Genomic DNA, 144179 nt, shown 5'->3' with positions numbered 1-144179 from the left:
AAATTAATGGTTTGGGAGGTAATTTATGTCAAGTTCCAAAATCGATAAAACTAGGGACCGTAAAAACTAAGTTGCCAAAGTTATACTTCTTGCCTCAAATGAAAAAGATTCAACTAACAAGAAATATAAAGTAAGAACAGATTCATTATTCAGTGTCTTCTTACTTCGTGTTGGAAATGAAGAAGAGTATCTAATAAAAGATGATTTGGTTCTTCATGAACATTTGGTTATCAATCTCAATGGTAATAGTAATGCATTTAATAAGAGAAATATTTCTATCATTAAATTAAAATACAATTTGTGCAAATCACATGATACAATTAAAAAGATATCTTAGCTATCAGAAATGAATATGTTGATCAACTAAATAAAAGGTTGATTGCAAATTTTTATAGTAAAAAAAAAAAAAAAAAAATCAGTTTTTGACTCGGCAGAAAATTATACCAATAATTACTACTAAGAAAAATTCTTAAATACTTTAATACTTAATGGTCTTCTACCACACATGTTTGTTTTCAAGTTTATTATTTCTTACGTATATTAGTGTCACCGCATATATAATAGACTAAGTTAAAATTGATCTTCCGTTGTATATAGGTTGATTTTGAAGAAAACTATGCATGTCATGCTACTGAAAGATTTAGATATGCCGAATAGCTTATGTAATAGCACACAAATGGTATATAGAAGTTTTGGCAATAATGTCATACATGCAAAAATTATGATACTGGTCAATGTGCTTATAAGTATATTCTTATCCCTGAATTCAACTTTCGTCTTCTGAAACTAAAGAATATCCTTTTAAATTTGTGTTAAAATAATTTTTAATATATTTATGTTTTGCAAATATAATAAATAAAGTACAAGTACCCTAAATATTGGACTATACTTACCGCAATATATTTTCTTGCACGAACAACTATATGTTGCATTTTCAAGAGGGATATCAAGATCGACAATAAGAGTTCTAGTTAAGGCAGAGTAACCAAAGCATTAGGAGGAAACATACACAAAAAAATATTACCCACAAAGAAGTATTCGTTAAGATACCATCGTATTAAATACTTTTAAATTATAATACATAATTATTTAACTAACATGACAAAATTGATCATTTGTGTATGTTTTGATGATGTCCTTTTATTTTAAATTCATGTATTATGCTAATGTAATAATATTTTTCGACATTTAGAGGATTGTTGTATTATTATACATAAAATTTCTTTCATTAATTAAATTTTATTGTTTCTTCATATAAATAAATATTTAAATCACCACATGTCATTATTAACGTGCAATGCACGTTTATAGATACTAGTGTAACTAAAAGGATAAACATAAAAGATAAATATTGCTTCTAGCAGATAAGAACCGGTAATAATCTGGTAAGAGAAACTATTGTTCCAATAATTCCAGCATATTGTGCTAGAATTCATAATGTGTTGGAGTTTCAACATAATATGGTTCCATAGCCCAACATATTGTTCTGGAACTATCTTTGTTTCAATAGGGTACTATTGTCCATGTTTTATCTTCGCATTAAATGGCTATGCCATGCCATTTTGACAATAATATTCTATACAAAAAAATAAAAAAAGACAGTGGGGTAAGTAGCTCTCATCAATGTGGAGAAAATGATTTGTCTATTTTGAGTTTCCGGACGTAGTTGCCAAGGCACTCACTTCTTGTGCCTACTAGTTTAAAAACAATTGTTTGATGTTATTGATTTATAAATTTGTACACATATTAGTGCAACCACGTAAAATGTCAAACAAAATTGTGCCAAATAAGTCAACGTCGAACAAAAGGAAACATACCGAGTGGGAGTAAAAGTCGAGGAACAATAATGTCTGGTTGGCAATATCCAATTAAATACCCTTAAATAGTTATAAAACGAAAAATAAATTACAATTTTGTAATTTAACAACTATACTGAAACTGAAGAAAGGAAATAGTACTAAGTTAATTACTCTTCTCTTTATTAGAAAATGTCATTTGCTCAACATGACCATGAACTGTGTGGTCACACGTCCTTTAGAAGATACAAAAAGATACTCATGTGTTGTCACTTGTAAATCGTGAATTGCATTTAAATATATAGGGTTTGAAAGTTCAACTTTGCCTTCTCTCATCTACTTACAAGGTCCCCTTACATTGACTCACTGTTCCTTTGCTTCCCCTAGATCATTCAACCGAAGAGGAAAAAAAGAAAAGAAAAAAAAATAGAGAAATGAGAGAATAAATGAAAGAATTTTTTAACTGAGAATTAGTGTATTACATTGTTATTTTAATATAATATTTATTTTGATTGTTACTTAAAATTTATTGTATTGTATTATTATATATATCGTTTACTTAACAATGAAAATGTTCATTTATGTAATTACTAATTTGATGTGATCGCATTATTACCTTATTTTACTTTTCCACCGTACCCTTGCTTATTAAGTATTTAATAGTAATTCTATATTACCCTTTACCCTAACTTTTTTTATTTAACTCTACCCCTATACCTATTTTATTGCTATATTATAAGTATTTCTCATCTTCTAGTTTCAATTTGCAGCTACTTTTTTCTATACCAATTACCATGATATAATTCTTCAAATTGGAACTCCACGTATTTTATTTTCTTCAAAATAACTATAAATTAACATTAAAACGCAAGAAAACTAACAGCAATTGAAAAAAATAAAATACATCCAATGCCATGTAACATACGATGAGAACTTCGTACATATCCTTAAGTAATGATCTTGGTAAAGAAAAAGTTCATTCTTTTTCTTTAATCCTTTCAATTCAAAAGCTGATTATTTTTGCTTATATTATTATCATTATCTTGTTTTTTTTTATTAATTTAGAGTTGCATGTTTAAGAACTTAGTATATGTACAAGGCATAATTGGTGATAAATTTAGGAAAGTTTGTCAAATTATTTTTATGAATTTGTTGGCAAATCTAATATCTACAACAGTTAGGGATATTTTTGTAAATTTATCAATTATTCTATCATACGATACAGTCTAACCAAATAAAAAATATGTTAATTAAATCTGAAACGGTACAATACAATACAGTATAACACGATACATTATAAACAATGGGTAACAACCATCCAAACAAGCTATAAAGAAGGATCAAACTCCAAAACACCAATTTTCAACGTTATATTGTTATGTTTGTGTCAGAAAGAAATGTGACTAATTAATTTGAAAAGTATTTTTGAATAACAATTAATGTTTGGCCAAGATTTTAAAAATTGTTGCTAAGTTATTTTTTTCAAAAGTATTTTTGGGGAGAAACTATTTTTTCTGCTTCTCCAAAATTGCTTCTGTTTTTACTCAAAAATACTTTTTTCTTCTAAAAACTTGGCCAAAGCTTCAACTTTGAAAAAAAGTAATAATTTTTTTCTGATTAAAAAAGTACTTTTAACCTTGGAGAAACTTGGCTATACATGATATTAATGACCCACAGAGGTTGTTAAGTTATGTCACGGCCCAATTCTCTTATAGGCCGTGATGGCACCCAACGTTACCGCTAGGTAAGCCAATGATAAATTAAACCATGTTATTTCTCTTGTAATAAGTTTTTCGGTAATTAAATTTCATTAAATAAAGGTTAAGATACAGGAAATTTTTGAATAAATAGACGAAAGCAGCTGAGTGCAATCATAACAATAGAATAATCCAAAACCATATGTCTACTAGTGTGTGTGCCAAGACCTAGTGTCACAAGTGTATGAGTAACTAGTAGAATATACAAAATTGTAACTACTGTCCGAAATAAAATAGACAGAACATAAATACAAAAGAGTGGCTCTAGGGGCTGCAGAACGACTCAGGAAGCAGCTCACCACTAGGCCTCGGGATATCTGGGATGCGCGCCGGTAGGACCGCCAGATGCACCTGCCTCAGATCCTGCACGATTAGTACAGAAGTGTAGCGTGAGTACACAAATAATATGTACCCAGTAAGTATCTAGTCTAATCTCGAAGAAGTAATGATGAGGAGTCGACTTCGACACTTACTATGGGCTAACAATACGAATACAGAAATTCTAAGTAAGCATGATTTATGTAAATGATAATAATCACTCATTAACAAGCAGGAGCAAATAATTCTTTCACAAATTAATAAATTCTCGTCATTGATAAGTGTAACCCTATAAGCCACAAAATAATATCAAGTATGATTACGCTCCGAGTGTTATTAAGCACGATTTATGTCGAGGTCGTACGACCCGATCCAGAATAATGTGTACACTGCCAAGGGACATGCGACACGATCCATAGATGCATCTATCTACTGCCGAGGCATTTGGCCCGCTCCACAAGAAGAGAGGATACTTTATAAGCATTTGACTTAAACGTTATGACAAGGCTAATACACAATGTAATAAAATTTCCATTAACGGTCAAGTAATCCGCTAAAAATTCAAGTAAGTGAAATTCGATCTTTTACAATTCCTCTAACAAGTTTTAATATAATTTAGGCACTTAAATTAACAAATAATGTACAAACATTACAAGTAATTCATGATTTGGGTCCTAAACTACCCGGACATAAGCATGAATAGTAGTTACACACAGACTCTCATCACCTCGTGCGTACGTAGCCCTCACAATTAGAAGCAAATATTAAATTAAATCACTTATGGGTCAAATTCCCTCTTACAAGGTTAGACAAGAGACTTACCTCATCTCAAGGCTCACTTTCCGGTCACAATTTCGCTCTAAAACCCCAACTCGGTGCCGAACAATCCAAAACTAGTCAAACGTTATATAAATTAATCAATATATGTTCAAAAATTCATATTCTAACTATTAAAGTGATTATCCAACCCCAATTGAATGATTCCTAAGATTCATCCCCAGACCCACGTGCCCGAATTTCGGAAATTTTCAAAGAAAGTTGTTACCTATAACCTCACGAACTCAAATATATAATTTTCACTCAATTCCCTAACCATTTTCGTGGTTTAATCTAGTTTTTATCAAAACCTAGGTTTTTTATCTAAACTCATGATTCTCACAATTTTTACATGTTAAATTCTACCCATTATCTATGTATTCAACTCACATTGGATAGAAATTACTTACCTCCAAATAGATAATGAAAACCCCTCTCTAAGAGCTCCAAAAATCGCCCAAAGAATACAATAAATGAACTCAAAAATAGCTGAGTCCCGACTTAAATGAAGGTTCTACCCAACAGAACTTTCGCACCTGCGGTCCCTAGGCCGCACCTGCGGTTCCGCTTCTGCGGAATTCCTCAGGCCCAGTGCTAGCTGCTTCTGCGGACAGGATCCCGCTTATGCGGATGTGAAGCGCATCTGCGGCCTTCGCGCACTTGCGGCCCTTCATCGCAGAAGCGAGGCTGCTTCTGTGCACACCCCTTCGCTTCTGCGGGCCACTGACCAAATGTTCCAAGGCCGCTTCTGCGGCCAATGCACGCATCTGCGGGCTCGCACCTACGGGAAAAAGCTCGCAGGTGCGGGCACACCAGAACTGGTGCACCAACAGCCCTTTTTGAGTTCAAGTTCAATCCGTGCATCGCCTGGATTGCTCCCGAGGCCTCGCCCAAACATACCAACAAGTCTGTAAATATAAGACGGACTTGATTGAACCCTCGAAATGCAAAAAACAACACCAAAACTAAGAATCATACCCCAAACCAAATTAATTCAACTAATGAACTTAAGTTCTTCCAACTTGCTCCGAACGCGCCGAATTATACCTAAACTACTCATAATGACACCAAAATTTGCGTGCAAGTCTTAAATAACTATACATAACTATTCTCAGGTTCGGAATCCCAACCGGGCCTTTATAATACCAAAACCTACTCCAAACCAAATTTAAATAACTTTAAAAACCTTCAAGGTGCCAACTATCTATATTAAGTGCCGAAACATTTTCAGGTCATCCAAAACCCGATCCGAATATACGCTCAAGTCCAAAATTATTATACAAACCTATTGGAACCGTCAAACCCCGGTTCCGAGGTCGTTTACTCAAAACATTGATTCAAGTCAAACTTAGCCCCTTTTAGCCAACCTTAAGGAACTAAGTGTTCCGATTTCAACCCAAACCCTTCCAAATCCCGAGCTAACCATCCCCGCTAGTCATAAAATAGTAAAAGCATATACGGGTTTCTTATTTTGGTAAACGGGGATCTAAAAAGTAAAATAACTGGTCGGGTCATTACAAGTTATGTATTTTTTTATATTTTGATGATGTGACAAACTTTACATGAGAACTAGATTGGGAACCTGTTACACATCCTCAAAGTGCTCAAGAAAAATAAGTCTCATGTCTGGCACAAGTTCCAACAACTTGAGTCAAAGAAACGGCAGAGGGAACAGATGGCTATCAGTTCCTCTGGTGACAGTACAAGTCAACTATCGGCAGTTGTTAAAGTCGATGCACTGTTTCTCTACACACGCAACAGTGCAACAGTCACTTTATGGAGCATGCCTTGTACCGGATAATTGCATACATCATCCCAATGACCTCACTTATATATATTACCAACATGAGATAAGGGAAAACACACACTTGCAAAACCCTAAATCATCAAGTCTCTCTCTCAAGCGTGTTGCCGACTTTCAAGTAACTCCAAGGCTTGAAGAACAAAGTAACAACAGAACGGAGGACCAAATCCAGCACTGAGTTTATCTTATCTCCTCAGTATTATTGTATCTTTTTTAGTGTTATCTATTTGTAATTCCTACTCAGCTTATTTAGAAGCATTCTGTAGGAGATCATTTGTAAAACCATAAACCTTGTATTTGTGTTTTGGCTAGAGTTAGTCAAAGTGTGAGCTTTTATAATAGAGTTATTATAAGTAGGTGAGAGAGATTAAGAGGTTAATTCCTAGATTACAATAGGTTGTAATCTGAAGTTTGCTCAGTTAGTGAAGTTGAAATCCTATGAGTGTAGGTCGTGGTTTTTAATCCCGTGAGCTGGGAGTTTTCCACGTAAAACTCTGTTGTGTCATTTACTTACTGTTGTGTGTGTGTGTGTTCTGTGGGAACTGATAGAGAATACAGTTTGGTGGACTCTTAGTTTCTATCAAAGGTCTTTTGCCGATGTCGTTATTGCTATTACGCGGCGCTTTCCTGAAGTTCCTTGGAAGGGCGACGTAAGGCTAAGCAACCGATGTCAATACGGTTGTTGTCTGCTAACTGAGGTCCCCTCCGTACGCTAGACTAGATTGTCAGTTCCGTACGGGAAAACCAATGTCATGAGCAATTGAAAGAGAGCAAAAAAGAGAATTGAGAATGAAAGAAAGCTTGATTGCATTGAATAAAAGCTATTACAGAAAAACAAGACGGTGTCGGGGGGGAGAGACACTAGTACAGAGAATTGTTTGCTTGCTTGAAAGTTTTGATTGCTTGGTCCCCTTTAATAATGCTTAAAAAAAATAAACCAAAGTTACATGACTAGATCTATGAAAGCTGAAAAATCACACTTAAAGAAAATGCAGCAAAATTACTCTATATTTACAATGAAAAGGACTTAGTTTTCTACAAAGCAGCAACAAGTCCGTGGGCAGCAACTTTGTCTTTAGCATCAGGGTCTGCGCGCGCGGCATTGTCTATGCGCGCGGCACTGTTGGCATCTGCCTGTGGCTGGGCACTGGCGATGGCTATCGGTGGGGCGACAGAGGCACATGCGCGCTTGTCACTTGGAGCTGCCGAGACCACGGTGCGGACCGTGGCGACGGGCGTTGGGAGGCTGGCCAGGATGCCACGGGGCGCGTCCAAGGGGTCATGGGGCATGGTTGGAAAGCCGCCCATGACATTCTCCCCCACCTGAGTTGGCGACGTCCTCGGCGCCTTCCTTGCAAGGTAATCATCAATCAGGCTCTTGTAGGCTTTGAGGTTTGTTCCCCTCTCCCAAGTATTCTCCTCTGCATCACATCCCTGCCATTTCACCAAGAACTCCTGGTGATCTTTTCTTGAGGCGTGAATCACTCGATCATCAAGAATAGCTTCAGCACGCCTTTTTCCGGTTGAATTGGGGCCTCGAATACTTGGTATTGTGAGTTGGCTTCGTGAAGGATCCTCCATATCTTCCCGAAAAGGTTTCAGGAGACTGACATGGAAAACAAGATGGATTTTCCACCAAGCTGGGGTATCCACCCGGTATGCAACTTTCCCAATGCGCCTTTCAATGGACAAGGGTCCAATATATTTTTGCAATAGGCGAGGGTCATGGACCCCTGCAAACAAGTACCGCTTTGGGATTTTGACCATCACTTTGTCTCCCACCTGGTATTCAACAAAGCGGCGATTCTGATTAGCATGCCTCTTCATCCGCTTTTGGGCTTTGACAAGATAGCTCCGCACTATCTCCAAATTTTGCTTCCATTCTTTTGAGAAGCTAGCAGCCCGAGGAGATTTTGACATGTTTGGTGCGTTCACTGTGTGTGGGAGTAGCGGTTGCTGTCCGGTAACAATTTCAAAAGCGCTTTTGTTGGTACTTGAGCTCTTTTGTGAATTGAAACACAGTTGAGCAGCATCCAGAAGCTTCACCCAATTCTTCTGCGATCCGGTCACAAAGTGCCGGAGATATTCCTCTAGCATGCCATTGAATCGCTCCGTCTGGCCATCAGATTGTGGATGAAAACTTGAGCTATGACTCAATTTTGACCCGAGGCACTTAAAGAGTTGGGTCCAAAAATTGCTAGTGAAGCGTGAGTCGCGATCACTAACAATGTCTTTAGGTAAGCCCCAATATTTGACGACATGAGAGAAGAATAGTCGAGATGTATCTTCTGCTGATATATATTGTGGGGCTGCTATAAAGGTAGCATACTTGGAAAACCGATCCACCACAACCAAGATAGTTGTGAGATCTCCGACCTTGGGCAATCCGGTGATGAAGTCCAAGGAAACGCTTTCCCAAGGTCTTTTTGGGAAAGCTAGTGGTTCCAAGAGCCCTGCCTGTGTCAAGCGGTCTGACTTGTCTTTCTGGCATACTAGACAAGTCTTCACATACTGAGCGACGTCATCGACCATTTGAGGCCAATAATATGCACGGCGAAGTTATGCCATGGTGCGTTCCTCGCCGGGATGACCGGCCCACAAAGTATCGTGGCATTCTGCAAGAAGAGCCCGTCGCAGATCTCCTCCTTTAGGAACATAAAGTCGGTTCCCTTTCACCTTCAGGAAACCATCTTCGGTGTAGAACTGGCGAGTCTTGCCCTGTCCTACCAAATTAACCAAATACTGTACAGCAGGATCCTTGATGAGTAGAACCTGTATCTGGTCTTTTATGGTGGTGGTTACTTCGCTTCCCTTTAGGGCGGCGAGTACACATATCGATGCTAGATCAGCTCTCCAACTGAGTGCATCAGCAACATGATTGGTCTTTTCACTTCGGTACTCTAGGTTGAAGTGAAATTCCGCTAGGAGTTCCTGCCACCTAGCCTGTCGACCGTTCAGCTTTGGCTGGGTCATGAAATGGCTAACGGCTGTGTTGTCTGTCTTGACCACGAATGGGGCTCCCAGTAGATAATGCCTCCAAAGGCGTAAGCAATGAACGACAGCCAATAATTCTTTCTCATGGGCGGCATAGTGCCGCTCTGCATCCTTCAGTTTCCGGCTCTCGTACGCTACGGGATGCCCTTCTTGTAGCAATACTCCACCAAGTGCATAGTCGGAGGCATCCGTTTACACTTCGAATGGCTTGGCCAAGTCAGGGAGGGCCAATACTGGGCTACTAGACATAGCCATCTTCAATGCGTCGAAGGCCTCTGCCCGCTTGGGCCCCCAATCCCACGGGGTGGCCTTCTTGAGAAGTTCTGTCAGCGGCACTGCAATGAGGGAGTAACTTTTCACAAAACACCGATAGAAGTTGCATAGACCAAGGAACGAGCTCAAGGCATGTATATCCTTAGGAGGCGGCCATTCTGTAATGGCCTGAATCTTCTGCTGATCCATCTTGATCCTCCCTTCCTCGATGACATGTCCGAAGAAGTCAATTTATTTCTGAGCAAAAGAGCACTTGGATAGCTTCGCATATAATTCGTGCTCCCGCAATCGGGCTAGGACCTTCCGCAAATGCTCCAGGTATTCTTCCAGTGTCTGGCTATATACCACAATGTCATCCAAATAAACCACGACGAATTCATCAATGTATTCTCGGAAGACTTGGTTCATCAAGGTGCAAAATGTGGCTGGCACATTAGTCAAGCCAAAGGGCATAACCAGGAAGTCATACGACCCATATCTTGTCACACAGGTCGTCTTGTGCTCATCACCATCTGCAATCCGAACTTGCCAATAACCTGTCCTCACGTCTATTCTGGTGAATACCGTCGCACCACCCAGTCTATCAAACAAGTCTGCCATTAGCGGAATAGGATACTTGTTTTTCACGGTGATTTTGTTTAGAGCCCGGTAATCCGCACAGAGTCGTAAACTACCATCATGTTTCTTTTGGAATAGCACAGGGGACCCGTATGGGGACTTGGAGGGCACGATGATCCCTGTGTCTAGCATTTCTGTCAATTGTCTCCGAAGCTCGGAGAGTTCGGGTTGTGACATTCTGTACGGCGCCCGGGCAGGTGGCTTCGCACCCGGCACCAACTCAATCTTATGGTCCACAGTTCGCCTAGGCGGAAGGTGCTTTGGCATGTCTTGTGGCATGATATCTTCAAATTCCAGAAGCAACTCCTTCACGGGTGTAGGAATGGGATCCGAGGAGCGTTCTATATCTTCCATGCAGAGGGTAGCCAGGAACGTGGGTTCATGTCTTTTTACCCCCTTCTTCAACTGCAAGGCCGAGATGTTCTCGGCTGCCATCTTCATGGGGATGCACGGAATAATGCACGGCTTGGCCCCATTTGCTCCCATCATCAGTAGCATGTCTGCATATGGTGCGGGCATGGTATTGGTCTGTCTCAGGAATTCCAACCCCACTATTAACTCAAAGTCATCTATGATCACTACGCGCAGGTTGAACTTTCCTTCATAAGGGCCAAGCTTCACTGGTACTTCTTTGGCTATTCCACCCACTGGTTGAGGTGGTGAGTTGATAGCCTTCACACGACCTTTGCCCTTTCCTACAACTAGTCCAAGACGCTCCACCTGAGTCGAGGCTAAGTAGTTGTGGGTGGCACCCATGTCTATGATTGCCCGAATGGGCTTGCCATTTACCTTCATGTCAACGAACATTAAGGTCCTATCTTGATGAGGAGGAGTCCTCAAATTCGCTTTCTTATTTCCTTTCCTGGCAATTGGACAGGGGTCCTTCTTCTTGCGGATACCGGCACTGGTTCCCGCTAAGGGCTCAGAAATGGAGCCAACAATTGCATTGAATGCACCTACTGGCTCGGTCTGGTCCGCATCATCGGCGTCGTCATCCGTCCCATCCTCAAAAGCTTGATGGGCGTTCATCTGTGCATGTGGGCATTCATTATTCCAATGTGGTCCGCCGCAATAACAACATCCTGAGGGGGGCTTCCTCCCCCGATCATTGTTGTTAGAGGCAGCACTAGTACTACCGAAAGAGGGAGTCTTGGATTTGGGTGCACTCCGGTCTCCTCCACTTCTGCTAGGGCCACTAGTGTTTGGTTGGCCCCCTTTGTATCCTCCTCGGACAGGCTGTTGAGGCCTATCCTTCCGGGCTTCCACTTGGTAATCCCCAAGGCACTCTGCTGCTTGGATTGCCTTAGGCAACGTGTCTACCCTTTGTCTCTGCAACTCCATCCGGGCATAAGGTTTCAACCCTTCCAGGAAGGTGAAGAGTTTGTCTTTGTCCCCCATGTCACGGATGTTCAGCATGAGCGCGGAGAATTCCCGCACGTAATCTCGCACTGATTTGGTCTGGCGGAGCTCCCGCAACTTTCTCCTGGCATTGTACTCAACATTTTCGGGGAAGAACTGTAGGCGTATGGCTGCCTTCAGTTCCGCCCATGTCTTGAGGGCATCTTCACCAGCCTTGATGGCTTCGTACTTCACCCGCCACCAGAGTTTGGCATCACCCTGAAGATACATGGCAGCAGTTGCTAACTTCTTAGCTTCTTCTAGGCCTCCCACGGCATCGAAGTATTGCTCGATGTCGAAAATGAAATTTTTCACTTCTTTGGCATTCCGAGCTCCACTGTATGGCTTTGGCTCAGGAATTTTCAGCTTTTGTGCCATAGGGGCAAGGTTCACACCACCCCCAAATTGGTTTCCGCCTCCTCGAAGTAGGCCTTGTAAAGCAGCATTGACAACATTGAGCTGGCCTGTCAAGTTGTCTATAGTTTGTTGCATGGCAGTCACCCTGTCTGCCTCTTGTTCCCTGTTGGCTAAATCCTCTGCACGCTCCTGCTGGAGGACCTCAAATTTACCAAAACTCTCAGCTGCCTCTGTGGCTGCTGTTTGCCGGTCTCCTTCAGAGTCGCGACTGATGTTTTCTATGTCAACTTCGGCCTGGATGAGTCTGCGGTCCAGGTCGTCCAACCTTTGCACTAGGCTGGTCTTTAGATCGGGCACCATTTCCACGATGGCCGTAATGCGTCAACCGTTCCCTCGAGGATCGCAATGCGATCCCCATAATTCACCATGGTCAGAAATGATGGTAATTGCAATGTAATCCCTCGTCCGATGTCGAGCCTAGGCTCTGATACCAACTGTTACGCGGCGCCTTCCTGAAGTTTCTTGGAAGGGCGACGTAAGGCTAAGCAACCGATGTCAGTACGATTGTTGTCCGCCAACTGAGGTCCCCTCCGTACGCTAGACTAGATTGTCAGTGCCGTACGGGAAAACCAATATCATGAGCAATTGAAAGAGAGCAGAAAAGAGAATTGAGAATGAAAGAAAACTTGATTGCATTGAATGAAAGCTATTACAGAAAAACAAGACGGTGTCGGGGGGGAGAGACACCAGTACAGAGAATTGTTTGCTTGCTTGAAAGTTTTGATTGCTTGGTCCCCCTTAATAATGCTTAAAAAAATAAACCAAAGTTACATGACTAGATCTATGAAAGCTGAAAAATCACACTTAAAGAAAATGCAGCAAAACTACTTTATATTTACAATGAAAAGGACTGAGTCTTCTACAAAGCAGCAACAAGTCTGTTGGCAGCAACTTTGTTTTTAGCATCAGGGTCTGCGCGCGCGGCATTGTCTACGCGCGCGGCGCTGTTGGCATCTGCCTGTGGCTGGGCGCTGGCGATGGCTATCGATGGGGCGACAGAGGCACATGCGCGCTTGTCACTTGGAGCTGCTGAGACCACGGGGCCGACCGTGGCGACGGGCGTTGGGAGGCTGGCCAGGACGCCATGGGGCGCGTCCAAGGGGTCATGGGGCTTATTTAGAAGCATTCTGTAGGAGATCGCTTGTAAAACCATAAACCTTGTGTTTGTGTTTTGGCTAGAGTTAGTCAAAGTGTGAGCTTTTGTAATAGAGTTATTATAAGTAGGTGAGAGATTAAGAGGTTAATTCCTAGATTATAATAGGTTGTAATCTGAAGTTTGCTCAGTTAGTGAAGTTGAAATCCTACGAGTGTAGGTCGTGGTTTTTAATCCCGTGAGCTGGGAGTTTTCCACGTAAAACTCTGTTGTGTCATTTACTTACTGTTGTGTATGTGTGTGTTCTGTGAAAACTGATAGAGAATACAGTTTGGTGGACTCTTAGTTTCTATCAAAGGTCTTTTGCCGATGTCGTTATTGTACGTGAAAAGTGAAGAAAAGCGCAAAAGCCTCTTAATAATTTCTTTTTAAAAAACTAGAGTAAGTGAAATATATGAATTAAAAATCATGTAAATCTAGCTCAAAATCCTTTTTTAAAGTGCAAATCTGCAAGTTATTAATTCAGGTTTAGTGACAACTGACGAATTTTCTCATACAAAATTTCTAGTTCCTCATTCCTAATAATTAGTAACATATTCATTCATGACATTAAGAAGAAAGAGTAGGCATAAAGTGTGGGAAATATGCAAGAACCGATAACCTTAAGAGTGATATCAACCCTCTTAATCGACGATACAAATTACTAAAATATACTTAGATGCTTCATAAAATTACACCATCTACAAAAGAAGCTCATAGATAAGTAGGCTTTCTCTTTCGATTCAAGTTAAAGAGATCAGTGGTGTAAGTCGCTCTCAATGTGAAGAAAATGATAAGAGCATTAATTTGTCTATTTTGAGTTTTCGAACATACGTAGTTGCCAAGGCTCACTGTCCCTTCTTGTGCCTAGTTTAATTACCACAATTTAGTTGATGTTCATTTATAAATTTGTACACATATTTATTAGTGTAACCACGTAAAATGTCACCCTCCTTGGTCTTTAGGAAGGAAACAAAATTGTACCAAACAAGTCAACGCCGAACTAAGGGAAACATAACGACTGGGAGTGAAGATCGATAAGCAATAATTTCCAAATTACCCTTTACATAGTTATAAAAAGAAAAACAAAAAACAGTTTTATAATTTAACAACTACTCTCTGAAACTGAAGTAAAAGAAATAGTACTAAGTTAATCACTCTTCTCTTTATTAGAAAAGGTCACTTGCCGGTCATTAGTCATGACCATGAACTGTGTGGTCATACGTCCTTTAGAAGATACAAAAAGATACAGTGTTGCTTTTAAATGATAGGGTTTTGAAAGTTCAACTTTGCCTCCTCTCATCTATCAATTCCAGCTTGCATTGACTCACTGTTCCTTTGCTTCCCATAGAACAATCAAGTCCAGATGCAGACCTATGTGCGGTAGTCGGGTTACCGGATCCCGTAAGCTTCGGTAGAATCTTTTATATGTATATCTTGAAAATGATTACTTTAAAATGACACAAAAAAAGCGGGAACTACTCATACTAAAAGGAGAATGAACTACTGAAATTTTACTCAATGATATGTTCTAGACAATTACGTTATCTCACTCTGATTTCACAAGAAACTATGTCTCACCCTATCACTAAAAAGAAAAAGAATAAAAAATGAGAAGAAAATATGCAAGGATGAAACACAGAAATATCCTCTGTTTTAAAATTCTTGGAAAAAGAAAAAATTATTTGTTTGACCAATAATTGAATAGGTAGATATGCATATCATCAGCACCTCATTACTCCTAAACATATAACGTTGATAGAGCCGGATTCAGGATTTGAAGTTTATGAGTTTCTACCATAATTTCAAATTAATATATAATAATAATTGAGTTCACAAGATATTTATAAATATTTAGTAGATTTCTTAATAAAAACACAAGCAAAAATTATTGGGTTCCCGGGAACTCAGTAACAACACTGTAGATCAGCCACTGGTCATGATCATATAGTTATTCACGTATAAAGTGATTCAAAACAAAAAGATACACAGAGCGAATTAATATTATGATTTTTTAAGTGAGTAGTTAAGCGAATTAATTCTAAGAACATACTGCAGGATATAATTTTGGTAAATTAAGAGGGACCAAAAGCACCAATTTTCAACGTTATATTGTTATGTTTGCGTAAGAAAGAAGTGGGAAAATGGGATATCATATGATTGATTCGTGGCAATGACGGAGAAGGTCAACAACTACCAAACCAAACTAATTAATTTGGGGGTAAAAGATCGTAATACCACGTTAAGTTATTACGTACCATCTTTCAAGTGCTAGTTTGGTAATGCAGTAAATTTTGCAGTGAATACTAATTTAAATCCTTTCATAAATAAACCAAATGATGTGGACATTTAGTAGGCGTGTTTGGACGTAAAAATTGTAATTTTTGAAGAAAAAAATAGTATTTGAATTTAAGTTGAAAAATATTAGTATTTAAAATTTGAAATTATGTTTAGATATGCATTTCACTGAAAAAATGTTGCAGTTTTATGAGTAGAAAAAGAAAATTTTGAAAAACTTATTTTCGAATTTTTTTCAAAAACTTGTAAAATTTCATGGACAAATACAATTTTGTGAAAAAATTGACGGACAAATGGGACCTTAATGTAAGAAAGTTAGTTTTGGAAATTAGTAGTATCATATTGACCTAAAATCTGGTTGAAAGAAGCCAAAAAGACTACTACTTACTTTGTAATTGTGGACAAGAAAAGAGCAGAATAGACAGAAGAGAATATGCCAAATAATTCCTTTACTATAGTGGAACTATCCAATAATAAAAGAGTTGGAAACAATAATTGGATTAATCTACAATTGACTGAACTGAAAAGTCATTCTACAAAAATGTAATTATCTGATATAAGCAAATGGATTTACGGCATGTTTTTTAGTCAGAATCTCAACAAGTCAGTCTGAGTCATGCTTGGGTAGTGGGTCATCTTCATGCCTTCTAGGAAATTTTCATACCTTATATTTATACTACTAGAATAGTATTTAATGTTAAAACCAAATATCCTTCATTTTCATAGTTTAAGGAGGTTCCTTTGAGAGACAAAAACTATGTTCCTATTGTCCTTGTCTTATGTCTCTATTCTTCTTCACATGGGTTTTAAGGATTTCTGCCTCTGAAGTTTCCAAGAATTGGTAGGTTGACTTTTCTCTCAAAGTTTCTCAATTCTTGGTCTTTCTGGTTTTCTTTATAAAAATTTCTTAGGCATTTGCAAGAAATGTTTATGTGGGGATTGAGTTAAAACATGATGACCGCAAATGATATTCAGATAATTTAAAGATTTGTTTAACAGTCATGGAATTGTTTGATGTAATGTGTTTTTCTTGTTAATTTATCTGTGCCAGTTTGTCTTGATTGCAAAGGTTAACAGATTTTTTGTGCCTTAAATATATATTTGTTGGGGTGAAAAAAGTACTCATAATTAAGATTTTTCATGTTTACTAGCTATCAAATTGGTATACAACATACCTATGAGCTAAACAGTTTCTCTTTGTGTGATAGAGCCTTGACTATAAGAGCGGTTGAGTGATGGAAGAAAAAGGTGGAGTAGTAACTAAAGTGGAAGGCCTAAGTGCTTTGAATCCATTAAACTCTTCCACAATTGCAGTAGCTATTAATGGTAAGAGAAAAAGCAAATATGTAGTGAGCTGGGCATTGAACAAATTTGTTCCTGAAGGAAAGGTTTGCTTCAAGCTGTTACATGTCCGGCCGTGCATAACTGGTGTGCCAACCCCAAGTAAGTTGTTTCTCTTCAATGTATTATCTCAAATATTGATATCTCCAAAGCTTTCTGGTGTACGACAACTCGTTAGCATATGCCTTTTTCTAGCAATTTATCGGTGCAGTGGACTTCTATAGGCCAGTAATTCATGTTTAATCTTTGTTAAGATGATTATATACTTAAGGAAATTGATGAGCTCCTAGAATGGTAGTTAGGCCAGAGTATAGAACATTCTTTTAAGTCCAATGCTTTAGATTCTTTGTCAATAATGATAGTTGATTCACATTCTTTTAGGTCTAGTGCTTTAGAATCTTTGTCCGTGATGACAGTTGATCTTGCAACTGAGGTGTTATGTTCTTTAAACATCTGAAGCTGTAGTTTAGAGAAGGAAGATCATTTCAGTTTTTGTAGTTCAGACAAACCTCCACCCTAACCGAAAGGAAAAAGGAAGAATAGGAACAAAATTGCCGGTTGCATCCTTTTGTACTTGTTCTTCTGAATCCTGGGCTGTACTTTCTCTTTTTGGATGGTTGGGGTCTTTAGGCCTTTTCTTGCTGGAGCCGGCCATGTAACCTTTCTTGTCTACATGCACTCTGACTTCGTGGCAATATGAGCCATATGCTTTCAATCCTTCTCCAAGAACACCTTCCTCTTTCTCATATAGTAATTAGTATGTTACATGAGTCCTTTAAATGCCTTAACTTAACTAAAGTTTCTTTCTCATATAGGATGTCACATTAATTCAAAAATCTGTAAACAAAAACTTTTCAGTATATGATATGCTATGGTTATGAATTTTTTATTTATCGTTTCTTCAGTGGGAAACTCTATACCTATTTCACAAGTGCGGGATGATGTAGTGGCTGCTTTCCGAAAGGATGTCGAATGGCAAACAAGTGAAAAGCTGCATCCTTACAAGATGTTATGCACTAAACGAAAGGTAAATAGACATCAGAAAAGTGGAAAATCTTCTAAGGTTAAATCGCTGATCATTTAACATGCAGGTCCTAGTAGAAGTTTTACAACTCGAATCAGATGATATCGCGAAAGCAATAGCGGAGGAAGTCTCCAAGCTTAACATCACCAAGCTTGTCATAGGTGCTTCATCTCGTAGCATCTTTTCTAGGTAATACAAGATTTATGCCGTTTCAAATTTTAATTATGAGCTACTGCCCGTTGATGACACTCCAGATGGCAATCTCTTTATTTTATTTTAGTTATTTTTAAGGTATATGTTTGCCTTAACTTAAATTATGTATTCCTCATTGCCAATCACAATTGTGAATTTTAATAGTCATGTCATAATAGTTGTAGGATGTTTGTGACAGCGCTAAGTAGTGACATATACGAAATGCAACAATCCGAAAGTATCTTAGAAGACAAAATGCAGCAGAGAGGGATGGCACCCAAATATGGATGAAAAACTTTATTTGTTACACATACGTGACAGTTTCATAAGATCCTTGTGCTCCTTGACTTGTAATATCAACAGAAACATCGATTATGAAATAAGGGGCATTAACATGAATTCTCTTCCAATGAACTGTGAGATATCATCTCTGAAATAAACCTGGCATTTTATCTCCTGCCTTAAATCATATATAGTTGTTTCACTTTTATGCAAATCTCATGCAAAATGCCCCAAGTAGCCTTTTCGCATGTGGAAAAAATTCTATACAATTGAAATAGTTAATTAGGACCACGTAAGAATAAAAGAACATTGCGAGAAGTCCATATTATCCAGATTCAACTATAACCAGGTAAAGTAAGATATCATAAAGTTATTCATATAATTATACTAGACGCATTAGTATGAAAGTAAAAAAGAAGCTTCAGTTGTTCATGCCCCAAGCTAGATTGAAGAAGCAACAAGAAGTTACAAGTAATTTAAGGCATAGGTTTTCCTATACTCAGGAGGAATGGTGCTTTGGTCGTTTTACGTGGCTTTTTGAAGGGAAATGAGACGGTTATAAATGGGATGTAAACACAAACTTTGACAACTATGGGGATGAGGGGATGCTTTTTTCTCTTGTTCAGTAAATAGTTTAGTGGATTAAAATTGATATAGGTGAAGTTCTTAATCAATTTTTGGAAATCTCTACTTCCTCGAGGTTTTTTTCCTTCACCTCTTCACTGGCTTGGCTCCTTGGGAGAGGGTACTTTCTAGCATCAATGCCATTTCCTGCAGTAAGTTTAAACTCTTTATCTGATGTGTAGGGGACAAAGCTTATCCTCAAGAATCTCAGACAGTATTCCAAGCTTTTGTACAATCTATGCTGTTTCAAGAGGAAAGTTGTTATCTATACGTCCTTCTAATTCAGAGATAAATGCAAGCAGTTGGACTGAAGATAGTAACACAAACTTCTCAATCAGCAGTTCAACAGGCCTTTCTTCCAGTTTACTAACAGGTATAAATTAATTCTTATCTAGTTCATTAGCTCCATTTCTTGTCCCTTTTGCTTCTGGAGCACCAGGAATTAGATGGGGAAGATATTGGTTAGTACTGTCAGTGTCTGGATGTTCCATTTCTTCCTTCAAAAGTACTTGAGATATTTAAAAATCTTGTATCTTATATTTGAGCTCACATAAGAAGATTCTTGAGTAGTTCAATGTATCTTAGACTTTGCTATTCGCTTCAAGGTAGCAATGGAAGTCTACTGTGAAGATAGCGCCTTCATAGCGGGCCTCAAATTGGTTTTCCAGATTCAAAGTCCATCTTTTTTAAATATTAACTGTTACGCCTTGTCTGTTGATTTATTGTTTTTGTTAGTTATTTTCTAACAAGGAATTCCATTTTCTAGAGAGCCAAGTACTGAACTGAACAATTTGTCTGTGTTCTGCATTTCAGAAAAGTCAGACCTGGACTCAAGTTCTTCGTACAGTCAATTCCGTTCTCCTTCACTGCCAATGCAAAGATTTCAAGCTCTTTCAAATATTAATCAGAACTTTCCTAATAGAAGAGCAATCTCAAATGAAACCGTTCACCATAAGAACTATTCTCTTGATTTTGGAGACAGCGAGGACGATGTCAGTTATTGTCCCCAGAGATCATTTCTTAGTGAAAGGAATAACCTTACTTCTAGTTTTAGGAGCTTAGTAACAGAGTTTTATTCAACGGCAGATGATCAAGCTTCCACCTCAGGGGCTCCAACAGATTTATCATTGAGAAATGAGGTACGTTCTGCCGCAGTTTGTTATATTCATTACTCATTGGCATTGATTAAACAGTTACATGTTTATGCTCAGAGCTGGTCAACTCACTTCCTCTGCATAATTAGATTGATAAACGTTTGGTAAATAGTGGCAAGAACGTAGAAGACTGCCACCAAAATTAATGGTGATCCCTCTTTACTGCAGGCGGATATCAATTTTGAGCTAGAGAAGCTAAGAACTGAACTAAGACATACTCAAGGAATGTATGCAGTTGCACAAACTGAAGTGCTTGATGCTTCTAGGAAGGTACGTTTAGGAAACAATGACGTTTAAATGTTCATCCACTTATATCTTATTCATATTGTACTGTGATTATAAACCTGCCCACAAACAGATGAATGAGCTTCAAAACCGCCGGTTGGAGGAAGAAATTAAACTCCGGGAAATTAGTTTAAAGGAGGAAGAAGCAAAAGATTTGGTACGAAAAGAGAATGAGGAGTACGAAGCTGCAAAAAGAGAAGCTGATTATGTGAAGGACTGTGCTGAAAGAGAGGCTGCACAAAGAAAAGAAGCAGAACTATTAGCCTTACGTGAGGCAAAAGAAAAAGACAAGCTTGAAAATGCCTTGACAGATCAGGCACATCAGTACCAGGAATTTACTTGGGAAGAAATCGTATCTTCCACCTCTTCATTTGCTGAAAATCTTAAAATTGGTATGGGCGGATATGGAACCGTTTATAAGTGCAGCTTGCGTCATACTACAGTCGCCGTCAAAGTTCTTCACTCCAAGGGATCTGACCTGACGAAGCAGTTTCAGCAAGAGGTATGGCAAGTTAATGAATGAGAGAATGACTAAATTGAGTTAGCCCCCACTGTTTAAGGATTCTTAGAATCTGCTCTTTTGTATTTTTCAGCTGAAAATATTGAGCAAAATTCGTCATCAGCACTTGTTAATCCTTCTTGGCGTGTGCCCTGATCGTGGTTGCTTAGTGTATGAGTTCATGGAAAATGGTAGCTTAGAGGAGAGGCTGTTCAGGAAACATGATACACCTCCAATTCCATGGTTTGATAGATATCGAATTGCATGGGAAGTGGCCTCTGCGCTCGCCTTTCTTCACAACTCCAAGCCAGATCCAATTATTCATCGTGATCTAAAGCCAGCTAACATATTGCTTGATCGTAATTTTGTTAGTAAAATTGGCGATGTTGGCCTGTCAACCATGATAAATTCAGAAGCTGCATTATCCACCATTTACAGAGATACAGGTCCTGTGGGAACACTTTGCTACATCGACCCTGAGTACCAAAGGACCGGAATGATCTCTCCAAAATCTGACGTTTATGCATTTGGGATGGTTCTCTTGCAGTTGTTAACAGCAAAAGCAGCAATGGGACTTCCCCACATTGTTGAAACAGCAATCGATAAGGATAGTCTAACTAAGGTACTAGATTCAAAGGCTGGTGAATGGCCATTAGAAGAGACAAAGAAACTAGCAGCGCTAGCACTTAAATGCACAGAGATCTCTCGAAGAGACAGGCCCGATTTGAAAGACGAAATTCTCCCTGCGTTGAAGAGATTGAAAGTGGTTGCTGATAAGGCTCGAGATTCTGCCTCCACTACCCGGCCTCCTCCCCCTACCTACTACTTGTGCCCTTTACTCAAGGTGTGCCTTCTTTACTTCCTGTAACTTTTGACAATGTGATAATATGTGGCACACGTAGTACCAAAGATTCATTTGTTATGTTCTACTAAGTTTTTCATCTTCATTTCTAATTTGCAATAGGTTCTTTTGTCACAGGATGTAATGGAGGAACCTTGTGTGGCAGCTGATGGGTATACTTATGACAGGAAGGCGATAGAAACATGGCTAAAGGAGAACGATATATCACCTATGACAAACCTACCGTTACCTCATAAGAACCTTCTACCAAATTATGCACTGCTTTCTGCAATTCTGGACTGGAAATCAAGAAAGGATGGAAATATTTAGATTGTTTAGATAGATCTTTTTTAGATTTATAGTCTAGTTTAACATAGCTTATCAAATATATGTGCCTTAATGGCTTTACACAATCAATCAGCCATTAGATTTCGATGTTTCTTAGTAAGTGATAAGTGTGAGATTGAGTAAACAGTCCAAGAGTATAGTCATGTTAGAGTGATAGAAATATGTGAGAAGGAAAGAAAAGAGTAGTGCAAGGAGAAGGAAGTAAGTTGCATATGACAAGTATGTTATAACATGCATCAGTCTTGAACTTGTGTATGCATCAGTGAAGTTGCAATGGTCATGTTAAGACCTCCTTAATATTAAACATAGTGTTTGCATCTCCTTGTGAAGTTGGCAATTTTTGGATTAAACTTCAGAATTCATAAAGTTCTCATTTCAGCTTAGGCATATCGGGGATTTAAACTTGATGAGTTCGGTCTTTAAGGTTGTTAAAATTAAATTCATTTTACTTTTAAAATTATGGATTCAAATTTAATATTTGTTGAAATTTGGTAGGTTTTCATGCATATATCTATAATCCGCATCAAAAATATTAGGTTTGGATGAACCTGTTGACCAGGAGCTGCACCTGCCACTGCATTTGAACCATCCTATCATTCTTGTTCCTTTCCTATTGGAAATAAGAAAAAAATATTTGAAAATTTCTATGTTATCATATTTTGCACACTATTCATGTTTTTAGGTTTCTCATATTTGGCATACCAAGTGGAACTCAAAAGACAGTCATAACTTTACATTCTTGTACCTTTTTTAACTATGGGAAAAAGAAAAGTGCATTTGAAGTTTTTAGGATATCATATATTGCATACTAAGTGCTTTTTTCAAGTCTTTAGGTTTCCATATTCTGCATAACAAGTGGGACTTATAAGATAAATTCATATCTTATAATCTCGTTTCTTTTTTATATTTAAAAGACAAATGCAAAATGCTGTTATATCTTTTTATCATGTTTAGTAACATACTTGAAGAGGCAATAGGAAGAATATGATATGTGCCAAAATGAGCAGTAGGAAGATTATTTATTTTGATTTTTGATTTCTCACCTAATGCTCGATACCTACATATTAGCCCCGACTAATTCGAGTTTATGTTACCTAAAAATTTCACATAAGAACAATTGGGCTCCCTACTTTTTAATTTTATAGCCCACATTTTAATTTACAACCAACTCGAAATTATATTTAATTTTTAAAAAAGATTGCTCAAACTTTTAAGTTAATTTTGGAATCAGTAACTGTGACTCAAATATTAGTTCAACAAACCAAATTCATTTGGGTGGTGAAAATTAAATTTTTAACAAGCTTAAATATGTAAGTTTAAATTCTGAATTTGATTTTGTGAGAAATTTTGAGTGAGTGTTATTTTGACTTGTTAGAAATAGTATAAGGTGGTTGTATATAAAATTTGAAGTCATTTAATGGAGATTTGGACTGGTTTTGAACAAGAATTGTAACTGAAAATCGTGAAAGAAGTTCGTCTACAAACGTTTATATAAAGGTGTATAAGATGTGTTTATACACTCATATATAATATTATACAAGATTATTCATAATTATACAAAAAACTGACTTCGTCTTCTTCGTTGCGTCTTTTCTAAATTTAACTCAAATCTTGCTCAAATCTACTCCAAATCACTTCAAATTCAAATTTTGAACTCCTTTTGATATTTTCAATCAATTGGAATAACACCCAATCCAAACAACTAAAAACTCAAAAAATCATATTTTCGATAGCAAGGCTTTGAATGGCCTTCAATGGTGGACTTCTATTCTTCAATTTTCTTACATTGCAACCAGGGTGAGGGTGACACAGGGGGCAGAAAATACACGACCCCTTGAAGCATATGTATAAGATGTGAGAAGAAGAGAGAGTGAAATCAATGGTTGTGAGAACATAGATTTAACTCCATAATTTTTAGAAGCAATGATTGTAAGAACACAGATTTTGAATTTGCTAGTGCTTCCAAAATATGTACAATATGGGTTAGATCGGGTAAAACTTAAAAACATGGGTCATTGTTTGTTATGGTGTGAAGTCACGCGTATTTTCTTGTAATTCTTTCTAACAAAATTCTCTTTTCGATCTCAATTTTTGTCCTTTCTTTCTTTATCTAACAAAAACCTGTATTCATTTTCTTCGGGGTTGCCCAGTTGGTTTGAAGAGTGGACATCCATATGGATGACCTGGGATCGAATCCCCCCTCGATGCCTTTTGGGTTGAGTCTGTCGCACAGGGCTTGCCTAGTGTGGTTTACATCCCTTGTGTGGTTTGCAGGCTATTACACAGGGGGGGTTTACCCAGTGCGCACAAAGTGCTCACCACAGAGTGCTCACCCGAAGGGCAGAGGCTGTGACAGAGATTGTAGCGGCTCCGGGTTTCCCTCTTAAAAAAAAAAAAAAAAAAAAAAAAAAAACATTGGATAATATATATATTTCTTCACTTCATTAGTGGCCCTTTTTCGGAAAACCAGATCACCACTATCTTTAAAGTAAGTAGATTACCATGCACAATTTATCTAAGCTTTTCATATATTAATGAATAAAATAATAAATATATATTAATGAATAAAATAATAAATATATAGACAAGTTCATGAAAAACAGCAATATGGCCAGGTGAATGGTGGGGTTTACATTGAGTGTGCTTTTTTGCCATTATATAGTAAAATCCTTCTTCAAGAAGTAATTAATATACAGTTCTTCTCTATTATAATAATTTAAGTATTTTAGAAGTGGAACCATATAATTCCATAGTATAATAAAGGAGAAAGTTTAATTCCCTTTATTCTTTCCTTTGGGCATTAAGCATGCACTTTCCATTGGGCGTGTTGGGTGAGATAAAGGATCACAAAAGGCAAGACTGCGTGCAAAGTGCTTAATGAATGACTCATTTTAATATGAAGACAAACAGCATTATAAGAAACTTGAGATTTGGAATTGGTATTATACACTCACCAATTCAATCAAAATGTTTCTCCATCACAAACCACCAAACAAGCTCCACCTAACCTTTACATGAGATGTCCTTATCTTTTTAAATTTTTATGACAATAGTGTTCTCTGCCATCAACGACTATGCAGATGAAAACAAGTTATCTGTTTCAATTTATGCGATCATATTTGACAGGATACAAAGTTTAAAAAAGAAAAAAAGAAAAACCGTTAAAAATTTAAAACAAAATATAAAAATTTATGTGGTTATATATCATCACACTAACAGTAAAATAAATTTGAAGTTAAATTGTATTTAATTTTAGAAATTGATTATTCTTTTTAGAATGGACTAAAAAAAATTCATTTGTACGTACACGTGCAGAGAGGAGAGGGAGCAGCTTGATATAATGCAGACGTAAGAGAAAGGAGAATACAGTAAACAAATCTATACAGTAAGCTTGTAAATCTTTATGGTGTTAGACTTTCCGAACAATGACAAAACTGGCGTTCAATAATTTCAATGATGGGAAATGGCTCTTCTTTGTCTTGTAGTTGAAACACTGTCTTTTCTTATGTTTAAGCAAAAAAATCACAACATTTTGTCAAAACATCGTGGTACATGTACCCGGTTGGTGGTGAACATGTCTTGTGGATCCTTTGGAGCTTCAACTGTCACCAGATTTCTCTGAAATTGAGACTAAAACGTCACTCTCTAAAGTTTCAACTACATTTTACAAATATCTTGGTCATATCACAATGTAGTACCTTAATCCCCTTGTTAAATGACAACAGTGAATCTTGAGGATGATACTGGAAGCTAATCTTCAGGATCCAGAAACTTGTCTCTGATTCTTGAGGTTAAAAGTTATGACCATTTTCCGAATAACTCTACACCATCTTCATAATTCTTGCCAATTGATATAAGCTTCACTAAATTTTCTTGCTATGATTGTACATAGGGAATTAAGATATATTCCCAGAAAGCAATTTTCTCACAAGTCAGTCTGTTATATCAGCGCCATATCGATCAATTGGATCAAGTCAATTCTATAAAACAGGTCCTGCCTCGCAGAAACGATTGTTCTTTTCACCTTCCAATTTCTTCAAGCTTGCTAACGACCTGTTTTATAGTAGGCCTAAGAGCAGGTGAAGGAGAACAACAAGCCATTGCAAGCTGAAGGAATTCATATATATGATCTTCACTAACTGTCCTTTGTTCATCATTTTGGCTAAGCAGAATCTTCGGATGATAAAAGTCCATAACTCTATGATCAAGAATTGCACTCTGAACGGCATTAGGCAAATAAATATCCTTATCAAGATTTGCTTTCCTGTAGAATGGTTCTTTCCCTGTAAGTAACTCTAACAAGATAATCCCAAGGCTGTAAATATCAGTTTCTTCGCTAACTTCTTTCATCTTGATCAATTCAGGGGCTTTGTACCCTTGAGCTGCTGATGCTTCAAGCATTTCTTGGCCTGCAGTTGGATTCAAGACAAGATGCAAGCCAAAATCGGACACATATGGTCTGAAGTGACGATCCAAAAGTATGTTACTCGACTTGAGGTTTCCATGGATTATGGGAATTTCCAAATCTGTGTGAAGATAGTCTAGTCCTTGAGCAATGCCAATGGAGATCCTACATATGATGTGCCATTTATGAGCCTCACCATTCCCATCTGTTACAAGTAGATGCATAATTTTCTGCTCAGTAAAACAGATGCATATTCGACGAAATAATCCATTGAAACCTAATACATTTTGTATGCTTGAGAGTGGTCGAACTAAACATGATAGGCAAAAAAAAAGGCAGCCCGGTACCCGCGTTCACGCAGGGTCCGGTGAAAGCCCGCACCCTAAGGGGTGTGATGTATATAGCCTAACCTAATGCAAGCATTAGTTGCTGCTTTCATGGCTCGAACTCGTGACCTATATATCATACGGTAATAACTTTACTGTTGCTCCAAGGCTACCATTCTCTTAACACGATAGGAAATTAATGAAATTATAATTTTGACAAAATACCTACTATTAGGTTCTTAGGAAAAATGACAAGAAAACTAACTGAGATAGTATTAAACAAGACATGTTGAAATTACTATACATTGCACGTGTGTAGCTTTTAAATATGCAGAAGAAAACAAATTCCACCTAAAATCCAGAAAGTACTACCATTTAGCAAACTTTTTCCAACACACAAAGCCTGTCCAAAGGACACAATTATGGAGAAAGATGAAATCACCGCCAAAATATTCAAACAAAAAAAATGAAAAAGTGAGGAGTAAATGAAAAAAGAAAAAGTCAAAGTTCCATTTCACTGTTAAATTAAAGAGCTTATGTTCTCCATATTCAGAAACAGCTTTTTTGAGATGTCACCAAAAAGCAAGTATATTTACCATCAAAAGTGAAGAAAAAAGGGCAACAATTAAATAACCTCAAAATTTGAACAGCATATAGGGATCTAATAATGGAAGGGCCTTAAAATCAGAAGAAAAAGTTTATTACCCATTCCAGTTGTGAGAAAATGATTGACATACACTATTTGCAAGGCACCAAATGCAAAATCAAGATCCCCCATTTTTGGCTGTGAAAAATTTGTACTAACCAATAAAACCCAAGAATAAAAAAATAAATTAAAACGTTTTATCAACCTGTGAAAATCAAGCATCTCCTGCCAGATGTTACAATCCTTACAATGAACATTATTTTTTTCCTTTCTTATTCTATTTCCAAGATTTAAAAAAAAAAAAAAGCATAATCTTGAAATTTTGTTAAACACACACCACATCAGAGGCAGCTTAATGGTTTTATACTCTAAAAAATTTTAGCATGAAATCATCATACTTTTAAGATTATGAGTTCAAAATTCAAATTTTGTTAATATTTTTTAGTATTTTTCACATCTACATTTATGTTTTGCATTGAAAATACTGGATTCAGTTGAAGATAAAGGCCAAATAATTTTTACCTCTAATCAATTGGGCTAAGGTGCCACGCCGATAAAAAGGATGAACCATCAATTTCTCTCCTCTTGGCCCTGCATAAAATGCACACAATGGCACCAAATTTTGATGCCTTAAGGACCCCAAAAGTTCCATTACAGGCACAACTTCTTTCATTGTCACAGTGCAAGCTGGTCTTAAGAATCTCAATAATGTAAGCCTGTCAATACTCAGCAAAGTAGCTCTGTACAAAGTTCCATAACTTGATTTCCCAATAACTTCTCCAGGAGCATCCAATATATCATATACAGTGAGATCTTCACCATCTTTAAACTTTATCAACAAATCTTTTTCAACCCCATCTCTTTCTTTTACCTCAAAACTAGCTTCTATATCTCTTGAAACAGTTTCTCCTCCTTTTCTTCTACAACAATAGATCATGACCAACAGAATAATTATAGCAGTTACTGAACTTGGTACTATAATAAGTATGAGCATATGCTTGTGTTCCATTGGAACTGCTGAAAATGGTGTAAAAGATTGAATCTTTATGACATTTTAAAGGAAAACAGGAAAATTCAAGATCTGGGAGAATATTAAAAATGTGAAATCTTGAAAATGTAAAGTAGAAATGTTGTCATATGGGTATGTTTTCATGGAAATGGAACAAGAGAAATGTAAAGTGAAATGGGGTTGCGGAGATTGTGGGGAAACTCATGGATTTTTCGGTAACAGTTGGAAAACAAAATCTAGAAAGAGCAAATGGAAGAAAGCTGCCGCAGACAGAGGAAAAAAGAGAGAGAGAAAAGGAAGAAGAAGTCAGAGAGAGGGAGTTGGCAAGAGAAAGAGTGTACAGATGAAACCACATGCCTGTTTTATGGAATTGATTTCTTGATCTGATGTTTACGCTGCATCTTTTTACTTATTAATTGTCTCTCGGTTCCCCTATATTAATGTCAGACCTAATAAAATACTTACTAGTACTACTTATGAAGAAGTAAAGAACTTTGATAAAATACTAGTATAGTACTTATACACGTCCTTTGCTACCGGAAGGTATAGTGTTGGTATAAAAATTTAATACCATATTAATACTTTATTTGGTTAGAAAATATGGTATAAGTTATCTCGGGATTATAATTAGTACCGAGATAACTTATACCTTGTAGAGGATGGGGTAATTAGTGTCGGGATAACTTATACCTTCTTCTTAGAAATTATGCAATTGTCATTTTTAATACAACATATCAAACAGTGGATAAAAAACAATACCAGGATAACTAATCCGAGCATAACTAATCACGACATAACTTATCCCAGCATAACTTATCCCGGCATAAGCCGTATTCAAACTAAAAGACTCATTTTGGTAGTATGTATAAGAATAATATTAAATAGGATGTATTAATGATTCTCAAATTAGTAATGCTAAAATTATTTATGTTAGGATTCTTTTTTATCAGCTAATAGCATACATTGCATAACTTTTTAAAAAAATTATTTTATTTACACAAAATACATAAGTTACCCCTTGAACTATAGATCAAATCCTTGTTACACATTTTTTGCGGACAAAAATTACCTTATACACTCAACCTTTACGGTGTGTCCCTAAAACACACCACCTTTTTTTGACCAGTTTTTTCAAACAAGTGCAATGTCACGCACCAATAAATCACATAAAATTACAATTACACCCCTTAACCATCTTTTCCATTTCATCTCTTTCTCTCCTCTACAAATTACCCCATTTCGTCGCATCGTCGAACACCCCATAACCATGAAATTAGATATCTTCACTGCCACCCTTCTCCACATTCATATTTCTTCCATATTCGACAGGAAAATTATAATTACACCCTTCTTTCCATTTCTTTCTGTTCTCCCTCCATCCCTCGCTCTCCATTGTCGTCGATAATACCGGAACCATGACCTTCTGATTTCAAACCAAAATTTAGTAGCCCAAATAGATTTAGTTCCAAATTTTCGACTTTAATTTCATATCTAACACAAGAAACTTAAGGACCTAAAACTCCAAATTAGAAAAGATATTATGGCTGCCCAGTTCACCGTCAACTTCTCCGACCAGCAAACGGTCAAATTCTAGATACATTACAAGTTTAAACTCTAGTGTAGATTACTTCCAAGAGCAGCAATTAATTTATTATTAGAGTAAAACTCAAATCTTAGTTAAAGTTAAAAAATTTATGTGTTATGTTAGTCGAATATAAAACTTAATCTGATGTTGAAATAGAGATAAAATGTCAAAAGATTATTCTGTGATGTCCCAGCGGGATCATATTTGGTGGCAAGCTGGTGGAGCAATTGTGGAAAGTGTGAGTAAAATTTATGCGTAAAAGAAGTTGGAAAAGGGGAACAATGTATGAGGAAGAAGAAGAGAAGCGAGGGGGTGGGGTTTTGGGGGGCAAATAATTTAAGAAATAAAGAAAATAATAAAACTTTTGACACGTGGCACTTAAACAAGGATTGAAATTTTTGTTCTTAAGTGTTCACGCTCTTTATTGTTTTGGTTATGCACGCGTCTGTCACGTAGTAAAAGTAGTGTGTCTTAGGCATACTCTGAAAAAATTGGGTGTGTAAGATGATTTTCGTCCGTAAAAGTATGTAACAGGGATTTGGTCCATAGTTCATGGGATAAGTTATATATTTTGCCTTTTATTTATAAAAATACTGTCGACATTTGTTGGAAAGCATTTGGAAAAAGTTTTGAAATGGAAGTTATATCTTTATACATACTTATTTATGTATTAAGAATCATGGTATTACTAGTGCCATAGTTTACAATGTATAAGAACAGTACTAAAGAGGGTATATAATTAATGTAAGTATTAATTATACATAGACTAAAAATTAATATCAAACAAGAAATTAATAATACAAAGTTAATACATATATTATTGTCCCTAATGTATCCTACCAAAGGACCCTTAGTCCATGTCATTTTCATACTTCTTGCTCAACCTCTCTTTGAGAAGGGAAAAGAATATAGAAGGGATAATATTTTAAATGTTATTCTTGAAAATCCGAGAGCACTTGTTGGTGGTGGCACGTTGGGAATAAAGGCCCACAAATTGGAATCACACTCCAATAAACGAAAGAGGACTCCACGAAGTATCCTTTGCCTCTTTAGATCATTTTCTTGTTTCTTGAGAATGACAAATCCCAACCTATAAGATACGATCACTACTCGATAATTTTCTTTTTTCGATTTAATCATCTGCTATCTAGAACTCATCAATCTGAGCTTAGGGTTCATTTTTAGAGAAAACGTTGCCTACTAAAAGAATTAATTTTATTTTTTTAAATTAAGAGTATAATAATTTTATTCGTCCAACAAATTGATGATACTACACAATAACTAGAGAAAAAGAAACAAACACATACAGACGAAAAAGAAGACGATGACGTGCTGTTGCAAAGAAAAAAGTGACACAAATCATAGAAGTATAATGGAAATTAAAGGGGATCGGAGTAGAAAATGGTCCAATCTATATGGATCCAGGAAGAACGTAGTGACATTATTGTTTGTCTGTTGTGTCGAAGCTCTTGAAAAGTGGGAAAAGAACGTTAGTATAAAAATGCCATTTTACAAAGAAACAAGGTGGGCATGCTTTCCTATTGCTTTATTTCACTTTTGTACTTCGTATTGATCTTTGAATTTTGACCATATGTTTTTAGTGCTACTACAATTTCTTTGCCCTTTTTCCCTTCTTTTTTTTTGTTAAATAAAATCATGATTAATGATGAATTACTCTCATAGTTTCATAATAAGTAATTTTTTTGTCTTTTTGTATTGGTCAAAAATAAGTATTCTTTTATATAATCGAGAAAAAAATTATTTTATTATTTCAAAATTTGTCTTTATTTACATATTTCAATATGTCAAGTTAAAAATATACAAATTTAATTTAGTCAAAATACCTTTTTTTATTCGGAGTGTATTATTATGGACCGGGACAAGTAATAATATTTATGCGCCTTGCTAATCTACCACAACATTTCCCCTTTATTCGGGTTGGGTCCGAAAATATGAGTTAGCTCACACGGACGGAGTTTAAAAAATCATGACCAAGACTCATTCTGTTTATGCTCAAAGACGAATTCCGATTTAAATAATGATTCAATATTTAAAGTTCTTAGAACTTTAAGGTTCAAATTTTATTACTCCCTTTGTCCCAGATGATGTAGCGGTATTTGACTAGACATCGAGTTTAAGAAAAAATATTTGATATTTGTGGTCCAAAACAAATAATTAATATATGTATAGCTATAAATTAATTCATTAAGGATAAAGTAGGAATTCTAAAGATAAACTATTTCTAAATAAAAAATGTGGCATTTTTTTTTTAATTGATGACTAAAAGAAGTGTCACATAAATTAAGACGAAGAAGTATTTGTTAAAACTAAAATTTTGGTGAATCTTCACATATACATGTGGTTCATACCAAAAATGCTAATCGAACTTAACTCTGACCATCAAATTTGACCCTTATCTCTCAATTTAAGACCTTATCGACCCTTTCTCGAGTTTCTTTATTGCAAAAATGCATTTTCGTTATATGAGAATGATACATTGGACTTATTAATTAGGTGGTAACTTTTCTTTCAAAATTAGGTGATAGTTCATTGTCTTAATTATTAGTCGTGATCATAAATTACTGTCCCCACTATAATATTTGTTCTTCGTCACCTTTTTTTTTTCTTTTTTCTTTTTTCTTTTTTCCGGGTTACGTTAGTAATTCTCTTTTCCTAGCATAATCAAGAGCATTGACCCATCCAACAACGTGAAGATGATTGGAAGCCTGCAAATTGTCAAAATAGTATGAGCTAGTCATGTTTTGTACTAGTAATTAAAAATACTTAATATTTGCAAATTTATTAAAAATTAGTTATTATTATATGCGGAGATAAAATCTGAAAAATATAATAATTAAAAATATAATAGTTGAAAAAAAAATATTATGTTGAAATCTCATATGTAAAATATTCAACTTCATCATATTATGTTAGAATTTTTCCGAATTTTTAAGGGTGATTTTGTTCAAATCTTTTTAAATAAAAATGACTAAAATTCGATTACTTTTGAAATTGTGGCGAATTTTGAATTAGTATTATAAATCAAGCTATTTCTGATTTTTCGCCTAAAAGTTTGTACTACACATATTATGGTCCATAATTTCATCCCTATGTATTTCAAATTTTCAATCTTAATTGAATTAAATATTTGCAAATTTAATTTTTCAAGGTAGCCAAAATAAATACTTAAAGAACAGCTCATGGATTGCAACAACCACTTCATCTTAATGCCATCATACCTTAATAATGTACAACTGTTTTTTTTGGTCAATAATCAATTTGGTTGGAATTGATCTTTAAAGTAATATCTCGGTGTAGGAAAGGTGCACTTACCCTCTTCCCGTATACATATTAGTTTCGTTACTTTAATTTATGCTTCCTTTTTCATATGCTAAACATTAATTTTCTGATTTCTCTTCGTAAATAATTAATAAGAATGCTATATTATTAATTGATTTATTGTGGTGTCAATGTAGCTTTCACATTGTACAAGATTTAATTTTAAACTATATATGAAAGTATACGAAATTTAACACATCAGACAAAACACAATTATATAGTTTGAGAGAAAGGGGTTTGTTTACCCGAAAAATCGGATAACGTTAAATTTGTGTAGGGTTCTAAGGATATGTGATACGATTTGATACAAATCGTATAGAGAAATAGAAATATGTGTATTCTTGACTATGAGAATGGGAATAGTGAGCAAAAAGAATGAATAAAACAAAGCAAAACAAGCACAATGAGATATCTTTCAATATCAGAAGCGATCTTTTGTTACAGTGTATTCTCCGTCGTCTATGCTTATAAGGATTCCCCCTTTTATAATAGAGAGATCCTACTTTATTTATAATAAAATAAAGCATATAGTGGAGGACCCATGATGAATTATCTCTTCCTCGATTCCCGCCAAGATTCTCTCTCTTAGTGCGGTCGTAACGGCTCTTGTCTGTGAGCTCGACAATGGCTCGAACTCGTTATTGGGTCGAGCCCTCGATTTTGGCTTGAGTTCGACCTCCCGGGTGGGCGTAGCGCATTTCTGACCTCGAAGCAATGCCTTGCAGATCGATTTGGTCACGGGCTCGATAAAAGTATCGAGCCGACTCCTCGATCTGCCTTCGGACTCGAGGCTTGTTTGTACTGCCTTTGGAACTCATCCCAAAATCCCACTCCGGTTGCTTACATTTGAACTCGATCGAACATAGGAAAGCCGAAATCTTTTTGGACCGTATACAGATAGTCCCCTCATTTCTCAGAAAGGATGTGGTGAGAATCGTTATGATCTTCAACGGTTCGATCGGGTTATAAGCTGACGTTTTCACAGGGCTCGATCATGACGTATGTGATAGTTATCCCATCGATTTAGTCTTTTCAAGATATTTAATACATGTCAGACGGTGGTCGGCCACCTCTGATATTGAACAGTCACGATGCAAGCCTATAAATAACCCCTCCATCTAACATTTACTACTTTTACATCTTTCAATCTTCCAAATTTTCTTACCCTTTCTCTCTATTCCGCCGCTTGCATAGCCCATCTACACCAACTTTTCATCTTCCTTTGCCTTTCTTTCTCTCATATCAATGGCCAAAACTTCGAAAACTGTACCTCAGAAGGAGAAAGCTTCTTCTTCACGGCCGTCCGGCGACAAGGAGCCGGTGGAGCCGCCTACCTATGAGTATGTTCCCGGTCCCGTGTACACTGAAGATCGATTTTAAGGTTGAGAATCCTTCATCTGTTCCTGGTCGATGTGAGCATGTGTCGATGTACATGTGTTCGATAACGGAGGGTCATCTCGAGGCTGTGAGGAAAAACTGCAACTGGGGTTCCGAGGTTGTGTTGCAAATTCCCTCCCCCGAAGAGAGCGTCATCACCCATGTGGAGGGGTTTTTAAGTGTTTACACCTACCCCTTCACGTTGGGTCCCGTCGACCCGGTGGAAGGAGACTATCGGTCGCCTAGCTGCAGAAAAAGAAACCATCTTGGCCAAATTATTATCGGCCGATATTCAGCTTCGAAGCGTCAAGCAAAAGGGTTCGGCTCAGGCTAAGAGGATCGAGGAGCTTGAAACACGGCTTGCTGAGGCCAAAACGGAGGTTGAGTCATCGAAAGTCATGGCGGACAAGTCCATTGCCGTGTATCGGGCTGATGCCGAGGCTGCTCAGATGGAGGCACGAGAGGCGGCGGATACTGCCAACACTCGAGCATATTGGATTGCCGAACTTGCTAAGTGTCGGTCTTAGAGGGAGACCCTCGAGGAGATACACGCTCGAGGTTTCGACCTTGCTGAAGAGATAAAAAAGGCTAAAGAGCTCGAAGCTGAAGCTGAAGCCTTGGCTTCTGATGGCGATGATGATGATGGTAGTAAGAGTGGATCCGAGGATCGGGGGGGCCCGATAGAGAAGAAACCGCTCCTGAGGATGACCACGAAGCTTAGTCCTTGGTTTTTTCGTTTGTAATCAATCGTGTAGATAATTTTGAATATAGAAAACTTTGCCGACCTGCTTCTGTTTTGTGAAGTTTTTATACATGCCTTATAAATGTTTTCACAAAGATTTAAACAACTTAATCAAATTCTAGATTTCGTAGCCTCTATAATCGAGCGACTGCTTATTTGAATTTGAAGTGGTATAGCCCTTAGGCGTAATGGTCGAGTGAGTGCTTGCTCGAACTCGAAGTAAAAACAGCTCGTAGGCATAGTAGTTGAGTGAATGATTCGAACTCGAAGTAATGTATCCCGTAGGCATAATGGTCGAGTGAGTGCTTGCTCGAACTCGAAATAAAGTAGCCCATAGGCTTAGTAGTCGAGTGAATGATTCGAACTAGAAGTAATGTAGCCCGTAGGCATAATGGTCGAGTGAGTGCTTGCTCGAACTTGAAATAAAAGTAGCTCGTAGGCTTAGTAGTCGAGTGAATGATTCGAACTCGAAGTAATGTAGCCCGTAGGCGTGATGGTCGAGTGAGTGCTTACTCGAACTCAAAATAAAAGTAGCCTATAGGCTTAGTAGTCGAGTGAATGATTCGAACTTGAAGTAATGTAGCCCGTAGGCGTAATGGTCTAGTGAGTGCTTGCTGAAACTCGAAAAAGCAGCCCGTGGGCTTAGTAGCCGAGTAAATGATTCGAACTCGAAGTAATGTAGCCCGTAGGCGTAATGGTCGAGTGAGTACTTGCTCGAACTCGAAATAAAGTAGCCCGTAGGCTTAGTAGTTGAGTGAATAATTTGTACTCGAAGTAATGTAGCCCGTAGGCGTAATGGTCGAGTGAGTGCTTGCTCGAACACGAAATAAAGTCGTAGGCTTAGTAGTCGAATTTATCTTAACTCTATTTGTGTAATAAATCTCCAAATAGAGGAGTTTTTCTTGGATATAATATGTAGGTAAAGAGGAGAACTTTCTTTGCAAGTCACTATACATGTGTTCATGTTTCGCGCCTGGGTTCGGGCCAACTACATGAGCATGGTTCGTTTTGACCATTTGACTCTTACAACTTTTCCTATTGGAACCCCGTTGTTGCGAAATAACTTTCTTGCATCAGAACTTGATATACTTGAAGGCTAATGCCCCCTAGTATTCGAGGTCGATTGTAAAGAGGCCTCGGATACTGTTGCAAGTGCAACACGATCTTTGGTTGCCTCGTTAAAAACCTTGCCGAAAAACCCATTTGGGATAAAACCGGTCAAAGGAAAAAAGAGTGCAACGCGTGCTTTCAGACCTATGGTAAAGGATCCATCTTAGCTCCTGCTCGAACTTCTGCGGGGGTCAGTTTTGAAATGTAGACGAATATGAAAGGGTCATACCTTAGTAGTAGTATCGTTTTAGATGTGACACATTCTAATTGCTTGATAGATGTTTGCCGTTTACAATGCCGAGCTTGAATGATCCCTTTCCGACGTTCTCGAGAACCTGATATGGTCCTTCCCAATTTGGTCCTAGTTTTCCTTGGTTCGGATTTCGGGTATTGATGGTGACTTTCCTTAGCACTAAGTTCCCGGGCTTGAAATGGCGGAACTTGGTCCTTTGATTATAATATCTTTTGATTCGCTGCTTTTGGGCGGCCAATTGGACGAGAGCAGCTTCTCGTTTTTCGTCTGATAATTCGAGGCTAGTGTTCATAGCCTCGTTATTTGATTCTTCCGTCGTGTATCAAAATCTGGTACTGGGTTCGCCGACTTCGACTGGTATCAATACTTCGGACCCATATACTAAGTAGAATGGGGTCCCCCCCGTACTGGATTTCGACGTCGTTCGATATGCCCAAAGGACTTTAGGTAGGATTTCTCTCCACTTTCCTTTAGCGTCGTTCAACCTCTTCTTTAGGTTTTGAATGATGGTTTTGTTCATTGATTCGGCCTGTCCATTCCCACTGGGGTGATACAGTGTTGATAATATCCTTCTTATTATGTGGTCTTCGAAGAATTTTGTCACTTTGCTGCCCATAAATTATTTACCATTGTCACATACTATTTCGGCGGGCATCCCGAATCGGCATATGATATGATCCCATATAAAGTCTATAACTTCTTTCTCTCTTACTTTCTCGAATGCCTGTGCTTCAACCCATTTAGACAAATAGTCAGTCATAAATAAGATGAATTTGGCTTTACCTGGGGTCGATGGCAGAGGGCCGATGATATCCATTCCCCATTTCATGAATGGCTATGGGGATAGGACCGAGTGAAGTTGCTCTACGGGTTGATAGATCATTGGTGCAAACCTTTGACATTTGTCACATTTTCAAACAAATTCCCTCGCGTCTTTGCCCATATCGATCCAATAATACCCTGCCCTGATTATTTTTCGGACTAATGAATCGGCACCGGAGTGATTCCCACAAGTACCCTTGTGCACCTTGCGTAAGATGTAATCGGTATCTCCTGGACCCAAGCATGCTGCCAATGGTCCATCGAATGTCCTTCGGTATAACGTTCCATCTGAAGCCACCGTGAATCGAGCAACTTTAGTCCGTAAGGCTCTTGAATCTTTAGGTTCTGATGGGAGCTTTCTGTCCTTTAAGTATTCAATATACTTATTTCTCCAATCCCAGGTTAAGCTTGTAGAATTTATCTCGGCGTGACCTTCTTCGATCACGGATCTCGAGAGTTGAACGACAGTCCCCGAGCTCAAGTCACCTTCCTCGATCGATGATCCCAAATTCGCAAGTGCATCAGCCTCACTGTTTTGCTCTTGTGGAACGTGCTGTAAAGTTCATTGTTTGAAATGGTGCAAATTAACATGTAGTTTGTCCAAATACCTTTGCATTCTATCCTCTCTAATTTTGAAGGTTTTGTTTACTTGACTTACCACCAACAGAGAGTCACATTTGGCTTCGATGACTTCTGCTCCCAAGTTTTTAGCTAGCTCGAGACCTGTAATTATGGCCTCATACTCGGCCTCATTGTTAGTCAACCTGGAAGTTTTAATAGATTTCCTAATGGTGTTACCTGTGGGTGGCTTTAAAACTATGCCCAACCTGGACCCTTTTACGTTCGAGGTTCCGTCCGTAAAAAGGGTCCATACCCTCGAGGACGTACCCGATTTCAGCAGGAATTCTTTTTCGACTTCGGGTACGAGGGTTGGTTTGAAATCGGTCACGAAGTCTGCTAAAATTTTAGACTTGATGGCTGTACGGGGTTGATATTCAATATCGTACTTACTGAGTTCGACGGCCCATTTGGCCAATCGACCTGATAGTTCGGGTTTGTGCAAAATATTACGAAGTGGGTAAGTTGTTAATACGCATATGGGGTGATATTAAAAGTATGGTCTTAACTTTCTAGAGGCGCATATCAGTGCAAATGCCAATTTTTCTAGGTGTGGATATCTAACTTCTGCCTCTCCTAAGGTTCGACTTATATAATAAATAGGAAATTACGTACCTTGCTTTTCCCGAACTAGGACACCGCTTACTGCGATTTTTGATACTGCCAAATATAAGTAAAGTTTTTCGTCTACTTTTGGAGTGTGAAGTAGTGGTGGGATCGACAGATATTGTTTTAATTCCTTCAGTGCATGTTGGCATTCCGGGGTCCAAGCGAAATCGTTCTTCTTTTTGAGTAGGGAGAAAAAATTATGACTTCGATCTGATGATCTCGAAATGAATCGGCCTAAGGCAGCAATTCGTCCTTTTAGCCTTTGTACAACTTTTACGCTGTCCACGATGGTGATGTCTTCGATGGCCTTGAATTTGTCGGGGTTAATCTCGATTCCTCGGTTGGATACCATGAAGTCGAGGAACTTGCTCGAACCAATCTCGAAAGCACATTTTTCGGGGTTGAGCTTCATGTTGTATTTCCTCAAAATCTCGAATGTTTCCTGCAAATGGGTCAAATGGTCCTCTGCGCGTATGGACTTAACTAGCATGTCATCAATATAAACTTTTATTGATTTACCTATTTGTTCTTCGAACATTTTATTTACTAGGCGTTGGTAAGTAGCCCCCGTATTTTTTAGTCACATTATAACAGTATGTTCTATATTTGGTGACAAATGAAGTCTTTTCCTGGTCCTTCGGGTTCATCCGGATTTGATTATACCCGGAATAGGCATCGAGAAAAGTGAGGATCTCGTGACCGGTCGTGGCATCGATCATGCGATCGATGTTGGGTAGTGGAAAAGAATCTTTGGGGCATGCTTTGTTTAAATCCTTATAGTCCACGCACATTCTAAGTTTGTTTCCTTTTTTAGGCACTACAACTATATTGGCTAACCATTCGGGATATTTCACCTCCCGAATGGACCCTATCTTGAGAAGTTTGGTTACCTCGTCTTTTATGAATGCGTGTTTTACCTCGGACTAGGGTCTTCTATTTTGCTTTACCGGTCTGAACTTAGGGTCCAAGCTTAGCCGATGCGTCGTTATGTCCGATGGAATCCCTGTTAAATCTAAATGGGACCAGGCAAAACGATCAGTGTTATTGATAAGAAATTGAACGAGTTTCTTCCTGAGTTCGGGGCTCAACCCCATTTCCAGGTATACCTTTCGTTCGGGCCAGTGCTCGATTAGTGTGACTTGCTCCAATTCCTCAATTATTGATTTGGTGGCGTCGGAATCATCGGGAATCATGAAGGATCGGGGGACCCTCTTATCATCATCTTCTTCGATCATCTGGTTATCCGGTTGGGTCGAAGCCGATGTCTGTGATTGTTATTTGTTGTCTCGTTCTACTTCTGAGCCCGATCCCTTTATTGACGAAGGCGAGGATATTGGTTTCGCTTCCTCGATGGCAAACATTTCTTTTGCGATTTGTTTGTTCTCCGTACACTGTTTGGACTCCTCTCGATGTTGGGAATTTGAGGACCTGGTGTAGGGTCGAAGGTACAGCTCTCATGTTGTGAATCCATGGCCTTCCGAAAAGGGCGTTGTACCTCATGTCGCCGTCGATCACGTGAAACTTCGTTTCCTGGATGGTTCCAGCCACGTTTATTGGTAGAATTATCTCGCCTTTGGTGGTTTCACATGCCAAATTGAATCCGTTCAGAACCAGGGTTGCGGGTACGATCTGGTCCCGCAGGCCGAGCTGCTCTACTACCTCCAATCTGATGATATTGGCCGAGCTACCTAGATCAATCAACACATGCTTAACTTTAGTTTTATTCATGAGTACGGATATTACTAGCGCATCGTTATGAGGTTGTACGACCACTTCTGCATCTTCATCATTGAAGGACAGAGTTTCTGTGGGTGTGTAATCTTGAGTTCAAGATCGCTTTTCTCTCACAATCGATGTTTTAGTGCGTTTAAGCACTGGTCCCTGGGGGGTATCGGCACCGCCGATGATCATGTGAATGACGTGTTGTGGCTCTTCCTACTCGTTTTGCTTGCCGAAATCCCTGTTTTTGAAATGGTTCCTCGCCCTATTGCTCAAATATTCCCGAAGGTGTCTTTTGTTAAATAACCGGGCTACTTCCTCTCTTAGTTTCCTGCAATCTTCCACTCTGTGGCCATGGGTGCCATGATATTCGCACATTTGATTGGGATTCCTTTGGGTAGGATCGGTCTGCATGGGTCGAGGCCATTTAGTGTCTTTGATGCGTCCGATAGCCGACACGATGGCGGATGCATCAACGCTGACGTTATATTCTGATAACCGAGGTGCTTCTATAGGATCGACATATTTATCAAAGCCACTCTTGCTCATAAGTCCCCGAGAATTTTGCCCTCGATCAATCCTTCGATTGTTCCGAGTGGTATTGCGTATTGAATCGTTGTTCATCCGATCTGCGACGTACGGTTGATATCGGTTTCTGTTCGATCTTTGTTCTCTGTCGATCTCTCTTTGGTTTTTAGTAGCTAACCTGTTCTGATGCATGGATCCAAACGGAGCTCCCAACTGGTCATCTTCGACCCTAATTTTCGACTGATATCGGTTGTGTATATCTGCCCAAGTTATTGCTGGATACTCGATCAGATTTTGCTTCAGCCGACGTGACGCTATCGAACTTTGCTCGTTCAACCCTTGGGTGAAAGCTTGGACGGCCCAATCGTCTATGACCGGTGGAAATTCCATGCGTTTCATTTGAAATCGGGATACGAATTCCCTCAGCATTTCATTACCCCTTTACTTTACTTTGAAGAAGTGTGATTTCCTTGTTGCAGCCTTTATGGCACCAGCATGTGCCTTTACGAACGAATCTGCCAACATGGCAAAAGAATCGATGGAATTTGACGGCAGATTGTGATACCAAATCATCGCTCCTTTCGAGAGGGTCTCCCCGAACTTTTTCAACAACACGAATTCCATCTCACCGTCCTCTAAATCGTTACCTTTGATGGCACATGTGTAAGAGGTGACGTGTTCGTTAGGATCGGTCGTACCATTATATTTGGGAATTTCGGGCATACGGAATTTTTTGGGGATCGGTTTTAGGGCCGCACTCGAGGGAAAAGGCTTTTGTATGAATTTTTTTGAATCCAGCCTTTTTATCATTGGTGGAGCCCCCAGGAATTGATTGACCCTGGCATTGTATATTTCCAATCTCTTGTCATTGGCTTCGACTCATTTTGTGAGTTCCTTGAACAATTTAGTAATTTCGGGAGTGGTTCCCGATTCTTGCTCGTTTGATTTCACTATGGCTGGCTCCGTTCTGAAGCTGATTTCTCGAAGCTGATTGGGATATGGCCTGCTTTGTATATGAGTTTGGCTATGCAATTGAGCTATCGCTACTTGTTGGGCTTGTAACATCTCGAAGATCATACGTAAGCTGACTCCAATTTCCCCCATGTTATGGGTGTCTCGAGCTACGGATCGAGTACCGCTCTGAATACTTTTTTCCGGTTCGGAACATTGGTTTGCCTCAAGAGTCACTTGCGAATTGACATCTAACGGTACTTTGATTCGAATCTCGGGTACTTCGATTCGGGCCTCAGTGCCATCGTCAAGTGGCCTTCCGGCCCCGGGTAACAAGTTGTTGGTTTCATCTTGAAGGCCGGCTTCGTGGTCGATAGGTAAAGCCATTGCTGATTCGAAGTTGTAAACAAGTGTGTATTGCAGATTTATATCAAACAATCACTGTTATCCTTAGCCTTACGGTGGGCGCCAAACTGTTTACCCGAAAAATCGGATAACGTTAAATTTGTATATGGTTCTAAGGATATGTGATACGATTTGATACAAATCGTATAGAGAAATAAAAATATGTGTATTCTTGACTATGAGAATGGGAATAGTAAGCAAAAAGAATGAATAAAACAAAGCAAAACAAGCACAAGGAGATATCTTTCAATATCAGAAGTGATATTTTGTTACAGTGTATTCTCCGTCGTCTATGCTTACAAGGATTCCCCCTTTTATAATAGAGGGATTCTACTTTATTTATAATAAAATAAAATATATAGTGGAGGACCCATGATGAATTGTCTCTTCCTCGATTCCCGCCAAGATTCTCTCTCTTAGTGCGGTCGTAACGGCTCTTGTTTGTGAGCTCGACACTGGCTCGAACTCGTTATTGGGTCGAGCCCTCGGTTTTGGCTTGAGTTCGACCTCCGGGGTGGGTGTAGCGCATTTCTAACCTCGAAGTAATGCCTTGCAGATCGATTTGGTCACGGGCTCGATAAAAGTATCGAGCCGACTCCTCGATCAGCCTTCGGACTCGAGGCTCGTTTGTACTGCCTTCGGAACTCATCCCAAAATCCCACTCCGGTTGCTTACCATTTGAACTCGATCGAACGTAGGAAAGCCGAAATCTATTTCGACCCTATACAGGGTTATATTTTAGTTCTTAAAAGTCTACAAATTACAAGACATAAGTTCTTGATTTGGTGAGTTTTCTTTCTTTTTTCTTTTTCTTTCTGAAGTTGCAACTTCTTTTGATAACTCTTTTTGTCTTGCCAAATTTGGAACCTTACTGTTGAGAAACTTCCAAGGTAGGTGACGGCAAGGAAGGAATTATTAATGTGATGAAAGTAATTAATAGGTGACATTATTTTGATTATGGATGAGTTTGTTAGGAAATATAAATATCAAACTCGCTATAAATGGGATGCATAATAAGCTACTTGCATGACATCTCTTCTAACACTATGTTAGATATATAACCATTTTATAACAACACAATAAAACTTTAAAGCATGTTATAATCATTTCGATAAATGATTTCTAATCAATTACATTGGTACCAAATATATAATTGACTAAAGTTCTCCGTATTGATCCATAAATAAAATCAAGATTGTAATTTGCATACCCAACTCCCTCAGTCCATCTAGAAAACCACAAGAATTAAGAGAAGGATGAGCTATGGTTAGATGTGAAGCAGGAAGCAAATGCTGTTGACCTAAGATATTTGCTTATAATACAAGCATTTATTGTGAGAAATTTGTTGAACACTTACATGTACGTTCGATTAATGGTTAATTAATGATATTAAAGGGGAGCCCGATGTACTAAGCTCCAGCTATGCGCGGGGTCCGGGGAAGGGCCAGACCACAAGGGTCTATTGTACGCAGTATTACCATGCATCAGGGCCGGCTCTAACGTTATTCCAAGTAAGGCTTTTGCCTTAGGCCCCCAAATTTTGGGGGCCCTATTTTTATTTTATTTTTATAGAAATAATAGGTTTATAGGTATTTAAAAAGTAAAATATTTAATACTTTTCATACAAAAGTAGAGTTTTCCTATAACAGTTGCCACAACGAAAAATAGTTTTTCAAGATTATAATTGATAAAATCTTGCCTGAGATTAACAATGTCTCAAGATGGTTTAAATGAATTGGCTATATTATTAATTGAAAAGGAATTATTAGAAGAATTCAATTATAAAAAAATTATTAACAACTTTGCATCTCGAAACGATAGAAAAATAAACTTCAAATAAAAATATATATCATACCTTTCTTTTAAAAATTTAGGCCTCATATTAAACTTTGGCTTTAGGCCACACATGTGTTTGAGCCGCCTCTGCCATGCATTTCTGCAAGAGACTATTTTCACGGTTAATTAATGAGATTGAAGATTTTAAAACAATACTCCCTCCGGTCCCCTTTAATTAATTTTTTGGTTATTTTCATACCTATTAAGGAGTCCACATTTTGACATTAATTAATAACAAAATTTACTATATTAACCTTTATTATCTCTTTAATTTGTTCATTGGAAATATAACAGATATTCCGAGATTCTTTATTCGAAAGGCAACTTTGAAAAAAAGAAATTAATTCCTTCTTGATATCTGAAAAAATTAAATATTATGGACCACATAAAAGACCAAAATATCAATTAAAGTAGACCGGAGAGAGTAATAAAGAGCAACAACAAAACCAAAAGCATTTTATATGAGTTGAAATGGATATATAGTATCTCTCCCTTTTCTTATTCAGATGTTTCGAATTCGAGCTCCGAAAAAACAAATTGCGTGTCCGAATTAATCGAGCCACAAAATTGATACCGGACACCGGCTATAAAAAAAAAATGGTTAGCGGCTAAAACCATTTTAACCGAGCCGTGAGAAAATAGTTTGGCAATAATCATGAAGTTGCATTGGCTTGGACCAGTAGACTGATAGAGCAATCACAGAAAATGATGTCCTATATAGCGTTGAAATTTAAGAGTAAATACAATTTTGACTTTTATACAATTTTGCCTGCTGACTTAATCCTTATTCCCTACTCAAACAAAGACACCGACATTAATATGTAATGTAATTGAGTGTCAACTGTTGACGCATCTTTGAAATAGGCTTTAAGCTTATAGAAATAGACTTTTGATATAGGTTTTAATTAAGAGCTTAGCCTTCACTTTTTCTCAAGAGGCAGGCAAAGAAGACATGATATCCTCAACTTGAAAATAAATTTGGAGATCCAATTCCAGGACAAAAATTAGTAAACAAATTAATCAAGAAATAGAGGCGTACATAAAGATGCTAGTGGCAATATCAAATTAAAGCCCAATATATATATATATATATATATATATAAAATATATTGGACGGTGGACGTCATTATTTATTCACCATAAAAGTTTGTTTCCGCCGCATAAGAAGAAGAAGAAGAATAGGTCAAAAACAGGCCTGACTCGGACTACTAATGACCTATGCTCGCATCCCTAATAATTTCAATAAATACAAAGTCAACCTACTTTTACCCTAGGGGTTGTCTTTAACATATGTCTATGTTCTTGTTCAGAGCAAATTAATCGGTTGATTTCACGGATTGAACTCGTGGTTGATTTCACGGATTGAACTCGTCATCTTGCTATAGGTATACGCCCCTTCATGATCAAATTTAATCATATGCTGAAACATAATTGTGACTCTTGGATTGTGGTCATGATAGTTCAACAGTTGTGTACAAACCATAAGGTTTTAACCTTAATTAGATACCATACACTACTTAGTTTACTCAGTTTTTCGTTTACTGGGGAGGGCTAAAGACAAAATTACCCATATCTATGTAGCACTAAGCATCAATCGTGCATTCACAATGCAATGGTCAAACTCGTAGTCGAGAAGCATCGTATTTTGACTCAAGATCTAATCCATTTAATTACTTTCAAACCGAACCAAACTTACGTTAGCATGAGGTTCAAGAGTTGTACCTTTTGATTCCTTCTTACTCGCACAAGGTAGGAATAAAGTATGCATACAATCTACTTTTCCCATAACCCACTTATGGATCATACTAGGATAATATAGGTCCATCATGATTTAGTGTTTTAATATTTCATAATTCCAACTAATCAAGATCAATTATCATGCTTTTCCTAATCCCAGTCATCTTAATTCTTATCCGAGTAAAATCGACGTCTGATTATCAAGAATTGAATTCCGTGATCAGTTATAAGATAAATACCATTTCAAGAAAAAATTTATGCTAGGAACATCATATATTCTGATTATTATAAAGAGTTGAGATGTATTCTTCTAAAGAATAATGTTTTATTTTAGGGAGTTTTACAAATGGATTTGCAGTCGTACATACCCTATATTTATGTCACCTTTTAACATATACCCTATTTTTTAAAATTATTGATTTGTTAGCCATCTCAAAAAAAATCCGTAATAATATGATAATTACACCCTTGACAAAAGATATAAAACGACCTCCTCCACTTCTCTCAGCAACTTTATAAAAAAATCAGAAACTTGTTCAGATTCATCTTTAGAATCACACTTGCATAAAGTTGTTTCACCTTGAAGCTAAAACTTCATGCTAATGTAGCATGAAACTATTTCATGTTGAAGCTAAAACTTCATGCTAATGCATGCTGAAGTTATTTATCCTGCAGTCTATAGTTTTGTCATGAATTTTATCCGAAACTTTAGTCTAAACATGCTGAAGTTATTTAGTTCATTTGCTAAAATTTCAGACTAAACATGCTAAAGTTATTTAGTTCATTTGCTAAAACTTCAGACTAAACATGCTTAAGTTATTTAGTTCATTTGCTAAAACTTCATACTAAACATGCTTAAGTTATTTAGTTCATTTGCTAAAATTTCAGACTAAACATGCTTAAGTTATTTAGTTCATTTGCTAAAACTTCACACTAAACATGCTTAAGTTATTTAGTTCATTTGCTAAAACTTCAGACTAAACATGCTTAAGTTATTTAGTTCATTTGCTAAAATTTCATACTAAACATGCTTAAGTTATTTAGTTCATTTGCTAAAAATTCAGACTAAACATGCTTAAGTTTTTTAGTTCATTTGCTAAAATTTCAGACTAAACATGCTTAAGTTTCTGTCTTGTAGTATGTAATTTTCTAATGAGTTTTTGCTAATGCATGATGAAGTTATTTAGTTCATTTGCTAAAATTTCAGACAAACACATGCTGAAATTATTTAGTTCATTTGCTAAAATTTCAGACTAAACATACTGAATTGTTTTAGTTCAGTTGCTAAAATTTCAGACTAAATATGCTTAAGATTTTGTCTTGCAGTATGTAATTTTCTAAAGAGTTTTTGCTAATGCATGCTGAAGTTATTTAGTTCATTTGCTAAAATTTCATACCAAAACATGCTGAAGTTTTGTAACGCAGTCTACAGTTTTGTCCTGAGTTTTATCTGAAACTTCAGTCTAAACAAGCTGAAATTTTTTAGTTTATTTGCTAAAACTTCAGCCTAAACATGCTCAAATTTTTGTCCTGCAGTTTGTCAATAGTCTTTTATTAAAGAAGGGCAAAATCATCTTTTAAAAATACTTTTAACAAAAAAATGAATACGGATACAAACGAAAAAATAAAACGGATATAAGTTTATAAAAGGACGACCAAATAGGGCGCCCCATGCAAGTTTTACATGACACATCTGTTTGAACCTTTATATCTTCAGCATCGAAATTGATTTAAGTTAGTTGCAGGCTTGCAGTTCCCATGAGGAGTGTTAGCTCTAGGGCAAGCCGGATCTGGCTTTCTTTACTTTTCTTTCTTTTCTTTTGTTACAAAAAAAAATAAAAAATTTAGCCACTCTCCCTTGACCAAATTTAACATTGTTTTGGTAAGCACTAACAGGCATGGGCGGATTTATAGGCAAAAATATGGGGCATGTGTACCTATGATCTCTCCGCAAAATTAGATATTTTATGTACATATTTTTTAAAATTGGTATAATATTAACTGTTGACACCTATGCTCAAATAAGGTTTAAAAGTGCACTTGGTTGAAGGTTGAATTAATTACCAAGAGGAATAAGGATCAACGTCCATTTAATACATATAACAGGATCAACTTTCATAATAGAGGGAATTCAGATTTTGTCTTTGCCAACCTATGTTAATAGCAGTATAAATGGTAGCCGGTATGACACAGTATCTTAGTTAATTCATCAATTTTCTGGTGCCCAAAGAATTACAATTCCATTATTTGCAGCAGCTTAGCCACTGGACAGAAGAAAAATATTGGCATTCATGTCAAGGAATGTAGTACATTGGGTTAGGAAGCTTGAATGAGCGAATAGAAGCAGAGGAACCCAACAGATCACTCCACTGATCTCCAGAGTTGCCCACTATTCTGAACCCCTCTTTTACCATCTCATCCCTTTTCTCTGATTTATACATTGTGGCTGATTTTCCATGGTCCTCCGAACCCCTGCATAGCACCATTAACAAACATTAATCCAGTGCACATGTTCACATTTTGTTTTCCCCACATGGAAAACTAAGTCCAATCACTCCAGGATTGCGCACATCTAAAGAAAGCCCCAAACCCACTCTTACACCAAATCTATATTTCTTAGTATCCTTTCTTTGCAAAGACTACTATCTGTATCCAAACCCCAACAAGTTAACCACATGCTGTTCTTCAGACTTTGACATCTAAAGAGAAGAGAGCAGAGAGCATTGAAGAAAGACAAGGAAAATATTCATGCTAATGTTTATCTTCATCTTGCATTCGACCCACCCTATGAACTTAGATGTGATAAGTAATTCAAAGGCGCCCAGAAGGATATCTTCCAGATTAACAAAATAATGGCCTTCTTGAGCGGGGTAAATTTGGTCAACAACAACAATAACTATACCCCGGAGGGATAGGGAGGTTGTTTCCGAGAAAAAATTGGTCAACTAAAAGACAGAATTAAATCTACTTAAGAAGGGTTCACCTCACCTAGATTAAAAATATGTGCTGGTTGTGAAGTCAAGGAAACAAGTTGCAGATATCAAAAGATTACACGCTCAGAACTACAGCATAAAGCACTATTTCCAGAGTCCTACAAGGAAAGACAATGCATAAGATTATTTTCTACTTTCCTCTGGTGTTTTATTGTCATATTCCGTCCAATAGTTGTGCCTGAGGATTCTATCTACTTGATAAATCATCATAAGATAAAATCATCTTTTGGTTTTAGCACCTATACTTTAACAAGTTATCCACTTGCTAAGGCTTCATAGCTAGGTCTCCAAATCTTTTGCCATGTAAATATCTTGCTGGACTAGGAATTATTTGACCTATACAGTTTTCAGAAGTTTGGTTCCTTTTCATGCCTTTAGAGCTACCTAGTACAGACCAAGTAGGGTTAATCATATTCCTGGAAAATTAATTGCAGCATGTAGAATTCCCTGGATTGATATCAGAGAGTCTAATATATACAACCATAACCTGAACAACCAATTGAACATGACAAAGATGCACAAAAATTAACTGATTTCAGCTAATGGTGAAGTACTACTCATCACACTTTCCTCTAACTAATTCATTCTTATGGAGGACCAATTTGATTCTTCTCAAAATTACTATGATTGTGAATTAGATAAGGGCTTTACAAAGTATCTCTAAATTGTCTTAAATGACAAACTATTTACTATAAGTAGATCTAAATAGAGCAGAATAGGTACAAATCAACATATAATCAATCATAGCTAATTTCCATTTTCAAAGTTTCCGGCAATAAATGGACACAATTCTATTGATATAAAATCGGATGCCACTATAACTCACCTCAGTATAAGCTTGTCCCAATCCTGAAAACCAGCATTCATCAAATTCTCGACTGTAACAATTCTGTGTCTTTCACTACGCCCAGTCAGCAAGAACACTTTGAATCCTAGCCTCATAACATCTTGATAAAGCTTCAAACTTGACCCAATGGCAGGCGCCACTCCTTTCTCAACCCATTCATCAAATTTCACACTGTCAAATACCTCCAACCTACAAACAACCCCCAAGAAAACCATTTCACAAAATCAACAAAATTTATCAGTAGCATACAAATGTACATAGAATTATGCTCAAAATAAGATCTCATATCAACATTCAAGTTGTCCCAAAAGCTTAAGTATAACTCCAAGTATAATAACAAAGTTCCTTTTTTTTATCACTTACTCCCTCCATCCTAATTTATGTAGCATATTTTCCAAAAGAATATTAGACTTCCATATTTAGAAATAATTTAATTTTAAGCTTCTCATTTTTTCTTATTAGACCACAAGTTTCAAAAATATTTCTTTCTTTTTATACTTTATGTCCAATCAAACATAAATCGGAAACGAGGGAGTAGTAGAAAGACAATACCCCACTGCCATTTAAAATAAGATAATTAAAAACCCCAATCTTGAAAAAAGTTATGAAAATCATACCCATAACCATGTTGCGAATAATAGGGAAGATTTGAAAGCAAAGTCTCATCAACATCAAAAACCCAAACATCTTTTCCATCTCCGCCCAATTTCATGCTTTCTGCATAGGTTCCAGCTTCACTTGAAACTCTATCAATGTCCAACTTATAAGCCCCACCATTAATATATTGCCTCACGTAATCGGCACATTCCTCTGGAATTGTCTTCCATGGGCTTAAATTATTAGTCTCCACAGCAAACCTCCAACTTGTACACTCTAACTGAAGTTCATCAATAATGGTTTCCTTCAATTGGGGTTCAGTATTTTCAGGGAACTCAACAATTAAGGTATTAAGATTTTCATGTCCAAAGGCGAAATTAAACAGAATCAAGAAAATCAAAATTCTCATTTTTTGGGTATTTCAAGAAAATTCACGCAGGTCCTCCTTATAGGGTAGGAGGAGGAAGGGAGGTTACTGTATATATACAAAGAGAAAAGAAGGAATACGTAGAGTTGCGTGATGGGGTTACAATTTTTTGCAGAGATTCGATTCTGTATATTCTTTTCTTGATTATGGATAGGAAAACTTAAGATAGTAGTAATAGTAAAGCTTTGTGTCTGCGAATTCGATACAGATGGATAAAAGAAACAAAGAGGAGAGAAAGGGAGATAATAAGAAAAGAACAAGGAAGGTTGTAATGGGAAGGAAAGCTATGGTAGTAAAGTAAATGGAGTCAAATGAGATATACAGAGAATATGTCATACGCGTATCAGGTGTGGGGCCCGTGGGGATTGGTAGGCCAATGAGATTGCTTCATTGGTTACGGGGACGTTTAGTCAGTTAGGTGCGATCATTCATATATTTGCCTAGGACTAGGATTCAAAGTTTTGTTTCTGTTTTTGGTTTTCTCTTATGTTTTTAATTACTTGGAGCTAAGGGTCTACTTCATCTTTGTGCATCCATGATATAATTAAAATTATTTTTAAAAAAGAGTTAATTTTTTTCCAACCCAAAAACAAGGGAGCATATGATATTCAATACGTTCACTTTCAGAAAATAAATTCTTTTGTTTTATTTTTCTACAATGATGTTTAATTGGACACATTTTAAAATTATCAAAAAGTATAAGAAGTCATTTTTGGAACAAACTAAAATAGAAAGAGTCATAAAATAAAATTGATGAAATATCATAATATTTTATTTATTGAAATACTAAAGTCGTGTATCTTATGAATAAATAGAGTCAATGATACAATAGACAATATTGCCTACGCGCTAATGACGCCCAATTTTATACTTGTAATTGAAGCATAGCACGGTCATTAGAAATAATAAACTCAACAAAGATTGTCATCTAATCTCACACAAAGTAGGTGTGTGTTAAGGTGTTAAAGTGTGTGCAAACTTGATAATTCTTAATGTAATCTCCAACAAAAGAGTGTTTGTTCAACTGCTTCTAAAGTTACTCCTAAAATTACTATTAGAACTAGGTTAGAAATTTTATTGAACACATTGAATGCAAGTAAAATGGTTTGATTTCTAATAAGAGAAGGACCAGAGTTGTAACCTCAATATGGCATAATTAGTTCATGGGTGTATTTAGCTTGCCTAAATATTTTGGAGTAGTGATTATAGTCCAATTGTTAGCTACCCGCTAAAATTTTCCCACTCTAGCAAGCTTATCCTTAAAAAGTTCTTCCAAACCCAAAGAAATACATTAAAGGGATTTTTATCTTCCTATACTACATATGAAACTTATTTATCCTCCATAATCAAGTTTTAACTTAATTACAAGAGCATAAATAATTTACCAATTATATACAAATTAGTATTTATGCGTATTTCTTTATATTATGAATTGAATAAGGAATCAGTTATTTCCCCTCCCTCCCTCCGTCTCTCTCTCTCTCTCATTCTCTGTTCTTCCCCAATTTTTCTTCCTTCGCCTTTTATCCTCTTTTTTTATCAATGAATTTCAATTGTTTTTAATATAGAGTGTTAACTTAGCAATTTCCTTTCATGTTGCATAATTGGTGTTCGAATTGAAATTGTCAATCAATAAATTTGAAGGTGTTTGATTCTCCACCATTGATAGCCATTAAAAAGCTTCAAAGCTTTGAATTCGAATTTGGGTTTTCAAAAACTATTATTTGCTTGGATTAGGTGTTGTTGCAAACAATTAAAAATATTTTTTGGAGTTTATATCTCAATTTTGAGGGTGTTTGGTAAAGATTAGACTTGATTTTGGCTGAATTTCATATTGAAACTCGACGAAGAAGAACACATGACATACAATATACTTACCAGATTGTATTAAAGTTGTATGTAAATTGTATTTAAGTTGTATTCTGTTGTAATTATATACTATTTTTTTAATTTAAATGATGTATGAAAGTTGAAAAATAGTTGTATAATGTATGAATCGTTATATGAAATTTGTAGAGAGGAAGAAGAATACACCGCTTACAAAATATATAGAAATCATATACAAAATACATACAAAAGACGTATTGTATAACAATTGTATTTAAATTGTATGATGTTGTAGTTGTATTTAACTGGGTAGAAATGATGTATGACAATTATAGATAAGTTGTAAATAAGTTGTATACTATATAATTTGTTGTATGAAAGTTATTTTTACTATGTATGTTGTTGTAGATATTCAAATTTTCATTAAATTTGTACGAAATTTATTTTTAATCTGTATGTTAATGTACCATACATTGTTCTTTTCTCAATTGATTTATTAAGGAAAGAAAAGTAGAGAATGAATTCCAAATCGACTCATGTGCACTAATTCATATTTGTTTGAACTGAAAAACTTGAATATTGATGGGAACTGAATGATTTGGTGGAAAAATTTCGAGTTTCACAATAAAAGTGCCATCGCCGCATTTTGGAAAAATTGAATTTATGTGAGATTTAAATTTTGTGTGAGAATTTAACTGGGTGGCATAGATTCTCGTTGAAAATACTAATACAAAGTAATCTTAAGTTTGGAGGCGATATATTACAAGATATAAGTGATCGGTTTCTGATCCTTTTCTTATTCCCAAACTGAGTTACACTCCTACTAGTTCAAATTTAATAGAGTATAAAAGCACTCTAATCACTCAGATTAACGTTAAGAAATCACTAAAAGAAAATTGACCCAACATTTAATCCTTTTTTCTCATTAAATTGGGATTCAACAGAAAATTAAAAGAAAGACCGAAACTGTTCCCCACTGCGAGCGCCGATGTGCAACACCGGGAAGGGATGTTAAACAGCTAGAAGGAGTCTTATTAAAAGAGGAGTGAAAGAAAAAATAAGAAAAAGATGCAACTAAATCCCCTAAATTAAGGCACTAATAATGAATTGTATATAATTTGTAAGTAATCCTTGTTTAGGGCGGGTAATATACAAAATCAGGACAATTTTGGTAAATAAATTTTAAATATTATATAGGAATTAAAAAATTTCTAAGGACCCCAATTGATAATGACCCAAGTAGAAATCTTTCTATTCCTTGTTTTATTCCTTGTTTGATTTTACTAATCAAGTTTCATTAATTCCTAAGTAAGTTTAAATTCTTACTACTTGTTAACTACCCAATCTAACTTTTACTTTTTCATAGTAAGAAATAGATAATAGAGGGCTCAATCTAGTGTATGTAATCACCAAATTAGCGTGAAAGCATGAAAATAAGTAGGTAATCACAACCCAAGTAATAATACACAAGATAATCAAATGTCTATTCACATTAATACCATAAGAGTCTATAACCCCAGCTATGAAGCTTAGCTATTCATGCTAAAGATAAAAACTACAAGTTGATTTAAGAAGATAAACATAATTAAAAACTAAATGAGTAAGAAAATTCAAACTCTATGAAGATTCCAAATCCTTACTAAACTACGTTAATAATTGTTGTCTTACACCAAAGGATAAAAGATGATTGAAGAAAATTAATAAGCTAAGAATCTATTTATAACAGTGTGAAAGTCCTGACAAAAATGTCCCTAAAATGCTAAATCTTGGAGCCAAAAAGAATTTGTTTCCACATTTTTTGCTTCTCTTCAGTTCAAGTCTTGTTTCGGGTGTTTTTCATGAACTGAAATCGTGGAGCCGAAACTTTTTCGTGGGCAGAGTTTTAGCTCTTTTAGGTATCCAAAATCGTGGAGCCAAAAATATTTGATCTTCAGGTTTTTCTTCAATCTTCTAAACTTCAATACTTTAACAAATTCTTCCTTTTTAGCCTCAAAATCGGCTCCACGGTTATGACACACGGGCACGATTCTTTTGCTTATTTCAATTTTCCAATTCTTCAATCATTTATTCCAAATTATTCCTTTTTATTAAATCATTCATCAATTGTTTTATTTAGGCTCAGACACCTGAAACCAATTAAATTTAGTTAGTTAAGGCTATTAAATCTTATTTAAATTACCTTAAAACTCAAGAAAAGGTATGAATATCACATGGCAATTAATAGCTAGGTTGAATAGTCTCAAATTCACTAGCAAATGAATGTGGGACCAACAATCCAGTAGATGCATGATATATGTTTGCTCATAAACTCTTGGAAAACCATGATTGATTTGTATATATATTCTCACCTTATCAAATCATTTAACCATGGTAAGTTGATATAATTCAGTATAAATATCCGATGCAAACAAATTTTGGTTGAGTCAGAAATGGTGTTAGCTGGCCTCTTCAACATGTTTCCATCAGAGTAGTAGGACTTTAAATTTAATTTAATCTACATTTTTAAAAACCTTTTGGAAAAAAGAAAAGTTAGTGCAAATGAAATAGATATTTAATTATTGTAGTTTCTGAAGATTGTGAACGTTTTGCAGGTATAAGTAGATTTCTTTTTTTTTCCAAGTACTTCAAAACACTCCTCCATGCAAATCTTTTACTTTTTTTTGTATTCATTTTGCCAAACACCTTAACCAAACAACAAAGAGTAGCCCTCAACTAGAAGTGAGAAAGTTTCAGGCTTTCGCTGCAACCATAATGTTTATGCCCGAGGGGAAAACGAAGCAAGCTAAAGAACAGAAAAGGTAACTGCTTTGGGCTTGAAAAACAATTGAGTATTCTTCCTATGAATTTAACAAATACATGTACTGTTGACAACTGCAGTATACTCTGTTTTACCTTTTCAAAAAAATTGCCTCCCATCTAGAGAGAAAAAGAGAGATGGCCACAACAAATCGTGTTTGTATATACATCTTAACAAGAGGCTATACTATCCTAGAAAATATCCTACATAACCGGCTACAAAACATGAGGGCATTCTATCCTAAAAACGTCCTAACCAGCTACAAAATTATCTCGAACATCCTCAGATTTCCGAGCTCTGTGCACAACTCATAAGTAGGGAAAATATGATATCAGCCCGGAGAGTACCCAGCTTTTCCAGTCCTGCTAAGTGGTAATATATGTGCCCTGATACCTCCACATGCAGGACTAGGGAGTGCGGAATGCTGCGAGGTGCTCATTAGCTTTCAACACAGGAAGGGGCCAGAAGGCAAGAGCCCTACACTGCACACCCTTTTCTGTAGATTTCATGATTGAGTTAGATCAATATGAGTTCAGAGATATTGCCGCAAGCTTTCACCACTCATTGATTCCATCTCCTTGAGAATTTCTTGTGCAAGAGACTTGACAGGAAGCTCAACATCTTCAAGCAGTTCCCCAAGGAAGGGAATGGTCTCGGCCAATAAGACCAGATATTCTTCTTTCAGATTCTCCACCAGATACTTAACAATTCTCAACCCCAAAATCCGGGAGCGCAATTTCTCACTACGAGTTTGCATTAGCACCTGTATAGATAGTGTGAACAGTCAAAATCTCTCTGAAAAACTTTATGGTTTCTTAAGCATGCCAAAGGAGCGAATGAGTGATCAAATCAGGACGAGACAAGGTTGACAGGTTTTTTGCATAAAAGATATGTAAATTAATAAACGCCAAAAAGACTACCATTTCATGCATTTATCCAATTTAGCATGTTGTTCAGCAGGTCACAGGTAATGTCTCAGGAGCAATGAACAAGAGAATTTGATGATTAAACAGAGAATTGAGAAGTTATACCCAAAAGCTTGCCAGGATGAGTGGCAGACTTAACTTTTTTTGGGTAATTCCCGCAACAAATAAGAGTGGGTTTAATTTGTCATTTTCTATTTAGTATTATCAAATACAATGAATGAACAAAACAAAATGTAGAATAAGATTTTGGATGCAATTAGTTCAAAGGAGTAGCATGATAGAGAAGAAAAAGGCTGATCTCTTATTGCAGCCCATACCAATAGTAACAGAAACGGCAAAAGTCGACTTAGGATGACCACTTTAAGCATTACCAAAGAACTAATACATAATCAACTGACATATGATACAACCCGCTTAGATCAGCAGGTCATTAAAAGTACTGAATGGATCTCAGATATCAGCTGGAGAGGAAAACTAGAAAACAAACACAGAATCTATAGTTTTCTCATTCTCTTCAACAGAGGGATTCTGGGGGTCACTGTGGTAGAAGCGTATACGGATAAATTAACATGAAACAGAATTGATCCCAGGAAATTTTCCAATGTGGGTCACAGAACAGAAAATAGATAAATAGTAAATAATAAACAGTGGTAAAAGTAAAAATTTTGTAATCACCTCATGGTTTAGCGGCTTCCAGAGTAGGTCAGAACCAGCAGTTACAGCCATCTGACCAACACATGCAACTAATAAATCATCAACAACTTCCACTGATGGCACATTGGGATTTTGTACCAGGGTAGCAGGTGGGTCTGTTACAAGCTGTGACACTATTGGTTTTAAAAGAACCTAATGAAACACGAGGAATGTCAGTCAACTGAAGGGAACAATGAAACAACAGTCGGAAAAATTTATGCCACTTTCAGCTGTACAGCTAGCAAGAACCTACCTTCTGCTCATATTTAGCACAACACACGTTCTTTACACCTTATATTACCACACATTTTAATTAACAGTATGCAAAGCAACTTGTATTATGTTGGATGAAAATAATAATCACTACACCCATACGTTCTCCGGCATTCAGAATATATCTTGGTTTCAGGTTAAATTTTTACCAAACAGGTGATGCTCATGAAACAGACCCCCCCCCCCCCCAAACAATCCCCACACACACAAGGGAAAAAAGGATCAAAAGTTGTAGAACCTTAAGAGAATATATGCCAAAGTTTGCACTTCTAGATTCATTGTTAAGTAAGAAAAAAATAACAGAATACTCTGTAGTATATGTTAAGATATTACGTATTTAATTATAAAATATTTACTTACCTTATTAGGCATTGAAAATGATTACGTGTCATAATGTACGTAACCTAAGACTCCTATTCCTGAACATTATTAATCAGTCAATGAGAATTCTTCTCTTCTACTTTTTCGCATGGTATCAGAACCTCTACAATCTTAGACTCTTAGTAAAGACTGAAAGAGCTTCCACCCAGCATCAGACAGACTCATGTTTTCTTCTTTCATTATCTTTCAAGCGACCTACGTCGTTCATCTCTTCGGTGACCATTTCGGCATCATCCCACTCGATGATTGAAAGACATATTTATGGGCTATAGCGACTGCAAAAGCAACTAGCCTTGGATTTATTACTTAATATAGTACGAGTAATCCCGGGTCAATCTAGTAAGTTCCAAGCATACATATGTAGTCTAGATATACCAATGCAGGCACAAATTGGAATTGGCAAACATATTGATTTGACAAAAAGGTGTCATTGACACCTTGAAATTTTTTTGTGGAGATTCAAAACTAGCTCCATTTCTAATTTTGAGAAATGCTGGGCAAGACACTAATTTGGTTATTCAGGCATAGAAAGTCAATCTGGGCATACTAAGCAAGCAACTGACAATAAAGGATGATCTATCCATACTACCATTAAATATTTTTTAAGAAGGATACTACCATTAACAATTGAAGGTATCTATCTTACAAATACCATACCACGGGATAATCTATCAACATTAATGACATATATGTTAAATAAGGACCTCCTTAGCAATAGAAAACAAACTTATTCATTGACGGTTTCCTTATACAAATGTATGGGCAGACAATGAGATACATAAAAAATGATACTAGAAGAATATCACGTATTTTCAAGAGGAGAAAAATGAAAAACTACTTGTTTTACTAGATCAAACAGTAAATGCAAACAATGACATGGTAAGCTTCTCCAAGTATACAATTAACAGAAGAAAAAAAAAAGGAATAAGCAGTCTAACTTACCTGAAAATTTGCAGAGTCTAGAAACTTCAGGAAAATGATACTAGAAGAATATCACGTATTTTCAAGAGGAGAAAAATGAAAAACTACTTGTTTTACTAGATCAAACAGTAAATGCAAACAATGACATGGTAAGCTTCTCCAAGTATACAATTAACAGAAGAAAAAAAAAAAAGGAATAAGCAGTCTAACTTACCTGAAAATTTGCAGAGTCTAGAAACTTCAGGGTCCCAGTATCATACAGGAAAGACTTATGCAGGGAGGACAAAATCAAAGCTCTTAGATGCCACAAACCGATGGACAATCCACCATCCGCATCCTTCTTCCGGCTACTGGCTTCCTGAAGCTTGACCTTTTTTTTCTTGTGGCTTAGAGCCAATTTTGCATCTTCATCATCCATGAGATGTCTTACACAGCCGTCAAGCAGATACTTGAAGTATGGTACAAACAATGATCTGAGGAGAAACATAAATATCAATACCTAATATTCTCAGAAGTATTCCAGCTAATAAGCATCACTTTACAAGAGTATTATTTCAATAATCTCAAACTTTTTCCTAGATAGTGGCTCAACAAGAAAAGATTCATAAAGAAGTCAAGGTGATATAACAAACAATAAGTTCCACATCTATAGCCATAATTGCCTCAGAGAGGAAACAATAGCAATGAAGGAAAGGAATAGAAACGTAGGAAAAGAGTAATAAAAAAAGTAAACAAGCTTTGGCATGGATGAAGGCCCAATAATAACAGAGTCCTCCTAGGCATCATAAGCTTGTGGTGGGCGGTCAAAAACAAACTGAACCATGTAGTCCATTAGCTAAAACTACTGTTTCGGGGCTCTGATATCAGTCTCATTTTGTAAAAGAAATCTCCTCTACTAATGAGTAGCAGAAATTTCTGACCGTACTATCGAAATCTCAACAAAAAGCACCACCTTCACCCCTCAAAAAGGGGTAAAGAGAGGAAGGGGAGGGCGGGGAGAGGTAACAGCAAAGCGTGGCGGCGAGTGGGGGAGGAATAGGAAGGAGTGATATGCCAAATGCATCCACTGAAAGTTGCAAAGGCACACTGTGACCTTCAGTATCTGGCCAAATTTCAACCTTTCCGTCAAAGTCATCATCCACATAAGGTCTACAGCAATTAGCAGAATTGTATATGTCTGGGAACCAAATTCAATTCCATAAAGAAGTGACCATGGAACGGAAAAAATAAAAGGTGCTGACAACTCACCTATGGCTTTCAGCTAGACTGTTAACCAAACCATAGAAGGCAATAGAGCGATCAATACTTTTGGTCCCTTCATTTTCATTTTCTTCAACAATTGACTCTGACCATTCAATACTCCTCATGAAAAGAGGTTTGAACACTTTTTCTGTAAGTTTCATGGTAAGCCTAACCACTGTATTAATGACATTCTTCTCAACAGCATCAATATTTCCAACAGCAGCAGGGTGCTGACGTCGCAGATCAAGAGCTTGCAAGCATAAGTCGAATATCCTTACATGATAGGCATCAACCGATGATCTATCCATAGCAGCCACAAGGTTTTGTATCATTTCAAAAGCAATCGATACACTAGAATCCCCGCACGTAATTGCATCAGAATATATCCTCAACAATGGAGAAAGTAAAAGACGAACCTGCTCAATCAATGAGTAGAAGAAGTTCATGGTAACCTTCCAAGTACTGCATACATGAAATCATATCATAACAAGAAACGCAGTAGATGAAACTTACAGGGACCCTTTCAGTGATTAGCTTCCGCACATAATCAGCTTTCAACTTCAGTTTTAGTTCTGACGTGGAAGTGTACTGAGGCTTCAATAACATAAGTTCCAAAATATCACCGAGATATGGATTTAAAAAGGCACCAAGCTTGTTTACAACTGCCTCTAAGGCGAGTAGAATAGACATGGAGACGGAGTCATTCAGAATCGGTGAAACAACGGAAACATCACCATCAGTTTGCTTGGTTTCTGCTGTTAAAGTAGACAAAGCATTGCGAGATTGCCTAATCATGCCTTCCATGATAAGAGGCAGCTGATGTAGCGCCTTTGGCCCTAACACATTAATCAAGGCACCAGCTGTACGGAGGCAACTAGAAGAAACAGCAGAATTGTCCGCACATATGCTTTTACTAACAGAATCTAAGCACACGCTAAACACTGAATTATCCGAAGGAAACCTGTTTGCCAAAACTTCCAATGTTGACACTGCTGCCAGTTTCAAAGAACTACTTGATTCGCTCTGTGAATTAACTAATTTTAATATCTCAAGGCACAAGGCGTTCAGCGATTGCAAAGAATTCGCGTCCAGATGAAACCATGATCTCCTCGCATTTAAAGCTGGACCCCTTTTTTCATGCTTTGAGTCAACTAACCCAGTATCCTTCACTGTCTCAGACAAAGTTCCAAGAGCCTGTTTATAAAAGAGAAAGATCAGATTAATACAAGAGAAAAACAGTATCACCAAGGGAAAACTGAGAATCAATAGATCAGATTATTTCAACAGTATCACCAAGGGAAAACCCAGTATCCTTTCACATGTCACATGCTCAAACACATTTATTTCAAAGAATGAGAATCAATAGATCAGATTATTTCCAGCAGGAAATAGCCCCAAAGTTGAGGCCCAATGCGGAAATCATTTTAAATTTTAAATACTGAAAACCAGAAATTTTGACAAGTTTATAATTGAGAGATTGCTCGATCCACCATGTAAGACATGTAACGTGCCTAAGCTCCAAAAGATAGCAACCATCACAAGTGTAGATAATGTTTTCTGACTGGGAATTCTTTCTTCTGAATAACAATGACAAGGATAAGTGTCTACATTACCTTCTTTCTCACACATTTGTCCACATGACCCAGCAACTGAACAATTGCTTTGAAGTGTATGGAGGGAGTAAGTCGTTTCGTAACAGCACTTAAAGTGGAATTCATATATTCCTTTAGCTCCTTTCGGAAAACAGAAAGAGAGCCTTTCTGCTTTCTTTTCGAGTCAACAAGTTGAAGATGACAAACTGTTTCCTTCATGATTGCCCCAATTGTCAACTGCACCAGCAATAAAAATAAATGGGTTAAGGAAAATATTTTATGCAAATGCACAAGAAAAACAAGGAAATATTATCCAAATGCGCATGAAAAAACAACAGCTAAATCTGCCATGGCATTTAGGTGATCAATTCTCAGCATAAAAGGCATTCTAACTCAGAGCAACATGGCATCTAGCCAGAGGCGAAGCTAGAATTTGAAGTTTATGAGTTCTGAATTTACCACGGAACTCATAACTCATCTTATTTATTGGGTTCGCAATTAGAAATTTGTACATATTTAATAAATTTCCTAGTACAAATACAATGTTTAAGCAAAAGTGACTAGGTTCGCCGAACCCACACATAATAGGCTAGCTCTGCCTCTGCATCTAGCTACATCCACGCATACACAAATCATATGCCCCAAAAATTGTGCCAATGCAATCATATATCTATAGAAAGCTAAAAATTAGTCCAATCATTTCAGAAGTTTGTTATAAAAGGCAAATCTTAAGGACCTAATTAGTGCAAGGAAAGTCAGAATATTGTAAGTAACATAAGAACAATGGCGTCTGCAAAAAATACTCTAACTACGGAAAGCAACAAAAAGGAGCAGTCCACGTATGACACTAACCAGATACAAAAAGAAATAGCATAAGACAAGTACTCCAAGTAATACAGCCAAGCGCACGTAAGAAATATTGTGGTTTATAGAAAAGCTTTAAAGGCATTCCTGAAATTTCTGGATTCCTCCATGCTTTGCTGAATTTTAGATCAAGATCTCAAATAAAATTCAAAAATAAATTATCATAGGACGGTAAGCAAGATCATAACATAATGATCAGCATATGAACCACAAATATTTATTGCAAGGATATTAAAGAAAAAGAGAAAGCCATTGAAAGAATAAAATACTCATCTGCATACAAACCCAAAAGATTCTATTGCATGCATATAAGAAGAGGAGACATCATTCCTCAGATTAAGAAGCAGTCATACACTTTTCATTTAGCACAAGACCAGGAGAAATTCACAACCATTTATTGAACAGTTGGGCAAAAGAAATTACAAAAGATACAAACCTGAATGTCATCTGAATCCTCCCCTGAATCAAGCTTAAAAGCAATTTCAGGATTTTGGAGTTTGTTTGAAATGAAATACACTGCAACTAGCAGCTCCATAAAGAGTGCTGCATCACTGTCATTAACTACTATTCGCTGAAGAAGCATCAAAATTGAGGGAAGCCATACTGTGCATGAATATTTTTCCAACAATTGCACAGCGAATAAATATTCCCATTGTGTATTTATGAGTGAAATTGAGTAACTCAAAGATGGATCACTTCTGTCATGCAAGGAGGAGCAGTTTCTCGCAACTAGTGAACGAAATAGGAGGTAGAGCAATGATCCTAAACTAACACTCTCACCCAAATGCCTGCAAGAGAAGAGTATTAAAGAAAATGAAGCGGACAGAGAACTATCATAGCTCAAAATTTGAACTCTGTACCTCAAAACGTGCACAATCATTGAAATCCTCCGGTGTTCAGAGACCTGCGGCAGAATGTTTACAAAGATCTGGAAAAGCAAACATTGACAGAATCAGTAATAAGTTCCATGAATACAGCATCTACCAGAGGATGCTACCCATATTACCTGAAGCAAAGCGTCGGCACTGTCAGTTTTAGACAACCAACACGGTACAACCGCAGATATGAGGTCCTCAAATATATGTTGAAAATTGTTGTCCCACTGTAGAAAGATAACTTGAGGATTTAAAATCACTCGTGAGATATGACATAAATATATAAACACTCGATACCATAAATGCAGTGTTCAATTTCAAAAATTTTGAGCTTTGAGTTAGTAGTTTCAACATGCAGACTGACATGTGACTCCTGTGTAAATGTGATGCATAAATGCAAAACAGTTAACACAGTACAGGAGTACTGAAAAATAAAAGAGGGGCAAAAGGAAAAGGAAAAATTCATATGCTCAAAGAAAGACCTGAGTGACAGCAGATTCCCCAATGACGACAAGAATTTCCAAGATATGGTCTAAAACTTTGTCTGGCTTAGCCCTTGAAATAGCAGATAACAATGAGAAAATTTGATTGCGTGTGACCATACTGCTCACAGAACGGGCACAATTAACAAGGAGCTCAACGTCAAAGTTCATAGAATTTTCATCCTGACAAAACCATAAGTAGATGTGGATAAGGAGCCCAAATAACTCAGTAAAACACATATATACAAAAAGGGCCTTCAGTAAAACCTCAGATGTGACACTAGCAGCAATGTCTTCCAAGATAAGGAGCAACTCTTGTTGGATGTGAACTGCAGCATCAGAAATGCTCTGAGAGTTTTCAGATGAAGCATGATAATGTAAATCATCCTGGTTGGCAGCCAGATGAATCCACTCATTATCAATGAACGCATTGTGAAGAAGCTTGAATAAGGGACCAATGAGAGAAGCTCTACAAAATGATTAATGATACCGTCAACAGCAGTAAACAAGGGTGTCTATAAAGGTAGATAAGTAGAATTGACTAATCATGTATAAGTTAATAAGACAAGTTAACTGACCTGTTCTCCATGTCTCTCTTCAATAGCAACACATCAAGCAGAGAACCAACAAAAGCAATGACATTTCCACCTCCCGGAACAATATCAAGGCAAACATCATAGTTATTGGAGACAATTCCTTTCTTTTTTTTCTTTTCACGTCTCGACCCAATTGACCAAATTTTCTGCTCACAAATGAACTCAAGAATCCGACTGACAATCGAGCAAGTGATCTGGAAGAAGAAATAAGTCAATTCCCACTAGCTATCATTACTTTGCATTGAAAAGGAAAACTAACCAGAGACTGAACACAAATTTAAAGTTCTCCGATTAGTCTTACCAGGCAGTGCACGATATAAAGATACCATAGGCTCCACTGGCCATATATAATCAAGTCAGAAAAATAAGTAAATCTACTTGCAAAAAGGAGTCTCTATCCGGGTCTACAACCAGTATGTTAGGTTGTCCTTATAAAATTATTTGAAATAGAAGATGATGAAATAAAACAACAACAAAAAAAGCAAAAATAAGCATCTGTATCTTTTTAGTTAAATACTACTTCAAATTTTAGCAAAAAAGACAAATCTCCCGCACATAGTAAAATGTCACAATTTACATCGGGTGCAGGCAAAAGAAGAAGAGCAAAGATCAAAATGTCATTGCTGAATATAGAGCGGGTGGAAGATACACTCCTGCTCTAGCAGGACTACAACATGATTTGGCACCAACTTAACTCACGACGGTGCAACAAGGCAGATTAATAACTCCAACATGCTTAATATTCTTAAGAGGGGTGGCTTCAGTTGCTAATTACTTAAGGATATAGAATTTTGGAATTATAACACATAATGAGCCATAATACAGGATGTTATACATCAACGATATCGTGATGGCAAATCTGACCATTGTCATCAAATTCTAATGTACAGCTTTAGAAGAAGAGACGGTCAAAATCAACAGCAAGTATATAATTATATACACCTCCTACAAGGTACACAAATTGTCTAATCCTCAGTCAATATAGAAATTTATCTTCATGTAGTAGCCCCCATTGCTTGTGTCACAGAGAAGCAATTTTAAACAACAAAGATGTCAGATAGACTACTGTCTCTGATCATTCAATAGACAAAGATTGTCTTTGAACTAGTCTATCTTGTCACCCATCCAGACACAATACATTTTTGTGAAAATTAGAGCCTGTTTGGCCAAGCTTCCTATGAGTAGAATTTAAATTAATATTGAATGATGTATTTTGATATATTTAAATTATCATATAAACCAATAAGTAATACCAAACACTCAAATGTTATTGCATTGGAATAACTATATTTTATATTGATTGAAATTTTTAATTTATATTTTTACTTTACATTTTATATTTTACTTGAATTCTTGTATAATAAATGTTTAAGTTTATTTTTCTTTTCTAAATGATACTAATCGCAAATTGAACCTATATTGTCCTTTTTCGTAATTTGACACTTAAAGTGCTTTTTTAAAAGATTGGCGAAACACAATGAGCTTGCAAAAAGCACTACTCAAACGAATTGGCCAAACACAAACTCCTATTTTGCAAAAATATTTTTTTCAAAAAGCGCTTTTTAAAAGAAGTAGTTTTTGGCAACTTGGCCAAACGGGCTCTTATACACCTCTATAACATCTTTTCTTACATCCACCAAATCCCGGAAACTTGATACAAAACTGATACAGATTAGGAATGGAACAATAACCAAATTTGCTGAAAGACATCTGCAATATTCTCTTAGCATTTTATGATAAAGACAAATAATTTGTGAATGTATGGGAGAGACCCGTATAAAAGAAGTATACCAAAAAAGAAGAGAGCCTACACACAAATATGCGTGTCTACAAAGTACACCTAATGTTCTATACAAATTGGAACCTCATGGTTTGCGCTAAAAAGAAACCAAGAATAAGACGACACCTAAGTTTCTCTGACATGGCAGTTTAGGCGCCGCACCCGTGTCGACACGACACTAGTATGGGTGGATTGTTGAAGCCATTCCCTTTGTAGGAAAACTTTCGTATCTATGATTTAGTTTGCTTTCGTGGAGTCTCTTGCTTTGTTTCTGTCTGGGTACATTGACCATGACGGACGGAAAAATTAGAGACGAGATACAAATTGATTCCCGAAATCAGAACCAAAACTAGGGTAAATTTGAAGAAAATAGCATACCTTATCTAGGAAATCAATCATTTACTTATCTACAACTTGAGAATAAGAAAACAATCACCACTTTACAAGCTATATGTAAGTATTCCACAAAAAAATTCATAATTTAGAGATATTTTTATATTTTTATTTTTTTGAATTATTTTTAGCCGGATCCCCGCACATGTATCCGTACTAGGATCCGTATCCCCGAATCTTAGAATTTACATCTCGAAGGATCCGACCTAGATCCGCACCCGTGTCTGAGCAACTTAGAAGGACACTCCTCATATATACAAAATCAGTTTCTACACCATCAAAACCTCTCCTATTCTTAGCACATGGATTGTGGTGTATATTCTTCGGTTTAGCATACGGACAAAGGTGTTTATTATTCAAATTAAACTGACAGAAACTGACTCAACCGAAAATTTCAGTTTATCTGGTTTTTTCCGGTTTTAGGTTTCTTTTTGGTTGTTTTTTATGAACATAACAGTTTTCCACTACAGGTCACCGCTAGTATTTGCATTCCCCTCTCCATTCTGTCTGCCACTGTCTCTTTAGCTGGCATTGACTCACTAGAGAAATGAAGAATCTACTCACCATTCTGTGTTCGTTTACATATTGTTGCTTATGAAATTCTGGAAATTGGTATACTATTTTCCTTATTGATCTCAGCCTTAATACTCTTCTGCGTTCCTACACAGGTTTACATTATTTTCTGACAATCGCATAGATGAAATTTTTTTTCTTAATTTGCAGCTCAAGGTACAAAATAAGTGATTTCAGTAGTGTAATAATTATCCATAGAGTTAGTCCCTTACTCCCTTTATCGCTAGCATCAGTCAACTGCCTATCTTTTGCCTTTTTTCTCTGCACAAACATTTACATATCCGATAGGTAGTAATTCAACTATCTTATCGTTGTCTTCAGAGCACTTTCTTGGTGTCTGATCATTTGCTTCACGCAACCCACAATATGCTCAGGTTAGGAGGTGTGAGACGTTAGCATTGGCAGGACGTTAGCATTGGCAGGTACGAGGAGAGGTAGAGGACGACCTAAGAAGTATTGGGGTGAGGTGATCAGGCAAGACATGGCGCGACTTCAGATCTCCAAGGACATGGCTCTGGATAGGGAGGGGTGGAGGTTGAGCATTAGGGTTGTAGGTTAGGGTTTCCGGGGGAGGTGGGTTGTTAGTGGTTTATGTAGTTTCCTCACTATTTTCTATGGTAGTATTGTTGTTTATAGTTATTGCTTTTACATCTATTTTTCTATTTCTTACGATGCTGTTAATACTTTTTATCTTCTATTGTTGTCACTGATCTATTGTCTACTGTTTATTTTTCTTCTTCTCAAGCCGAGGGTCTTTTGGAAACAGCCTCTCTACCCCTATGGGGTAGGGGTAAGGTCTGCGTACACTCTACCCTCCCCAGACCCCACTTGTGGGATTTTACTGGGTTGTTGTTGTTGTTGTTGTTGTTGTTGTAACCCACAATATGCTCAGGCTCAGCTAATGATGTCATCTTTCTGATTTCTTGCATAATTGTTGGTTTCAATTTCATATACACGAGAAAGATACCTTTTTTTATAGAGGAATGATTCCCTTGTCTGAGAACAGCATTTGTGTACTATTCCCGATTTGGAGAGCACAATGATCAAATTCTAATTTTTCCACACAAATTGAAGTATATCATTGAGGTCTACAAGATCAGGAAAGACTGGATTCTCTTTACCATAAGAGAATGACTTTATTTATTTAAAAAATTTGTAATTCTAAACAAGACTAGTTGGGTCCCAAACTGGAAAACTGAATCAAGAAAATCAAACTGAGAAAAGAAAAACTAAACAAAACACCGACGACGACAATCAAATAAACTGGATCGAGTACCCAAAAAAAAAGAGACTGAACCAACCGATTGAACACTCCTATACATTACAATGTAGAGGAGATGTAACTGAGATTAACTACCACCCTATCACATGACACACAATTAGGGTTAATGGACTTGTATGGTCTTCTCAATTACAATTGGTAGTTGGTGTTAAGTCTACCATAAGCTAGAACGTGGAGACCATATGAAAGCCTTAAATTTTTGCAGGTTCCAGATCAAAAGAAGCTAAGTAATGTTCTAAGGGTTATTAGAATGTGCTAAGTGCCAAACAAAAATCTGCACGTGAAGACACCGACAGATTCCCAAGTCTATCGTTTATTGCCGCGAGCACTCTCGCCTATGTGCTTTGTACATAACCAACTTGTCACCTATATGCTTCAGTTAAGATATAGACACACTGTACTAATAGTAATTAGTAAGTAATTATGTAGGCAAGACTGCTTGCTGCAAAAGAGTGCTTTTCAAGTCACAGAACACAGAGTTGGACTTTGGATTTGGGTGTTCTACAGACATATTTTTTCTCATTTCAATGAGCTATATTAGTTTCACATAGACTTTTTATAAGTGCATGTTAATTGGTGCCAGATATTCTGCAAAATGAACTTGGAACATGCTTAGACAATGAATAATCACTGCAAATCAGATGAGAAGAAAGTATGGAACATACATTAATGCGAAGCAAGGCTTCTCTTGTAGCTTTTTGTATATCCCCATTGGTACTGCGAAACAAGACCACAAGATGCCGAAAGACAAGATCCTGAAAATTCAAACCATAATCAATGACATTGACAAATACAAGTTTTCCGGAAACATGCTTTTTGTTAAAAGAAAGAGATTCAAGTCCATGCACAATACCATCAGAAAGAAGAGAATAGCAGCAAAAGTAGTCAAAGAAGTCTAGACAGTATGAAGAATGAAGCATCCACATATTAAGCAGCAACAACCACCCAGTATAATCCCACTAGTGGGGTCTGGGGAGGGTAGTCTGTACGCAGACCTTACCCCTACCCTGGGATAGAGAGGTTGTTTCCGATAGACCCTCGGCTCCCTCCCTCCGAGAACTCTCCACCTTGTTCTTGGGGTGACTCGAACTCACAACCTCTTGGTTGGAAGCGGAGGGTGCTCGCCACTAGAGCAACAACTGAGAAGAATATAATAACGGAGGAGAAACTTTCTCCTATCGGGCATGCATGCACTACCAACAAACTAAAGAATATAATAGTAGCAAAAGTAGATAAAAAGAAGCCAAGACAGCATGAAATACCAAAAAGAAATGCATTACTCAATGAGAAGAATATCTTTATCAGTAAAGATTGAGAAGAGAATCTATGAGTGATGGAGAAAACTCTCATCCACTTAACCGTTTATTCCCTCTTTTTCACCAGAACAAGATAGTGCCAGAAATAGAATTATTTCTATGGTTTCCCCTTCTTATCTTCTTTAAGGTAGCAGACTTGAAGAGGCCATCATAACATTGCCATAAACAATAAGAAAATGTGCTGCATTATAAAGCTTATGCTGGCTGGTCAAATAGACCTACGGAAACACAAAGACAGTTAACCTAAAAACAGGCTTAAAATGCATTTACCACATGTAAACCCTTAAAATACTAGACTCGATGAAAATTCTCAGATTGTTTACATGGCATAATTCTGCCCTGAATCCAATTCAAGCAGTGCAAGTACTTTATCAGGTACTCCTTCCGTTCCGTTTTACTTGGCATGTTTGCCTTTTGCACGCCCTCAAGAAAACATCAATTAAAAGGAGAATTTGACTATATTACCCTTATTTATTCTTTCAGCTCAATTATTACTTCTCTTCCTTTCCCTACATTAATATACTCCACATTTATTAGAGTAAGGGTAAAGGTGGAAAAAATAATTAATTCTTTCTTGATTTCTAAAATGACAAGTATTTCGAAACAACTATTTTAGTAAACATGACAACTAAATGGGAATGGGGAGTATATATCAGGCAATTGACACATAAATAACCAAAAGAACAGCTTCATATATGCAAAATAGCCAAATGAGAAAAGAATACACACACATACACACACATACATAGCCAAAGTAATAGAAAACATATTATTGAGCAAGTACTGGAGCACTAGCATGCGTCAATCAGCTCTTTTTTTTCTCTTAACATGAACATCCTTTGGCTCGCTAAGATGAAAAATTCATGAGAAAAAATGAGGAGAAAACTGCTTCGAATCAGTCTTTGCATATAGAGCAAAGGTAATAAATGTGCAATCATTAACCTGACTGCCAGTCTTCAGATTTGCGTAGAAGGAATTGCTAAGAACACCCAGGACAGTCATACAAGGCTTCAGAACAGCAGGATCTCCGGACGACACATCGCTGACCTAGGGCCAGAAAGTATGGCATATTATCAATCAGAAGATACTCAGAAGGTTAAGCTCCATCAAAGTACAGAAATCTATACATATCCAAAAGGTGGGGGGTGGGGGGGGGGGTCAGCTAACCTGCAAGGCCTTTAATATAGGGTCCAAGAAGCCAAGGTCACCAACAGTTGTAGTAGAAGGCATTATACACATCTATGAACAACGACAATCCAAGTCAAACTTTTGAGAAGCTTAGATCAACATAATAGGAGCTAATAGAAGGGATGTAGATATTTTACAATTTTACCTCCAGTAGAAGACAAAGAATAGTGACTTCAACTTGTGACAGCTTATGGCATGACTTATCAAAACGAATATGGCATTTCTGGCGTCTATCAAGAAGATCGAGCATTAATGACTCAACACCATGAACACGTATAACCCTATCTCCAACGCCTTTAAGCAACGACAAAATCTTCAGCTGCAATACAGGTTGTCAACAGTTGTAGAATAAGTCGAAATAAAATAAAACAAAAAATTGCATGTATAAACATATTATCAAGGCCAACCTTAGCATACGCAGAATATCTAAGGGCAGAACCTATCAAGAACGCCAGGATTTCATCTTTAGTGGTCTGATCAAATCTGCAAAAGGAAAAATAAGCAACCTCCATTAATGCAAGGTGATTGTACATAAGATGATGTTGACATCTGACAAGAATCCAAGAATAAGCCTTTCAACAAGCCCCAAGTCTAACAACCATTAATAAAAACCATTACCTATCAACAAAAAGCCAACCACCATTAATAACAGATTCTAATAAAAAAAATAAATGGACAAAGCTCAAGCTACAGTGATTATGGCTATTTATACATAAAACTGTCTTCAGCGGAAGATTTTTCAAAAGCATTACAAAAAAATTAAAAAATAAAATGCCACAACAGGGTCTGTTAGGTTTGTTCTCCTTCACCAGAAATATTGACCTTTTATTGACTGCAAAGTACACACAGCTACATGCTTTAGAACAAGTGCTAATATAGATTCTGGTATAACTCCTCTAAAAGTTACAGAGAAATGTAGAAATAAGTTAACAACTATGACTGACTAAGCATGTCCGAAAGGGGAAAGATCGCTGGAGATGGCCACAGCAATACTAAGATACAACTAAGCAAAAATGTTTGCCAACTTCGAGAGATAAAAGCAAAAGTTAACATAGACCCAGCCGCTACAGGCTTGAGAAAAGTGGGAAGGCAATCTTTTAGAAAAAGTTAAATCGTAAGGCTCTACAGAAACCTCCACAAAGCTTTCCAGAGTGACACAATCAATTATCCCACTACTCACATTCAACCAAAAAATATATCAATGCTGCAACTTCAACAGATTAAAAAAAAAATTAACAGGGCCTGCGATCCAACTTGCGTGTACTTCGACTACTTCACCGGGTACCTGCTACCTCCCACCAGCATAGGTACCGGGTTACTTGGCCCACCGAGACTTGGGCAGATGAGAAGAAATTACTGGTCGTGTTTTATCTCCATTTGGGTTTGAACGACCACCCATGGTTTCTAGCTGCTTCATTGACCACTAGGCCACACCCTTGCATGCAAGTTCACCAAATACATCAACAAATCAAGATATTACTAATTCTATAATAAATGCTAAGATTTCCTAGGCTTTGGTAGCGCAGTAACTTGCCAGAGAAATGCAACAGAAATATGTCTGATATTAGCAAAGAATGAAACATTTACTGCAAATAGTGATGGATCTTATTAGAGCACAGAGCCAACCTCTTTCCAATATTGTGTTGCACTAAGAGAGAGTTGTTGGACGAGCCCAGCAATGATGAAAACAATGATGAGAGGACATTTTTGTCCGATATTAGCAATCTCTTCTGCTGAACTATTAAGCCCAATAGTTCTCCCAAAAAATGAACCCAGACGGCGTGCAGACCTGTCATTTTGCATAATGGTAATGGCATATGGAAGAGAAAGACATCATGAGAGAACCTTTATTTTTTCCAGGGGTAAAGAACAAATATGTTGATGTGGGGAAAATGCCCCGCACAAAAGTGGTACAAAAAACTAGAGGGGAGTTGACTGACTTATGACGGAGAGGAATACCATTTTTAGATCTGGATAAATTAATGCGTGACCACAAGGAGAGAAGTCCTTCAATGGTGTTCATTGCTGCTGTGCGCACATCCTATATATAGAAAGAAAAGTATGTCGCTTTATACGTGAAACAGAACACCATCAAAAGCATAGGCAACAGAATGTTTCCTCTTTCCTCTGATAAAAAAAACTAGCTAAAATGTGTCCCTTTTTACAAAAGAGGTCAACATGAAAATTTACTAGGAAAACAGTCTTGAGTTGTTTTGCTGAAACAATCTAGATCTAAGAAATAAATGCAAAACCTGGTTATCACTTGATAGCGGAACTAGGATCGAAGGAAATTCAGCAAAGAGTTGAAAAGTGAGACTCTCATCCGGACGAGCGCAAAGAGATGTGCAAGCATGAAGACTTCCGATAAGGACAGAAGCAGAAACTCCTGCAGGATCAAAACAATCCAAAAATATCGTAAAACAGAATAACACAAATCCTCAAGGAAGATCACAACGGAGCAGTGAATGAAAAATTCTATACAGTTAACTGGACCAGAATGGCCATCCTCGCCAATTTCATAAACATCAAGGAAGCATCTCTGCCACTATAACAATCTATTATTCAAGCAACTGTCATGGGGCCCCTTTTCTGAAACAACCCTTTCTTAAACTTCAGCAGACCTCCCGCTATTGGCAAAATTAGGAAGTTCAATCACTTTCAAAAGTTATCCTAAAGTGTATCTTTGCCGTCCATCAATTTTGTTCCTTGATGTGCAGAGTTCATATTTCACAAGTATCCTTGAGAGACCATACAAGATACGCATGGTATATCCATACTCTTCAGAGCAATATCTTCCCAATTACAAATCTAGAACTCACTAAAAAGATTGACAAGGTTCTTTTCTTTAGCTGGGTTGATCTTACATTATCAATTTAGTACTGATTTAATACAGAAGGGATTATGGTTTTTGTGACATGTGAGGAAAATTCAGAGAAAGAGAAAGTTAACAAAGAAATCATTTTTTTGCTGGAGAAAAGGAAAGTCGATAGACTGATTGCCCAGAGAGACAAATTGACAAGGCTCATCTCCGGAGAACTTGTACGAACTTCAAATCTTTTAAAAGCACATTTACTAGCTTGGCTTCTTAACCTAAATTTTACATATTATAGATGAGGTTGAATGTAGTTTCAACATGCTTGTATTCTACAGATGCTTTTAGAAGCTAATGTTCTTTAAGAGCTTGCATAGCAACCATTTCATTTGAGCAGCAAAACTTGTAATTCAAAGGACCTTAATCTCAGAAGAAACTACCAACATTACACAGAAAGGACCTTAATCTCAATAATTGATGAATGACAACTGCATGAAAGGAACTTTTTTTAATCATTAACTAAAAGAGAAGAATATTAAAAGGGATTGAAGGTAAAATTAGTGATAGCAACACATGTTACCAAATAAACAAGAATGTAAAGAAAACATTGTCAAAATCTCCCTCAGTAAAGAACTTTGAGAGAAAAGTAAATTTACAACTCGGAAAATCAATATGTCACCATGGGTTATTAACAGCAAATGTAAGGCAGGAGCCTTTCCAGGAATTCATATTCACAAGTGTCAAGATAGGACTGCTTAAAAAGGACGGATGACAATTACAAGGAACATAAAAAATGAGTCCGTAATAACAACACTCATACAGAATGATGAAGAAGTTAAAGGATCTGTCTCAAAACCTTCATCAGTAAAGAACTCTGAGAGGAAGTGCGATGTCTGGATCTTGCATTTTGCAACAACATTACACAGATGCTTCTTAAAAACATGGTTCGTGCTGGATACAATAAGGACAAACAGTTCCCGAAAGCAGCATAACCAGCTCTCATGCTTATCCTGCAAATGGAGACAGGAAACACATCAGCTGACCAAAATGCAGGAAAAAAATAGAAAGTAAAAACAAAAAAAAGGTCACCAACCAAAGGTCCTGTTTCAGCTGCCATTTTATTAAATGATCCAAGCAGCCTCCAAAACAAGCTAGTAAGAATTTCACCATTGAGTACTTTCGGGTTGGTAGCATCCATATGTTCAATAAGCCCATCAATGTCTCCCTCCCATACTCCAGGGTTGAACTGTGATTGTGTAAGGTAGGTAATTAGCAAAAGATGGCGCCAAAAACCAAGCAGCATTTATCTGCTGCTGTGAATGGCAAAAAATTACAGCATAGCAGCTACCTCTTCTGAAATATTCCCTGCAGACTCGAGCAACTCCCACTCCATTCGGAGGATCGGAAAGCAAGTGGCAAAGAAGGTTGAAAATCGAGCATCTCCTAGCAATGAAGGGGAGGAGCCAAAAGTAAAAAACACAACAACATTTTCCAAAAGAAAGTTGCAGTGATCTAACATTAGAATTCTAACAGTAAAGAGCAAAAGTATCTCTTCAAATCACTCTACACCTTTGTCAAATATTAAAAATTAGCTTGTACAGTCCTGAGTTTTCGAAATTTGAATCAGTAACAGAGCCAGAAACTCCAATAAGGAGATTGAAGAAAATGCACGAACGCAACACCATAGTCAAGAATGAAAGACGAGGACAGAGTGGAGCACTAGCGCACCAAATCATAGTCATAAAATTACCTGTTTCGAGCAGCGTGAAAGATTGCAACAACACCAACAAGAACAAGGTTTTTGACAGTTCCAAGGTTTTGCAGCATTCTACCAGCCAAGGAAAATATTCCTCGGGATGTGTTGACAATGCTTTTGCTAACACATTAATGTTTTCCACGTTCATTGAGGATATTTTCCCAGAATCTAATTTCTAAATATAAATAAGAAAATTCAAGATTAGTTCAATGATCATTCATCTTTTTACCAAATTAAAATAAGAACAACAGGTTCGGTTTAAGATTTTTCACGATAAAGTCTTTTCTTAACAGTTGGGGCATTCCAGTCAACCTCCCATTGCCCCCAAAGGTAAAGAAAAGAGAATGATTTAATTTGTAAATGGAATAGGCTTCTGCAATCATTTATTTGCTAGCTCACTAAAAGCAAGTCTCAAAGTTGATTTCTGCTAACATTATGTTACGCACACATATTTTTACATCCGAATATAAAGAAAAGAAATAAACCAAAATACTCATTGCAAAATTAAATAGCAGTTGGAATTTGTGACTACCTAGATTACTATGTTCAGATTCTACAGAACAATTACAGCGGTGGTAAAACACGCTATGCGAGAAACGGAGCACAACTGGAAATTCTTAAAACTTAAAAGACTTATTTAAGGTTTCAAATCAAGACTGGCAATCTTATCATTATCGGATGAACTGCTATACGATAATAAACAAGAGATACATGGCAATATAATAAAAACCATTACCTTATCCAGTAGAGAAACACTGACCAGATTCTCATAGAAAGGCCACTTCATTTGCTTGGCCATTTCAACCGCTTTCAAATTTAATCTCTGGGTCTGTATTAAGCATCAAAAATAAATAAAGTAATCAGCAAGCTAATTATGCAATATCTGGGGCTAAAAGGGAACAAGTGAAACTCTTAAATGAAACCTTTGGAATTATTATGACAAAGGGTAAAACTAATGCCGCCACCATCTTCACATATTCATCCTCATCTAGCACTGTAGCATGCTGGAGGCAAGACAGAGCAACGTCAACCGCCACTGAGGCACCACGAGATGCACCTGTAATTTTGAGGAGTTAATGCAAAAATGCTGCATATAAAGGTCCAATTTAGGACAAAGTTCACCAAATGCAAAATTCAACATACTTGATGCTAATATCGCAATGCATCTTTGGAGCACATTCTTGAATGCATCAATACGAAGTGGAGCACTTATTATTTCGGGCAATGCCTCTAGATTTAAAGCTGCCTGAACAACAGTCAAATCTTCATCATAGAGCCGGCGTAGTATAGCATCTTGAATGGTGCCAAATCTCTGAATGGAAGAGCAGATATTAGGGAAATGTAGTGGAAAGTGATTCAACAATAGACTAATTCAATGCACCTCATAAAATATTAATGCAGAATATACGAGCACCAAATTCTAGAGAAGCTCGCATAACAAATAAAATAAACCTCCAAATTACAATTATTTCAAAAGACACAGCTGCACACAACAACCAATTAATATTGCAAAGTCATGTTCCAGTAAAACTTTTAAAGCACAATTCCTTCAAACGTTTCAAATGGTGCCAAGTAACACAACCAACAAAATGAAGACTAGAGCTTCCCAAACATAGTACAAAGGCATTTTCTTCCCCATTACAGTACAAAGCCATGTCTTGTAATCTGTAAACATCCCAACTGAGGAAGTTAGCATTCAGCAACCAAAAAATTGGGAGCATGCTTGATGTTCAACAAGCTACATAAACAGCTGAATGTCAGAAAGAAAATCATCAAGAATCGCATCAGTATAAGCTAAAATTTTACAGCGATGCTGCGGTCTTCAACATATTATCTCATTTCGCTTATGGTAAAAATGGCCCAAAGATGAAGTCACCCCAAAAATGTTATGTCAATTATTCATGTTAATAGTTTGATAGGAGTATATCTAATACACAAAAACTGAAGATCTGCTCAATGCCTAGGTAATTCAGAATACAGCTCAATTGCCAGAACCTAAAGCTTTGCAGACACTATCACAGAAAGAAGAGTAACAATACCAATTTTGCTTATGATCTATTGGAGCATCAATTTCTCTCTGCATGAAATCAAGGAACGGCAGAAAAGGACAAATAGTTGAGAAAGGGAGTACAACATATCTAGATTAATGGAATGAAGCATTACCTGAGAGTCAGCTGCTTCAACATTTAACATACCACGCACATCCAGACCCAGAAGTGCAGATCGTCGAACCTCTGCCTGCAAGTAAACACAAATAAATGCATAAAAAATAATAGTTTGTACCAAAAATAACAGGATTTGATCTCAGAAGTTCTTTAAAACAAGTAAAAGTACAGACTCATAATGATCTATTCTTTAAAACAATATTTACAAAGTACAGACTCATGATGATCTATTCTTTAAAACAACATTTACAAAGTACAGAATCATGTAGAAGAAAACTGATTTATATTGAAAAATGACTGCACTTCTTCAAACGCCAATATCACTAGGTTCATCAACATTTACAAAGTACAGAATCATGTAGAAGAAAACTGATTCATATTGAAAATGACTGCACTTCTTCAAACACCAATATTACTAGGTTCATCAGTTGAAGAACTCATTCATACTTGTGAAGTTTCTTAAAGATGGGTGACTCCATTTTCCTGGCTAACTTTTTAACTCAAAATGCCAACTGGTATGCAACACGGATGCTATCTTTCTGTCTGTTTTAATTTTTTGTGAACTTAGGCTGTTTTTCTTGCAGCTAGAAAACTAGCAATGGGGGCGAATCTGCACCCATTCCGGTCTATTTAGTGGAAAATATCATATTACCGCCAACAAAGTGCTGCTGCTTTGAAGATTGCTCCCAATTATCAGGGGGAAAAACCAAGGTTGCTCCCAATCATGCAGTCATGCTCATGTCTTTCATGTATTTGAAGATATGAAGTGCAAAAAATATCCATTCTTTTTTTGGGTAAAATATCCTTTACTTTATCTTCTAGCAACACAGCTCTTACACGGAAAAAGATAAGAGGAAAGTAGCCAGCCCAAAAGGTAAAGCCATCAAGTAGAAATATATAATATGGAAAAGAAACAAATATACCTTTGGATGTTCCAAGGAAAACCAAACTTTTGAACCAGATATTTCATGTGAAAGATCCAAATTACAGTTCAACATCCTGATAACTATTTCATAGTCATTTTTGGACCGCAGTTTAACATCCTGCATGCAAAGAAGAAAAAAGATATTTTACACTAAACCACACAATTACCCCATAAATAAGAAAGGATCAATAACATCTGAGGATATGGAGAATGGAGAGGCAAGCAACAGGCATGAACCTCGATATATCTGTTAACAGCTTCACGTGACTCAAACAGATATTTCTTAAGGAGAGAAACCAATATCAGATTGCACCGGCTCCCTGACAATTATAAGCATAGAATGATATGAGAAAGAAATACAGGCGAGCAAAAGAAGAAAGAGGAATATTATTCAAGAACAACAGGATCTGAGACGCTTGTGCTTATTCAGATATGCAGGTACAGAACATCAAGAATCTACATCACTAAGGCTGAGCAAAGTAGTAGTGTATTACTGGCACGTTTCTTCCCATAATACCCCTTAACCACTACAAAATAAAAAGGTAAAAAAGTCACCACCTAACAGAATGGGAGTTAATTTCATTTCCACTCTGCCACTTATTCCCCTTTCTCCCCCTCCCCTTCTCTTGCTTCTTTTCTTTGTACCCAAATACATTTTTTTCCTTTTATCAACATTTAATAGATATTGTAAGCACAGACGCTCAGACAGTGTGTGCCTACTTAACTAGTTATACCATATATGACATTTATGTACACCATGTTGCAACATCAATAAAAGTATTCTAAATGTAATAGGATGAATAGATGGTGGGCATGCTAATCTTAACATAAAGTAGAGCTGTATCTGCAGGTGCTGAATCATTGTCCTTCAATATTCTCAAAGATGTGTTAAGCAGCTATGAGATCATATGAGCTACAAAGTCTAGAATAAGTATTTAGTTACAGAACATCAAGAATCTATCACTAAGGGTGGGCAAAGTACTTAATCAGAATGCCTTTATAAAAGGTAGACAAATAGTAGATGCTGCCCTGATTGCAAATGAGAGCGTGGAACACTTTATGAAAATGAAGACAAGAGGTGTAGCCTGTAAACTTGACCTTGAGAAGGCATATGATCATGTTAACTGGTCATGCCTGATCAACGTCGTGAAGCTAATGAACTTTGGAGGTAAATGGCTTGAATGGATCAGATTCTGTATTTCCACAGTCAGATTCTCAGTTCTCATTGATGGAAGCCCTCATGGCTACTTCAAATCCCAAAGAGGACTGAGACAAGGTGACCCCCTATCACCTTATTTATTTGTTTTGGTTATGGAGATGCTGAGTAACATGCTGAAGAAGGCTGAACTGCTGGGTTGGATCAGAGGACTTAAGGTTGGAAGAAGGAATGGTGTAAATGTGATGCTATCTCACATACTGTATGCTGATGACACTTTGTTGTTTTGTGAGGCAGAAAAGGAACATTTTCTATATCTCAGAGGAATCTTACTGGCTTTTGAAGCAGTCTCTGGGCTGAAAGTCAATCTGGGGAAGAGCAATATTTATAGCTTCAATGCTGATGACAACATAGAAGAACTAGCAAATATTCTAGGATGCCAGACGGATAAATTCCCTACAGTTTATCTAGGATTCCCCCTCGGGGTGAGAAGAAATGACCAAAGTATTTGGCAAGGTGTTTTGGATAGATGTGCTAAAAAAATGACTCCATGGAAGAACAGTGTCTTAGATGGGATGCCATCCTACTTAATGGCTTTATTTCCTACGCCTGCTGCAATTGAAAAAAAATTGAACTCCATGAGGAATAAGTTTCTATGGGATGGAAATAATGAATGTAAAAAGATTCACTTAGTCAATTGGCAGACAGTTCTCAGAGATAAAAGAGCAGGAGGCCTAGGTGTCAAGAACTTGAGACTTCATAATAAGAGTATGATGTTCAAATGGTTGTGGAGATTTCATAGTGACGAAGAAGCAGCTTGGGTTAAAATAGTTGAAGCTATTTATGGTAGTCGTCAAGGATGGAATCCCCCTTCAGTAGCATGTATACTAGAGGGGGAATTTGGAAAGAGGTTTGCAAATTATGGGAGGAGTTCAAGCAGTTTACTGGCTTGGAGGTGGGGAATGGAAGAAAGATAAAATTTTGCAGTGACTTATGGAATGATGAGGAATGTTTGAGAAATAAATTTCCTGTTTTATTTAACTGTTGTAACAATAAGGATGGAGTGGTGACTGATTTCTTCTCAGATTCTGGTTGGCAGATGTATTTCAGAAGGAATTTAAATGATTGGGAGATAGAAAATTTCTGTCAGATACTTTCTCAGTTGAATTCTACCCACATTGATCATAGTAAGAAGGATTCATTATTGTGGAATGCTAGTAATGACAGAAAGTTCTCAGTCAAAAGCTGTTATTATTTGTTAAGGAAAAATGCAAGTCACTGGGAACCTAATTGGCCTTGGAAAGTGATTTGGAAGAACAAAGCTCCGGTAAAGGTTGCATGTTTTGGTTGGACTGCAGCTTGGGAAGCTTGCCTTACCCAAAATAATCTTCAGAAGAGAGGCTTTGTTCTGTGTAGCAGATGTTATTTGTGTGAAGAAGATCTGGAGACTACTAATAACCTTTTCTTGCATTGTAGATATGCTAGACAGTGCTGGGAGCATTTTTTCAATTTATGTGGGATTTTCTGGACCATGCCTCAGAATGTCAGGAACCTTTTGAATGGTTGGCAGTATCAGAAGACACATAAAGCACTTAAACAGATTTGGAGAACCATACCTCTGCATATTCTGGACTATTTGGCTAGAGAGGAATAGAGCTTGCTTTGATGGGCAGAAAGATCATATTTCTAGAATAAAATATAAGTGTCTGCACAATCTATTTCTTTGGTGTAATAGTAGTTTGGTAGATGATATTGATCATTACATGGATTTTATGGAGTTACTTAGAAAATGTTGTAATTAACTGCATGGATATTCCCAGCAGTTTTGTACTCTTTTCTGGTACCATCTTGGTATTCAGTTAATAAGCCTTAACCTTTTCAAAAAAAAAAAAAAAGTACTTAACATGTTTCTTCCCATAATACCCCTTTAACCACTACAAAGTAAAAAGGTCACCACCTAACAGAATGGGAGTTTATTTCATTTCAATTCCAAGAAACCCCCCCCCCCCCCCGCCTCTTGCTTTGTTGCTTAATACCCAAATATATCTTTTTCCTTTTATCAACATTTAATAGAATTTAAGTTAAGCAGTCATTCAGACAGTGTGTGCCTACCTAACTAGTTGTAGCATATAGGACAATTATGCACATCATGTTGCCAAATCAATGGAAGTCTTTAAAATGCAATAGGATGAATAGATGGCGGGCATGTCAATCTTAAAAAAATGTAGACCTGTATCTGCAGCTGCTGATTCATTGTCCTTCAATGTTCTCAAAGATGTGTTAAGCAGCTTTGAAACTATACGAGCTATGAAGTCTTTTAAAGGAACCATCTCTACTACAGCCAATAAAGTCCCATGGCACAGATCATCGTAACAACTACAAAACATAAAACATTAAAGTCAAAGGTGCTAGCAAATAGAGAAACTCCTCAGCAGGTAAAGCAGCCATTCCCACCTGTACTCGACAAGAGAGTCCAAAAACAAGCCCAGAAATTTCTCTGTGTTGAACTCCTCTGCCAATTCACTTAGAAGTCCCGAAATATCCCTTTAGACAAACAGCGAGAAACAGGATTCAGAGGCTAGTTATAAATTTCCAACCAAGGCAACACGGGTCTAGTACGTTTGGTACATAAGCAGGGTACAACATAATACCTGATGTCCTTAAGGATATCAATGATCTTCTTGGGGATAATTTCAACCGATTGCAACTGCACAAAATGATTTTAAACAGAAGTACGAAGTTAGAGACATAGTAACAATTCCTAGAACTCTTACGAAATTCAACCAGCGTGCCAATTGCCAACATTGTAAAAGAGAAGGATATGTTCCTATCTTATTCGTTATGCAATCAAATAAAGAACTAGTGGCACTCTATCTGGAGAATGGACTGACAGACAGTCATAATGACATAGATACAGATGAATAGAAGCAATATGCTTAACATCGTCTTGCCATTGGCAAAACTGTAGGCATTCAGCAATCTAGAGAAATACCTATAGACACCAGAAAATCCCAAAACAATGTAAACTGGATCGCAGCCAAAAGAAATGAAATTTGAGAAGGAAAAGACCGTCATCTTGGGAATCTGATCCTTCATTGATACCCAAGACTCTACTTCCAAAGGATAACTCTCTTGCATACAACAAGTCCGTTGTTTTATCATAACTAGTACCATCGGTACGCGCTCTGCTTGTGTACCCATATTAATGAGTATACAATCTTAAAAAATATACAAATATTTTTAAACAGTGTGTTTAAGTTATACAATAAAAATTTAAAAGGTATAAATTCGTTATGTGCTTTCGCAAGTATTCATCAATTGTTATTCCGGTACTTATGCTTGATAAAAACAAAATGATACAAAACAATTGCCTCTGGAACAATTATGTTTGGATCACCTTGTTTAACATTGATCGGTCGGATTTGTGTGATTAGAACATAAATACATCAATTATCATGTAAAGGAGCTTAAGTGGCCTTTATTTTTACGGATGTGTTAAAATCAATTTCGTAAAGTTTTCCAAAAAATAAAATTTAAGTTTGTAAAACTGAAAAGCGTCTTCGAAATTTTTTAACTTTTTGCAAAAATTGAAATTAATGCGCTTGCTCGATAAAATATTTATAAAAAGACCAGTTTATGGAGAACTTGAAAAAAATCAAAATATAATCTTTTTCACTTACTGTTAGAACGAATGCCACCTTATTTTGATAAACAACGGAAATTTAATTAAAACCACAACATCACTTTACTACTGATTTTCCTTTTTTCCAGTTTTGATATTACTTGCCTTTTACAAACTATAATATTACATAATTTAAAAATGGAAAGGATTTAAAAGGTATTTAATATTAGAAATTCCTACATATTTCAAAGAAAGGAGGATTTAGTACACAAAATTTAGTTGATCTAGAACTCCTAAATTTTAGGGAAAACTCAATTGATGATTTTGTCCGATGCAAAATTTTATTTTTGAAGGGCAAAAAAGTAGGTCAACATTCCACCAAGGGCTTTCGTGCTTTTAATATAGTATAGATATTATAGATAGATGAAGGTCCAAGATAGATATGCATGCAACAACACTATTATTAACTTATAAAGAAAAAAAAGACAAGTTATTCTCAAAAAGAAAAAAGACTAGTCATAAAGCAAAGATATGCAGGCATGCAGATAAAGTCCTCTTTTACCTTTTATCTTAAATCTCAATTGTATCCAAAACTCTTATCTGGAACCATGCGTCAGAGGGAAAATACATAAGATACAAGACATCGTTATGTTAATAGACAAGGATACTCTCCAAAAAGTTATGTTGAAACTAATCCTGTTCAGCCATGTAATTCCAGATCTCATGATTTACGAAGCTTTCTGGAAGGTGATCGATGCAAAACATGGGAAAAGAGACAACTGGAGCACTAAAATTGCAAATTGAGTAATGAATTTTTCCAGAGGATCCACTTCAAGCCTGGTAATGGAGAGCACATCAAATTTTGGAAAGACATGGCTGAATAACACAGCCCTCATGGATGAATATCCTAACATTTTCCAAATCGCCATGGACAAGAACTCATCTGAGAAGGTTTGTCCAAGACTGGGAGATGGAAAGTTTGATGGAAATGCTAGCAAGAGTGGAGAGCTACAATATTGTTGAAGATCTTTCAGACACTGTGTTGGGGTAGCAAGGGTATCTTCACAACCAAAGATTGTTACAAACAAATCTGCACTCAAAATCAGGTGATTGATGCATGGCCATGGAAATTGATATGGACCAAATTACCTACTCCCTCCGTTTCAATCTATGTGAACCCATTTGACTGGGCATGGAGTTTAAGAAAAGAGAGAAGACTTTTGAACTTGTGGTGTAAAATGAAGCACATATATTTTGTGTGGCTATCAATCATTGCATAAAGGTAAATTGATTCCAAATAGGGAAAGTGGTCATTCTTTTTTGCACTGACTAAAAAGGAAATAGGTTCACATAAATTGAAACGGAGAGAGTATTAAGGTTATATGCTTCAATTGGATTGCATTATATGAAGCTTGTCTAACACAAGACAACCTTAACACGAGAGGACTCCAGCTGGTCAACAGATGCTATCTAAGTAGGAGGAATCAGGAAACTGTCAGTCATTTGTTCTGCACTGCCCAGTGGCCACTGATATATGGAATATGTTCTACAGTATTTATGGCTTTAGCTGGGTTATGCCACAGAATATGAGACAGGCACACATTAGTTGGAGTTTGTGGAAAGTTGATAAGGTCATCAAGAAAATCTGGTTGATGATTCCTGCAGCTATTTTTTGGTGTTTATAGAGAGGAATAGAAGATGTTTTGATGGCATCTCAACTCCAAATCACTCTCTTAAGGCAAAATGCCCACTTGAATTTTTTCTGGACAAAACTGTCCCCAGTAATTAGTACTGGACATTTTTTGGACTTTGTTAGTACTCAAATCCTAGATTGACACTTCGTATAGGGCCTAACTTTAATGATTTGTTTTTGTCTTTTGTAACTAGGCGTCCTGTAAATATGTACGATGCATCTTCTTGATGCTTTTTTTAATGAAACACCTTGCTTCATCCTAAAAAAAAAAAGGAAATATTTCTGTAAGCCAATACAGAAAAGTTACCTTTTTTTAATTCAACGTAATTTTCTATCAGCAACAAAACGGTGTCAACGATAATACAATAATAGACTAATAGAAAGCCACCATTTACCCCCTGGAACCAAACAATAACAAATAAGGAAGCTTTCAACAATTGCCCATTTGGAAATCAAACAAGAAAGTTTATTAGTAACCACCACTCCGCTACTTAGACTGGTCAAGCCTCCCTTTATTCCTCCAAATCGAGCGGGGCCCCAAAAAAACTCTACATGTGATTTAGTAAATTAGAACCCATTGTGGGGTTGTTGGCCTAAGCTTTTAGAAATTGTTGATAGTAAAAAGAGAAGCATAATTCACAGGCGCTCTTGAGCTCACTTAATATTGTCTAATATCCGTTTGGATATCTAGCTGTCATAAAATATATACAAGTAGTTAATTCTTGGTTGATTCTTTAGCATCAATGACCATACGAACAATAACTTTTTAAGGTAACTCCGTGATAAAGAGCCAAATAAAAAATACAAAACTATCATAATGATCGGGTGAAGAAATCAGTCATTTAAGTCCAGAATGCTTTCCAGTAGGACACAAGATGATTTGCATATGACAATATATCAGAAAGAACCACAAACTACCATCCTTCTAATCCAAATCAGAGGGAACACATACTGAAAACACTTCTATGCATCACAGCTTCACGAGTTCACTAACAAAACTATTTTGTTCTAGATCCTGGACACCGGCAGTAATAAAATTCTAGTTCACCTCTGATACCAAATTGAATGAAGCACGCTGATACCTGGACAAGATTGATTAGGGCCATCAAAGACATACGACACCACTGCAAGTCAGTAGAATCTCTTGCATCTGCTCGAGCAATTTCAGCAAGGGAACGCATCAAGCTTTTGACAACCTTAGGGGACAGAGCTACCTTATCAGCTAGTAAGCTTACGATCATCAAAGCACCAGCCTACAAAAGTCGAATCCCAACCACAAGATCAATGAATGTTCTATGGATTGAAGCCTCTAGAATGTCTGAATATAAGGATATAGCTTCACCGCAGAATATGTTTCACATTTTAATCAAATAGTTAAAAGAGGAAGCTACAAGAAAGACTCTAGAAATGTAAGTTAACATGAATGGAATGCAAAAAAACACATCAAATATGACTGTATTTCCAGTCTCATTTCACAACATGCATAAATCTCTGTTCGAGTAGCACTAACAACCAAACAGAACAAAGGTACATTACAGCCTCCAAATCTATAAATTACAGGTCAAGCTAGCCAACCTCTACTCTAGAGTATCAAACAACTCCCGATATCTTTACACTAAGGAGCCCTTGGTGACAAGAGGCAAAAGGAAAAGAATGTCAAGAAGCGATTATAACGTAAAACAACTATCACATACGAAGCCACTAAGCTAACCTTTTGATCGGCTCCTCCTCTGGCGTCTGGTTGAAGTCCAAATTCCACAAAAGGTAGGACTCTCCTCACTACGTCACTGTCTATAGTAGTGAGTGATCCTAAGACCTCAAAAATTACAGCTGTACAAAAACCAGTGACAGGCCTTGATGGCTGAACCTTCTTTGAAGTTGACACCTAAAAATTTCCACTCATAGAATTTGTAAAACATCAAAAAAAAAAAATCAAAATGACCATCACGTATACATACATAATTGCACAAAACGTCTAAGATCCCCAAATCACGTATATTTTGTTGCACAATAATCTTCCTGGGGAGTGGTGCACCGGAAGCCTTAACCCCTTCAAGAAATTTCCATTTGCTATTCCTGAAACAGGCAGAAGGTATTATATTCTTCTATCTCATCACCTCTTCCACCGAATAACAAACATTAACATTCTTACCCAGTGTCTATTAGTTGCACAACCCGAACGAATACATGTGTGTCATGGTAAGGCAAGGCACATAAAATTAATTCCTCAATATTATACATGTGAATTCTGTTGAAAAAAAACAATGACGAGTTAGATATAGAACAAATGTAACTAGCATTTGTATTTGGAAGTGCCAATAAAGAGTGCGTGCACAGAATTGAATTAGCTTACTTGTATCTACGAATCAAGTACTCTAATGTCTTTAGAGCTGCTGATAACTCCAAATATCCTGATAACAAATGCAAGTAGGAACTAATTGAGGCATTGATTCGGTTGTTTTCGTCAATGCCCATCAAATCTCTATCCAACTCTCTACTCCCGTAACTAAACAAGTCATTTTTGTACTTGTTAAATTTTTCTTCGATGCTTATTAACACCTCCAAACCTGAATTGCATATAAGAAACACCAGCAAAAGCTTCATTTAGATGATGTCCAATACAAATGAATTATGTTAATAATAATAACAACAACAAAAGCAATGGAGGTCCAGCTAATTATTGAATATTTTAAAAAATGGTTTGGGACCTGAGAGAGCAATGTTGAGAATGGCGTCGAGCTCAATATCAGCGGCTTCTTTAGGGTCAAACAAAATTGAAGGCCGAGTGAATGGTCGTTTACGCGGCTGCTCAGAATCCGGCACTGCTAACCGCTGCAGTTGAGCAACCAGCGAAGTCGCCATCCTTAAACCTAGCTATAACCTCTCTTCTGCAACGGCGTGCGTAGTGATTGATGGTTTTCTAAAGCAAAGAGTCTCTTTAGTTTTAAGCCTTTTTTGTTAACGTGAGACTGAGACTGAGGGAGAAAGGGGACGGTGTTTGGGGTTTAGGGTTTTAGAATCCACCAATCTTTAATAGAGTCGGTCTTTTTCTTTTTCTTTTTCTTTTTTCTCTTTTGGCTGAAATAACTAACTATACTCTTTATATACTACAGTATATTTTTTACTATGTTACAATTGGATTACTACAAGACTATCTCCGACCATAAGTTATACCAAAATAGTCAAATGACAAATTGCCAGAAAAGGAGGGATGTCCTAATGAAATGACAAAAAAATATATTACTAATATATAGAAGAGCGGGAGAAGCAGGTCGAGGTCGTCATGTGTGCTTGCTACTAAAGGATATTCTGGTCATTTCATATTACTCCTAAATTTTGCTGAAAATTAATGCGTGTTAAATCAACTTGACAGCTGGTGCAACTACAAGAAGTTTGCGGTACTTCGGTATGACAAATAGCTCACTCTCTCTCTCTATTTGTTCATCTTCTTTGTTTTTCTTTGTCTGCCTTCTGATTTGTATCTTTCAGAGACGAATTAAATAGGTAATTTCAAAGTCCATAATTTAATTTGCTCTCCTTTTGTCTCTCTTCGCTCATAATTCCATAATATATAGAAGAGCGGGAGAAACGGGTCGAGGTCGGCATGTGTGCTTGCTACTAAAGGGTATTCTGGTCATTTCATATTACTCCTAAAATTTGCTGAAAGTTAACGCGTGTTGAATCAACTTGACAGATGGTGCAAATACAAGAAGTCTGCGGTACTTCAGTATGACAGATAGGTCACACTCTATCTCTATATGTTCATCTTCTTTGTTTTTCTTTGTTTGCCTTCTGATTTATATCTTTCAGAGAAGAATTAAATAGGTAATTTTAAAGTCCGGAATTGAATTTGCTCTGCTTTTGTCTCTCTTCGCTCATAATTCCATAACCCTCTTCTACGCTGTAAGAAAAGAATTGGAGTTTGACTTGGATTTTTGTAGTTCATTAGTTGCTAAATTGACAGAATCACATGGTTGACGGTCAACGCTGATCTTCGCTCATAATTCCTTTGGCCTCTGCTTCTTCGTTGTAACAGAAAATTAGGGTTTTGCTTGGATTTTTGCAGTTCAGTAGTTGCTCAATTGACATAATCACATGGCTGAAAGGTTAGTTTATTATTCTATCTTTTTCATTATATGCGACAGTGATTGTTTTATTTTTGGGTTCTTGCTGATTTGTTGCTCGAAATTAAATTGTAATTTTATGTTAATTTTGTGAAATTCAAAAATACCTTGAAAAGAAATTGGGATTTCTGTCGACTACCTAACTATTCTCCATGTTTGTTTATGTTTGAAGGTTTTTTGTATTTTGACCAAGAGTTATAAATTGGGGATTTAGAATGGATGAAGGTTACTTTCTTGGATTTAAGCTACAATTTTAGTCTGCTACTGATGTATTTTATTTTGTTGATTTATTTCATTTTGTTATTATGAGTTGACATGAAAAAAGTGAGTTAGTTCTTAATTATTTAAAAGTTCTGTACATGACTTCTTACTTTTGAGCTCAGTGATTAGTAGCTTATATATACAAATTCGATAGAACTTTGGTGTTTTTGGATTTGTATGGTGCGGTAAATGCATATTTATAATTTTTAATATTCTTTCCTAAGAAATCAAAATTCTCTCCCCTACCCAACATTTAGGAAAAATTTGCTTAAGAACTTGGAAGTCTATGAGCCGTGATGTTTCTGCTCATTCTCTTCTAGAATGTTTCAGCTATAACTGTCGTATTTATTCCAAATATTTTAAAAGTGGAATAAACCAAGATACAGAAGTCCCACTGTTTTTCTGCAGATTGTAGTCATATCTGTTGGGAATACTGAGATCATAAGAACAAAGGATACATCAGGAATTGTTGTCACCTTTTTATTGCATACTTGAACTTGGAAGCATAGATATATTTAAACAACTTGACTTTGGGTGACCAAAAAAAGATTTTGAATATGCTATTTCGAAAGTAGTTATCAAAGTATTCAATCTCCATGTGAAATTAAATATAACTACATGTGGATCTCGGTGAGTAATCATATAAACATAATTTGAATGGGCAACATATAGCTTATCTTATAACACTATATATTTGGCATGTAAAGAAGAAAAGAGGATACTTTATAGCTATTCACCAAAACAAGTTTAACTAATTATATCATTGTTCATTTTTCAAGCCATCACTAAAACATTGAATCTATCTATCTATGTGTAATATCCAATAATTTTAAACAAGGATATATAAGTTATTTAGCAACTAATTAAGTCAGAAAAAAAAAGTGATACAAGCACAAAAAGGGGCCGAAGCCTGTTCTCTAACCAAAAAGGCGAAAAGAACGAAAAAGGGATTTAGGGGAAGGGAAAACTCACGGCAACAAGACAACAAAAGAGAAAAAGGGAGCTTTGAGTGCAAACGAGTTCCATCGTAGGGGAGATTGCCGGAAGCAATACTATAAGGGAAAAATTTAAGCTTCTGGCAGTAAGAGACACAATCAAATGGAGGAGAATTGAACATATATAACAGCTTTCAGTAGACGTATTCTTCGACATAAAGAGGTTAATTTTTCCCTTTATTTGATTTTGCTTCTATTTCTGGTGGAATTCTTTATATCTCAATTCATCTTATGGTATTTCGATCGGATATTGCAAATATATATATTATGACAACAAAACTACTTAAGGTTTAATTTAGAGACGCGGTTTTGGAAATTAAATAGTACAGTAAACTATGTGAATGCCGTTTATTTAGAAGATTTTTGAATTGGTTTAAGTTAACTGTAGCAATGAGTTGAGATACTAAAACGGGTCTTGATATTTCAAGTTGAATAAGAGGGATTTGTTGAGTTATTATAATTCGGTGAATTAAGAGCCAAATATGAAACTCTAAGGATTTGGGTATTCTAAATTAGTTATGAATTAGCCTAAGAAATTAACATGAGATCGATATTATGTAATTATGGATTGATTGGAGGAAGTTGTACGAATTGCTCGAGGTGAAGCATTTGGTATTTCGGCACGAGTACTATGAGTAGTAATCTTACCGCAATTTGTGTTTTTATAACTTGCATGATTTACACATGATTTTTAATATGAATATGTTACCGATTATTTTAAGTTGCATGTGGGACAAGTCTTTTACTCGATATGATACCGAAATAGTTATTTGAGATGATTACCGTTGTTTTAAGTATTCTTGTTATCACTAGACATGTTTTACCGTTACTTGAATTTACTATTATCGAAATGAAATTACATGATTTGATAAGAACCGAAATGCCCTATATTGTTATAAAATATTTTCTTATGAGTATATACGGATTACAAAGATAAGTATAAATGGGAGTAGACTTTGAAGGATATCGTAGCTAACGGCGGGTTCGTTAGACCCGGTGCACCTTGTAATTACCGATTATCATTACAGCCCTCACTAGTGGGAAGGTAGAACTAGCATACCGTTACCGATTTTTCTCGAGTAGGGACTACCGTTATATTTGACTTCTTGTGAAGAAGTCCATAGTTATACCGGTTACATGATCCATTCATTGAAACCTCCAAAACATGAATATTGATATTACACAGTATTTACCGAGCTTATTACTGAATTGTCAATTGATTTATATTACATGAAAAACATGATGAGACCGATTATTGTTTATTGTTTCTGAAAGGGCATTTTTATGATATTTTCTGTTTAATATACTAGCATGTATTTCTGACTTGTCCCCAATAAAAACGGTTGTGGTTAAGTGTTATTGCTCATTGAGCTAGCGACTCACTCCCCGCTAAAATTTTTTACAGAGACAGCAGTTGACATGGTCGAGGATTTCGTTAATTAGAGCGCACATGTTGATAGTTCTTGGTGAGCCTCGCACTTGTTCGCGTGGGCAGAGATTTTATTTATTTTATGGTATTTTCTTTGAACTGTTAGAGTCGCTCCATAGTCATTCTTTTAGTGTTATGAGTATTCTTTGTTATTATAGATTTATGTTGAGAATCACTCTTTATTATAAAAGTTGGAGATAAATTAGTATTTCTAACTGTTAGTTGGTGGACTATTAATGGTAGATATTTGTTTGGGTTAATTGATAAAGTTATTGTTGTATGGATTGATATTAGGATGGTTGGTTGTTGATTTGAGACAAAGAAATTTTTGGATAGTCCCAAAAATAGGGGAAACTCTGTCAGTTTTTTCTGTAAAATATCGGTAAGGCTTACTTAGGGGCACTTGCTCCTAAGTGCCGGTCATGATCCTAAATTGGGTCGTGACAAAGTTGGTATCAGAGCTTAGGCTTTAAGTCCCGAATCATGAAGTAATGTTTAGTAGAGTCTTGTTCATGGGTATGTAGGCGCCCATACTTATGATCTTGAGGCTACTGAACATCTAGTAATGTTTTCCCTTATTTTATTCTTTGATCGTACGTTGAGATAACTTGAGATTGACTTTGGAGTATTTCTTTCGCAGATGGCTAGGACGCGCACACCCTCATTTGCTAGACGTGGTGCTGGACGTGGTACTACCCGTGGTGGTGGTCAAGTTGGGGTTCATCAAACTAGAAGACATGCTGCTCCTCAACCTGAAGTTGAGAACATGGGTCAACCCCAAGCTACTATGCCAGATCAAGTACAAGAACAGGGGGTTCAGGATGCTCTATCACCAGTGCCAACATTGTACCTGTTGTTGCCTTACCTGCCGGCGCAGTGGCAAGGTTATTGAATGTGTTAGAGGCATTGGTGCCTACTCAGGGTGGAAGTTCAATTCCTCAGGCTACTTTACAGACACAAACACCTGCACAGGCTCAGACTTTCGGGAATAAGGAAGTATCCCTACAAAAGTTCCTGAAATTGAAATCACCAAAATTCACAGGTTCTGATAATTCAGCAGATCCTCAAAGTTTATTGGATGGGACACTCAAGGCATTACATGCTCTAGGATGTTCTAGTGAGAGAGCCGTGGAGCTCGCAACATACAAACTAGAGGATATGGCCAATACATGATATGAAACTGTATTGCTAGGAAGGCCAGCAGGAGCAATACCACTGACATGGGATGAATTCATTATGTTGTTCATGAATCATTTTCTTCCAGACAACCTGATGCAAAAATATGCTAGAGACTTTGAGAGATTGGTTCAGACTCCAGATTTGGATATGTCAACATATAACACCAAGTTTTGTAAGCTTGATAGATATGCTCCTTACCTAGTGCCTACCGAAGAAGCTTGAGTTCAGAGGTTTGTTGATGGATTGGTTGGACATCTATACACTGCAGTAGCCCCACAGATGAAGACTTTATCCTACTCTGATGCAGCCGACCTTGCTAGAAAAATTGAAATCAAGGGACGTGATGAGCGTACAGCTAGTGACTTACGTAAGAAGGCCAAGACATGAGGGTTTTTTAGTGGCGGTTTTAGTGAAAATCGAAGAGCAGGAAATCAGGGATAACAACAACAGGGTTCTCAGACAGGGATACACATGTCTTCACAGTCCACATACATACCACATTACAGACAGGGTAATAGGGAACCATCATATTCTAGACATCGTAATTCTGGGCAGATATATGCCACTACTCCAGTTTGCCAGACCTGTGGTAGATCACATTTGGACCAATGTCGTGTTCTAACTGGAGATTGCTTTCGGTATGGCCAGTTAGGACATCACTTGAGGGATTGCCCTCAGCCTCCGAGGAATTTCAACCAGGCTTATATTCAGTTAGCTACACTTACTCAGACTACTCGTAATACTTCAGGTGCTAGATATACAGGAAATAGAGGTCGAGGTGCTGGAGACCATGCTACTGTGAATCAAGGACAAGGAAATACTGGTAGTGGTCAGGTGAGAGTTTTTGCATTTACTAGACAGGATGCTCAGGCCTCGAATGCTGTGGTCACATTTATTCTTTCTGTCTGTTCATTTGATGCGTTTGCATTGATTGATCCGGGATCTACTCACTCTTATGTGTCCTCGTACTTTGCTTTGAGGTTTGGTAGACAACCCGAGCTATTGAATGATCTTTTTCTATTTGCTACTCCTGTTGGATAGTCTCTATTAGTTGAATATGTGTATCGTGCTTGTCAGATTCGGGTTGAGGGTAGAAATACTTTAGATAACCTTATTGTACTTGATATGATTGACTTTGACATATTGATGGGAGTGGATTGGTTATCTTCTTGCTGTGCTATAGTCGATTATCATGCAAAGATAGTTAAGTTTGAGTACCAAATGAACCCGGTTTTATTCTAAGAAGGAGCCAGATTCTAGAGATTTGTAAAGTTGTATCTTTTATGAAAGCTCAACGACTTCTGAAGAAAGGTTTCTTGGGTCTCTTAGCTATTGTAAATGACACAAGAAAGGAAACAGTTAGTATAGAAAATGTACCAGTAGTGAGAGAATTTTCTGATGTATTTCTTGAGGATTTACCAGGATTGCCTCCAGTACGAGAAATAGATTTTGGTATTAATTTTCCACCTGACACACAGCCCATATCAATACCCCCATATCGGATGGCACCAGCAGAGTTGAGGGAGCTAAAGCAACAGTTGCAGGATTTGCTAGATAAGGGTTTTATCAGACCTAGTGTATCACCATAGGGTGCACTAGTGCTGTTCGTAAAGAAGAAAGACGGATCCATGAGAATGTGCATTGACTACATGCAGTTGAACAAGATAACAATAAATATCATTTGCCTCGTATAGATGACATGTTTGATCAGCTATAAGGAGCTGCCCACTTTTCAAAGATTGACCTCCGTTCTGGTTATCATCAACTTGGAATCAAAGATGAAGATATTTCTAAGACTGCTTTCAGAACTCGATACGGGCACTATGAGTTTCTTGTGATGCCTTTCGGACTGACTAATGCTCTAGCTGCATTCATGGATTTAATGAATAGGGTGTTCAGGTCGTTTCTGGATAGATTTGTCATAGTATTTATTGATGATATCCTAATATATTCTCGTAGCCAAGGAGAACACGAGAATCATCTTAGGACTGTGTTGTAAACATTGCAAGAACATCGACTTTATGCTAAGTTCTCAAAGTGTGAATTTTGGCTAGACTCAGTATCATTTCTGGGGCATGTTGTATCCAAAGATGGAATTATGGTAGATCCTAAGAAGACTGAAGTTGTGCAGAAATGGCCCAGACCTACTTCTCCTACAGAGATTCGCAGCTTTTTAGGCTTAGCAGGCTATTACAGGCGTTTTGTGTATGATTTCTCCAAAATAGCAGTGCCACTAACTAAGCTAACACAGAAAAATACAAAGTTTCAATGAACGGAGGAATGTGAGTAGAGCTTTCAAAAACTCAAAACATGTTTGATAACTGCACCAATATTAGCCTTACCATCAGGTTCCAGAGGATTTATAGTGTTCTGTGACTCATCGAGGGTGGGATTAGGATGTGTTCTCATGCAAAATGGTTGCGTTATAGCTTATGCTTCGAGACAATTGAAAAAGCACAAGCAAAACTATCTTACACATGATTTGGAGATTGGCTGCAGTGGTATTTGCTCTAAAAATTTGAAGGCATTATCTATGCGGTGAAACTTGTGAAATTTATACTGACCATAAAAGTCTGAAGTATATCTTTCAGCAGAGAGATCTGAATCTTCGGCAGTGTCGGTGAATGGAACTACTCAAAAACTATGATTGTTCTATTTTGTATCATCATGAAAAAGCCAATGTGGTGGCTGGTGCATTGAGTAGAAAATCTATGGGGAGTTTGGCACATATAGCTCCTGCAAAGAGACTTTTGGCCAAAGATATTCAGAGACTAGAAGATACAGGTATCAGATTTAGTGTCGGAAATTCAGAGGCATTGTTGGCTTGTGCTCAAGCTAAGTCTTCATTAGTTGAGCGCATTAAGGCCACCCAATATGAGGATGAGCGATTATGCAATTACAGAGATGAGGCCTTAGCTGGTAAAAGCAAGGATATGATTGTTGAAAGTGATGGTGTGCTTCGAATGGGTGACATGCTATGTGTAGCAGACGTAGATGGGTTGAGACATGCTATTCTTGAAGAAGCCCACAACTCTAAATACACTATACATCTTGAATCCACAAAAATGTTCCATGACCTGAAGCGATTTTATTGGTGGGAAGGTATGAAGAAAGATGTTGCTAACTTTATTTCTAGTTTTTTGACTTGTCAGTAGGTCAAGGCTGAGCATCAGCGACCCGCGGGACTATTACAACAAATTGAGATTCCAGAGTGAAAATGGGAAAGAATTACTATGAATTTTGTCACCGGTCTACCATGAACCCTTAGAGGTTATGACTCGGTATGAGTGATTGTAGATCGACTGACGAAATCAACACACTTTTTGCCAGTGAAGACTACATATGGTGGAGTGAGGTATGCACATATATTTATGAATGAAATTGTCCGACTTCACAGAGTTCCAATATCCATCATCTTTGATAGAGGATCACAATTTACCTAACACTTTTGGAAATCTTTTCAAGAAGTATTGGGTACACGAGTAGATCTTAGTACTGCATTTCACCCACATACATACGGGCAGTCTGAACGTACTATACAGATCTTGGAGGATATGTTGAGAGCTTGTATTCTTGAGTTTGGAGGTAGTTGGGACGTTTATCTACCTTTAGCTGAATTTACTTACAACAATAGCTTCTAGTCCAGTATTCAAATGGCACCGTACAAAGTATTGTATGGTAGAAGGTGTCATTATCCTATCGGATGGTTTGAAGCTGGTGAGACTAACTTATTGGGACTCGACTTAGTACAAAAAGCTATGGACAAGGTCGAGTTAATCAGACAGAGATTGCTTACAGCTCAAAAGCAGACAAAAATCTTGTGCGGATAAGAGAAAAAGAGACTTAGTGTTCGCAATCGGAGACAAAGTATTCCTACGAGTCTCTCCTATGAAAGGTGTGATGCGATTTGGGAAAAGAGGTCAGTTGAGCCCAGATTTATAGGACCGTATGAGATACTAGACCGAATGGGAGTTGTGGCTTATCGTTTGGCACTTCCTCTTGAGTTGTCTTTTATTCATCTAGTACTTCATGTCTCTATGCTTAGAAAATGTATATCGGACTCCTCTCATGTCCTTGAAGCACCGACTATACCACTTGATGAGAAGTTGTCTTACGAGGAGGAGCCGATGGCAATTGTTGATAGACAAGTAAGAAAGCTAAGGTCAAAGAAAATTGTGTTCGTGAAAGTCATATGGAGAAACCATACAGTTAAAGAAGCTACACGGGAAGTGGAAGATGCTATGCGAGTCAAGTATCCTCATTTATTCCAGTCTACAGGTATGTAATTGAGTTAAATTCGGGGACCGAATTTATACAAGGTGAGGAGGATGTAATATCCAATAATTTTAAACAAGTATATATAAGTCATTTAGCAACTAATTAAGTCAAAAAAAAAGAAAAAAAGAAAAGGGATGCAAGCACAAAAAGGGGCCGAAGCCCATTCTCTGTCCAAAAAGGCAAAAAGAACGAAAAAGGGATTTAGGGGAAGGGAAAACTCTCGGCATCAAGACAACACAAGAGAAAAAAAGGGCTTTGAGTGCAAACGAGTTCCATCGCAGGGGAGATTGCCGCAAGCAATACTATCAAAGGGAGGAGAATTGAACATATATTAGAGCTTTCAATAGAAGTATTCTTCAACATAAAGAGGTTAATTTTTCCCTTTATTTGATTTTGCTTCAATTTCTGGTGAAATTCTTTATATCTCAATTCATCTTATGGGATTTCCATCGGATATTGCAAATATATATATTATGACAGCAACATTATTTAAGGTTTAATTTACAGACGCGGTTATGGAAATTAAATAGTACAGTAAACTATATGAATGCCGTTTATTTAGAAATTTTTTGAATTGGTTTAAGTTAACTGTAGCAGTGAGTTGGGATACTGAAACGGGTCTTGATATTTCAAGTAGATTAAGAGGGATTTGTTGAGTTATTATAATTTGGTGAATTAAGATCCAAATATGAAACTCTAAAGATTTGGGTATTCTAAATTAGCTATGAATTAGCCTAAAAAATTAACATGAGATCGATATTATGTAATTATGGATTGATTGGAGGAAGTTGTACGAATTGCTCGAGGTGAAGCATTTGGTATTTCGGCACGAGTACCATGAGTAGTAATCTTACCGCAATTTGTGTTTTTATAACTTGCATGATTTACACATAATTTTTAATATGAATATGTTACCGATTATTTTAAGTTGCATGTGGGACAAGTCTTTTACTCGATATGATACCGAAATAGTTATTTGAGATAATTACCGTTGTTTTAAGTATTCTTGTTATCACTAGACATGTTTTACCGTTACTTGAATTTACTGTTATCGAAATGAAATTACATGATTTGATAAGAACCGAAATGCCTTATATTATTTTAAAATATTTTCTTATGAGTATATACGGATTACAGAGACAAGTATAAATGGGAGTATACTTTGAAGGATCCCGTAGCTAACGGCGAGTTCGTTAGACCCGGTGTACCTTGTAATTACCGATTACCATTACAGCCCTCGCTAGTGGGAAGGTAGAACTAGCATACCGTTACCGATTTTCCTCGAGTAGGGACTACCGTTATATTTGACTTATTGCGAAGAAATCCATAGTTATACCGGTTACATGATCCATTCATTGAAACCTCTCAAACATGAATATTGATATTACACAGTATTTACCAAGCTTATTATCGAATTGTCAATTGATTTATATTACATGAAAAATATGATGAGACTAACTATTGTTTATTATTTCTGAAATGGCATTTTTATGATATTTTCTGTTTAATATACTAGCATATTTTCTGACTTGTCCCCAATAAAAACAGTTGTGGTTAAGTGTTATTGATCACTGAGCTAGCGACTCACTCCCCGCTAAATATTTTTATAGAGACAGCAGTTGACGCGGGCGAGGATTTCGTTAATTAGAGCGCACATGTTGATAGTTCTTGGTGAGCCTCACATTTATTCGCGTGGGCGGAGATTTTATTTATTTTATGGTCTTTTCTTTAAACTTTTAAAGTCGCTCCATAGTCATTCTTTTAGTGTCATGAGTATTCTTTGGTTATTATAAACTTATGTTGAGCATCGCTCTTTATTATCAAAGTTGCAGATAAATTAGTATTTATAGATGTTAGTGAGTGGATTATTAATAGTAGATATTTGTTTGGGTTAATTGATAAAGTTATCATTGTATGGATTAATATTAGGATATTTTGTTGTTGATTTAAGACATGGAATGTTTTGGATAGTCCCAAAAACAGGGAAAACTCTGTCCGTTTTTCTGTAAAATATCGGTAAGGCTTACTTAGGGACACTTGTTCCTAAGTACCAGTCATGATCCTAAATTGGGTCGTGACACTATGAAGCTGCAGTGGTTTGTATTTCCTACATTTTGACCTTTTAACAACTCTGTTTCATTGTTTGATTTATTAGTTCACACTAATTCTTTGGGGCATTTGGCAGTAGCTGCGTAAAATGGTTTTAAAGTTCTTATGAACCCATCATATTGTCATATCTTGAGCAAGTGCAAGGTACTCTCCCTCTTAATTTGTTCGGTCAGTTTAGCCTACAAATTTTACCTGTTGTTGGCACTAAATCACACTAGATTAAAATCTTTTTCAGGAAAACACACAGTTTTTTATTTCATTAGAGGGACACTTAATTCTTACTATCTAGATACACATGAGTGTATAACTAGATTAAAATCTTTTTCAGGAAATCGCGTAGTTTTAGAAGGGTTTTGAATGAAGAGTTTGTGGTAAAGAGAGTTTTGAAAGAAGAAGAATGTTGATGGTAGTTTGCTGATGTTATTAGTTTTCTGTGGTTTGTAAGCATTTTACTGTCTTGATACCAGATAAATAACTTCCATATTGCCGTAATTTTTTTTTTACTTTTCTACTTATATATTCTCTGTAGTTTCTACTCTAAGCTCTTTCCTGGGAAGAAGACAACATCATCTAGATTAAATGGTATCTCTTTTGCTTAAATATTTCTTCGATCACACTTGAAATCGCATAATACAAAATACTGCATTTTTGGTATAATACATACACTACTTTTCGTATACTTCTCTAAAAAGAAATCTATTTGCTTTTGGCATGAGTGTTATGTGGTCGAGTTAGCTTTGAATTTCTACTGATCTCTCCCTCTATTAGAAGATATTTTCATTGATAAACTTGTGATGCATAACAATGAAGTTTTTCCAAAATAGTTTTATTTTATTTTTTTTGAGCTTTTCTAATGTGTTTTCTTTTTCTTCACATCTAAAGGAATAATATGGCAAGAAATACTGAAGCTGCTGCCAACAAGTCAAAAATTGAATCTAAGGTAAAATTATTTTTTACTTTTCCCTGATCATAAAATATGTTCTGTTGATTTATGATTTATTTTCAAGATTGTGGTTTCTAATTTTTTAATTGGATTTAGTTTGAAAAGATAAAATAATGATCTTGTGTATGTTTGTAGTGAAGATTTGGAGGGATATGGTTATGGTTGTTTTGGAACTTGTATTTTCAAAGGTTGTATTTGATAAAGTATTGGTTATATTGGTTTATCAGTGCTCTGTGCCCCAGATATATGTATCTTGAGAATCCAAATTTTTCAAGGCAGTGAAATAATTATTAAAAGTTAATTCCTGAGTTAGCACTTGAAAGGTTAGTGAAAGAAAATGAGAAAGAATTAAGTTTCTTCCTTTCATTCTCTTGAGGCAACTAATAGTGCAGCGATGACAGTTTTCACTATGTTCTTTTTCATGTCTTCAATAATTTTCTCTAATCAACTTAAAACTATCTGAAATTTAAAAATAATTTGTATTTCTTCCAGTGGTGTAAAAGCTTTAATATGTTTAATAATTTGACTATTTTTTGTATAAGTTACCAATAAATATTTAGAAACTTCGTCTGTCCTTGTGCTCTTCTTTCTATTGTACAGTAAAACGATGACATTATAGAGATAAATTTATAAATCATCATACAACATCATTAGGCATACAGCATGATTATCACTATTGAATTCTTTGTTTCGGTCGTCATCTTATTTACCTAGAATAACAAATACATACTTTGAATTGTAACTCTTTGTATCTGTTTGTAGAACATTTTATATATAGAAATCGTTGTTACTGCAGATTTGATGTAAGATTTTTATAGATTGCTTGAACTGTAGATGTTGATTGACAAAAAGCATTTACCTTCACCTTGCTGTCCGCAGAAAAGAAAGCAACAGTACTCAACAGAAACCGTCTTTAAAATTAACCGTAGGAGACGTGATTTGTACAAGCAGTTATCAGTTGATAAAAAAAGTCGCTTTTAACGCAACGTCGAACAAAAAAACTTGAATTAAAAAAGGGTCACACCATGCTGCTTGAATATACCAAACAAGTTGCTGGGCTTGAGTTACGTACACAAAAAACTCTGACGATAATGGAGCCACCATGCGTTGCTGGGAAAGGTTAGAAACCAAAAACAATTTATTCGAGCAAAAGACACATTTACATATACACTGTTTGTAGACACAAATATATGCCTGTATATATATGTGTTCTTCGTGATTATATTTAAATACAATTTGCTCTTACTAAACATATTTGGATTCGCATATTAGCAAATATATCTTCGGTTGTGGGGGCAGTAGCTGATTGTGACAAAGGAAAAATTATAACTCATCACTTCTCTGTTTTTGAACATGGTAAATGAGTGAAAAAATATTTTTTAGGTTTGACTGTACTGTCTTTTAATGTATTAATTAGAAATATTTGTATGGTAGGTTCGACCTCTGGTGCACCCTGTGAACAACATCATGCAGAGACATCTACTGTAATAAATAAAGATTTGTCTCAATTTAATCTTAGAACACCACTTACTGCCTCTCTCTTCTCAACACTAATAGGATATATTGTTGCAACTAATATACACAGGTTCTAAATAAAAAATAATAGGTTGGAACTGGAACATTAGAGAACTACCTACTGATGCAACCATTTTAAAAACTGTACCAAATTATAAATATTGTAGTGCAAAAAGGTTAGAATATGAACCGCCAGCATTTTGTTGTAGCAATGGTTCAGTTAAGTTGACGTCACATAAAATGCCTGATGAACTCTTGAATTTATATTTAGGCAATATAGAAGAATCTGAACACTTCCGTACCTACCTTAGATTATACAATAATATGTTTGTATTTCTTCGCTTGGAGTGAACTATGTCAAAGTACTAGCAAAAAGAAACCAAGCAATTTATACATTTAGAGTACAAGGTCAAATGTATCACTTTATAAGTGATTTAATTCCAACAAATCGGCGGCCAAGAAATTTACAGTTGTATTTTTACTATGAGAATGCAGAAATATTGAATCGAATGGCTTCCTCATATATACTTCGACAATCGATAGTTGAGAAGCTAATGAATATACTGAAGATAAATCCGTATTGTGTCTTCTTGAAATCTCTAATACATATCCCAGAATTATCAAAATTTTATATTGCATTGAGATGTGGCTTTGGCTTAGATCAGCGAGTATATAACCTGCCAACTATGTCAGAAGTAGCAGCATTATGGCTAGAACAAGAAAGGAACAATAGTAGTTCTGCACCCGATATTCGAATTTATACTCACAGTAACAAAAGTCAATTAGTAAATTACTATTATGGTTGTTATGATCCTTTGCAATATCCACTTTTATTTCCTTATGGTCAAAACAGTTGGCATTGCGGTATTCCAAAAATCACAGAACATAGAAATAAATTGAGAAAGCGAGCTTACTATGAGACCGAACAACTTCTGAGTGTCTCTAACATGTGTTCAATTGATGGATTACTTGATATGAAAGCAGATGTTTTGCAAAAGGGTAAACGAAAAAGAAATAATATTTCTTGTCGTGAATACTACTGTTACAAACTCCATATGAGAGACAAGGAGGAAAATGGAGTTTTACATTCTGGTAGATTATTTCAACAATATTTAGTTGATGAATTCATAAAAGTAGAAACTCAAAGGTTAGATTTTGCCTAATTTAACCAAGATTTATTTCGGATAGATGTACTACAAGGACTTTTAGATATCTTAAGACTTGGCGAAAGAGCAGCTTTTAAGATAGGAAAACAATACTTTCTTCCAATAAGTTTTACGTGTGGTCCGAGAGATATGTGTTAGTGTTATATGGATGCTATTGCGCTAGTGCAACGTTTTGGAAAGCCTGATATATTTCTGACCATAACGTGTAATCCCTCCTGGCCTGAAATAAAGGAACATATGCTTCCAACAGATGTAACTCAAAATAAGCCTGATTTAATGTAATGACCCAAAATATCATCTTTAAATTTAATAAATAATTCTGTGTTCTAAGACCTCGAAACATACTAATTATTATTCCTCAACTTGCGTGCGCAATCCGTAAAATTTTTCGGAAAGTTTTTATGTGAAAAATGGATTAAAATGTGAAATAAAGCCTTAAAACTCAACTGAGTTGACTTTGGTCAATATTTTTAGAAAACAAACCCGGAACAATATTTTGATAGTTCCGGTAGCTCCGTATCGTGATTTGGGTTTGAGCGTATGTCCGAAATTTAATTTGGAGGTCCCTAGCTCAAGTTATGATCATTTAAGTAAAACTAGTAATTTAAAGGCTAAAGATTTTCAAGTTTGACCAAGGGGTTGACTTTTTGATATCGGAGCCGGAATTTGATTCTGAAAAATTGAATAGCTCTGTTATGTCATTTATGACTTGTGTGCCAAATTTAAAGTCATTACGGATTAATTTAATATGTTTTGGCACGAGATTTGCAAATTGAAAAGTTTAAAATTCAAAGTTCGAATCGAGGTGTGAATTGTAATTTCGATGTTATTTGACGTGATTTTAAACCCCGAGTAAGTCCGTATTATGTTACGGGACTTGTTGGTATATTCGGACTGGGTCTCGAGTACCCCGAGTGTGATTCGAATCGAAATTGGAACAATAATTGGACTTTAGCAAAAATCTGAAATTTGGCCTTCTCGTGTAATCGTACCTGCGGATTTTTGACCGCAGATGCGAGCTCGCATAAGCGAGCCTTCAATCGCAGATGTGCCCGGGCGTGGCTGGGCAAAAGTCCGCAGGTGCAAAAACCTGCACGCACCCGCGCGTCCGCAGAAGCGGACACAATAATCGCAGAAGCGGAGGTCAGCGTATGTGCTCATTTTTCCTCCGCAGGTGCGATGCCTCGCCTGGCAGCCCCATTTCGTAGATGCGAGCTCGCATGTGCGAGCCCAGGCACCGCATGTGCGAAAATGCCTGGGTAGTGTATATATCGAAGAGTCTGGTATTATTTTTACATTTTGGTCGTTTTGAGCTCGGTTAAGGCGAATATTTTTGGGCGATTTTCACGGGAAACATTAGGGTAAGTATTCCTTATCCTATATTGATTATATTTCATGATTACATACTCGTTTATATCATGAATCCATGAATTTATGAAAGAAAAATCAGAATTTTCTAAAATCTTCCAAAAACGAAAAATTTAGATTTGAAGGTTCGTTTGATATCGGAATTGGATAATTTTTGTATGGTTGAACTCGTAGCGGAACGGGTATTCGAATTTCGTGAGTTTTTTCGGGATTTGAGACGTGGGTCCCACTATCAAATATTTTAATGAATTTTAGATTTTTATCCGGTAAATTAGTAAATTCATATGGAATTAATTTCTATGATTCGTATTGAGTATATTGAATTGTTTATGAATAGATTTGAAACTTTTGGAGATAAATTTAAAAGGAAATGTTGTGGTCGAGTAATTGATTGGAATTTGCAAAGCGAGGCAAGTGTCGTGGTTATCCTTGACTTGAGGGAATAGAACCCTTAAATTATTTGTTATGTGAATTGCATGTGAACGACGTATAGGCGAGGTGACAAGTGTCTATACGTCGTTGAATTAATTATTTGCATAATTATTTGAAAATCATGAATGAATTATTATATTATTGTTTCACTCACAATTCCTTGTCAAATATTAATTCTTGAATTCCTGTAATAATTGCTACATGCTTATTTGAATTATGTGCATTAATTGCTACTTGACATATAGTATATTAAATATTAAACTGCCTATTTTCTCCCTGATTTCTATAATAATTTGTTATTTGTCATTGTTTGTTTCATAATTAAATCATAATTATTGTATGCTTGTTGTCTTATAATTTTATATTAATTGTTGCATTTATTGGGGAAATTTCTTCTATAAGAATTGGTAAATGGATATATTGGAGGATCGGATTGCACGCCGCAACAAAATTGATTGAAATGGATATATTGGAGGACCGAGTTGTACGCCGCAACATACTTATTAAAAAGTCCATATTGGAGGATCGGGTTGCACACCGCAACAGACTTATTAATAGTCAATATTTGGGGGATCGGATTGCACGCCGCAATAGACTTATTTAAAAGTCAATATATATACTTGATAAAAAATAATTATATGAGAGGATTGAAAAGTCCATATTGGAGGATCAGGTTGCACGCCGCAACACACTTATTAAAAGTCAATATTTGGGGGATCGGATTGCACGCCGCAATAAACTTATTTAAAAGTCAATTTATATACTTGATTAAAAATAGTTATATGAGAGGATTGAAAATGAATATATTGTGAGAGCGGGTTGCACGCCGTAACATAATTGAATATGAGTATATTGTGAAAGCGGGTTGCACGCTGCAACGAAAATTAATGGAAATGATAATTGGTTATGATTGTTGGGTTGGCTTCAATTATTATAAATGAGTTATCTGATTTATTTCTATTATTGTTGTTGTTACTAATATTGCGTATAGTAATGTAAGTGACCCGCCTTAGCCTCGTCACTACTTCGTCGAGGTTAGGCTCAACACTTACCAGTACATGGGGTCGGTTGTACTGATACTACACTCTGCACTTCTTGTGCAGATTTTAGAGTTGGTCACAGCGGCGTACCATAGACTTGCTCGGATTTCAGCTACCAGAGGAGACTTGAGGTATAACTGCATGGCGTCCGCAATTCTGAAGTCCTCGTCTATTTTACTTTAGTTGTGTGTTTATTTTCAGATATCTTTATTTTATTCAGACCTTTATTTGTATTATTCTAGAAGCTCGTGCACTTGTGACACCAAATTGGGATGGTATTTAGACACCGTTATTTTTAAGGATTATTCACTATATTTTAGACTTTACTTCCGTATTTATTTCTTTGATTATTAATAAATTTAAAAAATATTTTAAAAATAAATAATATTATTCTAACGTTAGCTTGCCTAGCAAGTGAAATGTTAGGCGCCATCACGGTCCGAAGGTGAAAATTTCGGGTCGTGACATTTCATTAGTCGAATATTCAGAGCAAAGGTAAAAAAAGATGAAAACATATATATTAAAAAGAAACATATTTGGAAAAGTTGCAGCCTTTATGTACAGTATAGAATTTCAAAAACGGGATCTTCCACATGCTCATTTTCTTGTTATACTTACTGGTGACTACAAATTATTAACGCCCGAGGCTTATGACAAATTTGTTTGTGCTGAGCTGCCTGACCCTGATACAAACTCTTACTTACATAAGCTTGTTGTTAAACACATGATGCATGTGCCTTGTGGTCATTTGAATCCCACAAATTTATGTATGAAAAGAAATGAGTGTAAATTTAAGTACCCCAAGAGCTTCGCTGATGAGACAACGAAAGGAAAGAACTCATATCCAATTTATAGAAGACGAAACACTGGTAAATCTGTAAAAGTTAGGAAATAATTTCTTGATAACTCATGGGTTGTCCGTACAATCCCTATCTTCTATGTAAATACAATTGCCATATAAATGTAGAGGTTTGTTCCGATATTAAAGTTGTCAAATATATATACAAATATATCTATAAAGGACATGATAAGATATCATTTGGCTTACATGATAAGATATCATTTGGCTATGTGGCGCTTATTTGCGTTTCCTATTAGTGAAATGACTCCGAGTGTTTATCACCTCCTTTTACATCTTAACGGACTACATTTTGTCTCTTTTAAAAAAATGACACAATAGACAATATTGTGAAAAATCCTATGATTAAGAAGACGATGCTGACGGAATTCTTTTTGATGAATGACACAAACAAGATGCTAAAAAGCTTAAATTATTGTATAAAGATTTTACACAATACTATGTATGGTCATCTACCTATAAAATGTGGACTCGGCGATAACAAGGTCACGTTATCGGCCGAGTTGTAACATGTCATCCAATAGAGGGAGAAAGATATTACCTTAGATTATTACTAATGAGTGTGAGAGCACCAAAATCATACAAAGATCTTCTAACAGTAAATGGAATATGTTGCGACACATTTAGAGAATCTACGAAAAAAAGAGGGTTGTTACACTGTGACAACAACTTGGTTGAATGTATGTCAGAGGCTACATGTTATCAAATACCTTGTAATTTAAGACGTTATTTGCTATATTGGTATATTGCAGCCCTGACAATCCAAGGGAACTGTGGGAACAATTTGAAGATTCAATGTCCGAAGATTTTAAAAAACCTACCCAATATAGTAACAAAAGATATCCACCTCGCTGTCCTGAATCACATTAATGATATACTACATTCTATGGGCTGTGATATTAATGAGTTCAATCTTATTTCAGAAAATATCACATCTTCGAAAATGGCAAATGAAGTGAAGGAAGCATATTTCTAAAGAAACATCATTGTGAGCAACGAAGATTTGTTGTTACATAGAAAATTAAATACAAAATAGAAAATGACATACTACATAATCCTACAGAGAGTATTTGCCAACGAATCAGGAGCATTTTTTATTGATGGTCCTGGAGGAAGTGGTAAGATATTTTTATATCGTGCCTTATTAGCATCTGTGAGATCTAAAGGATTTGTAGCATTAGCAACAACAACTTCCGGAGTTGCAGCTCCGATCCTTCCAGGAGGACAAACAGTTCATTCACGTTTTAAATTTTCGATTAATATCGATGAAAAGTTTTCTTACAATATTAGCAAGCAAAGATCGCTGACATTTTTTATTCACGATGCAAAATTGATTGTGTGGGATGAAGTATCAATGACAAAAAAAAATGATTGAAGCTTTAGATTCTCTTTTGAAAGATATAATGGCTACAAATGTGCTTTTTGGTGGAAAAGTTGTTGTGTTTAGAGGGTATTTTAGACAAACTCTTCCTGTGGTTCAAAGTAGAAAAAGAAATACTTCATTCGGGAAAGCATATTGAACTCCGAAATATGGAATGAACTTGGAAAACTTCGGTTATCAGAAAATATGCATGCGAAAACTGATCCCTCCTTCTGTGAATATTTGACGCGGATTGGAAATGGAAAAGAAAAAAAAATATGGATAATAAAATAGAAATTCCGAGGTCTTTCATTGTTCCTTATATTACTGAAAAAGAATTGATAGATCTTTTATTCAACATAGTATATCCTGATTTACATACGTCTCTTCACGATTCTTCTTTTTTAACTTCACGTGCTATTTTGATGACCAAAAATGACTTTGTTGATGAAATAAATGATAGACTTATAGCTCATTTCCCTAAAGATGCCAAGACATTTATTGCGATGGATGAAACTGTTGAACCAAATCATCAGAGCCAGTTTGAGGATTTTCTACATTCATTGAACCATGCTGGTTTGCCTCCGTACATATTAATCTTGAAGGAAAATTGTCATGTTATGTTACTACAAAATTTAAATCCTTGTGAAGGTTTATGCAACGACACGCGATTGATATGTTGTGATTTTAAGAATTATGTTATAAGCGTTAAAATTGCAAGCGATAATTTTAAAAATACATATATATATATATATTTATTCCCAGAATACCGTTGTTATCTTCAGATGATGAGAAGTTACCTATCCCTTTTAAAAGAACACAATTTCTTGTACGCCTATGTTTGCAATGACGATAAATAAAGCGCAAGGACTGTTACGCGGCGCCTTCCTGAAGTTCCTTGGAAGGGCGACGTAAGGCTAAGCAACCGATGTCAATGCGATTGTTGTCCGCCTACGGAGGTCCCCTCCGTACGCTTGACTAGATTGTCAGTGCCGTACGGGAAAACTAATGTTGTGATCAATTGAGAGAGAGAGAGAGCAGAAAAGAGAATTGAGAATGAAAGAAAGCTTGATTGCATTAAATGAAAGCTATTACAGAAAAATAATACGGTGTCGGGGGGGGAGGGGGGGAAAGACACGAGTACAGAGAATTGTTTGCTTGCTTGAAAGTTTGATTGCTTGGTCCCCCTTAATAATGCTTGAAAAAAATAAACCACAGTTACATGACTAGACCTATAAAAGCTGGAAAATTACACTTAAAGAAAATGCAGTAAAACTACTATATATTTACAATGAAAAGGACTTAGTTTTCTACAAAGCAGAAACAAGTTCATTGGCAACAACTTTGTCTTTAGCATCAGGGTCTGCGCGCGCGGCGCTGTTGGCATCTGCCTGTGGCTGGGCGCTAGCGATGGCTATCGGTGGGGCGACAGAGGCACATGCGCGCTTGTCACTTGGAGATGCCGAGACCACGAGGCTGACCGTGGCGACGGGCGTTGGGAAGCTTGCCAGGATGCCACGGGGCGCGTCCAAGGGGTCATGGGGCATGGCTGGAAAGCCGCCCATGACATTCTCCCCCACCTGAGTTGGCGACGTCCTCGACGCCTTCCTTGCAAGGTAATCATCAATCAGGCTCTTGTAGGCTTTGAGGTTTGTTCCCCTCTCCCAAGTATTCTCCTCTACATCACATCCCTGCCATTTAACCAAGAACTCCTGGTGATCTTTTCTTGAGGCGTGAATCACTCGATCATCAAGAATAGCTTTAGCACGCCTTTTTCCGGTTGAATTGGGACCTCTAATACTTGGTATTGTGAGTGGGATTCGTGAAGGATCCTCCATATCTTCCCGAAAAGGTTTCAGGAGACTGACATGGAAAACAAGATAGATTTTCCACCAAGCTGGGGTATCCACCCGGTATGCAACTTTTCTAATGTGCCTTTCAATGGACAAGGGTCCAATATATTTTTTCAATAGGCGAGGGTCATGGACCCCTACAAACAAGTACCGCTTTGGGATTTTGACCATCACTTTGTCTCCCACTTGGTATTCAACAAAGTGGCTATTCTTATCAGCATGCCTCTTCTTCCGCTTTTGGGCTTTGACAAGATAGCTCTGCACTATCTCCAAATTTTGCTTCCATTCTTTTGAGAAGCTAGCAGCCCGAGGAGATTTTGACATATTTGGTGCGTTCACTGTGTGTGGGAGTAGCGGTTGCTGTCCAGTAACAATTTCAAAAGTGCTTTTGTTGGTACTTGAGCTCTTTTATGTATTGATACACAGTTGAGCAACATCCAGAAGCTTTACCCAGTTCTTCTGCAATCCGGTCACAAAGTGCCGGAGATATTCCTCTAGCATGCCATTGAATCGCTCCGTCTGGCCAACAGATTGCGGATGAAAACTTGAGCTATGACTCAATTTTGACCCGAGACACTTAAAGAGTTGGGTCCAAAAATTGCTAGTGAAGCGTGAGTCGCGATCACTAAACAATGTCTTTAGGTAGGCCCAAATATTTGACGACATGGGAGAAGAATAGTCGAGCTGTATCTTATGCTAATATATATTGTGGGGCTGCTATAAAGGTAGCATACTTAGAAAACCGATCCACCACAACCAAGATAGTTGTGAGATCTCCGACCTTGGGCAATCCGGTGATGAAGTCCAGGGAAACGCTTTCCCAAGGTCTTTTTGGGACAGCTAGTAGTTCCAAGAGCATTGCCTGCGTCAAGCGGTCTAACTTATCCTTCTGGCATACTAGACAAGTCTTCACATACTGAGCAACGTCATCGACCATTTGAGGCCAATAATATTCACGTCTAAGCAATGCCATGGTGCGTTCCTCACCGGGATGACCGGCCCACAAAGTATCGTGGCATTCCGCTAGAAGAGCCCTTTGTAGATCTCCTCCTTTAGTAACATAAAGTCAGTTCCCTTTCACTTTCAGGAAACCATCTTCGGTGTAGAACTGGCGAGTCTTGCCCTGTCCTACCAAATCAACCAAATACTGTGCAGCAGGATCCTTGATGAGTAGATCCTGTATCTGGTCTTTTATGGTGGTGGTTACTTCGCTTCCCTTTAGGGCGGCGAGTACACACATCGATGCTTGATCATCTCTCTGACTGAGTGCATTAGCAACATGATTGGTCTTCCCACTTCGGTACTCCAGGTTGAAGTGAAATTCCGCTAGGAGTTCCTGCCACCTAGCATGTCGACCAATCAGCTTTGGCTGGGTCATGAAATAGCTAACGACTGTGTTGTCTGTCTTGACCATGAATGGGGCTCCGAGTAGATAATGCCTCCAAAGGCGTAAACAATGAACACGAATGGGGCTCCGAGTAGATAATGCCTCCAAAGGCGTAAGCAATGAACGACAACCAATAATTCTTTCTCATGGGCGGCATAGTGCCGCTCTGCATCCTTTAGTTTCCGGCTCTCGTACGCTACGAGATGCCCTTCTTGTAGCAATACTCCACCAAGTGCATAGTCGGAGGCATCCGTTTGCACTTCGAATGGCTTGGCCAAGTCAGGGAGGGCCAAGACTGGGCTACTAGACATAGCCATTTTCAATGTGTCAAAGGCCTCTGCCCGCTTGGGGACCCAATACCACGGTGTGACCTTTTTGAGAAGTTCTGTCAGCGGCACTGCAATGAGGGAGTAACTTTTCACAAAACGTCGATAGAAGTTGCATAGGCCAAGAAACGACCTCAAGGCCTGGATATCCTTAGAAAGCGGCCATTATGTGATGGCATGAATCTTCTGTTGGTCCATCTTGATCCGCCCTTCCTCGATGACATATCCGAGGAAGTCAATTTGTTTCTGAGCAAATGAGCACTTGGATAGCTTTGCATATAATTCATGCTCCCGCAATCGGGCTAGGACCTTCCGCAAATGCTCCAGGTATTCTTCCAGTGTCTGGCTATATACCACAATGTCATCCAAATAAACCACGACGAATTCATCAATGTATTCTCGGAAGACTTGGTTCATCAAGGTGCAAAATGTGGCTGGTGTGTTAGTCAAGCCAAATGGCATAACCAGGAAGTCGTACGACCCATATCTTATCACACAGGTCATCTTGTGCTCATCACCCTCTGAAATCTGAACTTGCCAATAACCTGTCCTCAGGTCTATTTTGGTGAATACCGTCACACCACCTAGTCTATCAAACAAGTCTGCCATTAGCGGAATAGGGTACTTTTTTTTCACGGTGATTTTGTTTAGAGCCTAGTAATCCACACAAAGTCGTAAACTACCATCATGTTTCTTTTGGAATAACACAGGGGACCCGTATGGGGACTTGGAGGGCACGATGATCCCTATGTCTAGCATTTTTGTCAATTGTCTCCGAAGCTCGGTGAGTTCGAGTTGTGACATTCTGTACGGCGCCCGGGCAGGTGGCTTCGCACCCGGCACCAACTCAATCTCATAGTCCACAGTTCGCCTAGGCGGCAGACGCTTTGGCATGTCTTGTGGCATGATGTCTTCAAATTCCAGAAGCAACTCCTTCACGGGTGTAGGAATGGGACCCGAGGAGCGTTCTATATCTTCCATGTAGAGGGTAGCCAGGAACGTGGGTTCATGTCTTTTTACCCCCTTCTTCAACTGCAAGGCCGAGATGTTCTCGGCGGCCATCTTCATGGGAATGTACGGAATAATGCAGGGCTTAGCTCTATTTTCTCCCATCATTAGTAGCAAGTCTGCATATGGTGCAGGCATGGTATTGGTCTGTCTCAGGAATTCCAACCCCACTATCAACTCGAAGTCATCTATGATCACCACGTGCAGGTTGAACTTTCCTTCATAAGGGCCAAGTTTCACCGGTACTTCTTTGGCTATTCCACCCACTGGCTGAGGTGGTGAGTTGATATCCTTAACACGACCTTTGCCCTTTCCTACAACCAGGCCAAGGCGCTCCACCTGAGTCGAGGCTAAGTAGTTGTGGGTAGCACCCGTGTTTATCATCGCCCGAATGGGCTTTCCATTTACCTTCATGTCAATGAACATTAAGATCCTCTCTTGATGAGGAGGAGTCCTCTCGTTCGCCTTCTTTTTCCCTTTCTTGGCGATTGGACAAGGGTCCTTCTTCTTACGGATACCAGCACTGGTTCCCGCTAGGGGCTCAGAAATAGAGCCAACAATGGCATTGAATGCACCAACTGGTTCGGTCTGATCCGCAACATCAGCATCGTCATCCGTCCCATCCTCAAAAGCTTGATGGGCGTTCATCTGTGCATGTGGGCATTCATTATTCCAATATGGTCCGTCGCAATGACGGCATCCTGAGGGGGGTTTCCTCCCCCGATCATTGTTGTTAGATGCAGCGCTAGTACTGCCTGAGGAGGGTGCCTTAGATTTGGTTGCACTCCGGTCTCCTCCACTTCTGCTAGGGCCACCAGTGTTCAGCTGGCCTCCTTTGTATCCTCCTCGGACAGGCTGTTGAGGCCTGTCCTTCTGAGCTTCCACTTGATAATCCCCAAGGCACTCTGCTGCTTGGATTGCCTTAGGTAACGTGTCTACCCTTTGTCTTTGTAACTCCATGCGGGCATAAGGTTTAAACCCTTCCGGGAAGGTGAAGAGTTTGTCTTTGTCCCTCATGTCACGGATGTTCAACATGAGCGCAGAGAATTCTCGCACGTAATCCCACACTGATTTGGTCTGGCGAAGCTCCCATAGCTTTCTCCTAGCATTGTACTCAACATTTTCGAGGAAGAACTGTAGGCGTATGGCTGCCTTCAGTTCTGCCCATGTCTCGAGGGCATCTTCACTAGCCTTGATGGCTTCGCATTTCACCCGCGACCAGAGTTTGGCATCACCCTGAAGATACATGGCAGCAGTTGCTACCTTCTTAGCTTCTTCTAGGCCCCCCACGGCATCGAAGTACTGTTCGATGTCGAAGATAAAGTTTTCCACTTCTTTGGCATTCCGAGCTCCACTGTATGGCTTTGGCTCAAGAATTTTCAATTTTTGGGCCACAAGGGCGAGGTTCACAATACCCCCGATTTGGTTTCCACCTCCTCGAAACAGGCCTTGTAAAGCAGCATTGACAACGTTGAGCTGGCCTGTCAAGTTGTCTATAGTTTATTGCATGGCAGTCACCATGTCTGCCTCTTGTGCCTTGTTGGCTAAATCCTCGATGCGCTCCTGTTGGATAACCTCAAATTTACCAAAACGTTCGGCTGCCTCTGTGGCTGCCGTTTTCCAGTCCGCTTCAGAGTCGCGAATGATGTTTTCTAGGCCGTAACGCGTCAACCGTTCCCTCAAGGGTCGCGATGCGATCCCCATAATTCACCATGGTCAGAAATGGTGGTAATTGCAATGTAATCCCTCGTCCGATGTCGAGCCTAGGCTCTGATACCAACTGTTACACGGCGCCTTCCTAAAGTTTCTTGGAAGAGCGACGTAAGGCTAAGCAACCGATGTCAGTGCGATTGTTGTCCGCCAACTGAGGTCCCCTCCGTACGCTAGACTAGATTGTCAGTACCATACGGGAAAACCAATGTCGTGATCAATTGAGAGAGAGAAAGCAGAAAAGAGAATTGAGAATGAAAGAAAGCTTGATTGCATTGAATGAAAGCTATTACAGAAAAACAACACGGTGTCAGGGGGGAGAGACACTAGTACAGAGAATTGTTTGCTTGCTTACAAGTTTGATTGCTTGGTTCCCCTTAATAATGCTTAAAAAAAATAAACCAAAGTTACATGACTAGATCTATGAAAGCTGAAAAATTATACTTAAAAAAAATACAGTAAAACTACTCTATATTTACAATGAAAAGGACTTAGTCTTCTACAAAGCATAAACAAGTCCGTTGGCAACAACTTTGTCTTTAGCATCAGGGTCTGCGCGCGCGGCATTGTCTGCGCGCGCGGCACTGTTGGTATCTGCTTGTGGCTGGGCGCTGGCGATGGCTATCGGTGGGGCGACAGAGGCACATGCGCGCTGGCGATGGCTATCGGTGGGGCGACAGAGGCACATGCGCGCTTGTCAGTTGGAGCTGCCGAGACCACGGGGCCGACCGTGAAGACTGGCGTTGGGAAGCTTGCCAGGATGCCACGGGGCGCGTCCAAGGGGTCATGGGGCATGGCTGGAAAGCCGCCCATGACAGGACAAACGTTAGATTATGTTGGTATTTATTTGTGCGAGCCAGTATTTTCTCATGGCCAGCTATATATTGCTTTATCGAGAGCAAAGAGTTCAAGTCGTATAAAAATATTAATCCGACCACCTACGATGGATAACGATGATGACCATTCTACATATAACATAGTATATGATGAAATTATTCAAAAAGCTCTCCTATAACTTTGCAGCTTTCCTGTTCATATTCCTTGATTGATCGTACATTTTTATTTCAATGATTTTCTTATGGCTTGAAACAATTTCTCAGCAATTTTGTAAGCACTAAATAAGAGTTGGCTTGTGTACCTACAAATCCTTGCTAAACTTTTACTCTTCTGATATGGTTTTTCGATGTGCAATATACAAATCAAAATGCTTACATTGTAAAACTTTTCAAGAATCAATCAGTGATAAATCTATAAATACAAATGCTTGTTACATATTTCAACGATTTTCGTTCTACTCTGTGAAGCTAACCTAGTTAATCCTTACATCAAGGAAAAAAATATTTTTTTAACTCCGCCTGTGTTCAAATTATATTGTGGCAGAGCTGGTCCCAAGCCCGGATAAAGGAGGAGAGTTTATTGTCTATTAGTAACAACTTTCTGATCTATTTCTAGATTATTAAAGCCATTATGGTTGAGTAATTGGTTCCTGGTTAGGTATTTTACTTGGTACTGTCCATGGAGTTATCGAGTCACTTCTCAACATATTCAAAAAATTTACTGAGAATGGAATGAACAATGAACTTGCATACAAAAAATACTGTAGAGTGCATAACATGAATTATTTCAAATACCATATCAACAAAGGTCAGTTTTAGAGTTTTACTTTTTCATAATATTATTATGTTGAGCAATCTACTTATGTATTACTGTTGTTAAAATCGCGCTAAAATTGTTGTATACACATCTTTTTTTAAAATCAACTAAAATTGGAGTAAAATATTTTCGCCCTACATAGTATATTGTAACTTGAAAATAAGAGCAATTTTATCAATTTGTTTATCTAAATGTTCATGTTTCAAACTATATTTGTTGATTAATTGTATACCTTTTTGGTAGAATCTTCTTCATATTGAGCACCTTTAAGCCATGATAACTCAAGAAAATGAGATTGGAGCTGAAATGAATGACACGGAAGCTATATCAAACTACGCTGATGGTGCAACAATTGTTAAAAAGGCGGCAATGCATTTGCAATGGTTGTATGCTATCAAAAATGAAACTCCAAAAGCATCTGTTTATCTTTTTCATCTTGAACACACCAAAAAAAGGCGCTCAATCTCTTTCTTCTCATCTCTTCATCTTTTATCCAGGTATTCTTTTCTTTCAATTTTTGCTCAATTTTCTTACTATTCTTTCAGATTTTTCCAAAATTTTATCTACTTTTGTTAAATCTGTTTCAATCTTTGACTGTTTTTGAAATATTTTTAGTTACTACACCTGCTCATGTTTAGTTGCTATCTTTCCTGTCTTCTGGTGATCACTTCAGTGATTTATGGTTTGGGTTTGCCTGAGTATCATTGTAGGGATTCTGAAACATAAATAGTAAATTAGCTTCAGAAGTGTCTATTTTCCATTTCTCATACTTGTAGTTTATTGATTTTCCTCAATCAAAGTAACGTGTGGTGTCAATAATGAAAATGACATGATCGTTACTTATTAAAGTTTACGTAGGAAACAATCATTCATCTATGCAGTTTTTGTGCTTCTTCGTCTGTAGCAGTAAATTTTCTTCATGCTTGGTATTTGGATGCCCCATATTAATTTTTGGGAAACACCTTGTCACAATCCAAAAATCCTAACATGTCGTGATGGCGCCTACCTGTATAATAGGCAAGACGACAACCTCAACAACCACAATATCTATTAAGTTTGAAAACATAATATTTAAATTCAAAAGAAAATATGATGACCCAAAAGGTCATCTTATGTTTTAGAACTCGAATCTGCGCTCTTAAGCCTTAAAAATCTTATTTTTATCCTTCTCGATTTGTGTGCACAGTCCGGGCAAGTTTCCGAAAAGTTTTATAGTGAAAACTAATAAAAATAAGAATTTTTGCCTTAAAAGTTGATTTTAGTTGATTTCGGTCAATATTTTTGATAAACGGGCCCGGTTCAGTATTTTGACGGTCCCGGTAGGTCCGTATCGAATTATGGGACCTGGGCGTATGCCCGAATTCGAATTTGGAGGTCCCGAGTTATGAATTTTTGATGAAAATTAAGAGTTTGGAAATTATATATTTTTAAGAATTGATTGATATTTGGCATTGTTAGTATCGGGTCCATATTTTGGTTTCGGAGCCCGGTACAGGTTTATTATGATATTTAAGACCTGTTTGTGAAATTTGGTGAGAAAGGGAGTTGATTTGACGTGATTCAGACGTCCAATTGAGAAGATAGAAATTTTAAAGTGTTCTTGAGAATTTTATTTTATTTAATGATAAATTCGTAGTTCTAGGTGTTATTTTAGCGATTTGATCGCGCGAGCAAGTTCGTATGATATTTTTAGACTTGCGTGCATGTTTGGTTTGGAGCCCCGAGGGCTCGGGTGCCATTCAGGCGATGCGCGAGTTGAGTTCAAACCTCAACAAGGCTGCTGGTGCACCAAATCTGGTGTGCCCCGCACCTGCGAGCCTTTGGTCGCAGGTGCGAGCGATAGCCCCGCAGGTGCGACCCAGGCTGGACTTCATTTTTCCGTAGATGCGGACTTTTCTCCGCAGGAGCCAGACCGCAGAAGCGGAACCCTGTCCGCAGGTGCGGCCCTAGTTGGCCCAGTCCTTTTCCGCAGAAGCGCACATCCTGTCCGCACGTGCGGATGCGCTTTTTTCTTCTCGTTTTCAAAAGGATAGGAGGCCTAGGGAGATTTTTCAAAGACATTTTCTTCCCCAAATCATAGGTAAGTGTTAACTCGTTTCTTTCAATCTTTTACTTCATATTACTAGAATTCAACCTAAAATCTAGAGTTTTCATGGTAGAAACTAGGGATTTCGAAAATTTGAGGATATAGACCTCGATTTGAGGTCGGATTCCAAAAATAATTACATATTCGGGCTCGGGGGTAAATGGGAAAACGGATTTTGGTCCGAACCTGGGTTTTGACCAAGCGGGCCAGAGGTCGATTTTTTCGACTTTTTGGAGAAAGATTTGGGAAATTTAATTTATGAAATATAATTGATTCCTTTAGCAATATTTAATATTATTGAGTCATTTTTGAATAGATACGAGTGGCTTAGAGGTGAATTTCAAAGGAAAAGTTGTGATTGAGAATTAAGTGGCCTTCGGAGCGAGGTAAGTGTCGTGTCTAACTTTGGCTTGAAGGAATAGGTACTATGTGTTCATTTACTACATGTTTGGTTGTTAAATACGATGTATAGGTGAGGTAACGAGCATCTATGCATCGTAGTCGAGTCATAGCATGCGAGTGAAATTCTATTCTTGTCTATTTTGTAGCCTTAAATTCTACTATCCATGCTTAGCGGGTTATTTGAAATGTTGGGTGACTCCTATCTGGTTTCACTGAGATTTAGTAACTTTCGAATATTGGTTCAAGGTTGAGATTACATTGTGCTATTGATTATGGGTAAAATACTGGTTTCTTTGTGATACTCTTATCTATCCGTTGTTATTGGTGAGGAAGAGTGTAAAGTACGAAGGGTGATGTCGTGCATGTATTATTTATATTGTGAGGAAGAGTGTAAAGCACGAAGGGTAATGCCGTGTATATTATGAGATGTTTAATGCACGAAGGGTGATGCCGTACCGTTCTATTTATTTATTTTGTGAGGTTGAGAGTAAAAGCACGAAGGGTGATGCCGTGCAGTTTTCCTTGCTGTTTTAATTGCTCAATTCGTTTAAGGATTTTCGATTTAATTCTGTCTTTTCATTATTCTCACTCTTTATGTTGTATTCCCTCACTGTATGTCCCCTTCCCATTATTTCTCCGTTATTTCCTTATTTACTGTTGTTGCCACTAGCATGATTATACTGTTCAGGTCATATGTGGGTGTCTTGTTCTAGCCTCGTCATTACTTCGCCAAGGTTAGGCTCGATACTTACCAGTACACGGGGTCGGTTGTACTGATACTGCACTCTGCACTTTCTGTGCAGATTTTGACACCGGCTCAGGTTGATCGAGATTAGCTATTGGTCCGCTGTCCGGAGACTCAAAGTAGATCTGTTGGCATTCACAGACCTTGAAGTCCCCGTCTATCTTTTATGTCCTACTGTTTTCTTTTATTCAGACAATTGTATTTTCTTTTCAGACTATTACTTGTAGTAAATTCTAGAATGCTCGTGAATTGTAACTCCAGATCCGGGAGGTAGTAATTAATATAATTTTATAATATTCTGTACTTATTATATTTCATCTTAGTTAATTATTGTTATTTGTTGAATGGAAATAAAGAATTAGTTTAACGATTTTCTAACATTGGCTTGCCTAGCAAGTGAAATGCTAGGCGCAATCACGGTCCCGTCGGTGGAAAATTTCGGGTCGTGACAGTTGGTATCAGAGCACTAGGTTGCCTAGGTCTCACGATTCACGAGCAAGCTTCGTAGAGTCTGGAGGATCGGTACGGAGACGTCTGTGCTTATCTTCCAGAGACTATGAAATTTAGGAACAAGTTTCACTTCTATTCTTCCATGTCGTGCGAATTTGCTTTCTCAATACTGATTGAACTCTTATACTCTTATTCTCTCGCATATGGTGAGAACACGTACCACTTCCTCAGCTGAGCAACAGCCATAGCCTCCAGTGACAGCTCCTACACGGGGCAGAGGTCGAGGCCGAGGCCGTGCCAAAGGCCGAGGCAGGGGCAGGGCTCAGCCTAGGGCCCGAGCAGCAGCCCTAGCAGTGGAGCCTCAAATAGAGCTTGACGAGGAGGTTCTAGCCCAGACTCTCCCTGCCGGACCAGCTCAGGTTCCGGAAGGTTTTATTGCTTCCCCAGTACTCCACGACGCTTTGGTCCGTTTGGTGGGCCTTATAGAGAGTGTGGCCCAGACTGGCGCATTTCCCATGGCACCAACAGTCTCTCAGGCTAGAGGAGGAGCCCAGACTCCCACCACTCCCGCTCTGGAGCAGATAGCTCTCCAGAATCAGGGTCCAGCAGCTCAGCCAGTCGGATTAGTTTAGCCGGTTATTGCGGCACAGGTCGGAGATGGGCTAACTATGTCTTCTGAGGCTTTATGGAGATTGGACAGATTTATCAAGGTCTTTCCTGTTCACTTCAGTGGTGCTCCTTCAGAGGATCCCCATGAGTATCTTGACAGCTGTCACAAGGTTCTATGGAACATGGGTATAGTAGAGACCAATGTGGTCGATTTTGCTACATTTCAGATGACTGGTTCCGCCAAGAAATAGTTGAGAGATTACTTGTTGACCATACCAACTGGGTCACCTGCTCTTACTTGGAACTAGTTCTCTCAGCTATTCATAGAGAAGTTTCTGCTTATCATATTGAGAGAGGAGCGTCGCGGTCAGTTTGAGCGTCTCCAGCAGGGCAGTATGAGTGTTATTCAGTATGAGACCCGTTTTGTGGATTTGGCCCGTCATGCTATTCTTCTGCTTCCCACCGAGAGAGAGAGAGAGAGAGAGAGAGAGAGAGAGAGAGAGAGAGAGAGAGAGAGAGAGAGAGAGAGAGAGGGTGAGGAGGTTTATTGATGGACTTGCTTAGCCTATCAGATTGCAGATGGCTAAGGAGATTGGGAGTGAGATTTCTTTTCAGGCGGCTGCTAATGTCGCCAGATGAGTCGAACTGGTTCTTACTCAGGGAGGTTAGGGGTCTGATAAGAGACCTCGTCATTCCGGTGAGTTCAGCGGTGCCTCATCTAGAGGCAGGAGTTCTTTTGGTAGAGGCCATCCTCCCAGGCCATTTCATTCAGTGCTCCAGGCATCCCACGATGCCTCAGGTGGTCGTGGCCCTCAGATGCATTATTCCGACCAGCTAGCCTACAGTGCACCACCAGTTCCTATTAGTGCACCTCCACTCCAGAGTTATCAGGGTGGTTATTCAGGCCGACATGGTCAGTTTCAGGGCCAACAGTCACAGCAGCCGAAGTTATGTTATACTTGTGGTGATCCGAGGCACATTGCTAGATTTTGTCCTCGGGCAACGGGCAGCTCACAACATTAGGGTTCTCGTGCCATGGTTCCGGCACCAGTTGCTGCACCACATGCTCAGCCAGCCTGAGGCAGAGATCAGGCAGCCAGAGGTAGAGGCCAGACTGTTAGAAGTGGAGGTCAGAACATTAGAGGTGGAGACCAGCCAGTTAGAGGCCATCCCAGGACCGTAGTTCAGGGTGGTAGGGCCCAGCCCTGGTGTTATGCTTTCCCAGCCAGGCCTGAGGCTGAGTCGTCTGACGCTGTTATCACAGGTACTATTTCAGTTTGCAGTAGAGATGCTTCAGTTCTATTTGATCCGGGATCTACTTACTCTTATGTGTCATCCTATTTGGTTGTGCCCCGTGATTCTTTGAGTGCTCCTGTGTATGTGTCCACACTAGTGAGATATGCTATTATTGTAGATTGTGTTTATTGTTCATGTGTGTTCACCATTGGGAGTCTTGAGACTCGTGTAGATCTCCTACTTCTCGACATGGTTGATTTTGATGTCATACTGGGTATGGATTGGCTGTCACCTTATCATGCTATATTAGATTGTCACGCCAAGACAGTGACCTTAGCCTTGCAGGGGTTGCCTCGATTAGAGTGGAGAGGGAATCTTAGCCATTCTGCCCGCGGAGTTATCTCTTATGTGAAGGCTCGGTATAGGGTCGATAAGGGGTGTCTAGCTTATTTGGCTTATGTCCGCGATTCTAGTGCGGAGGTTTCTTCCATAGATTCGGTGCCGGTTGTTCGTGAGTTTCCAGAGGTGTTTCCTGCTGACCTGCCGGGGATGCCACCCGACAGGGATATTGATTTCTGCATTGATTTGGCTCCGGGCACTCAGCCTATTTCCATTCCGCCATATCGCATGGCCCCGCCAGAGTTGAAAGAATTGAAGGAGCAGTTGCAAGATTTGCTTGATAAGGGCTCCATTAGACCTAGTGTCTCTCCCTGGGGGTGCACCTGTGTTGTTTGTGAAGAAGAAAGATAGATCGATGAGGATGTATATAGATTATCGGCAGTTGAACAAAGCCACCATCAAGAACAAATATCCATTGCCGAGGATTGATGATTTATTTGATCAGCTTCAGGGTGCCAATGTGTTTTCAAAGATTGATTTGAGATCTGGCTATCATCAGTTGAGGATTAGGGCATCCGATGTTCCTAAGACAGCTTTTCGGACTCGGTATGGGCATTATGAGTTTCTAGTGATGTCTTTTGGGCTGACAAATGCCCCAGCAGCATTCATGGATTTGATGAACAGGGTGTTCAAACCCTACCTGGATTCCTTTGTGGTTGTGTTTGTTGATGATACCTTGATCTACTCCCACAGTCGAGGGGAGCATGAGCAGCACCTTCAGATCGTTCTTCAAACTCTGAAAGACAGGAGTTATATGCTAAGTTCTCAAAATGCGAGTTTTGGTTGAGTTCAGTTGCTTTCTTGGGTCACATTGTATCAGCAAAGGGTATTCAGGTGGATCCTAAGAAGATTGAGGCAGTCCAGAACTGGCCTAGACCCACATCAGCTACAGATATCCGTAGTTTTCTGGGTTTGGCGGGCTATTACCGTCGATTTGTGGAGGGGTTTTCATCCATTGCAGCCCCATTGACCAGATTGACCCAGAAGGGTGCCCTGTTCAGGTGGTCAGACGAGTGTGAAGCGAGCTTTCAGAAGCTCAAGACAGCTTTGACTATGGCACCGGTATTGGTGTTACCCACAGGTTCAAGATCTTATACAGTATATTGTGACGCATCCAGTATTGGTCTGGGTGCGGTATTGATGTAGGGTGGCAAGGTTATTGTATATGCTTCACGGCAACTGAAGGTTCACGATAAGAATTACCATGTTCATGATCTAGAGCTGGCAGCCATTGTTCACGCGCTAAGGATTTGGAGGCACTATCTTTACGGCGTGCCATGTGAGGTATTCACTCCTCTGAGTCCGTGGGAGTCCAATAATAAAATCCATAGTGATACGCTCCCACTTCTACTCAGAAATATCTAACCTCTGAAGTAAACCACCAGGTCTCTGATGCTCACACTTTACCTGCTAGCTATTTAGGCACCGAGCTACATAGGCAACTATGTCCTTCTTCATTCGCCTTCACCAATAATGCGGCCTCAAGTCCTGATACAACTTGGCGGCACCCGGATGAATAGAATACCGGAAACTGTGGGACTTCTCAAGGATCAACTCATGAAGTCCATCCACATTATGCACATAAATACGACCTTGCATCCTCAAAACTTCGTCATCTCCAACAGTAACCTGCTTGGCACCCCCGTGCCACACTGTGTCTCTAAGGACAAGTAAATGAGGATCGTCATCCTGCCGATCTCTGATGTGCTAAAACAAAGAAGACCGAGCAACTGTACAAGCTAGAACATGGTTGGGCTCAGAAACATCTAACCTCACGAACTGGTTGGCCAAGGCCTGAACATCCAATGCAAGCGGTCTCTCACCAACTGCAATATATGCAAGGCTACCCATACTGAGTGACTTCCTACTCAAAGTATCGGCCACCACGTTGGCCTTCCCGGGATAATACAATATGGTAATATCATAGTCTTTCAATAGCTTTAACTACCTTCTCTGCCTTAGTTTGGGTTATTGTGGACAGGCTGATTAAGTCAGTGCACTTCATTCCTATGGAAGTTACCTATTCCTCGGAGCGGTTAGTAGAGATTTATATTCGGGAGATCGTCCGTCTTCACGGTGTGCCCGTGTCTATCATTTATGATCGAGGTACGCAGTTTACCTCGCACTTTTGGAGGGCAGTACAGCGTGAGCTGGGTACGTGGGTTGAGTTGAGCATGACATTCCATCCTCAGACGGACGGGCAGTCCGAGCATACTATTCAGATCTTGGAGGATATGCTTCACGCTTGTGTTATAGACTTTAGAGGATGGTTGGATCAGTTTTTGGCCCTTGTAGAGTTCGCCTACAACAACAACTACCAGTTGAGCATTCAGATGGCTCCCTATGAGGCATTATATTGTAGGCGGTGTCGGTAACCAGTTGGGTGGTTTGAGCCAGGAGAGGCTCGGTTATTGGGTACAAATTTAGTTCAGGAGGCCTTAGATAAGGTCAAGATTATTCAGGATCGACTTCGCACAGCTCAGTCTAGGTAGAAGACTTATGCCGACCGTAGAGTTCGTGATGTTGCATTCATGGTCAGAGAGAGAGTGTTACTTCAGATATCACCCATGAAGGGTGTAATGAGATTCAGAAAGAAGGCCAAGTTGAGACCTAGGTATATCGGACCTTTTGAGATTCTGGAGAGAGTGGGAGAGGTGGCTTATAGGCTTGTGTTGCCACCTAGTTTAGCAGTTGTTCATCCGGTATTCCATGTGTCTATGCTTCGAAAGTATCATGGCGATCTGTCCCATGTGCTAGATTTCAGCTCTGTCCAGTTGGACAAAGATTTGACTTACGAGGAGGAGCCGGTGGCAATTCTAGCCCGACAAGTTCGCCAGTTAAGATCAAAGAGTTACCCTTTAGTTCGAGTGCAGTGGAGAGGTCAGCCTATTGAGGCAGCTACTTGGGAGTCCGAGTCCGATATGCAGAGTAGATATCCCCACTTTTTCACCAGCCTAGGTACTTTTCTATGTCCGTTCGAGGACAAATGATTATTTTAGATGTGGAGATTGTGATAACCCAAAAGGTCATCTTATGTTTTAGAACTCGAATCTGCGCTCTTAAACCTTAAAAATCTCATTTTTACCCTCCTCGATTTGCATGCGCATTCCGAGCAGGTTTCCGAAAAGCTTTATGTTGAAAACTAATGAAAATAAGAATTTTTGCCTTAAAAGTTAATTTTGCCTTAAAAATCTCATTCTTACCCTCCTCGATTTGCATGCGCATTCCGAGCAGGTTTCCGAAAAGCTTTATGTTGAAAACTAATGAAAATAAGAATTTTTGCCTTAAAAGTTAATTTTAGTTGACTTCGGTCAACATTTTTGGTAAACGAGTCCGGATCAGTACTTTGACTATCTTGGTAGGTCTGTATCGAATTATGGGACCTGGGCGTATGCCCGGAATCGAATTTGGAGGTCCCTAGCTTGAGTTATGAATTTTTGATAAAAATTAAAAGTTTGGAAATTATTTGTTTTTAAGAATTGATTGATATTTGGCATTATTAGTATCGGGTCCGTATTTTGGTTTCGGAGCCCGGTACAGGTTCATTATGATATTTAAGACCTGCCTGTGAAATTTGGTGAGAAACGGAGTTGATTTACCGTGATTCGGACGTCCAGTTGAGAAGATAGAAATGTTAAAGTGTTCTTGAGAATTTTATTTGATTTGATACTAAATTCATAGTTCTAGGTGTTATTTTAGTGATGATCGTGCGAGCAAGTCCGTATGATATTTTTAGACTTGCGTGCATATTTGGTTTGGAGCCCCGAGGGCTCGGGTGCCATTCGGGCGATGCGCGAGTTGAGTTCAAACCTCAACAAGGCTGCTGGTGCACCAAATCTGGTATGCCCGCACCTGCGAGCCTTTGGTCGCAGGTGCGAGCTCGCAGGTGCGACCCGGGCCTGGACTTTATTTTTTCGCAGATGCGGACTTTTCTCCGCAGGAGCGGGACCGCATAAGCGGAACCCTGTCCGCAGGTGCGGCCCCAGTTGGCCCAGTCCTTTTCCGCAGAAGCGCACATCCTGTCCGCACATGCGGATGCGCAGGTGTGACCAAAGCACCGCAGATGCGAAGGTCGCTGGGTAGTGAGTTCATTTAATTCGGACTCTAGCCATTTTTCTTTTGATTTTCAAAATGATAGGAGGCCTAGGGCGATTTTTCAAAGATATTTTCTTCCCCAAATCATAGGTAAGTGTTCCTTAACTCGTTTCTTTCAATCTTTTACTTCATTTTACTAGAATTCAACCTAAAATCTAGAGTTTTCATGGTAGAATTAGGGGTTAGAGTAGAAACTAGGAATTTCGAGAATTTGAGGATTTAGACCTCGATTTGAGGTCGAATTCCAAAACTAATTACATATTTGGGCTCGGGGGTGAATGGGTAAAAGGATTTTGGTCCGAACCTCGGGTTTTGACCAAGCGGGGCCGGGGTCAATTTTTTCGACCTTTTGGAGGAAAATTTGGAAAATTTAATTTATGAAATATAATTGATTCCTTTAGCAATATTTGATATTATTGAGTCATTTTTGAATAGATACGAGTGGTTTAGAGGTGAATTCCAAAGGAAAAGTTGTGATTGAGAATTAAGTGACCTTCGGAGCGAGGTAAGTGTCGTGTCTAACTTTGGCTTGAGAGAATAGGTACTATGTGTTTATTTACTACATGTTTGGTTGTTAAATACGATGTATAGGTGAGGTGACGAGCATCTATGCGTCGTTGTCGAGTCATAACATGCGAGTGAAATTCTATTCTTGTCTATTTTATTGCCTTAAATTCTACTATCCATGCTTAGCGGGTTATTTGAAATGTTGGGTGACTCCTATCTGGTTTCACTGAGATTTGGTAACTTTCGAATATTGGTTCAAGGTTGAGATTACATTGTGCTATTGATTATGGGTAAAATACTGGTTTCTTTGTGATACTCTTATCTATCCGTTGTTATTGATTCTGTTATTGGTGAGGAGGAGTGTAAAGTACGAAGGGTGATGTCGTGCATGTATTATTTATATTGTGAGGAAGAGTGTAAAGCACGAAGGGTAATGCCGTGTATATTATGAGATGTTTAATGCACGAAGGGTGATACCGTACCGTTCTATTTATTTATTTTGTGAGGTTGAGAGTAAAAGCACGAAGGGTGATGCCGTGCAGTTTTTCTTGCTGTTTTAATTGCTCAATTCGTTTAAGGATTTTCGATTTAATTCTGTCTTTTCATTATTCTCACTATTTATGTTGTATTCCCCCACTGTATGTCCCCTTCCCATTATTTCTGCGTTATTTTCTTATTTACTGTTGTTGCCACTAGCATGATTATACTGTTCAGGTCATATGTGGGTGTCTTGTCCTAGACTCGTCACTACTTCGCCGAGGTTAGGCTCGACACTTACCAGTACATGGGGTCGGTTGTACTGATGCTGCTCTCTGCACTTTCTGTGCAGATTTTGACACCGGCTCAGGTTGATCGAGATTTGCTATTGGTCTGCTGTCCGAAGACTCAAGGTAGATCTGTCGGCATTCACAGACCTTGAAGTCCCTGTTTATCTTTTATGTCCTACTGTTTTCTTTCATTTAGACAGTTGTATTTTTTTTCTAGACTATTACTTGTAGTAAATTCTAGAATGCTCGGGAATTATGACTCCAGATCCGGGTGGTAGTAATTAATACAGTTTTATAATATTTTGTACTTATTATATTTCATCTTAGTTAATTATTGTTATTTACTATATGGAAATAAAGAATTGGTTTAACGATTTTCTAACATTGGCTTGTCTAGCAAGTGAAATGTTAGGTGCCATCATGGTTCCGTCGGTGGAAAATTTCGGGTTGTGACAGAAAATCTCACAATTTCAAATACAAAACATTCCAAAACCCGATGTCACTGAGTACATGAGCATCTAAATAATAACAAAGTCTGACTGATAAGAACACTGTCTGAAAATATAGAACAATACAATAACTAAAAGGAAAGAGAGTCAAGGTCTGCGGACGCCAAACATCTACCTTGATAGTCTCCAACAGATAAATCCTCAAATATGGCAACTACCGTATCTGGAAGCACTGGATCTGCACACGAGGTGCAGAGTATAGTATAAGTACAACCAACTCAATAAGTAACAAGACTAACATTTGGGCTGAAAGTAGTGACGAGCTCAGCAGGTACAGTCCAATATAGGAATAACAGTACAGAAATGTAGGCATGATTTCAAGTTCAACAGTTAAACTCAGTACTGTATATGGCCAATCCAGCCTAGGTAAGATCTATCCCATATATATACATCAACTGCCATTCAGTGACTCAGTACCGTATAAGGCCAATCCAGCCGAGGGATAAACTTATCCCCAAATATAATTGACTTGGACAAGATCCATGTCCACGAAACATTCACCACAATTATAAATCAATAAGGCAAGTCCATTCCATGGGAAATCCATCCCGAATATAAATCATCTATGCTCACTGTGGGGGGTGCAGACTCTGAAGGGGCTCATTTAGCCCAAGCGTGATATAAAGCCGATATGGCCTGCTGCAGGCGAGCAACACCGATCCATATAATAATAAAGCCTATAAGGCCGGCTGCAGCGGGCAACCCTGATCAATATAATAATATATATATAAAGTCGATGTGGCATGCTGTGGCGCGCAACCCGATCCCATCAATATCCTCACAATGGGTCCTAAAATATCGGCACGTAGCCTAAACGTAATTTTTAATACGAGTCTCAGTTCAATTTCCCTAACACGTGAAGAATATTCGGATAATCACACGATTCTTTAATTTTAGAACTCCACATAATTTATTTAAGTCACAATTTCTATGGTGCACGCCCATACGCTTGTCACCTGGCATGTGCGTCACCTCCAACAATTGATATAACACAAAATTTAGGGATTCATACCCTCAGAACCAAGTTTAGAAATGTTACTTACCTCAAACCGTGTGATTCTTTACTTCGCTATGCCTTTGCCTCGCGAATCGGCCTCGGAACGCCTCGAATCTAGTCATAATTATTTTGATTTAGTCAATATAAATTATAGAAATTAACTCCATATGAAAATACTAATTTTTCAACAAAATCCAAAATTCCACTCAAAAATTGTCAGTGGGACTCACGTCTCGGAACCCGACAAAAGTTATAAAATATGAACGCTCATTTAACCACGAGTCCAAACATACCAAATTTACCAAATTCCGACATCAACTCGACCTCCAAATTTTAAATTCTTATTTTGAAATCCCTAGGCCCAAATCCTCTAATTTCACCTCAAAAATACATAATCTAGTCAAAATACTCAATGATAATCCAATATTATTGACTAACAATGATCACAAGTGACTTACCTCAAGATTTCCCGTGAATTCTTGCTCAAAAATTGCCTCAGCCCGTGTTTGAAAGGTCCAAAATGACAAAATGTCGGACCCTTCTATATTTTGTAGTCTGCCCAACGTTTTCGCTTCTGTGGAGTACTTAACCGCATCCGCGGTCTCGCAGATGTGAGGTCCTCCCCGCTTCTGTGGCTTCTTTCTCTTCTGCGGACAAGAGGTCCGCTTCTGCGGCCTCGCATTTGCGGTTGCCCAAGCCGCTTCTGCGATGAGGCGCCTCCCCTCTCACTTCCGCTTCTGCGATCAACTCGCCGCAGGTGTGAGTCCGCTTCTGCGGTCCTGCGTGTGCACCTGTGACCCCTGCGCTTGCCAAGCCAATTCCGCTTCCACGCAACCAAGCTCGCACCTACGAGCAAAATTCCGCAGGTGTAATTGCACCAGATGGCCAAAATTTCCAGCAGCTGTTTAATTCCAATTTTTGATCCGTTAACCATCCGAAACTCACCAGAGGCCCCCGGGACCTCAACCAAATATACCAACAAGTCCTAAAATATCATACAGACTTAGACTAAACCTCAAATCACATCAAACAACGCTAAAAATACGAATCATACCCCAATTCAAGTTTAATGAAACTAAGAATTTTCAACTTCTACATTCGATGCCGAAACCTATCAAATCAAGTCTGATTGACTTCAAATTTTGCACACAAGTCATAAATGACATAACAGACCTATAAAAATTTTTAGAACTGGATTCCAACCCCGATATCAAAAAGTCAACTACCTGGTCAAACTTCTAAACTTAAATTTCTAAATTCGCCATTTCAAACCTAATTTAGCTAGGGGCTTCCAAATAATTATCCGGACACGCTCCTAAGCCCAAAATCACCATACGAAACTATTGAAATCATCAAAACTCTATTCCATAGTTATTTACATATAAGTCGACATCCGACCAACTATTTCAACTAAAGCTTTACATCTTGAAACTAAGTGTTCCAATTTTATTCTGAAGCCTCTCCGACAAGTCACATATTTATAATTGAACATAGGATAAGCTGTAAATGGGGGAATAGGGCTGTACTATTCAAAACGACCTGTTGGGTCGTTACATTCCTGCTACCATAAAAGGCTTAAGTATTAGCTGTCCTGTTTTCCTCTTGGTGTTTTGCTTTTGAACAATCAACTTTTCCTCTAAGTATTTTCTCTGGAATCTGATAATTTTTTTCATTTGTTACTCCTCCTGTCTTTCCTTCATTTTCTTTTAGTTCAATGAAGGTGGATTTTTATTAAGTTTCCATACAGATAGGCAAGATTATTTTGGATAACTTTTTTCCCGTTTAAATGTTTCTTTCAATAATTCACTTGACATTATATAGCAAGCAAAAGTAGAAAAAATACATGAAATAGAGAAAAAATAACTTACATCAGGTAAATGATAAATTATTTCATATAAGCGCACTTTATTAAATTCTTTTAAAATAAAAAGAAACCGATCTTGGCCCCAGCCCCTAAATTGTTCTACCCAACTCTAGCCTTGCTCATGCTCGCTATTGGTGTTGTGCTAACTGTTTCTTTCTTCATGTAAGCGCTCGATCTGATTCATACATTCTTCAATTGTTGGATATCTTTTTCTTCAATTTTGTCGCAGATTTGATCCAAAGTGCCGAGTATATTGCTAATATGTTAAAGTACAATCGTATCATATCAACTCTATACTTGCGGCCCAATTTCTTTGTATGATAATGTTCAATTTGCCTCAAAGTGCATAACTCTTTCCTAATACGGAGTGTAATCTAGCTTACTTGGATTTTAGAGGTATTCAATGAAAATTTGACACCACTCAATTTAGGATTTAATGAAATTAGAGTGTACAACTCCTTCACAGTACAACCTTCTCTCTTGAAAAACTTACTTTCATGCATCAAACTTAATTTAACTTGTGCGCGGGATGATTAAGCTTGGGGATAATGAAATCAAAACTCTGATTGCACTATATTTGAACATAAGGTGCTACTGTATTTGGTTGAATTCTCCACGTCATTGATCCTAGCCATTCTACATGGAGAATATAGGTCAAATTATTGTGCCTCAAATATTTATCTATCATCCTTCCATAAGCTTATTTTGTTGCACGGTTTCTGAGCTGGGGTATAACCATATGCAAAAATAAATAATCTTTCTTCTAAGTTCAGCCTTATTTTTTCCCTTGCAGCCACAACATCTTATGGTTGACCGAATACCGTAGCGTTGTAGATTTTTTTTATGTCCTCTTTTGCAGATATTATACCATCCAACCATTTTGTATGATGTATCAAAAAGCCTATTGGTTATGACAATCTAATTTCTTATCTATAGACGAAATATTATTCCGTTGGCATTAGAACACTTAGAAAAAAAATATGCAAAATGCTTAATATGTTGGGCTATGTGATAGCACGAGCAATCTTCATCTAGTAAATTAAAGAGTTACAAAATATTGCTATACCTTTTTTACTCTTCTTTATTCATGACAAATCATATCATCACTAACAATGCGTGAGTATATATGAGCATAATTTTGTAAGAAATCTGAATGCTACATATAAGTTCACACTTATCTCTAACTATGAATATGAAAGTTATTTTTTCTTTGAAGTCTAAAGACAGCATAAGAGTGATAATATTTTGATTTAATGCGTGTTTAATGATAATATATATAAATTCTTATATGGCTCTATCTTATTTTGCTACATAATGAGTAATGATTAATAATATATATCGTCATTAGAGAATTACTCATTCTAAAAGATTAGATAAAAATATTGGGTACGTTCATAAACATCCTTATATTTGGCTTGGTAACGCTAACAAGTAACATCCCTTGTGATTCACGATATTACACTTACTTCAAATTTTTAATCATTTATAATATTTTTTTAACCTATTTAATATTATTTAAAAAATTATTTGTTTATACGAATTGTTAAGTTAATTATGCAAAACATCTTCTATGGAATAATCCCTTTAGAAATAAACGTGATATATGAAATAAAAAGAAATGAAGGAAGATAAGATTATAGATCTTGAAACTCTTCACCCTATCTTCTTCCTTTCCATCAGATAAAGGGCCTCACCCCTATCTTTACAATAGCTATGTGAACTTGAAACGTAGTTACACAAATTGATGCAGTAAATTATGGTACGAAGATCTTTACGGTCTACACATAATGTTTCTGCAACAAATAACTCATAAATCCTTCGTTGAAGAATCAAACAGCTTGGAGAAAGATTTTCTTGATAAATATTTTCCACAGAAATCAATAAAATACCAAAATAAATTTTTTTTGTATCTTAAAGATAATAATTAATGAATCTGAACACTTATCAGCTTGACTACAATGAGAGCGTAGCCATGCTTTTTTCTAGCGCTGGGAACAGCTCCACTACTCTCCTTTGTAACAGTTCTATTTTTTAAACTCCATTGAAATAACTTGTTTTTACTCCATTAAAGACCTCACATCATCCTAAAATATCATAGTCATAGCTCACTCACACACAACTGCTCAATCGAAGAACCACTAATTTCGTCTCTATGAAACCGATGCACCACCATTGAAGTTCCTTTGGATCTTGAGTTTTTTAATCTGGATTTTTTAATTATTTATTGGAGATTTAATGGTGTTGTTTGAGTTGTGACACTACAAATTGATTAAAGAACTAATTTCAACCAGTTGTTGTTGTGTGAAACTTCACTTAAAATCAAAATGTTAAAGAATATATTTGGAGATTTTCTTTTGATTTGTTTTTTTAAAAACTCAAACTCTGAATTGGGTCGGGTAAAGAGTACAAAATTAGGGGTGGGTTTTAATTAGATCCATATTTAAAAATCGAGGGTGTGTCCTTTTGTTCCTTTCGTTAATTTAGTTAAAATTAAGGGTTATTTTGACCCAAAGTGTAATGATAAGGGTCCGAACACACTAATAGTGAAACATAAGATAAGTTTAAATAAATTTAAATAGTAGAGAGGTATATTTGGCCTTTTTTCGTTGTATATATTAAAATGTTGACTAAAATCTTTTGATTTTCAATGTGACAAATACTGATATATACAGATCCGCAAAGATATTAAAAATGGTAAAGTAGTCATATTTATTTTTTAGATCATAGTAATAATAAATAAGTCAAAGATAATTTTTACATAGAAATTAAAAATGAAAGGTGAGCGTAATGTCTAAAATATATACGATATTAGTATTACAATACCAACATGAGTAAAGATCTTTGAAATTATCCCTAAACTAATTATCAGTTTATATAAAAAAAGAGAGAGTATTATGAAATTAGAAACTCGTAAGTCTTATCTTTAATGATAATCTACATCATAATGTCATAAATATTACCTTTAAAAAATAAATTATTACATCATCATAACCTTAGAGCTCTTAAATTAAAAAAAATAAAAAAATAACGGCTGACATGCATGGAGTCATGATCTCCTTGATAATAAGTTTGATACGATAGTTTTGTTGCTTCTATACCTTGAGCAAGCAATTCAATTTTTTGTTTGTTTTAGTAATGAAGTCTTTTACGCATTTTCACTGTTCTGAGATGTGCATGTATATTTATCTTGTAAAAAAAAAAGGCTTTTTATATTTATATTTTCAGAAGACATATTATCTTGCAACTCTAATTTGGATGTGGGAATGACTGACGTTGTGCACAAAATCAGAATTCTTAAGCTATGGAAAAACCTCAAAAATACAGTTTTGAAATCTTAGCACTTTAAGCACTTGAAATAACATATAGGGCTCATTATTTTTTTGTAGTAATCATGTCCACGTTAGCAAAAGTATTATTTTAGAGTCCGCTTAGATACAAAAGAGGACTGAAGTCCTTGCTCAAGTGAGTAAAATTACAATTTACCCGTATAATATTTTTCTCAAAACTTTATTAAACAACAAGAGCGATTTTAGGTTACAATTTAATAACCAAATGAACTAACTTTAATAGTTTAATCCCCACAATCAATTCAACTTTGGGATACAAACTCTATCACCAAAGGAATTAACTTAATCCCTATAATCAACTCGATTGTAGTTAAATTTCCAAGGCCATGAACTCTAGCATAGAAAGCAAAATAAGTTTTTCAGAATTTGATAACCTATGAATACACTTCTCAAAAGTAAAGTATATTAGTACAATTTAAGAAGAGTGAATCATGATTCAACAACTAAAGAACTTAATAACTTCTCCTTGAGGAAGGTTCTTCACTAGTGCAACTTGAATTCTTGAAACACCTTCTTGTCATGATTACTATTTGTTAGGAACAATTCTTTTTAATTGCATACAACATCATGAAATACAATAGAAACAACATGATATTTTATATCGGCGTGAGGTTGGGCCGAAATATTCCTTAATTTTATACTCCAAAACCTAGAATAAATCGGTTAAGAAAAATAATTCTAATAGGACTTAGTTTTCTTAAATTCACACGCCTTTCTTCCATGCAAGTATTTTCATAAATTGAATTATTATTGAACATAAATTCTTCTAGATGGTACAATACTTAAGTACTTTAGACCATCTTTTAAGCGAATCCAAACACCCTCAAAATCAGTTGAATACTTGCAACTTTTGCACTGTTAGTAAATATAATTTAAAATCATTGCTCATTATACAATACACAAATGCATCTTTAGAAAACAGGGCATCTAGCTTTTCTCTCCCTAAAATCCGTGGCGAGCTCGCATTATGCAAACATGCTTTCTTGTTTCTCATAATTCTGTAAGGTAAATTCTTTTTGAACCCAACGGTCAAATAAAGTTGAAGGCAACCACTACACAGCTGGCTCACAATGTTAATTTTTAAAAGTTTCTTCTTTTTTTCTCCTCTTTTTTTGGTTGGAGGTATCCTTTTTCACCACCAACCCTAACCTTAACACTCAAATTGTTTCACTTTACAAATAGCACTCCCAATTCCTGCATTCTTGATTTGGAGGTTCTGATCTTACAAACTTAAAACATAAAATGTTTCTGGCAATACGCCTTCGATAGCCCATGAAATCAATCATTTCATAAGTAACATTGTTGAATAATCATACATGAATTAGGAATCAATTTACAGCTCTTGATCAACGACACAGCGAGGGACTGGTTCTTTTCTATATGTTTGATAGGTCGTCGGTATGTTTATTACTATAACATATATCTTCAAGGGCCTTGTTTTGTTAGTGATTGTTTGTTAATCGTTAAAACTATTTTTAGCACAGCTCAACAAATTCCTCCTTTTGATGATGACAAACATATATACATATCAACATAAGAACCAAATTAACCATCAACACTTTTTCGTATAAACCCTTTTAACACAATCAACTTTATTAGTGTCGAAATAATTAAGCATGAATCAAGTTCGTTGATCCGTATATGTGCAATTCTTAAATTCTTCCTTTTGAAATCATCGAAAAATAAACCATCAGTTATTAGAGTCAAAAAAAAGAAATAAGCAATATCAAACTCATGATCACTCGGACTACACTAACATGCACATAAGTCAAGAGCTCAAACGTTTATTCTAATGATATTAGTCATCTCAATACTCATTAACCCAAGAACATGAAAAATTTATTTAAATATCATATAAGCCTCTTAAGCTCAAATCAATAAAAGTTACAACAACCTACTTCAATGTAACGATCCGACCGGTCATTTTTCTTTTTAGATCCACGTTCCCCTAATTAAGACTCCCCGTATGTGCCTTTATTATTTTATGACTTGCAGGGATAGTTGGTTCGGGTTTGGAAGGGTTCGGGTTGAAATCGGAATACATAGTTCCTTAATAATGCCCGTAATGGCCAAGTTTGACTTGAGTCAATGTTTTGAGTAAACAATCTCAGAACCGGGATTTAATAGTTCCGATAGGTTCGTATGATGATTTTGAGCTTGGACGTACGCTAGGATCTGGTTTCGGGTGACCGTGAGCGTTTCAGTGCTTAATGATGAAAGTTGGCACCTTGAAGGTTTTCTAGTTCTTTAAATTTGGTTTGGAATAGACTTTGGCGTTATCGAGGTCCGTTTGGGATTCCAACCCTGGGAATAGTTCAGTATAGTAATTTATGACCTGTGCGCACAATTTGGCGTCATTTAGAGTTGATTTGATAGGAATCGGACGCGCGAAAGTGTTTCTAGAAGTTCTTGAGTTTCATAATTTAATTCATGCATTTTGGCATTCGATTCGTGATTCTAGATGTTATTTCGGTGTTTTGATCGCACGAGCAAGCTCGTGTGATATTTTTAGACTTGTGTGGATATTTGGTATGGAGAATCGGGGGCTCGGGTGAGTTTCGAGCGCGTTCGCAGTGGTGGAAGAACTTCAGTTTTTCTGGTTTTCTGGATTGGTGCTGAAGGTCTTGCAAATGCGAGGTTTTGTTCGCATTTACGAGGAGGGATTCACATTTGCGAGGTTGGAAAAATATTGAGAGGTTCGCTCGAACATTTCTGTCGCTTTTGCGATCTGCCCGTCTTCGTAATTGCGAAGTTATTGGTCGCAATTGCGACCCTGACAGAGATGGCTATTCTTCGCATTTGTGACGCTTTTGTCGCATTTGCAAACAACATGTCGCAAATGCGACATCTGCAACTGGTACAAGGGCTTTTTATTACGGGACTTAGCTTCATTTTCCTCATTTCCCACGTGGTCTTAGGTGATTTTGAGAGCATTTAGTGGGGTAATTTCATCAACATCAATAGGTAAGTGATCCCTATCAATTCCTTAGCTAAATACGTTAATTATAGTTAGATTAAACATGAAAAAATTGTGAAATTAGTGAGATTTTGTGAAAAAACTAGGGTTTAGGTAAAATTGGGATTTGATCATGGTTTTGGTGATGGAAATTGGAATAAATTATATATTTGAGTTCTGGAGGTCATGGGTAACAATTATCTTCAAAAATTTCCGGATTTTGGGCTCGTGGGCCCTGGGGTGAATTTTAGAAATTTTTCAATTTGGGTTGGGTAATTACTCTAATAGCTAAATTATGAACTTTTGAGTATATATTGATTAATTTATATAATATTTGGCTAGCTTCGGATTGTTCGGCACCGACTTGAGGCTTTTAGAGTAAATCTGTGGACCGAAAAGTGAGTTTTGGGACGAGGTATGTCTCTTGCCTAAACTTATAAGAGGAAATTTACCCCATATGTATTTTAAATTACTATTTGCTACTAATTGTGGGTGCTACGTACACACGAAGTGACGAGAGTCCATGCGTAGCTACAAATCATGCTTATGTCCGAGTAGTTTTAGGACTCTATCATGTAATACTTATTAAGAAGTTTCGAGAGGCTATAGGGTGTTAAGAAGTTTCTCTTTCTTCATCTCCTATCATGCAACTGATGTTGTGCTAAGTATATTTCTCTTATTCTCTCATAGATGGCGAGAACACACGCGGCAGATATGCCCGGCAGTTGAGGAGCTGCTCCCCCTATTGCTAGAGGCCGAGGCAGAGGGAGGGCTCCAGCTCCTATCAGAGGACGAGGGCATCCTAGAGTTGCTCCAGTTGTGCCACCAGTGGATCCAATGGAGGATACTGTTATTGAGGAGCAGGGCGAGGTACCCGCAGCTGAGCCGGCCCCAGCGGATTTCATGTTCACGCCAGGATTCCAGGAGGTCATGGGCCGTATGCTGCGGTTCATGGATTCTATGATGCATGCTGGTTTATTTCCAGCGGACCCAACCATATCTCAGGCGGGAGGGGGAGCATAGACCCCTACCGCTCAGGCTCCGGGACATGTTGTTGTCATGTATCAAACCCCGGGTGTACTACCCGTGGGCAGGGCTCAGCCAGTTGAATCGGCTATACCAGATCCCAGAGCAGCCGCGACCGCCGAGCCGTAGAAGCTATTGGATAGATGGACCATGCTACATCATCCTGCCTTTGCCGGTGAGCGACATGAGGATCCTCTGGACTTTATTGATCGTTGCAGGGATAGACTGCACAACATGAGAGTATTGGAGTCCCACGGGGTGGACTTTACCACCTTTCAGTTGGAGGACAGGGCCCGTAGATGGTGACAGTCCTATATTCTCAGCAGACCAGCAAGTTCTCCTCCTTTGACTTAGGACCAGTTCACACGTCTCTTTTTGGAGAGATACATCACACCCTCTTAGAGGGAATAGTTATGGGGTCAGTTCGAGCGGCTCCAGCAGGGTCAGATGTCCGTTACCGACTACGAGGCGAGATTCTCTGAGTTGTCTAGCAATGTACTTATAATACTCTCCACTGATGCACAGAGAGTGCGCAGGTTTATTATGGGCTTGCACTATGGTATCCATGTCATTATGGCCCGCGAGATTGTGATGACCCAAAGTGTCATGATTAAATTTAATAATTAATTCTATGTTCTAAGATATCAAAAAGTACTATTTATCACTCATCGACTTGCGTGCGTAGTTTGTAAAATTTTTGAAAAGTTTTCATGTGAAAAATGGATTAAAATGTGAAATAAAGCTTTAAAACTTAACTGAGTTGACTTTGGTCAACATTTTGAGCAAACGGACTCGGATCAGTATTTTGAGAATTTTGATAGGTCCGTATCGTGATTTGGGACTTGGGCGTATGTCCGGAATCGAATTCCGAGGTCCCTAGCCCGAGATATGGAATTTTGATTTAAAAAAATTAAAAGTTTGAAAGTTGATGATTTTAAGAATTGACCGATGCTTGGTCTTATTGACACCGGGTCCGTATTTTAGTTCCGGAGCCCGGTATAGGTCTAATATAATATTTATGACTTGTCTACCAAATTTGGCGAGAAACGGAGTTGATTTGACATAAGTTTTAAAGTTTTCTTGAAAATTTCATTCGATTTGGGGTTCAATTCGTCGTTGTAGGTATTATTTTGGGGATTTGATCGCGCGAGCAAGTTCGTATGATGTTTTAAGACTTGTGTGCATGTTTGGTTTGGAGCCCCGAGGGCTCGGGTGAGTTTCAGATAGGCTACGGGGTGATTTTAAACTTAGAAAATCTGATTTTTGAGCTTCTGCTATCATCTGGTGCATTGTGCTTCGCGATCGCGAAGCCATTCCTGCAATCGCAAAGAGGAAATTGTGAGTCGTGAGTTTTACCCTACGCGTTCGCGAAGATAGGCACGCGATCGCAGAAGGCTAACTCCCACTGCACTGCGAATGCGTGGGCAAAGCTGCGATCGTGTAGAAGAAATGAGGCAGAAGTTGAAGCACTGAATTTGTGCTACGCGATCGCATAAGCCTGTACGCAATCGCGTAAGGTTGAGAAAATGTTCTCTGCGATCGCATGGCCATTTACGCGATCGCGTAGAGTTAATAAAATGGGTAGCCAAAATGTTCTTCGCGATCGCAAACAATTATCCGCGATAGCGAAGAGTAAATTACACCTAGGCAGAAATTGTGCTACGCGATCGCGAACGAATTTTCGCGATCGCAATGAATAAAAATCTGGAAAACAGAACTTAAGTTGTGGAAATGGGATTTCGAACCATTTTCAACCATTTCCAATTTTTTAGCTCGGGTAAGACGATTCTTAGGCGATTTTTACGGAAAAATATTGGGGTAAGTGTTCCTTATCCTATATCGATTACATTTCATAATTTCATACTCATTTACATCATGAATCCGTGAATTTATGGGAGAAAAATCAGATTTTTATAAAATCTTCCAAAAACGAAAATTTAAGATTTGAGGGTCTATTTGACATCGGAATTTGATAATTTTTGTATGGTCGGTCTCATCTCAGAATGGGTATTCGGATTTCGTAAGGTTTCCGAAATTTGAGACGTGGGCCCCACTGTCGAATTTTAAAATAAATTTCGGATTTTATCCGGAAAATTAGTAAATTCGTATGGAATTAATTCATATGATTCGTATTGAGTATATCGAATTGTTTGTGAATAGATTTGACGATTTTGGAGACAAATTCAAAAGGGAAAGTTGTGGTCGAATAATTTATTGGAATTTGCAGAGCGAGGTAAGTGTCGTGGTTAACCTTGACTTGAGAAAATAGAACTCTTCAATTATTTGTTATGTGAAATGCATGTGAACGACGTATAGGCGAGGTGACGAGTGTCTATACGTCATCAAATTAATTGTATGCATAATTATTTGAAAATCCTAAATTTTTTTTAATATACGAATTAATTGTTATGATAATTGTTTCTCTCATATTCTTTGTCAAATATTAATTCTTGAATTCCTGCAATAATTGTTACATACTGATTTGATTTATGTGTCTTAATTGTGACTTGACATTTAACATATTAAATATTAAGCTGCCTATTTTCTCCACGATTTTCACAATTAATTATTAATTGTCATTGTTTGTTCATAAATAAATTATAATTATTGTGTGCCTTGATGCTTAATAGTTTCTCATTGGACGTGGTATTTATTGGAATAATTTTTATTATATTTATGAGTTAAAATATATTGGGGGAACGGGTTGCACGCGCGCAACGGAAATGAAAAGGAACATATCTATATTGGGGGAACGGGTTGCACGCCGCAGCAGAAATAAAAAGGAATATATCTATATTGGGGGATCAGATTGCACACCGCAACAGACTTACTTAAAAGTCTATATTGGGGGATCAAATTGCACGCCGCAACAGACTTATTTAAAACTCTATATTGGGGGATCGGATTGCACGACGCAACAGACTTATTTAAAAGTCTATATTGGGGGATCGGATTGCACGCCGCAACAGACTTATTTAAAAGTCTATATTGGGGGATCGGATTGCACGCCGCAACAGACTTATTTAAAAGTTTATATATATACTTGACTAAAATAAATATATTGGAGGGCTAAAAATTAATATATTGTGGGAACGGGTTGCACGCTGCAACTGAAATTGATTGAAAGAATAATTAGTTATGACTGCTGAATTGGCTTCAACTATTAAAAATGAGTTACGTGATTTATTTCTATTATTGTTGTTGTTACTATTATTGCGTACAGGTTAATGTGAGTGACCTGCCTTAGCCTCGTCATTACTTCGTCGAGGTTAGGCTCAGCACTTATCAGTACATGGGGCCGGTTGTACTCATACCACACTTTGTACTTCTTGTGCAGATTTCGGAGTTGGTCTCAGCGGCGTACCATAGACTTGCTCGGATTTCAGCTATCAGAGGAGACTTGAGGTATAGTTGCATGGCGTCCGCAGTTCTGAAGTCCCCGCCTACTTTACTTTAGTTGTGTGTTTATTTTCAGACAGCTTTATTTTGTTCAGACCTTTATTTGTATTATTCTAGAAGCTCGTACACTTGTGACACCAATTCTGGGATGGTATTTAGACATCGTTATTTTATGAATTATTCACTACATTTCACACTTTACTTCCGCATTTAATTCTTTGTTATTAATAAATTTTAAAATAGTTTTAAAATGGATAATATTATTCTAACGTTGACTTGCCTAACAAGTGAAATGTTAGGCGCCATCACGGTCCGAAGGTGAGAATTTCGGGTCGAGATGAGGACTCCTTACGAACAGGTTGTGGAGATAGCTCGGAGGATCAAAGTATTCGTCAGCAGGACCGAGAGCAGGCGCTGAGGGATAAGTGGTCTTGATATTCTGGAGGGTTTAGTGGTGCTCCGTCTAGGGGCAGAGGACAGTTTGTGAGGGGTCAGTCTAGCAAGCCCACACATCCAGCTCCGCCGCCTTCTCGGGATACTTCAGTGCGGCCCTATTTCAGTGCCATTCCAGAGAGCTCTTACCGTCCACCGGTTATTCAAGGTTCTCCGAGTGGGTGTTTAGGTTTCCAGAGTTAGACATAGGGTTAGTCATCTTCCGCACCGAGAGGTTGCTTTGAGTGCGGGGGTCTCTGTCATGTGAGGAGGTTCTGCCCGAGGCTTCGGGGCAAGGTAGTACAACAGGGTCATCAGCCCATGATTTCCGCGCCAACTGCCGCACCAGCCGTCCGTCTGGCAGTCATTAAGGCGCATACCCCCGTTACTCTGAGGTATAGTGGTGAGCTGCTCTCTACGTCCGTTCTGCAGCACCCGCAACCTCTCTTTTGTATTTATTTTCTGTCTATCTTATTCTAGACAGTAGCATAGATGGTTATGTATATTCTATAGTTGCTCATACACTTGTGACACCGGATTTTGGGATTATTCTAGTAGACACTTTATGGTTTTGAGTATTAAATTCACTGTATTTACTCTTTCGTTTGTTTTTGCTTTACTTTACTATAAATTCTTACTAATCATTCTCTTAATAAATAAATTCAACTACTTTGAAATTATTAAAAAGAACAAATACAAGACTAGTTCATTGTTGGCTTGTCTAGCGGCGACATTGAGCGTCATCATGACCTATAAGAAAAATTGGGTCGTGACATTCAAATGCCACAAAAAAGTTAAACTAACAGAATACAAAAGATAGGAATTCAAAGCAGGACTTGATTCATAAAAGGATGGGTTTGGACTTAGGAAGGACTACATCTCAAAGTTGGAAGTCCATTCAGTTGTGAATAGATGTGGCAAAATGGTTAAACTTTTGCATAATTAATATGTTTAACTTTTATATTTATAAAGCCTCAAATTGGGGGTTCCTCAAGTTTTGGGAGACTAAGAATTCTCCCATAAGTGATCATATTCAAGAAGCCATGAATAATATGAATATTCATATTATCCGTCGAATAACCCGTTTTTTATCCGTCCCAAATACGGGTCGAGTCGGATAATTTATCCGATTTTAAATTATCTATTTTCGACCCGCTCATATCCGACCCGACCCGCATGTTTGCCACCGTTCTAACCTTAACTATTCCCATTATGTTCTCGCTTTCTTACTTCTGTGATTCAACACAACGCTTCCCCACCTGGTAGTTTGGATTTCCTTTTCACAAACACGCTGGCTGACTCCGCTTTATTTTAACACGCACACTCCCCGCAAGATGCACGCTGATAAGTTGGCGTTTTTGCCAACTTCTCTTGTTAATTTAATGGGATTTATGCCCTATATATTGAGAATATATTCTTAAAGCAAATAATAAATTCTCTAAAAATAACCTTCATTCACCCCTTGCTAAATACCTATTGTCTCCATCCCCACTTCTTGCTAATAATCCACTGCCTTCACCTCCTCAATTCTCATGTTTGTTTGCAATTCAGTAAACTCAACCACATTCAAAATTGATACTCATCGCAAAAAAACAAACTAATCATTGGCATGTTGTTTACTAGTGACCAACGAGCTGGAAGCCCAGAAAGAAACCGTCTATCATATATAAATATATGTTAAACCTTTTCGTTCTTACTATTTCTTAAGATGCAGAACATGATATTTCTATTTTTTTTGTTCTTAATAGCCACTGGACACGCACATATATTCCATTCTAATAAGTACAAACGTTTTTTTCTTAGTAATATGTCTTTATATTTTCGTTTATCATAATGTGCTATTTTATTTATACTGTTAAGTTTGTTTGAATGACAAAATTCAATGCAACAAAGTATTGTGTAAACAACTTCAAATTTACAATTCTAATATGTACCAAAGATTCAACTTGATAATTTTGTTGATTTTTAATATTTCAACGACGACACACATATTACATTTGAATATGAGCAACATTATCAGCAATGTTTGTCAATGCTTCACATAAATATGTCTGCCTTATGATATTCAGTAGATTATTGTCTATTTTATTTTGTACATCTGCAAAGAAGTGCAGTTATTGTTGAAGAGATAATTAA

General features: G+C 37.5%; 4 protein-coding genes and 2 long non-coding RNA genes across 10 annotated transcripts; 3 read left to right on the top strand and 3 right to left on the bottom strand.

The window, feature by feature from the left end:
* Positions 1-16288: 16288 nt before the first annotated feature.
* On the top strand, positions 16289-22532 carry LOC104086069 (U-box domain-containing protein 35-like). Of its 3 annotated transcripts, none has more exons than XM_009590226.4 (10): positions 16289-16462; positions 16830-17064; positions 17868-17989; positions 18054-18175; positions 19267-19457; positions 19898-20223; positions 20407-20508; positions 20597-21025; positions 21117-21866; positions 22002-22532. In XM_009590226.4, the coding sequence occupies exons 2-10, from the start codon at positions 16857-16859 to the stop codon at positions 22191-22193; spliced, it is 2442 nt and encodes an 813-aa protein (XP_009588521.1). In that variant the 5' UTR covers positions 16289-16462; positions 16830-16856; the 3' UTR covers positions 22194-22532. The 3 variants fall into 3 exon arrangements, with proteins under 3 accessions (XP_009588521.1, XP_009588522.1, XP_018622794.1); XM_009590227.3 differs by lacking the exon at positions 16289-16462 and adding an exon at positions 16534-16637; XM_018767278.3 differs by lacking the exon at positions 16289-16462 and adding an exon at positions 16543-16690.
* A 3028-nt stretch (positions 22533-25560) lies between these two features.
* On the bottom strand, positions 25561-28977 carry LOC104086068 (putative kinase-like protein TMKL1). The gene is made up of 2 exons (XM_009590225.4): positions 28111-28977; positions 25561-26821 (listed from the first exon to the last, which is right to left on the bottom strand). Exons 1-2 carry the CDS (start codon positions 28595-28597, stop codon positions 26232-26234), a joined length of 1077 nt encoding a protein of 358 aa, XP_009588520.1. The 5' UTR covers positions 28598-28977; the 3' UTR covers positions 25561-26231.
* A 19436-nt stretch (positions 28978-48413) lies between these two features.
* Positions 48414-51395, bottom strand: LOC104086067 (acid phosphatase 1). The gene is made up of 3 exons (XM_009590224.3): positions 50686-51395; positions 50048-50257; positions 48414-48700 (listed from the first exon to the last, which is right to left on the bottom strand). The coding sequence occupies exons 1-3, from the start codon at positions 51072-51074 to the stop codon at positions 48523-48525; spliced, it is 777 nt and encodes a 258-aa protein (XP_009588519.1). The 5' UTR covers positions 51075-51395; the 3' UTR covers positions 48414-48522.
* Positions 51396-55725: 4330 nt separating this feature from the next.
* On the bottom strand, positions 55726-88240 carry LOC104086066 (uncharacterized protein At3g06530). 2 transcript variants are annotated; one of them, XM_009590222.4, is made up of 39 exons: positions 87931-88240; positions 87576-87789; positions 87375-87470; positions 87181-87298; positions 86934-87107; positions 86305-86475; positions 82559-82614; positions 82362-82451; positions 82138-82283; positions 78989-79071; positions 78750-78869; positions 77825-77899; positions 76805-76973; positions 76585-76718; positions 76398-76490; positions 75656-75836; positions 75254-75348; positions 74999-75151; positions 74762-74915; positions 73346-73479; positions 73053-73134; positions 72720-72882; positions 71501-71576; positions 71239-71412; positions 71073-71144; positions 70848-70952; positions 69255-69344; positions 64544-64755; positions 64233-64434; positions 63966-64148; positions 63615-63710; positions 63469-63536; positions 63045-63396; positions 61766-61981; positions 60666-61346; positions 60159-60568; positions 59125-59383; positions 57318-57488; positions 55726-56479 (listed from the first exon to the last, which is right to left on the bottom strand). In XM_009590222.4, the coding sequence occupies exons 1-39, from the start codon at positions 88082-88084 to the stop codon at positions 56249-56251; spliced, it is 6453 nt and encodes a 2150-aa protein (XP_009588517.1). In that variant the 5' UTR covers positions 88085-88240; the 3' UTR covers positions 55726-56248. The 2 variants fall into 2 exon arrangements, with proteins under 2 accessions (XP_009588517.1, XP_009588518.1); XM_009590223.4 differs by having other exon boundaries at positions 75254-75345.
* A 9419-nt stretch (positions 88241-97659) lies between these two features.
* LOC138907059 (uncharacterized) lies at positions 97660-103459 on the top strand. Of its 2 annotated transcripts, XR_011414764.1 has the most exons (5): positions 97660-97857; positions 100480-100537; positions 101375-101659; positions 101813-101896; positions 101975-103434. It is a non-coding gene; the product is annotated as an uncharacterized lncRNA (long non-coding RNA). The 2 variants fall into 2 exon arrangements; XR_011414763.1 differs by lacking the exons at positions 97660-97857; positions 100480-100537 and having other exon boundaries at positions 101200-101659; positions 101975-103459.
* Positions 97867-100411, top strand: LOC138907060 (uncharacterized). Its single transcript, XR_011414765.1, has 2 exons — positions 97867-100037; positions 100127-100411. It is a non-coding gene; the product is annotated as an uncharacterized lncRNA (long non-coding RNA).
* Positions 103460-144179: the final 40720 nt, after the last annotated feature.

Source organism: Nicotiana tomentosiformis, chromosome 3, assembly GCF_000390325.3.
Source record: "Nicotiana tomentosiformis chromosome 3, ASM39032v3, whole genome shotgun sequence".
Classification (NCBI taxonomy): domain Eukaryota; kingdom Viridiplantae; phylum Streptophyta; class Magnoliopsida; order Solanales; family Solanaceae; genus Nicotiana; species Nicotiana tomentosiformis.
The sequence above is the reverse complement of the archived record's forward strand: the minus strand, read 5'-3'. Positions and strand labels throughout refer to the sequence as shown.

Bases quoted from the DNA above. Each gene is read 5' to 3' on its own strand.
- LOC104086068 (XM_009590225.4), bottom strand. From the start codon at position 28,597: ATGGAACACAAGCATATGCTCATACTTATTATAGTACCAAGTTCAGTA. The intron at 26,822-28,110 runs GTAAAAATTATT...TACTTGTAACAG, and splicing joins CTTAGCCCAATTGATTAGAG to ATGGGAATGGTGAGGCTCAT.
- LOC104086067 (XM_009590224.3), bottom strand. From the start codon at position 51,074: ATGAGAATTTTGATTTTCTTGATTCTGTTTAATTTCGCCTTTGGACAT. The intron at 50,258-50,685 runs GTATGATTTTCA...GGTTGTTTGTAG, and splicing joins TATTCGCAACATGGTTATGG to GTTGGAGGTATTTGACAGTG. The intron at 48,701-50,047 runs GTGAGTTATAGT...GGTGCTATGCAG, and splicing joins TGGGACAAGCTTATACTGAG to GGGTTCGGAGGACCATGGAA.
- LOC104086066 (XM_009590222.4), bottom strand. From the start codon at position 88,084: ATGGCGACTTCGCTGGTTGCTCAACTGCAGCGGTTAGCAGTGCCGGAT. The intron at 87,790-87,930 runs GTCCCAAACCAT...TATGCAATTCAG, and splicing joins TCTCAACATTGCTCTCTCAG to GTTTGGAGGTGTTAATAAGC. The intron at 74,916-74,998 runs GTTGGTGACCTT...CTCCATTTGCAG, and splicing joins CAGCTGAAACAGGACCTTTG to GATAAGCATGAGAGCTGGTT.
- LOC104086069 (XM_009590226.4), top strand. From the start codon at position 16,857: ATGGAAGAAAAAGGTGGAGTAGTAACTAAAGTGGAAGGCCTAAGTGCT. The intron at 20,224-20,406 runs GTACGTTCTGCC...TCTTTACTGCAG, and splicing joins ATTTATCATTGAGAAATGAG to GCGGATATCAATTTTGAGCT. The intron at 20,509-20,596 runs GTACGTTTAGGA...GCCCACAAACAG, and splicing joins TGCTTGATGCTTCTAGGAAG to ATGAATGAGCTTCAAAACCG.